The 144,179-nt window shown below is 38.7% G+C and overlaps 3 pseudogenes; all 3 read right to left on the reverse strand.

The window, feature by feature from the left end:
• Positions 1–15,051: 15,051 nt before the first annotated feature.
• On the reverse strand, positions 15,052–106,788 carry LOC143389485 (growth factor receptor-bound protein 14-like; annotated as a pseudogene).
• A 14,488-nt stretch (positions 106,789–121,276) lies between these two features.
• On the reverse strand, positions 121,277–125,652 carry LOC143389484 (E3 ubiquitin-protein ligase TRIM35-like; annotated as a pseudogene).
• Positions 125,653–134,973: 9,321 nt separating this feature from the next.
• The window catches only part of LOC143389483 (centromere protein N-like), a 9,704-nt pseudogene continuing 498 nt past the window's right edge, over positions 134,974–144,179 (reverse strand).

A 144,179-nucleotide genomic window follows, 5' to 3' on the forward strand; every position in this document is an offset into this window, starting at 1 on the left:
ATTTGGTATTGACATATACATGTATTTCCCTCCCAGCTGGAATGACTCCAAAAGGGCTATCATGGTTGGTTGAGTAAATAATACATGCTTTAAAAATAATTATAAATCTGTATTCACCTGATGGACTTTGTATTTATTCTAGTCAATTGGGCATATAATACTCATTTAAAAAATAAGTGCATATAATGCATTAAAAACTGCTCAAACACCCATTTAACCAGAGGGGCCAAAACAGCTCTAAAATGGAGCATGTGATTAACACTAATGGAAATTATGCATATGTAATGAAAGGAGAACCCCAAGCCCTTTTAAAGAGGACTATGACAGGAGAATGACAGCTGGGAAACATGAAGATTTAAGACTACTATTATTTCTAAAGTACTCTCTGCCCTTGTAGAAATCAATAACTCCCAGAGTGGTGAGTCTTGGGGTCCAAGGCAATAAATGTACTGATATTTAAAATAAAACATTGCTAAAGGGAAGAGAATAACAGCCTGATGATAAATAATGCAGCAATGTAATTGGATTGCATCTCTGTACTTAAACAGCTATTTACTTATGATGGTTCCTGCCCTGCTTAGAGGTCTTACCCAAGACTCCTTCTTTATAATGTTAAACATAAGAGATACTCATACCATACTGCATTTCAAGTTGTTAATGAGCTTAATTTGGAAATAATCTCACAATATTTTTAGATTAACAACATTTTCTTTTGAAGGGCATATGCAACAGTTGGCCTAAAACACATAATAATTCTGGCTCATTTCTCTTTTGGTTGGAGTTTTAAGAGAGTATTTCCCAAATGGCCACATAGATTATGGAAATTCAGAAGCAATTACAAATCTACCTATTGACCAAAATTTTTCTCCATTAGCCTGAGAAACAAGTTTGGCATTATCAACATGGGTGCTTTTTAGGGGGTAAAAGTTCGTTAGGATGTCCACTGTTAAAATGCAAATATATTACCTAGACACGATATATATGAACTCATAAATACTCTTCAGTCCGTCAATTCACTTTTCAGACAAACCATCCATGACCTATGAAAACAGAGTGGTCTTGTCTGAGTGTGGGACACAGCAGCAAGTGGTGTGATGCAGAAAAAGGCCTAAGAAATAAATATATAGTATACTTGCAGTATGCAAAAAGGCTATGAACAATCAATGAGCAGAATGAATGCTGAGACAGTCTCAAGAAAACCTCAAAATAGACTTTTATATTCTCTTCCATTACCTTGCTGATCACTTTCAAAATGATATCACAATAGCAGATTATGTATAGGGAGAAACAAATTTGGATCTCAAAGTGATATCACATTGGTAACCACTTAAATTCCACCCCAGTCCCAGCCTCTTTTCTATTTCAAATACTAACAACAGCAATTTGAATGTTGCTAGAATGCATGCATCTGTAGGACAGAGACTTTTGTGTGTATGGTATCTAGGCAGTATTATTGATACAAAGAAAAGCACCTGAAATATAGGAGATTCATAATGAATATTTGTAAATGAATGAACTGAATGAATAAGTGTAAGTATGATAAGCCTTTCAGAAGCATAGGATCAGAAATTAATATCAAAGTCAAATGATAATGATGAATTGGCTTCTTACTTAATTTTGTCTTCTCATGAATAATAAAATTAGCTTCAGCTCTAATAGATGCTTTGAATGAGTAATAGCTTGGACATAGAAGAAAGAAAGCACATAGTAGAAAATAAGAAAATTTGCTGCCTTCAAGAGGAGAATGGAGGAGACCAAAATAAATAAACAAAACCCCAAAGAATGTCTTAGAGTGCCATTAACAGGAGAACATGGAAATGAAGATCTAAAAACCAAAGTCCCATCAATATCCCTGAATCTAGTTCTGGTCTGTGTGAAGACTGGCTTGTTATGAATACTTCTTTTATATTCCCATGAGGTAAATGCTGCCTTCCGAACTCTCAGGTATAGCCTCACAATAAATTCCTATAACCTGAGCCTAGCAAACTCAAGGTCCCAATCCTCTGAGAGTCACAAAATTCTGGGTGCCGTGCAAAGAGCAGAAGGCCCTCCCTCCCAACTCTGTTTTCCTTTATTACCCAGGGACAGTCTATGCTGAAGCGTTTGACCACTATTGCCTCTCTGTAGTCACCTAATCCTAGTCCCAGAAATGAGTTTATGCAACCCTCCAGGGTTGCATAAGTGACACCATTTCATTTCTCCTTCTCTTCTGTCCTATGGATATCATTCATTAAACCTTTTCTCTATCAGTAACATAATAAAGCTCTCAAATGAAAGGAAATAAATACTGGGGGAGTGGATTATGAAGGGAAGTACAATAGTCTAGAATCAGAATAGCCTGCCGGTGTGGTGACACATGCTTGTAATCTTAGTGACTCAGAAGGCTAAAACAGGAGAATCTCACATTCAAATCACCTCCACAATTTAATTAGTCCCTATATAATTTAGTGAAACTTTGTCTCAAAAAACAAAAAGGGCTGGGGATGTGACTCAGTGGTTAAGTGCCCCTAGTGCCCCTACGTTCAATGCCTGGTACCAAAAGTTAGCAGATTAATTAATTAATTAATTAAAACTATAAAAAAGAGTAGCATTTTACTACAAATCTATAGAGATTATCCTCATCTTTGATATGTGGAAACTTAGACTAAGTTAAGAGATGAAGAAACTCACCCAAGAATGTTGTGAGCATATTCCATGCCTTGGCACTGGAAGCCCAAGTTTCAGCCAAAAAGACATGGTCCTTGCCCTCATGGTGCATACTGAATAGAGAGAAAAAAACAAGCATGATATTAAAATAAACATGCTACAGAAGTGCCTGAGTGAATTCCTATCTCTGACCTGGGGTGGGTGGTGATGGGAAGTTAGAGAAAGTGTTGATTATCTTAAAATACAAGATGAATTGGGAGGCTGGGGCTATAGCTCAGTGGTAAGTAACTGTGTTTGATCTTTAGCAACACATAAAAATAAATTAAATAAACTAATTTTTAAAAAAGATGAATTTTATTAAGCCAGTCTAAAAAAGCAATGAATGTTATGTATGCTTGCCTAACATGCACACCTGAGTCCAATCCCTCGCACTTCAAGAAAAATTCAAAAATAAATAAATAAAAATAAGCAATGAAAAAAGTCCTTGTAGAAGAAACAATATGTACAAAGTCCAGAGATGAGACAAGCAATATTATAAGAGTAGAAAGTTTCAAAAACAGGTACTGATGAAATCACTACAGACCAGATCCTTCAGGATCTTGTAGGTTACAAAAAGGAATTTGGAACTGATCTCGGGTTTAGAAAAATATCATTTGGGGGAAGATTTCTCTGATTGCAGTATGAAATAAATGAATTTTAAAAAAATAGAGTAAAATATTTTAGATGGGATTAAATAGATCATCAATACAGATATTCTGTCTGACATCAGTGCCAATTTGACATGGTTTACTCATAATGGTTATGCAGCTATTGTTTCCACTAGAGGGAGAATAGAGAGATCTAGATGATTTTTATCCCTTCAGTAGTTATTTATGAGAAAAGAGAAGCTGAAGATTGACTGGATATAGCTAATGGAGGAAAAAGGCGGCATCAAGAGGAACCCTCCCAAGAGGTTTCTAAACAGAGCAACTATGTAGATAGTGATGACAAATTTCTATGAAAGAAAAGATGTGAAAGAGACCAGGAGGAGACCACAAAAAAATTGATTGATCAGAGGAGTTTACTTACTCCAAGAATTCACTATAGGTAGAGTAGAAGAAATGGTTTAAAATGAAAATTCTGATTTAGCAAAATGAGTTGTTTTTTTTTTTTTAAAGGGTGATACTGTTAACAGAGCTATCAATTCTTTTATATTTAAAAAATAAAACCCTTAAGCTAAATTGTCAATCCCTATCTTTCTATAAAATAGGTTATCTTTCTCAATCCATAAAATATAGGCTTTTATTTTTGCATAGATTAATAATCTGACCTTCTCCAAGTTGCTAATGCCTAAGAAATGGCATCAAGACTATAGATTAACCTTTATAGGCTGTACTTGACATGAATTTTTAAGAGATATAGTGTCTTCAAATAAATGATTCCAACACAAATTTAAGATTCAATTAGCATTAATGGTGGTATTAGAAATAATAATTTCAATTATAAGCATAATGCATTTTTCTTTGGGAGATTAATTTAGAGTAGGTACTTGTAGTTTGCCCTAGCACAGCCATACTTCAAGACTGCTTTTGACCAAGGAAAGGCTCTTGTACTAGTTTGATTTGAGCTAATAGAATATGTTTTAAAATATTAATTTTATGTAACTCATTTCCATAAATTTATTTTTCTCCAGTCTTCTGAAAAAAAGGATTATAAGTTAAAATAAAAACAAGAACTAATTAAAGAAATCTCCAATTTGTTCTTCATGTGAATTTTATGTTTATGATTTAAGAAGAAATATCTGTGAAAATGGCATTGTGTTACATAAGAATAAAATAAGCAGTTTCCCCTCAGTATTATTTTCACCATTTCACTTACTGAAAGAAAAAAGTTATTTTAGGAGGTGTATGACTAAAATCATAAGTAATTTTTAAGGATGTTTAGAGCTATGTTCAAAATGCGGATCATTAGAGCTTTCCTGGAACTAAAAACAAAATATCTATGACATCAAAATTATCCAAACTGAAAACTCCAAAGAATTTTCTTCTCTATTTAGAAAAAAAATGTGATTAAAGAAACTGGTGTCAGGGTCATTGTGGGGATGGATTTGACAAGGTAGAATAGAAGGATATACATACATTTCTTTACAGTGTACATTAAATAAGTGGATTAAGTTGGGAATGGTGGCCCATGCCTGTAATCTTGTTGGCTTGGAAGGCTGAGGTAGGAGAATTGTGAGTTCAAAGCCAGACTTAGCAACAGCAAGGTTCTGAGCAATTTAGTGAGACACTGTCTCTAAATAAAATACAAAAACAGCCTGGAAAAGTGGCTCAGTGGTTAAATGCCCCTGGGTTCAATCATTGGTATATATGAATTAATATAAATTTGAATAATATAAATTTGGTAGATTTATATGTTAAATTAACAAGAATTCCTTTAAAGGCTCAAGAATGCTAGCAATTATAGATAACATTTACGAGCAATTTGTATATGCCATAGAAAATATGTCAAATGAGTTAAGTGCTTTGACACAGATACAATTATTAATCTCAATTAAGAAATAAACAAAACTGGGGTGTGTTACTAATTTGAATTCTCCCAGTTAAGGAACAATAAAATCAGAGTCTTAAGCCCATGTGCAAACCTCCAAAACATGAGCTTAACTCCAACATGCTATATATTGACCCTCTTTGAAAATCAAGGGCAACCATTTACCACAATGTTTGTATTAGATTAGTGTATTTTATTGACAATATCTAACCAATGAGGGAGGGGTACCACAAATACAGGGAAGGGATAAATATCAAATATTATTCTGGCTTGATCACTGAGATTATACCAAGCTCATAATTTATCCATTCAGATAGTCTACCTACTAAATGAAAATTAAACTAGATTAAAGAAGGCCACCATTCTACGGAAATGATATTTTTGGTGATGTTATTGGTTATTATGCAAATTCATCATATAATTTTAACCATTTAAGTGAAAAATTCTTCATAAAACTTAACTTTAAAATAGTTAAATATAATATGCATTAATTCATCCAACACATACTTTCTATATAGTCAAAACACCTTGGTTGTTACTTTGAGAAAAATAAAAGTCAAAGACAGTCTATTCTTTCCATGATACAACAATCTACTTGCATGGCTTATAAAAAAAAAACTGCTGTTAAATTTTATATATAATTATTAACATTCAAATAATACAAAACACATGCTTTCAGCATCAAATTCATAAGCAATTTATAAACCAGTACAAAATAATGTAATAAAGTATTCATCTATGAAAGCAGAGAACATGAAATAAAGACTTAGCAACATGCATAGGCATGACAAAGAAAGAGGAATGGAAGGATGGGTTTTCATATAGAACATCAAAAAAGTGATAAAAATGAATGTCTGAAGAGAAAAGGGAAAGTTTTGGTCAGCTTTTTTGCTCCTGTGACTAAAGGAACTGATAACCACAATTTTAAAGGAGAAAAGGTTTATTTAGGGGCTCATAGTTTCAGAGGTCTTAATCCAAAGAAGGATGGCTCCATTTCTTGGGACTCAAATTGAGGCTGAACAACATGGTGGAAGAATGGGGTATAAGGAAGCAGCTCATATGAATATTAGAAAGCAGAGACAGAGACTCTATACTCCAGATACAAAATATATATCTTATAATCACACCCCCAATGACCCACTTACTCCAGCCACATCCTACCTGCCTCCAGTTATTAGTTAATCCCAATAGGGATTGACTCACTAATCAGGTGAAGGCTATGACCCAATCATTTCTCTGCCAAACCTTCTTACATTGTCTCACACATGAGCTTTTGGGGGACCCTTCACATTCAAACCATAACAAGGAGGAAGGCATAAAAATTTATATTTGAAACTAATAAACTTATTGAGGAAATAAGAATGGAAAAGTTGGTGAATAGCAACTGCCAGTGGCCTTGAAGATCATATGATACAGATTTAGATGGAATAAAAACAACTTTGTTTTTATTTGGTTCTTCAAATTACTTTACATTTTGGAAAAAAATCTAATCTAATACATTATGCCCCAATGATATTTTTAATACCATTTGCCCAAAGTGCTTGCCTAACAATACCTGTCAGATAGATGTTTCATAAGTTGCTCTCCCAATTTCACTCTAAACATATTCAATGAGATTATCAAACCCAAATATTTCCAGTGCAAGTTGAAAGGTAGCTCTTCTTAGCCAAAATCTTTAAAACACACATACAGAGAGAGAGAGAGAGAGAGAGAGAGAGAAAGAGAGAGAGAAAGAGAGAGAGAGAGATTTGTACACACACTTTTTTAAACATTTTTAGAGCTGAAACTATACATTTTCCTCCATTCTCTTTAATATTACCTTAATGACAGATGTGTCTTTTGTTTCAATTTAATCTCCCTTGTGTAACTTTTAATGCTTTCTGCAAAATTCAACAGTTAAATCTGGAGCCATAGAAATAAAACCTTGATAACTCTTAAAGGCTTAAAAATTAATGCAGGAAGAAATTACCTTGGTTAGTCATGCCTATTCTTATTAGTAGCCTGCAGTTTGCCTTTACCAAAGAACTGGTGGGAGTTTGATGTGAAGCCAAACACAGTGGATCATGTTGTGTGGTTTGTTTTTAATTGCTAAATTCAAGGAGAAGCCAGAATTGCATTTTGAATGATTATATGATTGTATATGCTATCAAGTAATAACAAACAAGATAAAGAAATTAATGTACATAACAAACAGAAATGAACACCATCCTTCTTATTTAAATTATGTCAAAAAACAAGTAATTCTATGGTGAAGAAGCAAGTTTAGAGGAAAAAGCCCACATATAAGTGTCACAAATATCTTTCTAAATAAGAATATCATGGACAGCTAAGCAATATCAAGACATCTATTACATTGGGGACCTTGTAATTGTTCTTCCAGAATATGCTATCAACACTGCAGTGTTTAATCAATTAATCATGCAGCTGCTATCATGCAAATCTCTACCAGGTAAACTGTCAGTGTATCTGCATACTGTGCATGAACTAAGAATGATAACACAAAAAAACAGTGGCTTTTTTAACCTGCTTCCCTCTGTTCAAAGAAAAAATAGCAGAGCCAGTTGAAACTCTGAACTAAGAATATTCACACATAACTGAGAGAGTGATTGCAATCTTCTCATATCTACCTTATTTAATATATAATAAAAATGCCACTCAGATTTTTACCAATGGACAAAAGTAATATCTAATTATCTATTGATAATTGCATGTCAGATACAATTCTGAATTCTTCATGTAGACCTCAGTATTCCTACTAAAACATTTTTTGTAGTGGTTTTCTTCTATCACCATTTTGCTTCCAGGGACATTCATCAATGTCTGGAACCATTCTGGTTGTCAGAACTTTGGGGAATGGTGATGCTATTGGCATATAAGAGGCGTAGGTCAGGAATGCTGCTAAACATCCTTCAATGTACTGGACAGCTCCCACAACAAAGAAATCCAATCCAACATGTTAGCAGTGTGGAGAGTGACAAACTCTGCCCTATTTTCCTCTTCATTTAACAGATGAAAGGACATGAATCTTAAAGAGTACATAGGCTGCAAAAGGTTCAGTGGCAATAAGCAATAGAGCTGAAATTCCAGCAAAACACAGTTCAACTTCAAAACCTATATGCTTTTGGTGTGAGTAGGGCTGCAATCTACCCACCTGATCTTCATGACCCATTCAAATTCTTACCAGCAAGCTGGGAATTTATAGCTAGAGCTTTCTTGTTTCTCCTAACTTTCTATGGTTCTAACTATGAACCTTCTAGAAAGGTTATCTGATTGTCTCTCCATTCCTACCCTGGGTGTGGATGAAGCCTCCCTAAGGTTTTGCCCTACTGTTACCTGTTTCTTGATGTTGTAGTGTTCCTATTGCTCTCTTATTCTGCTACTTGGAATTTAATCATCATTTGAATCTTTACCAGGGAGAAGATGGAATGCTTACACAAATGCAGATTTCTGAGCCCCTTTGTAGAACTGTAGAAGAATCTTCAAAAGACAATTTTGGTGCATTTGGTTGGCAAACCACATTTTGAGGAACACAGCACTGATAGTCCCTATTATCTTCAGTGTTCCAATATTGGAATCTCATGCACAATGCAGATTGCATGCTGTTTTGAATTCCTTATTACTGACAACCTAGAGAACAGGTTCAAGTTTATCAGGGGGACAAACTCTTCAGAATTACTGTATTTCATACTATGCCACTTACTAATATTTCATCATCTAATCAATTAAAACTTACAATAATATTTCCACAGATTTTCCAAGCAGTGCATAGAAAACAGGAATAGTTTATGATTGCTTATAAGTAAAAATCAGGTGCACCCCAAAGATGAGATTAAATAGATGGGGGATAACTAGTATGAAATGTTCAATGACAGTACAGAATATATTTTCACTGTATATTTTAATGTTAGCAATATCACATCGTCTGCTGGTGATGAAACTACAGTTGATGTTTTTCCCAATGTTGCCTAATTTTTCTGTAATGAAGATGTACTACGTATGTGATTTGTTTTAAGAAAACATATTCTACAAGTTTTGGGAAAAATTGTGGGTGTCAGTGAGGACTCAATGCTGCATTCAGCATTCTTGCAATATTTAAACAATCATCATCATCACCATCACCATCACCATCACCATCACCGTCATCATCCCTCTAAATCTCACAACAAAGCTCTCAATTAACCAGAAGCTTCATGGATGATTTAAGGTATTTCACAATGAATTTGGGTACTTACTCCAAAACTGTAATTTAATAACATTTCGGTTAATAATTGTGACATGGAGTAAAGACAATTCTGAAAAGCACTGAGGAGGTAAGAGACACAAGGGCAAGAAAGCACAAAAGCTAAGCTATTTTCAATGAGAAACTAAGGAAAAGGTATTAAAGGGATGGAGGTATAAGATGACAAGAACTGAAGAGACAGCATCTAGAACTTAGAGGGGAGGAAAACAATTGTTTTTTTTTTCTAAAGAGACTAAAAATTAACCAAGTAGATTGCAATTCCAGATAAGAAACTTCCTCCTCCTATAGAAAAGTGTTAAAAATTACAATGTGCAGCAAGAAGAAAGTAATATCCTTTCTTAAAACATGTTCAAATAACCCTCAGCCTCCCCAGTACCTGTGTAGGATGCATGTTCATCTAGGGTAATGGTGCTGGAAGACGACTGGGGAGTTTGATGCTAAAGCCAGTTTGTAATTTTCACCAAGCCTCCCAGGTGAAAAGCTGGGAAAAGCCTGGTTTCAGAAGTTAAAAATAGGTCTCTTTGCACAAAAATTATTAGGCTCCTTTGAGTTACCAGGATTGCAGACTAGGGAGAGAGTCTAAATTTAGATTATTTTCTTTAAGGAATAGGCAGGCACCTACCAAGACGCATGTTCATCATCCATAGAGAATTAATGGAAACTAATGAATCTCCATATTTTGGCAGAAAAGTAACAAGCTCAGGCTCAAACTCTGGATTGTTAGGATAAGACAGCAATAATACAAATGTGCATTTTACCCGAAAAGATTGCCAGGTCACATTAACAGCCTACTAACAAATGTGGTCAAATTTAGAAAAGTAGGGAGAGAAAATAAACAATTTAAATAATTTCATCCTGTATAGGCAAGTTATAGTCAATAAACCAATTTATAGTCACCTCCACAACCCACGAATTTTATGTGATAGGGAGAGCCAGACCAACTACTTCTATCATTTTGTTCAGATTTTCCTAGCATGGACACACACAAACATACAAGCTGGCCTTGAACTTAAAATTCTCCTGAATCAACCTCCCAAGGCAAAGAGATTTTACATGCACACACCCACACATGTTTTTTCTCATTGTAGTAGAAATTTTTCCTAATAAGTGTTAGCAGATAGATGATCAATTCATTATAATCCCTGTTAATAAGTATTTGGTTTGAAATCTTTCACAATTATAAATGGTATTATGGGAAACATCTACTCTTATCTAGTCCCAATCCATGATCCACAAAGCTTTAGGAAGGATCTTATAGGAATACAAATCTTATTTTATCTTTTATTTGTTCATTTAAAAGCCATTCATGGAATTCCATTACCATTAGAATTAGGCTCACACTTCTTTCCTTGGTCTAAAAGATTAGAATGTATCCTGTATATTCACTACCATCTTTACCCACCATGCCCACTGATGCTGATCTTTATTTGTTCCTCAAATGTGCCATGTTATTTTTTGCCTTGGGGCTTTTTACACATGCTCTTTCCACTGTTTATAAAGCTCTTTGCCTTGGGAGGTTGATTCAGGAGGATTTTAAGTTCAAGGACAGCTTCAGCAATTTAGCTAGGCTCTGTCCCCCCAAAAAAAAACTGGGGATATAGCTCAATGATAAAGGATCCCTGGGGTCAGTCCCCAGTACCATAAAGAAAGCAAGCTCTTCACCCAGAGCTGTCTTTAATCTCTCAGTGTTCATCTTTACATCTTTCTCCTCAGGTTTAACCTTCTACCTGTTATTGGGCTCTTTGTTTCTGTCTCCATTCTTCATCTTTCTGCCCCAGTTATAACTTCCTATGTAAAACAAGGTATCAGGTCTTAACTATTCCCTTCAGCATCTGCCTTAAGGCTTCACCTTCTTATATAAAGAAGTTCTAAGTAAAAACAATTCTTTCTCTAAGAATTCTCATGATGTTAAAATCAATTTTTCACCTACATGAATATCCATTCTCCCAGTCTCCTAGACCCTAAAGGTACTAACTGTTTTCTATACCTCTCTTTCTGCCTCCCCATGCCTCTCATCCAATGGCGTGTGATATCACTGACAAGTTCTCCTATACAAAATATCTCTCCATGCTCAAACTCTGGAGCAGACTCTTCTGATTATTGCCAAGAATATTCAATAACTCTCTCTTGGGTTCTCCTCCTGTGCTTTCCTTCTCCACCTTACTCATCAGACCATGATTGCCCTTCTCACTCCAGATCATAATACTCCTTCTAAGATATAATAAATTTACACATTCATTCCTAATTTTGAGAATTTCTGATGTGCAGGGCAGAGATAAAAATTTAAATAAAGCCTCTCCATGATTTCAAGCAGGTGAAATGTGCAGGGCAAAATACTGAAGTGCCTGGCTATGGCTTCACTTAACTGGAGTATCAACTGCTTTGCCTATCATTGGAATTCCCCCTAATGCAGCAGGAGCTTGCCTGTGTTCTATTTGCCTTGACTTTCCTTTCTGTTATACTGTTCCACACACTTCAGTTACAATGAAGTTATCATTTGCTGAAAAACTCTTAAATTCAACCTCTGTTCTTTCCATTCTGGCTGGCACTGCCCCCTCCTTTTGATGACACTGCACAGTCCTATCTCCAGTGCTTTGTAAATCTAACTCCTGCAGCCTTCCAGAAAGCCACTTCCCTCCTCCCATCTTTCAGCAAGTGTAACCAATGTCCCTCTCACTTTGTGTTTATAGTAGAACACTTACCCAGCCCGCCTTCTAGAATAGGCACTTGTACATCTATACTGTTATTCAATTTTGCATCTCTAAAAGTGTCTTTCACATAACAGGCACTCAATACATGCTGGAGTGAACATAACAAGCACACAAGGTAAGAACATCATTTTCAGCTCATAATCAGATTGCTAATATTAAAGGAGCCTGCAAAGGGATCTGGATCTACTGTGAGTATAAAATCAGCTACAGAGACTAAATAATACACTGTTGAATGATGAATGGATAGTAAAAGAAATCAGAGGAAAGTTCATTACATTGAGCTCATTCATTAAAAGAATAGAAAGTCAATGAAGAAATGACCTGACATTACATTTCAAAGCCCTAGAAAAAGAGGAATCAATCAATACTGAAAGCAGTAGAAAACAGAAAGTAATTAAAATCAGATCTGAAATCAAAGAAATTGAAACAGAAGAAAAAATTCAAAAAACTGACAAAACAGAAAGTTGTTGTTTTGAAAATAATAAATAAAACTGATAAACCCCTAGCAATGCAAACAAAGAGAAAGAAAAAGAAAACTCAAATTACTAAAATTTGTGAGGAAATAGGAAATATCATTACAGATATTATTGAAATACAAAAGATAATTAGAAATTATTTTGAAAACTTATACTCCAATAAAATAGAAAGTCTCGAAGATTTGACACATTTCTAGAGACATATGACCTACCCAAACTGAATCAGGAGGACATACACAATTTAAACAGTTCAATTTCAAGAATGAAATAGAAGACGCCATCAAAAATCTACCAATAAAGAAAAGCCCAGGACTAGATGGAGTCTCAGCCGAGTTCTACAAGACCTTCAATGAAGAATTAACACCAGTGCTTCTCAAATTATTCCAAGAAGAAAAGGAGGGAACTCTTCCAAACTCATTATTTGATGTTAGTATCATCCTGATATAACAAAACAAGACAAAGACATATCAAAGAAAGAAAATGTCAGACCAATATCTCTGATGCACAGAGATGCCAAATTTTTCAATAAAATTCTGACTAATTGCAAAAACATATTTAAAAAACAGTGCCCCACAATCAAGTGGAGTTCATCCCAGGGATGAAATATTGGTTCAACATTTGGAATCAATAAATGTAATTCATCACATCAATAGACTTAAAGATAAGAATCATGTCAATAAATGCAGAAAAATCATTTGACAAAATACAGCACAATATTCTAGAACTAGTAAATGATTTCAGCAAAGTTGCAGGATATAAAATCAATACCCACAAATCAAATGCATAAATATACATAAATGATGAATCTACTGAAAGAAATTATGAAATTAGAAATTACTACCCCATTCACAATAGCCTCAAAAAATAAAATAATTGGGAATCAATCTAATAAAAGTGGTGAAAGACCTCTACAATGAAAACTACAGAACACTAAAGAAAAAATTAAAGACCCTAGGAGATGGCAAGATCTCCCATGCTCCTGGAAAAGCAGAATTAGTTTCTTCAAAATGGCCATACTACAAAAAGCACTAGACAAATTTAATGCAATTCCTGTTAAAATACTAATGATGTTCTTCATAGTAATAGAAACAAAAATCATGAAATTCATTTGGGAAACTAAGAGATCCAAATAGCCAAAGCAATTCTTACCAAGAAGAGTGAAGCAAGAGGCATCACAATACCAGACCTTAAACTATACTACAGAGCATCACCATCATCTTCCACCTGCAATAGGAAAAGCAACAAGCTGGTAAAGATGGTAAAGAATCCAGAAGGATGATGGTTGTTCCACTGCAAGCTATGTCTTCTTGCCAAAATTGACAAGTTTATAATACTAAGGACTGTGCAGAGAACAGCATGGCATGCCCACTTCTTTAATTTCACTTACATTTAAAAGAAGTATCATCTGATCCTTGGATAAGAAACATGCCTCCACTTTCTCTGCATCTAATTCTCCCAGAGTTCTGTTTAGTTAGAATAGTTTAACAATTTTGAGTCAATGAACAGAGATAAATCTGTACTATTCAGTGTAAAAGTAGACAGGAGATTTTAATGCTTCTGTGTAGAGAAATTAATTTCTATTTCTAAACATTGTCTACTTGATGCCTCAGTATATTAAAAATGACTATTCATATATTTTTTATCAGCAAGTTTATTCTGAAGAAATAATATATTATGCTAATGGAATGTCAGTTGACTTTTTTTTGTTTGGTGGTGAAGTCTTCTAGCATTAAACGCTCATACTTGCTGGGGACACTGATCAAATAATCAAAAAAGCAGGGTTGGTACTCTATATGGCCTTTGAATGATTTCAAAAAGAGGCAATTCAAAGGAAAGCATTAGTAATTTAAATAAGACCTTCCTGAAAGTAGATTGAATCTGTTTTACTCTGCCTGATTCTAATATGCACATCACATATGTACATATGTGTAAATGCTGACACTCAACAGCAGAAGCGAAAAAACCCCAAAGCAAGTTGTGCCAGCCAAAAACAGAGTCACAGATATTTTAAAAATGTTCCCAGGATTATTTAAATGTCGACCAATCTCACAGTTCCTGTGTTTCTATACAAATAATTTTAAACAAATGAACAAAAACTAGCAACAATAATAGCAAGAAATGTCTTTGAGAGAAGAGAAAGGGTCTTAAAATAATGTTTTTTTAAGGAATGGTTAGAACTCAGAAAAAAGAATCTTTAGTGGCCTTTTAACAATAGGTGGCATGGGGTCTATACAATATTGCTAAATCATATTTCGTGGAAAAAAGATAAATTTAATTTTTACAATTCCTGTATTTCTTATATTAATTCAGGCTCATAAAACCATTTCTGCCAAACTTAACTCTGGTCAAAGCACAAGCTCCCACATTATATTTAATAAAAGGAACAACAGAAAAACAAAGTTTCCAAAAGCTTATGCATTAAGATCATATCTAATATACGAATGTGAAATCACAAATTACTTAGTGGTATAATTTGAAAGTGCTTTATTTTTTGTCCATGACTCATTGACAGGACAAAAGTTTTGGGGTTACTCTGACTACCCCTTACCAAGAAAACTCTAAAAAGAGAGAGGAAGAATTTCAATATGTTTCTACATTCACTCACAGATTTCATAGAAACATAGCATGTAACAAACCCAGGATGTGTACTCATAAAAGCCGTAGCTGGAATCTCCTTAACTGTGTATTCAGTGGGTATGATTATTCAACTTGGTGAATGATATGTTACAACATAATCTCATACTACAAAACTGTCATCAGTGCTAATGTAATTTTAATATGATAAATACACAGTCTATTTGTGACATTGTTTGCTTACAAACCTAGCAAAATATTCCGTTGGCATAAACAATTCATGTTGTCCTTTTTCCACTGGGAAATTGGGTATTCCCATGAAACTACCAGAAAGAATAAGGGATGAGAACGAAAAAGGGATGAGTGTGTGTGTGTGTGTGTGTGTGTGTGTGTGTGTGTATGTGTGTGTATAAAAGACATAATGATTTAGTGTAAAATCATTTTTACCCCCTTTTCTACACTTGGTCTGCTTTATTCTTTTGATTCTGGCTTCTACTGCTACACGACAGAAAATAAGAAATTCTATATCCTTAAAATCCAACTTTAAATTGTTTATTAAATGTTTAAGTAAAAATGTTTCAAGTTAAAAAAATATACCCAACGTGCACTTTAACCTTGAAGAATGCAGTGGGAAAGCCTCTATTAATATCAGGTTACAAAAAGAAGACATGGTCTAATGGTCTCAGAGAAAAAGGTTGCCGGGTATGGATTCTTAATTACTGGCAATGCAGTGAAAAGCCAGTTTTGTATTAATTACTGGCAAACACACTGTGTAAGTGGTCCCCACTGGTGACTTCAATACTAATCTCATTTTGCCTGGGCAAAGAGGCAGCCAAATTTGAGGCATCACAGATGTCTGATGAAATTATCCATTTTATTTGTGAGACTCTGACATTACATCATTAGGAGACAGGACAAAGGGCATTTCACAGAAAAATTAAGCAGTAATTCTTCCCCCTCCCAAGCAGATCACCACTACCATCTGGTGGAACACCTGACACCTTCACAACTTTCCGAAGGAATACCAAAATAATAGAAACAGGCATGATTACTCTGTATAATTATTTTCTCCGGGTTACACATTCATAAATAAAGGGAATTATAATCTTCTAAAACATTTAAATCATTCTTTATTATTTTTTTTCTTTTCCTGACCTCACTGGATTGTAACTCTGATCACTGTTCAAATTTATATCCAAAAAATGACCGTGCTCCAAGCAGAGACGTATATTAAAATCCTTTCTTATTTAGACTCTGATGAAATGCTGACTTGTTATTAATAATCTTCCATGTGAAGATGCATTTTTACCTAAATGTCAGTATTAAATCTCCTCAAACTCTTGTCATCATCTTAAGTCAACCTTGGAAGTTAAAAGATTCTTTCTCCAGTTGTTTAAACTGACAATGGTTTCATTTCTCATCCAATCCTCAATAAAATGTTCTCATTGTACTGCATTTGGGAAGGAACTTAGCAGTATTAAAGTACCTGAAACTGAGTAATGTGAGAAGAAAATCCTTCAGATTATAAATCTCTCATAAAATATTTTATGCTTCTCTTGTGTACTCCATGGTATCCCATTAAAAGATAACACAAAAAATCATCAAAAAGTACTCTTTTAATTTTTAAGCTGTTAATGTTTAGAGAAAAAGCAATAGGGATGTAAATAGAAATAAAAGCAAACATTGAAAACATCAGAAAAATTTTTTCTACTTAATATACCCTGCATTACACCTAAAAAGAATTACAATGTATAGGATAATGTCATAATGTAAATCATATTTTAGAATCATATTAACTACTTGTTCAAATTGAAACATTGATTCTCATGAATTAATATCTAAAATGCTAGAATTGGCACAGAATGGATAACATTAGTGCTCCTAGTCAAGAACAAAAAATACTATTCTCTTCTGTGTTAATTTATACACAAATACTAAGCACACTCTGTGTATTGGGTATTATACAGATATTGCTAGAATTCAGTGATAGCCACTCTTACAGAACAAAGTCATTTCTGCATTATGATAAGCCAAAATTAAAAACATTTTGTGTGCACTGAATAAATGATTATTATTTACTGGCAAAATCCAAACCAAATCCAAAATCCAAACTCACATTCTACTCAACACTAAAAGTATCAAACTTACCCATCCACAAGTCCTTGCTGAATAATTAATCACTGAGCTTCATCTCTGGAAATCTTGTGGTGAAACCATGGCTGGGACTGATGGATGGCTAAAGAAATAAAACAAATGAATACAAAGGTTTGCTTGCAGTGACTGCAATTTCACTACATATATGTCCCCCATCACTTAGTGACCACATGTCACTAAAGTCATGTCAAGCTGCCCATCAACTCAGTGACCATAGCTACAGCAGTCATACCCATGTTTGTGGCAGAGGTCTGTGAGGAGGCAGTGGGGTTACCGTGACTGCCCACGCACAAATATCCTTTTTTCTGAGCAAGGAATGGGAAAACAATTCTCAGTTTGGGGGGTGAAACAAATTCAAATTAAAAATTCTTTCAAGAAAGTGAAATCATGAGTACCCTCCAAGAGAGTCCTTCCTCAACTGCAACTGAAAGAGCTTCAGTGGGATTTTCTATAACTCTGCTTTTCTGACCTGAGAATTCCATTGCTACCAGGGAGTTCTCTGATATACTTCTCTGAAGAAAAATTTTGAAAAACCAAACAAAACCAGAAAACACTTTCAGGTCATGAAAATCTTCAAAAGTAATTGTTTACTGTTTTGCTGGCAATATGCTTCAATTTGAGACTGGGATTCCCAAAGTGGCTATCAGGAAATTGAAAAGTTAAAAGTACATATTCAATATAAAATGATGCTATGGAGAACTTTGCTAAATAATTTCAATGGCTATTTGTTGGGATAACTGAATTAAGTGCTGAGTAATGTGATGAAAATCTTTGAAAGCATGTCTTTCCCCTAAAACAAACCTCTTTTTCACATTATCTCCTAATATGGCAAATCTCCAACTGAGGAAGAAATAACCCTTCCTACTGGCTATAAAGAACTACCACTTCTGAACTCATCTCTGTATTAAACTTTATGTCAAATCCATCAACTTTGAAGCCGCGATTTTATGATTCAAAATATGTAAAAGCTATTACTTAGATTGATACACATCTTCTTAGAAATAGTACTCATGTTTTCTAAAGGAGCAAATTGGAATATGTGTTTTGAAAGCTTATCCTGTCAAGTTTCATTTTATTTGGAAAATGAAATTTAGCAGAATAATAATACATAATATTAGATTTCCTATTAAAATTTTTACGATGGGGCTGGGGTTATGGCTCAGTGGTAGCGCACTTGCCTGCCTTGTGTGAGGTACTGAGTTTGATTCTCAGCACCACATACAAATAAATAAAGGTCTGTCAACAACTAAAATTTTTTTTAAAAAATTTATGATGTAATATATAAACACTTTTTCATTTTTGAAGAGATGGGTGGCCAAGTGATAGCTGCAAAAACAATTCTGAATGACAGAAGCACAGACATGAAAAGAAGACATATTTAAACAAATGTAATCAAAACAATGATAAAGTCAATGTTTTTGCTAATTACTTCTTATATTCATAGTCTCTAAAGGGAAAGTAAAACATATAAATCCAGGATCTTATTTTTATTTTCTTTTTTTTTTCTGGAGTCCTATTTTGCAATCATCTTTCAAGATTCAGGCATGCTATCCCACAATGAGTCATGAGTACTAAAAAAAGAGAAAATAGGCAAACGCTCTAGTCAAAAATCCCACATGTCTTATACACTAGGAAGATAACTTAAAACTAAGCAAAATTTTAAAAAAAGTAAATGGAAGTGTATATCACTTATTCTTCAATCATTACTAAAAGAACAAAACCCAAAGTGAAATTACACTGGTAAATTATGAGCCAACCTGCTTCTGGAGACCTGTGGCTTTCATACACACACACTCTCTCTCTCTACCTTTGGAAAAGATACTATAGTCAAATGTGGGCTTCAAACAAAACCTGATCCTCAAGAAAACAAAATTTAGGTTTCTTTATCACTGCCTCACACATCCCATTTTATTAGCATCTGTTATTTTCTCTTCAAACCATGTGAAAATGACTGACAATGTTATTATGGTCCATCTATATTTCTAGAGATCTGGTATGCAATCTTCCATTTGTTACAGGAGACTTTATAACTGACAGCTGCTCTTTCCAGACAGATGCTGTCTCAGTAATCTCTATTTGCTGTCACACCTTAGTTTGCCCTTCTCGCCCCGTGATCTTCCATGCTGGGCTGTGGACCAGTTGAATATACTTTTGCTTTCCCAACATTAATGGAAAGTGTCCACCTGCCCAAATCAGAGTAACTAACCTGGATCCTAATGATAGATTTATCCTTATAACATCTTTAACTTCACATGCCAAGATGGGTTCTATAAAGAGAAGTTCCTGATAACATAAATACTGTGAGGAAAAAAAAACAAACAAGCTTTTGTTCTCTCCCTACCCAATACAGGGGACCAGATGTTCAATAAGATCCCATGTTCCATAATTATTTGACAAACAGAGAATACAAGACAATTAAAGAAAATTTCAATTTGCTACAATAACTACACTAAGAGGAAACAGGAGTGCAGTAAATGTTGTCTACTGAATGGCAGGTGGTGGATGAAAAATTAATAGTTTACCTTTGGTGGACAAAGAAATGGAAGTAAAGCAAAGTCTGACAAATCCAAAAGGTCATTTTCAGCTCAATTTCTTTCACATAGGAAAGCAATGCTGGTAACATTCAGAACTGGCTGTATTTCTCAAATATTTGTTCCTTTTTCTAGCTCTTCTTAGGGGATGAACAGGGTAGGTCCTAACATAATGAGCCATGATTTTAATTGCATAGCCTTTCTCTCTAAGAAGGGAAGCCTGGGTGTATCCTGGATTACCCAGGCCAGACTCTGAGACTGCTTGCATCCACTTTTAATGAGGTTTACATGTAAAATGGTTTTTAGGCAATATAACTACATGGCAACTAGACATGCTTTCTCTGTCACTCTATTTGAAGGATCTTGATAAACCTGCAGCTCAGAACAACTGAACAAGAGGGCAAAGAATTCCTTCGAATATCGTTCTCTCATCTGCTTCATACAGAGCCAAAGGACACTCCAGATGTAAGAGTCAGGAGATTATGCAACTACCCCCTTTTTTTACACTGCAGGACACCAGAGATCCAACCAAGATCACACACCTTATGGTAAAAATAGCAACCAATATGTCCCATCTAGGGTTATTTCAAGTGCCACATAGTGGGAGGTAAAGGAAAGAAACTGCAGCTTAGCATGTTTAGCCCAGGGTCAAAAATAAAGACTAAAAAGAACTGAGCAGACATTTTCTCCCGATCTCCTCACTCCAGCCAGGAACATATTAACAGACACTCCTTTAAATGAATTCCTCCTTTACCCTAAAATGAACCAAATCTATTTGGCTTCCTAAAATATCTGCTGATGATTCTCATTTCAAAAGTTTATATGAGTGGCTGTCACATGGTATTATGGCTAGGTGCTCCCTTTGGTATGAGAACTGTTGTTTTGTTTCTCTTCTCAAAATATGGACATTTTAAAAGAGAATACTGTTACTTGAGAGAGGTAACTAAATTATTCTAACTTTTCTATGTAACTCACTGAAAATAGTTCCTGAGTAGAAAGCAGCAGAGACAGTTGAGGGGCTCCAAAACCATTCAGGTCACTGATCCCTCTGTAATCATCTAGAAAAGTGGATCTCTCCATACACACAAAAGTAAACACAAATACCTCCCCAAACGTCTAGGTCTCCTTCACAGACATTAAGAATAGCATAGATACAGTTCTCAGGTGCTACCTTCTGTGATCACAACTCCTGTGTAGAACAAGCCCTTACCACGAGGCATTGGTACCTTTTGCCCCTATCACACCTGATTCCAGTCAGATTCACTCAAGGAGCAGTTCTTTTTACAGATGGGGTTGAATAAGCAAAGACCGGCTAAGCAAACTCAGATATGCCATGATCAACAGCAGAATGACTTTCAGTGGGAAAAAGTAAGAATAATATCACACTTCTATGCTAACAAAAGTAATGAAAATGGAAAGGACTTTATGTATAACATTTTTCCTATGATTAAAAGGACATTAAATAATAATTGCTTCCAAACGTTTGGCTGCTATTAACATGTCCATGCTAATAACTCTAGATTCTAAAAGAAAATTTGGAGGGATTTAGGAAAGGATTAAGATAATAAAATTCATTATTTTTTATATACAGATGGATTGAAAGATAAGAGTAAGCTGACAAACTGTAGAAAATATTCACCTTAAAGTGATTTCTATTATAAAAATTCATTACATTCATTAGTTTCTTATTTTAGGGCTTAAAAGTAATACGTTACAAAGATGAAAAGTTATTCTTCCATAATTTAAAGCAACATAACTAAAAAATAGGGGCTCTTTTTCTATATCATCTATTGGGCTTCATAATCAACATTATTTCATGCCACATTCCTGGAACTGAGCATTTCATCTGCCACATTACATGTGGGTAAATGAACCTTCCTTGGTCACAGTCAGGAAGAACACATTTTTAGCCTAAGTGGAAACACAGTTTTCAGAAATGTGCATTAACTGATCTGTAAAACAGGCACAAACATCTGAATTTCTAATATACTCAATATTAAGGAGTGCTCCAAGAATTGCAGAACATAAACTTTAAGTTCAGAAATAAATTTCTGTGTTAATGCACAAGAAATTAAAATTAAGTGCTGAAGAAGGTAAAAGATGTGCCTGTGTGTGTCTGCAAATAAATATCCAAGTTACATTTGGTAAAACTGTGAGAAGCACTGCATAGTTAATGTAATGCATGACCTATATTTTGACTTGTAGTTTTTGCATTTCCTGGAAAGCCGTCTGCTTTTTAAGGACCTGGAACTTAAAAAAAAAATTACTGTTAGAAAGCCAGAAAGTAAAAACATACACATGCATATATTACAATTTTTAAAATTTGAAATCATTGGCATCTCTATAATAAGCTACAACAATCTCAGAATCAGTATTAAAATAAATAAGGAAACCCACAATCAAAGAAAACTAATTAAAAAACACAATGCCAAGGAAAATGTTCTACAAATTATCTTATTAAGAATCTAATCCTCAAATGAATAATGGCATAGAATATACATTCCTTCAAATATTTAAAATATTTTACTAACATATAACATTATGTATTATAATTTAATATTTCTAATATGTCCTATGATTTTTATCACAGACCGTACACATATGCTATCCAAGTATAAAAATTCAATATAACATCATACATACAAAGTATAACTTTACTTGACCAAATGGAAATGGTAAATATATTGTAGTATACATTTGTAATGTAATAGCAAATTAACATAGTATAAAATAAAATATAGGTTCAAAAAACCGATCTTTACCATGGGTGATATACTCTGAGAACTGCAGCCACTTCTGCCTTGATATGGAGGCATATAATTCTGGTACAGCTGCATGACATACTGCAAAATAAATAAACAAAAACACAATGTTACAACTTTTACTTTACTACACTGGTAATTCAATTAAAATATTCTCTCATTAATCATATGTTATCAGTATAAAAAATAATTTTGTGATTTTCCTTCAAACAGACAAGTAAAGCAACCAAAATTTTGACAGAAAATCTTTTAATGCCCTTCAACAATACATTTAGAAAAGATAAGTTTCTCTAATTTGTTTGTTTTACTGAGGCTCCAAAATTAAGGTCTTGCTCACTAGTATTACTTTATACTGGTATTACTTTATACTGAGACTTATGTTTCTACTTACATACTCACATAGTTTGCAGCAAAATGATTTGGACTGGTACCTTGTCTCATGAAAAGAAAGATCACTTGGGAAAGGTGCCATGCTGTACATTCCAAAGATTTAAAAAACTCACATATGTCCTAAGCAACACTGTAAAATTCACTGTCATTCTGATGATTGATGAATTAATTTGTCTCTTTGGTAAAACTATAAATTAGGCACTGTCTGGAAAATTCTTGGCTCTATATCATTCTTGGTTAAATATTCTTATAACCAAGAATAATTATTCTCATAATACTTTTGGGCTTCACATTCAGAAAACCAAAACACTGAGGAGTCCAGCTGATTTCAGAGTTTCAAAATACAATGTAGCAGATTAGAAATGAGGGGTCTTCACTTTTAGGAGGCAACATCTGACATACTGAGCCAGCTGGCCATAATGGGAAAGTAGGAGTTCTGGATTCTAATGGGATTATTAGTTTGAGAAAAATTAAGACTGCTAACTGTCATGAGCAAACTTGTCCTGAAGGAATGCTCATCTGAATCTGGAAACTACTCCTTTAGATTTAAGCTATTTTGTTGAGGGGTGGGGAGCAATTATATTGGCAGCTTTTAAATTTTTATGATTTTAAATTATTTATATTTATACATATTTATTTACATTTTGACTACACTCCACAATTCTTTCCATTTCATGAAGATATAATGAACTCCATGTTAGGTCTCAGCAGCCCTGTTCCATCTACTGCTTCAACCTTCGTGGTGTTGGCATTTGGCAGGGTGGTCATTGTGTTCTATCACGTCAAGGCCCCAGCAGCACCTGAGCCAGCAGGTGCTGGGTCTCAAATGGGCCTGACAGTGGAAGCATACATGGAAGGTGTGGAGGATGACTTTGAAGAAGAATGTGCTGCTGTTGATTCCATGTTGGCCCTGATGAACTATCCTTATCACCTGGAGGAGAATGACCATCTCCATGCCTGCCTCCAGGGGCTGGCAGAGTCCAAATGATAGGTAAGATGGCAATCCAGTGGCAGGTCTAAAAGGCCCCCCCTAAAGGTGCCAGCCCTTAGGTTCTTCACAACCCCAATCAGGCCACAACACTGCTTCCGGGGTCAAGCTCTAGCCTAAGCACCATCACCTAGCTCAAGGTACCCCAGTGGGTTTGCCTGCTCATCCCACCCTTCTGGCACCTCCCTTTGGCCCACCTGGGCCAGCCTCTATTGACCTGCATCTCCTCTGACACCAGGTATGGGTCTGTGACCCACATATCTGTCTACATAACTTCTGAGCAACACCTACTCTGCCCAGTACTTGAGTGTCCACCTTAAATGGGCTTCCTTCATGTACCCACACAGGTGCACAGACATACACACTCACAGACATGCAAGAGCACACACAAACAAAGAGTACTGAATAGAAAATATTGAATGACACCATGAAATCAAATCTTACCCACAGGATAAATTTTATATAAATAGTTCAACAGTGCTATTTCTCTACTAGTTCCTTGAAACCAATTCTATCAAAGTGGATATATTTGGTAATTAGGCAAACAAACAAACAAAAATTGGGGGAAGGGGATTAAGAGAATCATTATTTCAAGATTTTGCTTCTAACATGAATACAAACCCACACTAATTTAAAATTCTCTGTGCTGACTTCTTTATCCAATTACTTCCCAACTTTTAAAAGTTATTTAATTCAAAGTTTGAAGGACATTAATGGGACCTAATGAAATTCACTTTAAATCAACTCTAAGCGTACAACAAATTTAAAAAGAAGAAAGAAGAGCTTAATTCCTAGTCAAGTACATTATGAAGTATACATAATAACCTCAAACCAACACTTTAACAAGGAACATGAGGATTGGCCACCTTCTTCATTGGAAAACCTGCTACCTACTAATAAGATGGTTATCTTCCTAGATGTATTGTTCCTGACAGGTGCATGTACCTTAGATAGGCACCTAGGTACCATTGAAGACCTTTAGTAGGCATTTAACTCTTGTCAAGGGTAGTCATGGGCCAACTTTAACATTTCTCTGTCCTATGGAGGGGCAGATAAAAGAATGAAATACCACAACAGAGAAGCCATCAGAGTTCTAACTGAAGGGAGAGAAAGAGAGAATATGTAACTGGGACATTCTATGTGAGCAATCCACTTTTCTAAGTCTTTGATGTTCTACAATTCTATATGTAACTAGAATTTCTCCAAAGAGAGGCTGGATCTGTTAATATTCAAATGTAAGACAGACTGTGTCACTTTCATGTCTGGTTTCTCATTGGCTACAGGGTAAAGGTACTCCTGGATGCTCTCCTCCTTTTCTGGCATTATCTGGAAAAGTTTTGTCATTGAAATAAACAGGGAACATTGATATAATAGGTAGAATAACCATCCCAGAAAGATGTCTACATCATAATCCCTGGAACCTGTGAATATGGTAGGCTAAATGCAAAAGGAAACTGAGGTTGCTAGCCAGCTGACTGTGGGATGAGGATTAATTATCCTGGCTTCTCCATGTACACCCAATGCAATCACCAGGAGCTTATAAGTGGAGGGGAATGGCAGAAGGGACAGAGCTAGAGAGTTGGTAGCAAAAGAAGGACTTAGTGTGATAGTACTGTCTTTGAAAGTGGAGGAATAGCCACCAGCCAAGGTACATGTGTGGCCTCACAAGGCTGGAAAGGACAAGGGAAGTGGTTTTTCCCCTGAAGACTCCAAAGGGCAAGCAGCCCTGCCAAGCCTTGACTGTGACCCAGTAAGACTCATTCTGGACTTGAACTAAAAGAGTACAGGATAGCTGGGAGGAGTGTCACATGCCTACAATCCCAGTAACTAGGAAGGCTGAGACAGGAGGGTCACAAGTTTGAGGCCAACCTGAGCAACTTAGCAAAATGCTTGACCTAAATAAAACATAAAAATGTGGGGGTATAGCTTAGTGGTAGATTGCCAATTTCATTCCCCAATATTGTCAAAAAGAAAAAAGAAAAAGAAAAAAAAAGAATATAGGATGATAAGTTTGTGTTATTTTAAGTCTCTAAATTGGGGGTAATTTACTATACCAGCTATAAAAATCTAACACAATGAACCATCTTTGAACTGGAAATCTGACTTGAAAGGGTCTTTGAGAATAATCAGATGAGGGGAAAAAGCAAGAAGGGAACAATCTTCCAGAAACTAAGCATCACCAAGATGGAAGAATTAAAGGAAATTTTTGGCATATTTCATTGATTTTTGCACTTGCATTTCAAAATACAATATTTGTCTCTTCAAAGATGGCACAAAGCCAGATATTATGTGGAAAGTAACATGTATCCATGACTCTGAGATGAAAATGATTCAGGAAAGCCAGACTTGGAACAGGAAGAAGTTTTACAGATATCTTGACTAATTTATTTCATTTATAATTTCATATATACATATACACATATGCATATATCAATGTCTACATATATAGACATATGTACATGTATATAAAAGTAAGTCTGTGCACGCAAAAGTGAAATATGGCAAATTTCTAGCTAAGTCTAAATAAGTCTATAATAACTATTTAAATAAAAGTAAAAACAAATGGCAAAAGTGATGTGAAAGTCACCTGTCATACTTATATTGGCATCAATTTTTTTTTATTTTTTATAATATCACAAAGTGTATCTTTGTAAAATCAATGGCACCTGAGATTCTCTGAGATACTGCTTAATGGGTACATTTTGTGGTGATGAAAATGTTTTGGAATTAGGTGGAAGTGATTGTTGCACACTTTGTATGCACTAAATGTCAATGAAATGTTCACATTAAAAATAGTTTGATGGGGCTGGGGATGTGGCTCAAGCGGTAGCGTGCTCGCCTGGCATGCGTGCGGCCCGGGTTTGATCCTCAGCACCACATACAAATAAAGATGTTGTGTCTGCCGATAACTAAAAAATAAATATTGAAAGAAAATTCTCTCTCTCTCTTTCCCTCTCTCACTCTCTCTTTTAAAAAAATTTAAAAAAATAGTTTGGTTAATTTTTAATATCAGAATTTTACCACAACTTAAAAATTTTTTAAAAATAAAAAATAAAAATTTCCTTCAAAGCTAGTCTTATTACTTATCTTATTATGATTATTCTATCCTTCTTTACCCTGATCTCTCTCTTACCCAGGATGCTAGTAATGTTTTGAAGAGCTACCAAGTGGCAAATATGGAAATGGCAGCAGAAAAACTTCTAGGTCCAAAGTGGACCTAGAAAATACATAAGCTGAGAACTTGATTATGAAGTGAAGTGTACACTCTTCAGCCTAATGAAAGGGCAGAATCCAGGGATTCTACAAGACTGAATTTCTCTGATGTTAACTTCTAAATATATAAAAAAGCTAGTTTTAGGACACACACACTCTTAATAATCTAAATCTTTATGTGGTAATAAGTGAATCATATATGCTATGCATAGAATATGAAATCTGTAAGTTAATAAATTATATTAGTGATCAGGCATAAATTATAAAGAATATCTGGGTAAATGCTGAAACTTCTAATTTAAACAAAGGATTAAGAAAAATAGTAATTTGTATATTTTGTCAACTTTGGCAGTAAATGATACTAAATAAAGTGCACAGACACTTTGTATTTTACTTTTTCAAAAACAAAAAAAAAATTGTTTTCATGATTTTTAACCCAATTAAAAGTAGTAGTGTCTTTATAAGGAAATGAGTGATTACTTTTATAACTGTAAAGTTGTGTAAATTTACTGGCATGTAAGTTTCAAAATAAATTAAATAGACATATGCTTTCAATACATTCTGAAAGAAATTAGTTCTATATCTCTTTTCTACATGTATCTGCCTTTAGAAAGTTCTTACTCATTTCCAAATGCTCTTCAACAAATTATGGAAGTTGTAATTTCCATTTAACACCCAAGTGAATGATTTAAAAATAAGCTCATAGGAAAATCATACAATTTTTTGATGTTCTACTAGAAGTTGCAATTCTTAAGCTAGAATGTAATTTATAAAACACTTAAATGGAACATAAACAATTGCATGAAACATATCCAGGCAGACACATTTTAAACACACTTCACACTGAATTGTAAGCAATGTTATATAAACATAGACTAAGTTGTATATGAGAGACATCCATTCAGTTATACTGGCTATGGATACAATACTCTAGCAAAAATAAAAAATAAAAATCAGAGAATTTCTAGAAACAGAATATTACTTCATAAACAAAAGATAAAGTATTAGCCCATTCCACTTTACTCCACAAATGTTTATCTTTTCGATTAAAAAATACAGGCATTTGGTGGTGGCTATTTTTCTTCTTTCTCATGTAGCCACAAAGATTCATATTATGATTCACTCTTCTTTGCATTTTCAACTACAGACATTTTCAAACTTTTATGGTACTCACAGCATTTAATAGAAGTTCATGCCTCCAGTGAGATTACCTTAAGCAATCTAATTGTGGTCACCCAGCACGTCCTACTCTGCTCTTCTTCTGCACATAGCATTTTCAGGTCTTGGGGCCCTCCTGCTTTGTTAGGCTAGAAGGGCCACAGCACATTGTTTATCATTAATGCATATCTTGAAGGTAACACCTGTTGGAATAAAAGCCACTAAAATTTTCCTATATATAAGAGAAAGTTGTCTCTTTATTAAAAAAAATTAAAAGTAACTCGAGCTTACCTAAAAGGCTGAGGCTTGCTTTATTGCTCTATCAAAATATTAAGCCTGTACCTTTAAGCAGAATCCACAGTTAGTTTGTGCTCCGTGGTTTTTGTTTTTTGTTGTTTTCTTTATTTGCCCGCCAGTGACACATATATATCACTAGTGCCAAATTTGCTGAAAAACTGCAAATTTCATGGTTCCTTAAAAATATATAGGAGTGTTGAAATGGATACATGTTTTGCAATATTTCTTTTTGTATGTTTATAATATTACATAATGTATTTCTTGGGCAAACATTACCTAAATACAATTTCAATATAATATGACAAAAAGAAAAGAAATTTCTAAAAAAACCTTAAATAATCAGGAACTTGATACAGTTTTATTAAAATTGACAAGTGACAATTTCTTTATAATGTAACACATGCATATGTGCAAGCACACACACACACATTCTATTTTAAACTCTCTATTCTCTTTATTCATCATTTCCTTGATTCAGAGAGAGAAGATAGGAAACAATGACTTTTGAACACATTTTCCTAATCCAGGTTTCAAATTATGGTATATCCATAAAGGGAAGAAAGTTGGTTTGAGCTTCTTTAGCAGTTAGGAAAAAGGTAAATGGGACCACGTTTTTGTCCTGCTTCATTAGACTACAACCACACCTCTTAGTTGTGTACTATATAATACACTGCAGGAAACAACCAGAAGGGTTGTGTGACTATCTTGCTTTACAAGAAGGAAGCTCATATGGCTGAGCTCAGGGAAATTATCTGGCAGTGGACTGTGTCTGATTTTCAAGGCAAAGTGGAAACATGAACAGCTATTTCTTCTCTGGGAAATCTCTGGGAGTTAAAGCTGGTCATGGGAAATCACTGGGTCATATTATTCTGTGATAGGTCAATAACTTGGAGAAGTACTTAATTCTGAGGTTCAATGTATAATCAAAATTGGACAAAATGCATCTGTTCTCTAAAACTTTGCCATTAGCAGTATGGTCTCATACTAGGAAAATCTTTATCCTCTAGGATCTTTTGGAAAATGCAAATTATCAGGCTCCAACCCAGACCTAGTGAATCAATATCTGCATTTTAACAAGATCTCACTGATCCCATATGCACTAAATTTTAGTAGCAGTGTGTGTGTGGGCATGCGCACACACACACACACACACACACACACTCAGAATGAGAGAGAAAATATTCAGCAATATTAGCAACCTTATCCAAAGACAAAGAAATTTCATTGTAATTTATAAATAGGCTTTCCCAACTATGAAAACTAGTAGAGCAAAAATTTATCTGTATGTCTCTGTTCTTAAGCATTTTAATCTAATGAATGACCATAGTTCTTAAGACCATTGATAAGGCAGAAAAGAAAATAACAAAGATCTAGCATAGGGCCAATGGAAAAATGGGGAAGGAAGGAAAATGTACTCTTACTGTTATGGTTTTTTTAAAAAATGTATTTCTTGATAGACACTGATTTGATAATAAAATGTCTGATTTATATGAATATGGGATAAAACCATCCCTGTCCAGTGATGCTGTAGAAGCCAATATAACTCAAACATTCAAACAAAAGGAAAATGAAGCTTGAGAAACACTGGAAGGCAGTAAGAAGCATGATGAGTCTTTTGTCTTGACCAATTTTTGTTCTTCTATTTAAGGCACAACACTACAAGCCTGGTTTGGCATGGTTAGCAGAACCTAAACATGTATGTGAGGGTATAAGGGAAGAGATGGAAAGATAGGTAGAGATTTCTCTGCAAATCTAAGTTACAGACACATCTCCAACATTTACAGTAGAGGTTATTAACTCCCAAACAGCTGTTACATCTTTACAAAGTAAAATCAATCAAACCTCCTCCTTGAGAAGGACAGGACGCAGCCTCCATGCCAGGTAAAAATGCTATATTTGACTTTAGATAATCTACACATTTTGTAGAGATCTAACATCCTCACATTTTTCCTTTGGCAGAGAACATAACATCATTTCCATATATTGACTGAAATATGAGCTAATTAAAAGAATATTATGCACTGATGGATAGCAAAGTCAGACCCTGAATCTTGTAGAAGGAATACGGCCTGTTCTGTTATATAATTAAGGAGTGGGAGGAAAAGGAAAGGAAGAGTAAAGTGAAAATAAAATGGGCTGTGGGTTTTAATGAGAGACCTATTGAAGAAATAATAATATAGGAATTAAAGAGACATTATCACATCTTCCAGTCAAGAATCACTGGGGTAAGAATGAGATAAACATGAATGACTGGATTGAGAAGCCATTTCTCTCAGTCTCCCCTTCTTCCTCTTTTGCAATACTGAAGATTGAACCCAGTGCCTCATGCATGTTGAGCAAGTGTTCTTCCCCTGAGCTACAGGTCCAGCTCTAGAAGCCATTTTTTCTCATAAATTAAAAGTAAAATGTTAATCCCAGGACACTTTTGTTTAAAATATACCTTTTATGTTATTATATATATTAGAAACATTTAGGAAAAGAGCAACCTCATTGAAATGGTTAAGATGGTGCTTAAAACCATAATAATAAAAGTAGACAGTTATTCATCCTAACATTATAATGTAAAAATTTGTAAACTAGTTTAAAATGCCCAAGAAAAGATAATCAGAGAATAATGGCTTCATCCTTCTAGAACTAAGATTACTGTTTCTTAGAGACTGACTTCTAATGATTTTTAATTGATTTTATTACTTTCTTTATCTCTTTTTCCAGAAATATTTCTCTAGGAACATTATTAACTGCATCCTCTTCTTTTTTATCAGCCTGGCCATGTGCCATTTAATATGGTAGCCATTCCTCTCTTCTCCCCAATGCTGTCCATTTCAAGTCAGATTCCACCACCTCCACTCTGGATTACTGAAATGATCTTCTAATTAGTATCCATACCTCTGGTCAATTTCTCTCTCCCTCTTTCCTCCAATACTTCCTCATTGCCTCCCCTATTTCTGACCCCTGTTTTTCTCTCTCCCCCTCTGTCACTTTCTCTTCCTGATATCTTAAACTCCTCTCTGTGCCTATCTTAATCTTCTTAAGATACTCATTTTATCATTTCTTTCCCTTGTTAATGCTATTTCAATGGCTTTCTGTGGTGGGTCGAATGGTGGCTCTCCTACCCCAAAAGAAATGTCCATATCGTAACCCTGGAAACTTTGAATGGGACCTTATTTGGGGAAAAAATTTTAAAAAAATAGTCTTTGGGGATGTGGTTAAGATAAGGATCTTGAGATAAGATCATTCTAGATGATTCAGGTGGGCTTTGAACATAACTAATATCCTTATAAGAGAAACAAAAAATTAAAGAGAAGGCCAAGTAAAGACAAAGGCAGAGATTAGAGTTAGCCAGAAGCCAAGGTATACCTGGAGTTACAACTGGCCAAGACTAAGAATTTAAAAGGTCAAATGATGAGAATGGGGAAAAATTGTAAAATAAACAATAAATGAACATCTCCAGCACAAAAGAAGAATATGAGTTTGCAGATTGCATGTGTATGCAGACAATCAGGCAAGATTTAACAAACTTATTTCAACAGACCTAGAAATACAACAGGGGAAATTGCCTAACACAATTATAAAAATAATCATTTCATAGAAATGACAGTTCATCCATAAAGAAGGAACAGTGTTGTCACTGACAATAACAAATTCATGAATACAAAATTAAAATACCATCTTATGAAAATCTTCAAAGGAATATTACTTGAAAAATCAAAATGGATTGCACAAAATATCTACACTTATAAACCACAGACTATTAGGGGGTCATAGACTATACATAGAAACATAGAATAGACAGTGCTAAAAGCTATAGAATATACACATGTCAAAGAGACCATATGTGTGGGTGTGACTATCTCCACATGTATATCTATGTAATGGTGTGTGTAGGTCCAACATACCAACAAACAAACACATCCATTATTCCCTGGTCATAACATCATAAATTCTTCTTGGAATTCGTCATCTATGTAAGGAAAGACAGTAGTACACACAAAATAACTAAATAGTAATAAAGGACTCAGATGGGTGTTACTAACTGTTCTGTTGATGTTGATGAAGAGAAGGTCAGAAGTGAGCAAGACCAGTCTTATGACTGGGATATGTGGAAATGTTGTAGATGGGCACAGTGGCACACTCCTGGAATCTCAGCAATTTGGGAGGCTGAGGCAGGAAAATCCCAATTCAAGACCACCTTCAAAACATAGCAAGACCCTAAGAACTTAGCAAGACCCTATCCCCCACAAAAAAAAAAAAAAAAAAAAAAATATGAAACTGACTGTGGATGTAGCTCCGTGGTACTGAACATTGAACACCCAATCTTAGTACCAAAAAGGAAGAAAAAAAGGTGGAGGTGCAGAGAGAAAATTAAAGGTATAATCTATGTTGGACCTCAGAAACTTCAGCCTTGGATGAAGAGAAAGGCGTAAACTCGGGGTGGGGAAAAATGAACAGCATATGTGGTACAGAAATAAGAGCATCCAGATATCCTCAAAGATATATAGAAACTAGTTTGAAATAAAACTGAACACTTTTTAAACATATCATGATAAATCTTTAGAATACAAAAAAAATGTCACCACCTCCTGATATCAGGTAATAAAATCATTAATATAAAAAGTAAAATGTCTGTTTTAATTTACAGCTAATAATCTTACATAACATATCATAGATACTTAATTTACCTTTGATGTTCCTTTAGTAGAAAAATATAAACCACATCTTCTTAGAAGGACATAAATTTTTTTCCAGGACTTCTTTCCCTGTTCTTCCACATGTAAGAAGCCATGGATTTTAGGATACGTGCTTGAACTTAGAAACATCTGGAAGAGAAATTAGATGCTCCCTTAATATTATGGAAACAATGATTTTGTAGCCTTTTACCAATCACATGTAACTATGAAAAACTACACAATATCAATATCAAACATCAAAATTATAAACTAGTTGATTGTCTATTTGTAAAGCTGGATAACATCTATAGGGTGAAGTCCTATACTTCTCATCCTTTCCCATGATTTTTTGTGAGTTGACAGGTTTACCTACTGATTTCCTTGTGTTATACCATGGAAGACCAAAATCCTGACTTCAATTATTAAAGACAAGAAGTTGAGCCAACTTCACTTTGCTGATGAGAATATACAACCTCTTATCTTCCATAGTTCTGTCATGGGGCAGTATGGCAGGCTGGGTTTTTTCCAAAGAGGACTGCAACCATATTTCCCATCCCACATGTCCTTCTGCAATTGCATCTTGGTTTTAAACCATGAAAAGGCAGAGTTTGTTTCTCCATCCACCCTGAATCAGTGTAAGCCTGTCACTGCTTGGACCAAAATAAAATTGTAGAAGTAATACTTTGCCAGTTCTAGATATGTCCTAGCCTGATGGCTTTCAAACCAACTTAACTTCTGCAAGTCAGATGCCACACAGGAAATGTGATTATCTAGAAACCCCCATGGGTGAGAAGCCTAGTGAAACTGGAAAAGTTCTGGAGGATGAAACGCCACACAGAAGGAGAAAGAGAGAACAGGATTTGAGTGTCACAGCATGTGTGGTAAAAGGGACAGCTTAGAAGGGGACCTTGAATCTTCTCTAACTACTGAGTCAAAGTGCTTCAGAGATGAAGCAAACTCTTCTTAAATCCCTGCCCCTCAAAATGGTTGGCAAAATGCAGGTGGGTCCTTTAAATCATTAAGGTTTGGAAGACTGTGTTATACAGTAGTAATTAACTGATGTGGGGGCACACATTGGTCAGCGAAAGGAGAATGGAAGGGAGTCACTCTGTTTGCGTGGCCATGTTCAGTGTCCTTAATAAGACACTGGAAGTGCATTAGTGTCTCATTAAAAGAAGAAAATAGAAATCCCTATGAATAAACAAATGGAAGATCTGAAAGTAAGAGGAATTATTAACTACAACAATGTACTTTATTTTTAAATACTATTCAGGGAAATGCCAATAGTACATACTTACATTTTTTAAAGTAATTTACTAAAATTTTTAAAATTTAATGAGCCACAAATATTAATTAATTGACATGTAAAACAGGCAAATAGGTTTTTTTAGTTTGAGTTCTTTCCAAGTTATTAAACCAAACCAATTAAATTTTAAAAAGAGAGTCATGGAGGTCAAACTGGAAAAAGAAGAAACCTTTTAAAAAGTGGAAACATTGCCTCAGTGGAGAGAAGAGGTCAGGGGCACATGGAGGACTATCTAATTCCAAAGCCTACAATTTATCTTGTTTTTATAATTTAGCATTAAAGCAATATAACTATGTTAGAGGAGGATTTGGGAAAGGAGATTTAAGAAAACCTCCACCCCACCACTGAGTCACAATACAATGGTGAAGCCTACAGGGAGCTGAGAGTTGGGAGTCCTGAGGTTGTTATTTACCCTAACATTCAGATGGGGGGGGGTGCTCTGTGAAACCCAGCGGCATAGAAGCAGCCTTCAGAAAAACATCTGGGGATTAATCATATTTTTAAAATATTCTGAAGTATGAAAATAAAGCATGCCCATATTGAAAAGCCCACAGGAAACAAATCTATGGTAGATATGCCTGACTAAAATATTAAAATCATATTGTTTTAGAAATATTAAAAGTTATCTTTATGAAATACCAGAGAATACTGAGTGAGTTCAGGAATGCCTAGAGCTTAGCTGCAATCCTCATGAAGACATAGCTCAACATTAACCTGTGAAAAAAAACTGCAGAGCTTCTGATACCAAATCTACTAATCTATCAAAATTAAAATAAACTGTTCATTTATTGTAATGACAATATCTTAAGAAAATGCCCCCCTAAATAACTGTTAGTTTGGAAGAAATGAATCTAACAGACACAAAAGTAAGGAGATTTTTAATTAGATAACCAGCATTCATGATTCAGCTAAGAATATCTTACAATTCTATGCCAGTATTTCTGTCACAACTATTACAGATGTTGGTATATGAAACAAATATTTCTGAATATCCCTCCATTCATTTAATTGCTACATATTTTATCACAAATAGAATTGAAGGTGTTTATTATGAATGCTAATACTATGTATCTATTGATAAAATGTCTTCAATTTACTGAGAATTTTGATTTTTTAAAAGAATAACATAACCTATACACACATCACAAAGCAAAACTCTAAAATTTTCTTTCATAGCATACATTTTTAAATGTTTAAAATCCTTTGACAACTGGCCAGAACTGAGAAGAAAAGTATTTTTAGGGGGATGTATTGATTTAGGGCATTCTTTACCCAGCTTTTTGTTTGGTTGGTTCTTTGTTTGTTTGTTTGTTTGGTGGGTTGGTTAGCTTTTTGCCCCCCCCCAAAAAAAAACAAACATTCAAGTCAACATGTCAAAATATGAGCATGCCTAATAACGACCTACAATTTTCCCATTATTATGTGATTTCTTACGTATTTTAATGGAAATATATATTTACCTGTAAAATTTGTGTTGGGGATATTTCACCATTTGTTTCAGTTGCACAAGACACCATATGCTCTGGAAAAAAATACTGACAAAAAATAAAGGTTAAATTATTGCTAAACCCATGCTAGAAAAGTTTGAATCATGACCAGTATAGAAATCTAAAGCAGAAGATCCTTAAGCCAATGTATCTAAAATCCACATTAAGTGCTTCTGAAAATGCTGGTCCTTGGACTGTACCCTCAGGCACCTTCCCAGGTAGAGTTGGGCCCACATGACAATGATGCAGAGAGATGCTCCAACCTGGAGTCATAGGACACTGCCCTCAAGTTGACAATGAGTTTGTTCCCACATCTCTTACACAATCCTCCAACTACTCTACCAGGTACGAAAAGACTACTGACCCATTTTACAAAATCAAGGCTCACAGATGTCAAGGGCTCAAAGATGTCAGTTTCACTGTCAAGAACATAGAGAAACCAGGACTCAGTGTGGGAAGTAAAAGTCCAATTCTTTCCACCTACTGTTTTTCCAAACTTGTTTAATCATAAAATTCACCCACGGCAGTTGTTTAAAACACAATTTCCCAGACCTCATTCCTGGAGTTTCTGATTTAGTAGGTCTGGCCAGGTCTTGGAGTCTGTGTTTTTAATAAATACTGGGACTCCCTTAGGTACATTTTATGAACAGACAAGTTTGGAAAAATATATTCTACTATATTTCCTCTAGGACAGGGTTTTTCAACAGCAGTTCTACTAACATTTTGTCTTATAATCCTGTGTTGTGGGGCTGTCCTGAGCAATTAGAGGATGTTCAGCAGAATTCTAACTTTGCCCACTTTGGCACTGCTCCTGCTGACCCCCACCCCACCCCAAGTCCTACAACCAAAACTGTATCCCGATATTGTCTGATCACCCAGCTGAACCATTGGCTCCAACTATACAACAAAGTGATTGTCTCATCTTATTTAAATTATAAATAACAATAATAATAATAATAAAACAAAAATGAGCATCAAACCATATTTCTTTAAATACAACTTTTAAATTCTACCTTTTAATAAAGATTTGCAACAAGAAAATACTTTCCCTTCAAATCTATTTAATTTTTATTAGAACTCTTATTTTCTTTGTCAAAGATCATCCCATTATGTTTCTATTAATAGGTTAAAATAAAAAAGAATGTAAGAGGTCTTTCAGGGTTCGAAAATATTCTATTATGTTGTGTATCATATATTTTTCATAAAGGATCATTTAAATCCAATTATCCAAAACTTAGTGTAAAAATATGCTACTGCTGCAGAGACAAAAACAATTTAAAATAACAAGCCTAGAGGCTATTCTGAGTTCTGTAGATCTCTAGTCTTCATTAGAATGTGACATACAATTATTTACTTTTAAAGAGAATTATAATGAAAGTAGTATTTTCTAGATAATATGCTACTCTTTACCTCATTTCTATTTAGCTCAAAAATTATTTCACTAAAAACAAAATAATTCATGTCAATCTTAAATTTCTGGCTAAGCTACACATCCCCAATGATTACCAATCTATTATTGTTTTAGAAAGTTTCTTACTTAAGTTTCCTAAATATTGTGAAAAAAACTTAAACTACATTTTGGAATACATTTGAGGACCTATAATAATTTATCTCAAAGTCAAATGTACAGTTGCTTTGTCTAGTTTTCCTCTAAGGCAAGAAAAAAGCAATAATGCCTCCAAAGTAGGTTTACCTATATTTTTTATGTTAAATAACTAAATGCATCTCAATTGAGATTCTGCAAGTAAGGCTGAAGAAATGTTTTATATGTGTCTGAACTTCTTGCATCATGGTGACTAATCATTGCTAGAATAAGAAATGTTAGTATAAATTAAAAGGGCCAGAATCACTAAATGGAACTGTATTTTATTGATAGTGACCATATTCTTCATGTAAAATTTAACTGATTCATTTAATTTTCATTGACTGTTAATGGAGATTTCACTTACCATTGGGTTTTTAAAGAATTCATATTTGGCATAATTTTTTTTCTAAAGTACAGCTTATTTTCTTCTTCCATTCCCCAGTTAGACAGAACTTCAATCACGAGCTCATGGTCTTCTAGTGTATATGCTTCATTAAATATGTAAACAGATAAACAGACACACACACAAATAACTGAACAAACGTTTAGAATAGATTTTGTATACATGTCTCATATGCATAGAAAATTTCAACTCAATTCCTAAATATCCAGATTGATAAAAATTCCTCATCAATTTTGAATTAGTAATTCAATTTTTATACCAAAGCAGTCATCTGAAAAGAAAAATTTCATATCACAATGTACATTTTGTTAATTCTCAATTTCCTTTTATTGCTATGCAAATTATGATATAAATTTAATAACAAATCTGCATTAAGATACAAGAGCTATTCTTCCTCCAACTCATCATGGTACCAAAATTAAAATATTTGTTTCAGGGTTGAACAATTCACCTCATTAAGGGATGAAGAATTTTGACAGATTCAACACACATTTAAGAGGCATAATCTGGGTAGATGAGAAAAAAAAATTAAAATAGATGCTTTAAAAAGAAAATGTTAATGAAAGTAAATACAGATTTTTTTTAAGAACCTAAATTCCTTATGGTACTTTGTACTTTCAAAACTAATATTAAGGAAAATATATCTTGTATTAATAATAAAAATAATTAGTAAGGGGGGAAAGCACTGGGTAGAAAAGACACTTGAATGATTGAAGTAATGGCAACTTAAATAGGTAAAACATAATACCAAATTCCTATTTCAACAAGAAACTGTAATGATGTTCATATATTATTATTTATAATAGCCTCAAACTTGAAGTTACCAGAAAGTCTAGTTACTTGCATATGAATATGACGTGAAAATAAATAAGTTGTTTAAAAGCATTCCTAGAAACGTGAATTAATTTCAGAAACATTAAGTGAAAGAAGTCAGGCCCAAATAGTACATGCTTCATGATTCCACTTACATGGATTCAAAACAGGAAAAAATTATGCTATGGTGCCAGAAATGTGAACAACGCCGATATAGGATAAATGAGGCATGCAGGGAACCACTGGGGTAAGGTCAGTGCTGTGTTTCTTGATCTGGGTGTTGATTACCTAGCTACATGGCACTTTCTGAGAAGTCACAGAGTTATCCACGTTGGCTTGCTCACTTTTCTTTATGTGTGTCATAATTCCATAAAACATTGGGGGAAAAATGTAACTTTAAAATTATTAATGCAAAAGAGGAAACGGAGAACAGCCAACAAAAGATTAAGAGATTTTCTGCTTTTTTAGTATTTCTAAGACCTTTTGAAAAGTATCTATGCCTTGGAAATTCAATGCTTAAATAGAAGCTTATTCATCTGAAAAGAAGTTCTTGACAGAGTACTCAATGAATATGGATGAGTTTGAATTAAGTGTATATCAACACTCTTGGTTATGTTCTTAACTCTGATTGCTCCTTTTCTGTCTCATTGACTAGCTCCCTTCACTGCTTCTCTTTCCTACAACTTGACTTAGTCCTTCACTCAATACCTTCCTTTGTCCTTTCTCAAACTAATTCACTCTTCCCCTTTTTCATCACATCTGGGAGGTTCCTTCAACTGGAATCTCTGCCTAGAAGTACCTTCAGCCAAAGTCCAGTCCTACCTTCTGACACTCTCCACCAACTCAAGCACAGTTCATCTGAAATGAAAGTCAGTATAGTGGTTCTTCAAAATAGTAAACATGAAATTACCATACAATACAGCAATTCCAGTCCTGGGTGAGTACCCCAAATAAGTAAAAGCAGAGATTTAAAGATATTCATACAACAATGTTCACAGAAACACAATCCATAAGAGCCAAAAGGCTAAAGGAACCCAATGTTCATCAAGGGACGAATGCATAAACACAATGGAATAGTCATTTTAAAAAAAGGGGTGAAGTTCTGACATATGCTACACCATGGATGAACCTCAAAGTTACTATGATAAGTGAAAACTACAATCAGAAAATGTCAAATACTGTAATTTATACAAGACTCCTAGAACTGCCAAAGTCACAGAGACAGAAAGTAGAATGGAAGTTGCCAGGAACTGTGGGTGAGGGGGGCAACAAATTTATTGTTGACTTGGTATAGAGATTCATTATGGGAAGATAAAATGTTCTAAAGATAAATAGTGGTGATCATTGCATGACAACATATATGAATTTAATGCTGCTGAACTGGACATTTAAAAATAGTTAAAATGGTAAATTTAATGTGATACACATTTCATATTTTTTAAAAACACCTTAAAGCAAAATAAATTCATCTTTCTTTTTATATCTTAGATTTTTCTCCACTATGATAAGTGTTATTTTTACCATATTCTCTCAAAGAAATGTAGAATTAAGTCACACTTTCATTTTTCTCAATCTCCTCTCCAATAATCCTTTACTCCTGCTATTGCAAGCTACCAGGTGTTCTTACTCCAAGTGTCACTCATAACCAACAACTCCTACACACACACACACACACACACACACACACACACACACACACACACAGCTTTTCCACCATCACTACTACTGTTGGACCATCATTTTTTTCTTGTATAGCCTCTTTTCTTCAAGCTTCTTCCAATCCAACCTGAACACTGTTATAACAGAAACTTCCTGTCTCTGAAGATAGTTGTCTGAATGTGAATCCTGCTTAAAAAATTTGTCTACTTCTACTTGTTACAAGATAAACAATGTAGTTTGGCAACTGTAAGTTATTGTTATTAACAAAGATTTACTAAAGGCCTGCAATTTATCAGGAACTCCTCTTAGAGCTGAGATTTTTGTAGTGGATAAGTCAGTAAGAAATAACTGCTTTCATGAGGCTTTGGGGAAGAAACTGATGATAAATAAAAGGTAAATCTTAAAAGGTGGCAATAAAATCTACAGAAAAAAAATGGAGCATGGAAGAACAAAAGTGCTAGTGCTAACTAGAAAATGGTGAAAGGAATCCATTCCCAATAGCTCACCACAGAAGGGCTTATTGAGAAGGCAGTCTTTAAACAAGACCCAAGGAGAAGAGAGCATGAGCCCAGGGGATACTTAGAGGAAGAAGAACAAAGCCACTGAGATGAGACCAAGGCTGATATTTCTGGAGCTTGGCAAGGAGGTTAATGCTGAGTAAGCACATGGGACAGTACCAGGAGGAGAGGCCAGAGAAATAATGGAGATGAGATGGGAGGCTGTATTGGGCCCTGCAGACCTTAGTAAGGACTCAGCTTTTCCTCTGAATTACATGAAAATCATGCTGAACTCAGGGAAAACCTGAGCTGACATGTTTTAACTAGATTATACTCGATACTGAGTGAAGAATTAACTTTAAAAGTTGTAAGGGTTGAAAAATAAAGTCTATTTCATAGGCTACTTCAATGAACCCAGAGTGAGGGTGCAGCTTAGATGAACACAACAACAGTCAATTTTGTAAAAAACAAACAAATAACAACAAAAAATACGCAGACTCTGGATGTATTTTGAAGATGGAGCCAACAGAATTTGCTGGAAAATAAAATAGGAGTGAAAAAAGTGTACTTAAAGAAGACACCAGGTTCTGGGTATAAGCACTCTGAAGGGCTATATTAACAAGATATCAAATGAGAAGTTGCATCCTTAACAATCTTACAATCCCCACTTGACTCTATTTCTCACATAAACCCTGCTGGGATTTTAAAGTTTATGAAACACAGGTATGCACTAGTAAGTTCTGTAAGTGCTGGAAACTGTATCTATGATCCTTGCAACTACACTGAGAGAATGTTCAGGAAGGAATCAACATGCTGGCTGGTTTGCTTTGCAAACCTGTTTCTTTGCATCCATTTCTCTCGCACCAAGGAAATAGCTATGTTCTGTCTTCAACATACACTTTAAAGAAAGGAAAAAATGACAAAGAGGAATTTTATTGGTTTTTTAGCTTCAAAGTAGACTTTATTGATATTTGGCAAATGCAACTGCTTAAGGAGAATCAGATCAATGCCAATCTTCTGTTTTCTCTTACAGGGATGCACCCTCTGCTTCCTGGGAAAGAAACAAGGATAAAGGAATTGACAGGGGATGGAGTGAAAGAAAAAAATAGAGAGAGACAGGACCTGTATGGGGCTGGTCCCAAGTGACTCTATATCCTGCCCCTTTCCAGCACTAGAATGATTTTTGGTTGTTAAAAGTCCAATAGATTTAAACATGTGGTGTGGCTCAAACCATAGTCTAAAGAATATATTCTCAAAGGGCTGGGGATGTAGCTCAGTGGTAGAGGGTTTACCTAGCACATGTGAAGCCTGGTAGATTCAATGTATAACAGCACAGAACAAAACAAAACAAATCTCCTCAAGAAGCCCTGCATCTAGCACAGCGAGAAGCAATTGCTGAGTCAATGTTATATCTAATCAAAAAGCATGGTCATCTCAAATGGCCCAGAGGGAAGGGAACACAGAGAACTAAGAAAATTCCATGAATATAAGGGTCTTTATGCTTCAGGCAGTACCCTTGGAAGGAGCAAGAGTTTCCAGAAAAAACAAGAATTGGATAACAATCAGACAAGTACCTCCTTCGGAACTTACATGCCCCACCACAATGTCAGAAATGTGAAGATGGGTCTCAATGTTCAACTCAGAACATTTTAGACCTGTATGCAACTCACTGATAGAATCTAAATTATTTATCCCAACAAGTCTAGAGAGTGAGCAAACAATAGAAAACTAAATTGTCTGCAAGGGCAGAAGAATCAGAGTGCAAAATTAGTTCCATTTTGTGAAATAAAAGTTGCATTTTGGCATGTCTTAGTCTGAGAGCTGTTTTACTGCTATATTTGATTCTTATAACACCTTAAATAGATGAATAGTGGCCCTAAATATATCACATCCTAATTCATGGAACCTGTAATTGTTACCCTCCATGGCAAAGCTTTTGCAGATGTTATTCAGGGCTTTGAATTGGGGAGAATATTCTAGATCAATCAAGTGGGCCCTAAATTGAACCAGAAGCATCCTTTTAAGGCATGGGCAGAGGAGAAGAAACACAGACAAAAAAGAAAATGCAATGGGATCACAAAAGCAGACATTCAAGAGGTGTGACCACAAGCCAAAGAATGCAAACAGCCACCAGAGTCTGGATGGAGCAAGGAATAGATTTCCCCTTAGAATTCCCAGCAGGGAAATAACCCTCCAGATTTGTGAAACTAAAATCTCTATTGTTTATGTCACCAAGTTTGTGGTAATTAGTTATAGCACTCTTAGGAAATTAATACAATAATCTAATGAGCAAGCTATATTTCCATTTTACTGATAATAACTGAGGTTTAGAATAGCCAATTTTCCCCAAGGTTGAACAGTAGCAACATATCTGACCCCACATGATGCTCTCTCCCCTGCACAGAATTACTGCTACCTGCCTAGAGCTTCCCAACCAAGAGACATTCTCTGCCACCTCCACTGTGTCTATTTATATCACAGGCATTCTTTCTGTATCAGCTAAAATCAGTTTCTTGGTTTTTTTACAGTTTTCATGTTTCCATTGCCTCAATTTCTTTTATTTTGAAACAAATTAAAAAATATTTGCTAATTAATTGAAAATAAACAAACATATTTTAAATGTAAGTTAAAAATAATGGGCAACATTTCAAATTACATCAATCTTCATCTTCCATGAAAGTACTTATAAATCCTTTCAATTTGGACTGCATTAAAAGGTAAATAAAACTACACTTTCATCTCCCTCCAGTCAGAATGACAATTTTCAAGAACAGAAACAATAATAAATGTTGGCAAGGATGTGGAGAAGGTACACTCATACATTTTAAGTTGTGATGCATATTAGTATAATCACTCTGGAAAGCAGTATACAGTAACCTCAAAATATTAGGAGTGGAACCGCTACATGACCCAAATATTCCTCTCGTTGAGAATTATCCAAAAAAAAACTAAAAGCAGCATATGTCTATGTTTATTCACAATAGCCAAATTTTAGATTCACCTAGAAGTCAATTGATAGACAGATGGATCAAGAAAATGTGGTAAATATATACAATGGGGTTTTACTCAGCTATAAACAAAAATAAAATCATGGGGTTTCCCAGTAAATGGACAGAAATGAAAAAAAAATCATGCTAAGTGAAAAATGCCAAACTCAGAAAATCAGTGTTGAATGTTTTCTCTCATATGTTGAAGCTGTAGCAAAATAATGGAAAAAATGGGGGGATCAAATGTCATAAATACATAGGGAAGATCAGTGTAGTAAAAGAATAGCATTGAGAGGGAGGGAGGAGGAATGGGAAAGGGGAGAAGGATGGAATTAATTTAATAAAATCAGATTATATCCACATATGACTATACCACAGGGAATTTCACCTTTTTAAAAACACCAATCAAAAATAAATAAATAAATGTGCAAAATGAAGATCAGTGTAATAGAGGAAAGAGCAAAAGGGAAGTGAAGAGAGGAGTGTAAGGAAAGGGAGCAGGGATTGAAATCAAATTTCATGCACCATGCAACTTGTCAAAATGTCTCCAACTACCATATGGAACTATAATCCTCTAGTTTAAAAAAAAGATAAAAAAGTAAATACAAAAAGAATTCAAAAATCAAGCTATAACAGATGTGTGAACAGCTATAACAGATGTGTAACTAAAATACTACTACCACTACTACTACTACTACTACTACTACTACTACTACTAATAATAATAATAATAATAATAGTGAAATGCCCATGGACACCAAAAAGAATAATAATAATAATACTAGTAATAATAATAATAATAATAATAATAATAATAGTGAAATGCCCATGGATACCAAAAAGTGACATCTAATAACCAGGGTATTTTTGTTGTTGTTGCTGTTGACCACATGGAAATAAAGGTCAGAATTCCAGTCTAGAAAGGAAAAATAAGGAATAAAATCTTTCAGAAAACTTATTGAATGTTTAATGCCATTACTAGCATCAGGAAAATATTCTCATAATATTAAGAAGAAAAAAATGTCTTCAAAAATGTCATAAACTAGAATACATGTAAAAAAGTAAAAGATGTACTTTCCATTCCTTCAAAGAAAATTTCTGGTACCATCCTACTGAAAATTCAGATAACAGATAGAGGAAGCAAATTAAAATACAGAGGGTTGAACGCAATTGGGATTTTTGCCTCATATATCAGCCTGGTATTGAAAATAAAATTTTCCTGCTGTAGAATCTGGCTTTTAAAGTCACATTACATTAAATATTCTTTTTAAATGTATACATTATTATCTCAATTTGGATGCATTGTCACATCTTGTCCCCCAAGCAATCTCATGACATTACGTATTAAGGCTATAATAACCCAATAAACCCAGGTGGCATAATTGATTATCAGTAAATCAAATTCTACATTAAAAGTAGTATTTGTTATTTAACAAAGAGAGCTATCTAAATACAGGCCTTTATAGGCAGAAAGTTCAATAGGAACGTACAAGATGATGAGGTGGATTACTTTACCAGAAAAGGAAAACACTTAAAGGGAAAGTGAAAAGTTGCTGGTCACCAGCTTTATCTTGCCCAGGCCTGGCTATAAAATATCATTACCAAGAACTAAGGAAAGTGCTGGACCAGCCAGCTTCTAATCAATAAGCTTTCTCTTGACCATTCTTTAGCATTATCCTAAATGCAAACATATTTTAATCTATCAAGTAATCCTACTAAGAAACTTACAATGTATTTTTCTAAATACCAAAAAGAAACAAATTAATCCTACAACCAGAGGCTCTTTACTGCAAAGTTCAAAACCAAGATAAACTCAAACATGGAGTTATTAGCATTTGAGAAAAGACCCCAGGTAAGTTTCACACAAATTCAACATAATTGTTTTAAATACTTTATTTTTTGAAAACTTCATGAAGTTCACTTAAAATACCATATCAAAACATTATTAAAACTTTAAAGACACATTTTTAATCATTTAAATCCTAACCTCATTTTTCCTACCCCCAACTACCTAATCAATAATTAATTAATTCTATTTTTAAACATTTTTCTGAAATTATTTTTCAGACATTGTGAAGTGAATTATAATTATCAAATATTACATATATGTAGACAGAAAAATAGAAAGAAAGTCTTCTTTAATTACTTGAAAATAGCAACTATAGAGGCAGAAAAGGAAAGAAAAGATTCAAAGAGTTTAAACAGCTTCTTTAAAACAAAAACAAAAGCTTCATACTGTTTTTAAATTTTAGTTTTGTTTCAAATATATCAGTGAGGTCTAATGGCAATTGAAAAATAAAACTGTACCAAATAATAGTAACTATGTGTAATTCTGTTTAATTTTCAGGAATTTTATTTCTAAAAAAGAAAAGAAGAAGAAGAAAAAGAAAGAAAAATTTCTTCTGAAACTGTTGATTTAACTTCAAAGTCTTTTAAAAAACCTCAATCCTCCAAGAATGGAAAGTGCTCACCTGTGATCTTCTGCCTGGATTTCTTTGCTGAATCTACTGAAAATACAGTGTGGGGCTCAAATAGAAACCTGAGTCCCTACTCTTCTCATCACTTGATACGAGAAGAAACAAAAGTGGCTTTTACCTCTAATTCTCCCAGAAAACAATTCTTTTGTATACCTTTGTTACAGGAAACTCCAGGAGACAAATGGTCCTTGTACTTCTCTGCACTGGGTAGAAACTACATATGTTTTTGTCAATCTTATTTTCAGATAAAAATGAACAGCCTCTGACCAAGCAAAACAAAAACTGAAGAAGCAAAGAATAAAACAGGGCTCAATTTCTAAAAGGTTCTTTAACCTAAGAATTCTACTTAATACCACCAGGATCTCCCAGAAAATTGCCACTGCCAGATTCATCTCCCCAAGTGTGATAATAGGAAACTTGTGACACTTTGGCTTGATGACTATAAAAGCCCTATAGTTGGTTCTCTAGTGAATTGAAATACACTTTCTATTAACTCAGACCCCAAAGTCACCACTTATATTCATAGAAAGCCATATTCTCCACAAAATGTTTGCATATATATTATCTGAAGATGACTGGGTAAATATCAGAAGCTCTATAAACAGCTTCCATATATTCCAAGCTATCCAGTGCATCCTTAAAGGATTCAGAGTAAATTTCCAGCTGGGCATGCCATGTGGTTTCTTTGGCCTCCTTTCTAAGCCTCTTCCATTTCTGTATTTTTGCAATCCATTCTTTAGGGACATGGTCTCATTGAGTTGCTTTGCTGAGACTGGCTTTGAATTTGTGATTCTCTTTCTTAGCCTCCTGAGCCTCTGGGATTACAGGTGTGTGCCAGAAGAGGTCAAGGATGTCTCCTGAATAACATGCAGAGCTAACTAGCTGGTCACAAAACTTTTGGCAAAGAGTTTGTCCTTTGGTTCTTTATATCAATGGCACTCATTAAAGACTTATAGGGAGGTATCAGGAGTCATTCTATTGACAAAGGATATCTGTCACTACATATCATATTTAAGGAAGAAAAAATAACCTCATTCTACTTTTTTTATTCATTTCAATATGCAAATGCAAAAAAATGTTGCTTAAATCCACTACTTGATTAAATATATATTGTAAGAGTATTTATAGGTTTGTCAAGAGCACAAACAATAACAACAAAAAAAACCCAAACAAACAAACAAACAAACAAACAAAAACCTCACAAGTACTAATGCTTATTCATATTTAAAACAGAAAACCACTGGTCATGCTTATATTTGATGCAATGTTATTACAGTATCTCATTTCATATTTTAAGCAATAGTTTATTCCCAGAATAACCATAAGATATTTCTAAGGGAAAAAGTTAAAAACAGGTTCACACAGTGAGAAAATAGAACAAGTTGGGAGGGTTGAGGGAAAAGTGTTTAGACCAGAGAAGAGGAAAACATAAAGAGAGAAAAGTACTATTTAAAATCATTCAAGACACATCAGACTATTGCAATCATTGAGCAGTCTGGCATCAATGGTAGCACTTTCAGAAACTATCTTTTTTTCATTGATTTTTTAAAAAACATTTTTTTCCACATTTAACTTCTCTGAAATTTGGATATAACACACTATCAACTGTGTGTTATACTTTAATCAAAATACTGTAAAATAATGATGTTCTTTGTAATTTAAGACTGTAAAATAATGATGTTTTTTGTAATTTAAGTTCAGTCTGTTTGGAACACTTGAGGGTATTACTTTCTAAATTTATTATACTATGCAACACCACCATGTTGTGATAGCACTAGCACAACTGATTTATACCCATTTTGTCATTTTAATCTTATTTTTCTAAATATTTATTTTATATCACTTCAAAACATGTATATAGTCCTAAAAAAGAAAGGGAATCAATACTTTAAGAATCATAAAACCTTAAGGGTTAGAAAGCTTCTTGCAGAACATACACTGAAATCCTCTCATTATATTATATAAAGAAGCTGAGGCTGGAGAGGGTCCACTTTGCCCAGGAACCTCCAGCTAGACTCTGTAAGGGCAGCCATGGAATATGGCCTTGCGATCAAACCCAGGGCCTTGTGCATGTGAGGCAAGCACTCTACCAACTGAGCTATATCCCCAGCCCAGCTCAGCAATTTTTATGCTGCTTTAAGCTGCTGCTTCTACACAGAAAATGGGTAAAAGTATTAGATAACTAAGCACTAGAATTTAAATATACATATATCTCCCTAAGTACTTAGTTTTTGGAATGTTAAAAATAAAAGCTGTTTTTCTTTTTTTATCACTTTTTTTCACCATCTTGCCAGAAACATTGCAAATACTGAAACAACCAGCAGAGGGACATTTTATTCTCAGTTGGTGCAAATAAAGAATGAACATGCCATGTTTTGAAATTTTCAATCATAAAATTGTTAAGGTTATGGAGTTCCTGTATGATATAATTATAAGTTTATAACAAAGTTGAAATATATTTTTAAAAAATCCTTAACTAGTTGACTTTTTAAGATAAATGATTTCCACATATTTTGATATATGTAACATACACACATATTAATGTTGTTTATGTTTATAGATACACACACATTAACATCTGTTCGTGTGCATTTGTGCTTGTATGTCCTCAACAGGACTCATTACCAGGACTCAAACTTTTGAGGTTTGAGTCCTGGTAATGGAATTTATAATGGTAATGTCTAACTTTTTTTCTTCAAATCTTTAAAGAACTACATAAGCTGATTTTATTTTAGAAAATACAAAATAATAGTCCTAATATTTTCTCAAATACACTTGAATGTGTATGAACAAATATGCAGGAGGCTATATCATGTATGAGTAATGAGGAAGTGATAATCACTTTCTGACAATGCAGTTTTTGCCAAAACAATTTTTGAATTCTCTTTTGGAACTGTGTTAAGAGGAAGCATTTTTACTACTGTACAGGGGCAGAAATATTTATCATTTCAGGGAGTTTAGTTTCTGAAATTATCAAAAGTCTTGCTTCTTTCTTCTGCCAAAAAGAGATTCTTATTTTTAAGATTTGGTTTAGGGTACTGGGACATGGCCAGGAGAGCCAGCCCCACAGACTTCCCCAAGCAACAGTCTGAGACCATTCATCAGCCCAGCTATTTTAATCTGCCTTGGCTGCCAAACATGGGCATTATAGTTTACAAAATAATATGAGACCCAGTGCCTATTTTCATGGAGTCCAGTCCAGGTGCCCACAGTGACTGGGAACCTCCGGAGTCTACTCTGTAATCAGATCCTAGACCACAGGTTTATTATCAGCTATGAGTCTTAGATTCCTCATAGGGCAAAGTGGGTAAAACACTGGCAAATTGATAGCATCCAGTGTTAGGGATTCTCATGATAAACTCTTGAAAACAATAAGGCAGTTAGGAGTAAGTTCCAAGAGACCACTTAGAGACACATTTTGTTCTAAGACACTGATATGTCCGTTCAGTCATAATGTCTTTGAGGCAAGACTGAGGGCACAGTAAGGAAAAGTAAATAGGAGAGCAAAAGGCAGACTGCAGGATAGGTGAGGAGTGCCCCATGAATAGGATACAGGTAGAAGAAGAGGCATCACAGGCACGCTGTGGAGAGGGGACATATGTGTCTGCTCTGAGACGTGCCTCCTGTGCTGGTGAGCCAGAGGCCTGGATCCCAGTCTTGCCTCTGCCACCTACTAATGGGAGCTCAATGAAGACATTCAACTTCTCCAAGCCAATTTTCCTCGTCCAAAACGGGTTTGGCCACAAACCTTGTATGGTGCTTATGACGATAAAAGAGAATGTACAATCAGTCCTGAACAGACTGTAGCTGTTGTTATTTTTATTGGTCTGTGTGGAGCACAGTGAGTGGACCAAATTGCCCAGAGCAGCAAGCTAGAGCTGGATAAAGGTGATGGAAAGTCCACAGTGGGAGGCTTTTTACCTCATGGATGAAATTCAGGGAAAAATTAAGGAAAAGCAACATGGAGACAGATGTCGCGAAGAACATGCCAACAGCAGGTCAGTATCACAAAAGCCCAAACTTATTTTTACCAAAAGTGTTTTTATTCAACTAATGGTTATAACCAGTTGAGTATGCCTTATCCAAAATCTGAGGTACAGAAATGTTTCAGAATTAGGATTTCTTTTTATTTTGGAGTATCTGTATATACATGAGAAAATATCTTGGAGATGGGACCCATGTCTAAAAACAAAATTCATTTGTGATTCACATACACACATACACACATAGTCTGAAAGTGATTTTCTATAATATTCTTAATGTACTTGTGTTTTGACTGTGACCCATCACACAAAGTCAGGAGTAGAATTTTCCACTTTCAGTATCACATTTTCTCAAATCATTTCAGATTTTGGAGCATTTGGATTTGGGATTTTCCGATTAGGGATGATGAACCAGTAAATTCCAATTCTGTGCCTTCTCAGTGCTAGACACTTGGGTCTGGTGATGATCAAAGGTGATACAGCCTTCACTGTCAAAAAGATAACCTTGTAGTGCCTCCTCTTATCTGCTGAACTAAGTCTTTTTTGTTGTTTTTTTGTTTTTTTGATATTTAAAATTTTTATTATCTCTTTTTTTATTGGTTGTTCAAAACATTACAAAGCTCTTGACATATCATCTTTCATACATTAGATTCAAGTGGGTTATGAACTCCCATTTTTACCCCAAATACAGATTGCAGAATCACATCGATTACACATCCACATTTTTACATAATGCCATATTAGTGACTGTTGTATTCTGCTACCTTTCCTATCCTAAACTATCCCCCCTCCCCTCCCCTCCCATCTTCTCTCTCTACCCCATCTACTGTAATTTGTTTCTCTCCTTGTTTATTTTCCCATTCTACTCACAACCTCTTATATGTAATTTTGTATAACAATGAGGGTCTCCATCCATTTCCATGCAATATCCCTTTTCTCTCCCTTTCCCTCCCACCTCATGACTCTGTTTAATATTAATCTTTTCCTCCTGCTCTTCCTCCCTGCTCTGTTCTTAGTTGCTCTCATCATATCAAAGAAGACATTTGGCATTTGTTTTTTAGGGATTGGCTAGCTTCACTTAGCATAATCTGCTCTAGTGCCATCCATTTCCCTGCAAATTCCATGATTTTGTCATTTTTTAGTGCTGCATAATACTCCATGGTGTATAAATGCCACATTTTTTTTATCCATTCATCTACAAATCTTCATGCCAGGTACATTTTTCTCTCCTCCAAATAAACAACCTAAAATTCCCTGACTAGTACTCCCCAAGATTTTGAAAGGAGGAATAATCTAACCACCTCTCATGTTGATTTAAAAAAACAAAAAGTCCTCAGCACATATTAATTGGATTGAATTTCAAAAATTCAAATTAGAGTCCTTCTCAAGTTAAAGAAAGGGAGCAGTGGGGATGAGCATTTGAAAACTATGCTTTCTTTTTCTCTGGTGGCATTAAATGAAACACAACCACTTTTTTGTTATATTCATTTGCTACAAGAAAACTTCTGGATATCTACTTTTGAAGTATGAATTACAGAGAATTTAAATTCTAGTAATAGGAAGATCTATAAGATCTGAAATTAAGAAAAACATAACATTGCATAGGTGGAAGGAAAAGAGGAATTCACATTTTTTGCTCAAGAACAGTTGCATATTTATGTTTCATCCCTTCAAGTATTCTTTGAGGATGCATCAATATTATGAAGATAGAGAAACTGATTCTCAGAAAGATTTAGAAGAGTGCACTCAAAGTCACACTGCAGATTAGTGACGGAGGTGAGCTCAAACTGAGGGTTTCTAAATCACAACCACACAATCTCCACTAAGGACCCCTTCCTTAAACTCACTTCTCAGCAAAGAAAACATTTTGTGAAGAACAAAAACAGTACCGAGTGGCAGTCTTCCTGAGTAAATTCTCAACTAAATGACCCCAGGAAAGGAAAGAAATCAGGGTTTGAAAAGAATGTGAACTCTGTGGTTTCACTACCATCTACCAGGAAAGCACTCCATCTAAACTCAACCAGTGAACTTCCATTACCTCCTCCTCCCAGGAAATCTGCTTTTCCCCCTGACCACACCAGTGTTCCCATACAAGTCATGGAGTGCATTTGTTCAAAAGCATAATCATATCCTATATTGGGCATCATAATGTTAAAATCAAAGAAACAAGACTTCTAAGGCACTTGTAGTAGAGATTGCTAGTTGCTCACAACAGCCTCCCTTTCCTTTTCCATTCTATTAAATCTTGATTCTGCTGAAGAGAGCTATCTCCTGGACTCAGACCTGCATTTCCTAATTTCCCTTCATACCAGAGTTCCCTGGCTGACACAATCCCATCTGTAAATAGAAGCTCCTGGTTATTCCAAAGAACCACTTACCTGGAATAAAACTAGCCAGCCTAGCCTTGTTCCTTCCCACTGTCTGTGCAAAGACTGTGCACAGGGTGGCTGGAGATATGCATCTCTCTATATATAAAAGGTAAAAGGACCTAGACTAGGAAAGAAACAATAAAAGCAAAAGGGAACCTGGTTGCCTAAGGACACTATAAAAGTGCTACATCAGCTTTGGTCTGATCCTTCTTATAAACTGAAAGAAAAATAAAAATCTTCCTTGTTTAATCTACTGTCTTTTCACTCTTCTGGTTAAATGAAATTAAATTCTGCCTATAACTGACAGAGTATTTTATTTAGAGCTCTGCTCCCTTAAAAATAGCAAAATCTAATTGTTAAAAAGTTTAGAAAAACAAATATTACAAGGAATACAAAATTAAAAAGATACAGGAAGACTGAAAGCCAAATGTGAAAAGACAAGAAACATAAAATACACATCAGAGACATCAAATATGGTTAATAATATAAAAGGTAATATTAACATTTGGTGTCCGAGGGAGGTAGTTGCTAAATTGTCAAATGACATGTCCGTTGACTCTGAATTAAAACACTGGAAAGACAAATATGAAAAGAGTCTTAGAAGGCTTTAGGATGAGATCAGAGCCTGAGATGGGACATAGATAATAGCAGTTCAATGGCAGAATTAGGAAAAGCAAACAGAAGCCTGGAGTAGTTGTAAGTCACAAAGAACAGCCCTGGGAGTAGAAGTAGAGACACAAATGCTAAGTGTCTTGAAGTGCAAGGTAGAAAACTGGGTGAAGTGGAAGCAACCCATAAAGCTGGGCAGGGTAAGGGGCATCCAGGCCCCCAGAGTATGTACTAAGTGGGTTTGCAGAGATTTTGTACCTACTTAAAAGTTTCTGGGATAAACAGTGACACTATGATCTGTATTCTTTCCTCTTCAAAATGATTTTTGGAAAATTATAGCATTGACTCTGATCATTTGAAGAAGATAGTTGTAAAGTATTATCCTTGTATGAATGGGGAAATATATCTTATAAATGACACTGCATTATACTATATGATTTTCAAAAGGACTTAAATATTAAGAATATATATTATAAAAGATTTGGCTTTTTTCTCTTAGATTTCTGAAGATTTCTGTGTGCTTATGACAATCTTGTGTAAATGTAATTTGGATAAAGAATGTAAATATGCTTGCAAATAATTTTCAAAATAATGCCAATCTAATAGGGCATGGAACATGTCTACCCATGGAATCAAGACATGGACATCTGGCCTTTGTTCTACAAAAGAATATAAATGTAATAATGTGTTTAATTTAAGCTTTACAGCGCTGGAGTTAACTCTGGGATCTTAAAATGTTTTTTTGATGGTATATGCCAATCTGGAGTTCCAGGGACAAATTGTCTTTCCTGATCTATTTTGTTCCTCTACCCCTCTTTTTATCTCAAACACACACAGACACACACACACACACACACACACACACACACACACACACAATAGCTTTCTACATAAAATGTTTTCTGGAACATATGGAAGTTGGTGGAGGTGCAGAGGAAGATTTGCCTAAGCTAATTCCAGACTTGAAATTGGTAATTATACACACCATAAGGCAATTTCATTAACATATTAATTTCAGGAGATAATATGTATCTAAGAGAAACACATTGGAAGCCACAAGACCCAGATTCTATTTCTACCTTTGCCATTGACCTTCTTGGTGACCTTGCATAAGTCACTCAACACTCAAGAGACTTAGTCTTCTTATTAAAAAAAAAAAAACAAGAAAAAAAAGCTAGAACCTAGCAGTCATCTCAGAAAAATGCGATGGAGTAAAAGATTTATTCAGAGTGTTTTGGTTGGGGATATAATAAAACTTTCTTCACTAAAACTCCGATTCACTAGAATCCAACAAATCAGATCCTAACAGAATTGGATGAAGTAAAAAAATCATCCCCAATTTACTTGACAGAATCTTCCAAAATACTCTATTCCTTAAAGATCAAACTTGCTCTGCCACAAAGAAGAATCATACCATGTTAAGTACCATGTTTAAAATTCACCTTCCCCACTACTCGCAAGAGAATTTTATGGCCATTTTGGTCAGACACAAGGGCTGATAAGAAAATTGCTCCCAACCACTTTTGAGCACTTTCAGAAATATTTTTGGCCTTTCAAATGATTAGGATTGTGATTGGCAAATTACCTTGCAAGAGCCACTCATTCAGGATGAGCGATCTTTTTACCAAATCTGTGAGAATAGCACAGAAGACAATACATAGCCACCCAAATACTCTGAGGAATGCTTGCATTTATTTGTAAGCTCATTTTAAATCATACATACAGAAAATGACAAGTTAATTATAATTGAGAAATAATTCCCTATCATGAAAGAAGCAATAATTGTAGTCATTGTGGACCAGCATTTTAGTCAGAAAAATATACAATTCCTAAAATAAAAGATATAAAGATATTCAGGGAAAAAAAGAATAGTTAGATGGATTATTTGAGGGTTGAAATATCAAGAGAAAGAAGCAGCCTAAGCACTTTAAGCAAATAAAGATGCATTGAATCATATAAATATTTCATGGTATACTCACCAAAAAGAAACAAATTGGAGTTGGGCTTAGGGAATTTTGACTTATGTAATTATTCTAATAGGAACCTGACAAGAAATTTATTATTAACAAAACAAAGAGAAATCATAACAATGTGTCCATTGACAGCTCAGATCTAACATCAATGATAATCACAACTTTCCAAAGTAATCTCATTTTTCCTCTTTACAAAAGACCAGAAGCTCTTTTTCAACCAATGTTTACTCATAACAATTTCTCCTAGACTAATTGCTCAAAAATGATGGCATTTAAAAAAAAATCCACACAAGATATTATTTAAATATTTACTATGACCATGAAAATACAAAATGTATTATTACCCGATTCACAGAATTATAGACACAAATATCACTGAAAATGATCATTTACTAAAACTCCTCAGTGATTTTCACACAAGTAAGAATGTGAAGACTCCAAGAGTTTAAGTGATTTGCCCAAGGTCACACAGCTAGTGAATGGTGAGTTCACAGGGTATGCCTTCCCTCATACCAACATATCATCAAAAACAAGCCACATGATAGCACTTTCTTGCTCAATCTAAATTTCAAAACTACCTGGATAAAAAACTCAAACATAAAAACACACATCTGATATATGCTAACATAACTTTTTACATTCCTAGGCAGATGGCCTATATTGTCATTACTAATGCACAGCTAAATCCAATTCAACATAACCAGTCAACCTCAAAGCAAAATATTTTCAACTAAATTTACTTAATATGAGAGAAAGACATCAAGAAAGACAGAGAACACATGTTGGAAAAATTACCAGATAGCTATTTCAACATGAAATCAAATGTCCTTAGGAAGTAAATAGTCAACTGATAAGAAAATAAACTGAAAACCTGAAAATTAAAAGCAATAAAAAAGAGACACTTGAAAAACAAAGCAACTAAATGTTTGATCGCTCATGTCTCAAAATAAATTGAAACATGACCTTTGACTTAATGTAATGCTCTTAATAGTTTACAGTTAATTGGTGAAAGTCAAGTACAGAAATAAACATAACAGTTTTTAGTGTCACCAAAACCATTCAGAAAGCATATTGCCTAAAATGTGCTTTCCTTTTCTAGTGCTTTCTCTTTCAATGCAGCAGATTGAATTCTTACAGAGTTTAGTGCTTGGTGTATTTTGCTTGGTGTATTTACAGGATCAGTTTAATATGGCTACATTACACCATGCATATTTCGCCTTATAAAATGTAATACTGCAAGTAATACATGACAGTAATTTTTTCAAAAACTAATACATATTTTCATAGATGGAATCAATTGCATTAATAATTAACAAATTTAATGGAAAGTTTTTCTTAAGCAAACAGAAAGAAACACAATAGAAATGGGTAGAAACTTGATAATAAACTGGTACCACATGTTTAAACAGGAAAACAAGTATATAACCCATTAAACAATGAAGATGGATGCATTATGGATTATACTGTGACAAAGAAACTGTTCCTTAGTGAACAAATATAAGAAATAATATTTAGCAGCAGATTTCCTATTAAAGATTAAAAGGCCTGAAGTTACAGTAGAAAACAGAGAAAAGAATAGCTTCAGTATAGTCTCTAAGTTACAATGACCTTAAGAATAGCTTCAGTATAGTCTCTAAGTTACAATGACCTTAAATTGAGATCTATGCTTTCAGATAGATGTATTTTTACAATATTGATGCTTTGTCACAGCATTTTTTTGCCCAGTTCAAATCCAATTGTATGTTCTTTAAATGCCAATACCCCCAATGAATCTCAGTCTGTCTTAAGGATACCTAAGTGTCTGACATATTAATAAACACACAATAACAGAGGGAAAAAAACAGCAGGAAAAATTAAAGAAAAAAAGTGAGAAGAAGTCATGTATCCTTTTCTGCAGAACAATTGGCCTTATTGCAGGCAGAGTGACTCTTCTTGCACTCAAACTCATGCCTGCTCTTCCCAGAACAAGCCCCTCTCGTAGATCATGGACAAAATGAAAGAAATCTTTAATGGTTACTCCTTGAGAATCTCAAGGCTCAGTGCAAAGAAAACACCAGGGAAGTAATAAATGTCACCCTGCTTATGTGATTCCAATCTACCCAAAGCCAATTAAGGATGACTTCCGGACAGGGCAGGGCAGCAACCAATCAAAGCCAGGAAAACTCTGCCTTTGTCCTTGGAAACACATTCTGATACTTTTGTTTATGATATTTAAAGACCCAGATTAACATGCATCTAGTTCACTTAACATTTTTTTCCAAAACAGTGCAATTCAATGCCATCTTTGTTGACTAGGCAGTTATGTTTTCACTAAAGCATTTCAACATATGGCAGATAAGAAATTGTTTACATTGGTCACTTTAAAGTGTATAAGTATGTAAATGAGATAAATTTAGTTATGCTATTCACAAAATTAATGAATGGATCAACTGGAACATATTACATGAGGCACAATAAATAATCCTGAAGTTAGAACTGGTACAAAGTGTTAATTTAGATGTTATAATAGAAAAATTGTAATACATATTGATACATGTCATGTCTTAAGTAGCTAAAACTTTTATATTATGGACATTTCAGCATCCCGGAAGTCACACCTATTAAATATTACCTATTCAATATTATCTTAACAAACTAAATAATAAAGTTATTAATTTGATAATTTTATTTAAATGTATCATTAAAGTACAATAAATCTTAAGCATGTGTTTTTAAAAAGCACAGATCTGTGTAATTTAACATGTTTCATTCCATTAAAAGCAGCCAGTGTTCAAAAAAAAACAAAAAACAAAAAGCCACTGTTCAATGGTATCTTAAACCTTTAATAACCATTTTTATCCTTACACTAAAATTTTTATCCTAGTATGGGGGTTAAAGGAAGTTTACAATTAAAATATTGATCAATACAAGAAAATTTTCAATAAAGTCAAAATAAAACATTGCCATGTTAAAATTAAGCTGTGCTTTTACTATTGTAACATCCCTTCTGCACAGACACCTTGACAAGCTTTACTGAACCTACTCAGTGTTTCTCAAGCCTGACCCCATGAAGGGCCCCGGGCTTCAGCAAGACAGGCACTCCCTGCAAGTTCTAGAGAATAACGTGATTTTTGTAGTAACAAGGGAAAATGGAAGATTCTGGGCAACTCAGACACAAACTTTCCATTTCGTTACCCAGACTGCACTTGGCAGGGTTCACTTTACTGATTTATGCTTCAGTGTGTTTTATATGCATAGTGAGCTCACATTTCTTAGAAGAAAGAGACAGGACAACTCCTGGCACCCTAGTTAGTATTTTAGTTTATTCCTCAGCATGGTGGTTCTGTGCGGTGCAGTCAATATGAATAGTCATATAAAGTCTCTTAGGGGGATATTAATATAATCCTTTAATTCCGTTAGAGTTATCATGACCTTTTAAGGAAAATTACCCAAAAAATAAATAAATAAATCAAAGTCTACTTATACAAGGATGAAGATCACCACTTGGGAAGTAAAAGACTGGTCTGTCAGCCAATAATAAAGAAGCCCACAGTAACTATATAATTACTAGAATATTTATTATAATGTTTGATTTTTTTCTCTTTTATTTCTTAATTTAGGACTGAATATTACAAAAAGTTTCTCTGGTCTCAAACATCTTATTTGGGTTCCACATAATCAAAGTTATTTATTTTGCTAAATCATCAAGCAATGAACCCACTCCGTGCCACACTATGTTAGATAGTAAGAACACACTGTTGAGTGAGACATGGCTGTTTTTTTCATGGTGAAATATTATTTTTAGATTAAAAATTCACACTTTTGCACGTTGAGATTGATAATAATCAAATGCCAACCACCAGAGGTGCACAAGGAAGACACAACTACACATCAGAGTAGATCCAGGCAGCCTTAAGACAGAAATTAAATTTTTTTGAAAAATAGGTTAGGGAGAAAAAATGTGCAGAACTTGATGTGCATGCAGAGCGAAGATCTTGAAGCTGACTCCAAGGTTTGAAGTCTGGATTATTGAGAAGTTAGAAATGCTGTTTCTTTTCTTTCTCTTTTTTTTTTAGAGAGAGAGAAAATTTTAATATTTATTTATTTATTTATTTATTTAGTTTTCAGCAGATATAACATCTTTGTTTGTATGTGGTGCTGAGGATTGAACCCAGCTACACACACGCTACCACTTGAGCCACATCTGCAGCCCAAGAAATGCTGTTTTATGCCATAGTTTAGGACCTGCTAAATGCTAAAATGAATCCTTCATGTCAAAAAAGCACACAGGTCCCATATTCATTACAGTGCAATATACCTGCTCTCTAAGGGCTTTAAAAACATCTGACAGACAACTAAATTCTGAAGAGTGAGAGGTCCTCTCTTTGCAGCAACTGAAAATTGCAGTTCCTAATTTTTCAGAAAAAAAAACCTGAAGAACAACATTTGGTATTTTATAACACTATGTTACCAAAAAGGCAACTCTTTGAAAGATGAAACTGACACATACATTTGTGCTTGTGCAGACTGCAAGACTAAGGGGATGGCAGTAGGGTTAAAACAGGTGCAGTCTCATTTTTCAGTAATTCTTTTCAGGTGTTCATAATGACTGATTGTTCTTTATCTTGCTTCCAAGTTATTTTTGACACTAATTCAAAATTAAACCTCAGCCTCTCCTTTTTAGCATTATTAATTTTGTCACAAACTAGCCTTTGTCACCTGAGCCTTAATTTCTTCAGCTCTAAAATTAGGATGAAAAACTATGGTCAACATTTTCAGAATTGCTATGAAGATCAAGGAAATCAAGTTAGTATAATACACTAAGCAGGTGCTGAAAAAATGTTTGAACTCTTAATACAGAGTTAGATTAAAGAGTCTTTTAGATAGATCTTTTGTCTCCAAAAATGAAATTTTGACATAATAAGAGGGTTTTTTCCTACAACTGAGTCAACTACAAAGTATTGTATACTATCACTATACATTATTTTGAGTTTTGCTCAATATTTGGGTAGATTGAGAATACATTTTGTCACTCAAATGGATATCAATATTTTAATCAATAAAAACAAAACAGCCATTATTGTGATTATTACTAACATGTATGTGAGTATCTAGGATGTGCCAGGTGCTGAGCTGTTTTCCATTTTACCCTCACAGCTATGAGGAAGACACTGGAGATTTATTTAATAAATAATGAAACTAAGACCAAAAGAACAAAGAGCTAAGAAATGGTGTCAGAGCTCAGCATGTAATGCAAAAGAAGTTACCTACATCCATGAAGTCCATAAGCCAATAAGCCAGGGTCACTGTCCCATCTCTCCAAGACACTCCAATCTACCCCTCCACAATATTCAGTCTCATATTGTCCACATACTTAGAAACAACTCTGGCATGAAAAGCCATATTCATTCAGCCCTATGCATTTGTTCCATTAACGTGCTAAATAAATATGTATTGAGGACCTTATTTTGTACTAAGCACTCTGCTATTTGCTATGAGAAATTCAAAGTTACTCAACTTCTAACTCCTATTTACCACAGAATCTGACACACAGTGACAGGTAAACGATTAGCCAACATAGGGTTCCAAGGGGGATCTCAGCAGGAAAGAAACATTCCACCAGCCAATCTCTGGTTCCAAGCCCACCTTTCAAGCCTCTTCATCCACTTGAGTTCAACAAAAACTTCCTAAAATTCCTCCAAACACACCTATATCCCCATCTGTTTGGAATGATGTCCATTACTTCACTAACCTCCACAAATCTTTAATGGCTCAAGTCATACCTCTTTTGAAAGTTTCATTTTTCATGCATCATTCAAGAGTCTCTCCTTTCCATCGCAATCTGAGAACTAAAAGGTATCTAGAGGGAGGGAAAGACAACAAGCTCAGGTCCATGAAGAGCTAGGTGCTACATATATGCTATTTTATAGTATTTTAATAAGCCTGCAGAGTAGGTACCATGTAACAGATTCAAACCATCTCTGATTTTTCTGAAATTGTTTTACTCCTTATCATACATCATATTTGAACTTTGAATGTGGTATGTCTAACTTCTTTACCCATTAAACTGGTTTTTTTATTAGTTTATATTAAAAAAATTATAAGGCAAAAGAATGCTTTTTTGATTACCAAGTCCTACAGATACTTTTTTAGCCGACCAATCTTCTGCTTTACACAAAACACAAGTTTCTCTGTCTTTTCATCTATCCCGGTGCAGTGTATTATCATATTACCCATTTGAGGCAGCCACCAGATTCATCCTCTCCTTCCAATAACCAGATCAAAATTCATGCCATCAAGAGTCAGTCTTCCATCTAAATTATATCATTCCTTGTTTTGTACTTTTTTGTACTGTTTTGCAGACTTAAACTTCTCATTTCTCATGTTTTGACTTGTACTTACTCATTCATTGTGCTTTGATAACTTATAAATCTCTTCTTAGTCCCTTGTTTTTTTTTTTTTTTTTTGGTCCTAGAAGAACATAATCCTTCATGGTGGAACGCAGGCTCTTGTTTCCTTTGCTTCTCCCAGAACACCTAGCAGAGGGCCCTCTGTACACAGTAGGTATTATACTCATGTACAATCAATGTAGAAAGAAACTAGACACTCCAGTTACACAGTGGGAAATCTTCCTATCTCATCTTAACAATTGTTAGCTTTATGATTTATTCTTAACAAAAGCATATGGTCTTCTTTCCAGGAACAATGAATATTCTTTTGCTACCTGACATAGTATGTTGAGTGGTCACTAGAATGATCTAAATCAAGTACTATCCTAAGAACATCAATTTCAGAGAAAGCCTTAAAATAGATTGTTGTGGCAATTAACATATAGCCTAAATCATTAGACATAAACTCAGAATCCCTAGTTCTATCAGCTCCTATCACTCTAATAAGACACTTTATTTCCCTAAGGATGTGGCATGTACTTGATGAGCTTTATCTGATCCATTACTAGTCCATTCTCCCCTTCACCTCTAATGGTATCTCTTTGATCAGAAATGTCCAGAACGTCTCAAAAATTTAAACAATTTACAGTGAAAAATTCTTCTTTCAGAGAAATTACTGAATAACATTTAAGTCACAGGAATGATACATATCACCAACCTGCAGTTCATTCAAGTGTTTTAAAATGTGCCTACCAGATCTATACTGGAAGTTGTTCCCCTGCCTTTCAAGGAACTACTAGGCAGGATAGATACTGCCTAGAAGAGGGCAGGTGGATACTTAAAAAATACTTATGACAATGTGTTAAGTTCTATAACTGACCATAAATAAAGTTCTAGAACCCTAAAAAGGAAAGAACTTCGCTTTATCATGAGATACCAGACAAGTGTCCCAAATGGACAAAGGATTCAGGACTGAAAGTGATTTCAGGTTAGAAATAAAGATAACAAGCAAACCTATGTACAAAGAGGAGCCTGGCAAAACATGTAGGAAGGGGTAAGATATGCAGGCTCACTCTCTCTCATGCTGAAGATCTTGACCTCGTCCTAGAGGGCAGAGATACTTGATTAGAGATGAATTTTATTTCAGTGCAGAAGATATTCATGATTTTTCTAGGAATGCTGAATAGAAACAAGAATGGACAGCTACACATAGAAAGGTCTGAGAAACGGAAATTACCAGATCAGGAAGGAAAACTTTCAGAAATGTTAGGCAGGGGAAAAATCAGGATCAACTGGTCAAATATATACAAAAGTCATTAGTTTGTTTTCTGAATAGTATGAGCTTCCAAAAAAATACAAATAATAAACAGAGAAGACAGAAAAATATAAACATTTTGCCTACTCAGTCTTCAAAATTTCTTTACTGCTATTCTTTAGAAAAGTTATCAGAAATTTCAGAGAGATTAGATCAAAAGAATAAGCAAAACAAGTGCCTGTTTTTCCTCATGTTTCCCCCCAAACTTGAATTACCGTGAAGAAAAAAGGAAGGAAGAGGAGGAGGACAAGAAATAATTTTGTTGTTAAAAGAGAAGACCTTTTACTTGGGGGCTGTGATAAAAAAGATAATCTGAGTAGACCATAAATTAAAAGAAATTTTAGAAACTAGAAAGTTATTGGTATTAGATTGCTTAAAAATATATGTGAATAGAAGCCAGGACCTGTACATGTGAGAAATGATGGAAAGGACAGGTCCAGACAACCTGTATGAGAGGTAGGATGTGAAAGAGACCTGCAGGAGGAGATGGCGGGCAGAGAGGTCAAGACAGGAAGACCTGTCCCCTTAAATCTCACTCTAAAAATCATAGGGTGCTTTATAGGAAGACAATAATATAAATGCAGAGGCCAAGGGAACCTGGAACATCCTAAAAAGATACTGCAAAAGGCTCAAATAGGAGTTCCACATGGCTAAAAAAGAAGACAAAAGACAAAATGAAACATCAGCAAGCAAAGTGTAAAAGATTATTCACTATACACCAGATTTTACAGAGAAATTCCAACTGAGGTGCATAGATATAAGAAATAAGACAGAAACTGAAGCAAAAAGAAAAACTATTTCAAATTTAAGAACCTCTAGACATAAACTGAGAAATCTAAAACCAAGTAAAGAGGATCTAAGTGCACATCTCTGGAATCACAAAAGAAAAACAAAACATTGGAAGAAAAATATATATATAGGATAAAACAAAAAAAAATTGCAATAAAAGACCAACTGAAAGGTCACACAGTTCCCTAGATAAACTGTCAAGAGTAGGACCTGTCCTATTAAAGTTACTAGAACTCTTTGAACAGCAAGGCAAAAAAATTCTAGTAACTTATAGGGTAGAACAGAAATCAGTCTCTTTTGCATTTGTCCAAAGCAACATTCAAAAACAGGATTCAGTGGACACCACTGCCTTCCAGTTATTCTTCTGGATGGAGGAATGTTTATGAAATTGTGGAAGAAGAAAATAAGATGAGATTTTTAAACCCAACCTGACTCACTAATTGTAAAGAAAACAGACAATGTTCAAAAATATATGAACAATTAAAATCTTGTTCTCATGGTGCCTTCTTGAGAAATTTACGAAAAGACAAACTACAGTCATCCAAGAGATAGCTGGAATAAATATTAGCAAAGAGTGGAAAGACTGGCATAAACACTGAAATTAATTATGGCACTAAATTCCAATCAAGTGTGCAATTATGTTGCTATTTTAAAATGTAGGTAATTTAAGCCATAACAATATGGAAATGATAAAATTTACTAAAAAATAGGAAAACTGAAGAAGCAAGAACATGGTCTGTAGTATATATAGCATTAAGATGACTCCCTTAGTAACTAAGACCAAAGATATTTAAATCTGATAAATCACAAAAGAATTTTAAATTATTTGTCTTATAATGCTAAAGTCAGGTGGCAGAAAAGGATAAGCGAAGAGAAAAATATTAGTTTTATTATGGATCATCAGTGAGGAAAACTGCATGATCTTTAAAGCAACAAGGACCTTAAAGGTTTTTCTACAGTTACAACAATTACTACATTTAAAGTGGAAATAGAGACTATTCTAATAAAAAGAAAGCAAACACAGAACTAAGAAAGGAGAACACCTTATGAAATGTTGTTGAAAAAAAATTATAAATTAGAGACCGTGATATAAAATAAAGTACTAACACCAAATTTATGTTGTTCAGACTATTAGAATGAAACTCACCCACTGAAAGGAAACACACTTACAGTTGCATCACAGGCAGAGTCCACACTCCATTCTACAATAACCTTACTGTTGAAGCTTGAGAACAAAAGGATAGAAAAAGAAAGACAAGGGATAAAGAAGAGAAGAAGAAAGAAGGAAAAAATAAAGAAAGAAAAGAGGAAGGGAGGAAATGAGGGAGGCTGGCAGATCCTACATCAGGCAATATTGAACTTGGGATAAAAAGAACCAAACAAGCAAAGAAGAAAACACTACAATGCTGAGTGTGATTCACTTATATTCATATCATTCATATCAGATATTCATATCAAATAATGATATTAATATCTAGGTACTATATGATACATATTTGTAACACAAACTCAATAGCAGGTATAAAGAGTTTCAAATGGTAATACATTATTCATAGATTATTATTCAACCCTCTCAAAGCATGAATCACAAAGGGATTTTTAAAAAGTAGATAAAAAATACTAAAAACATACATAGGTTGACATAATAAAATAGATTTAATTGATATATATTTAACTGTAAGGTAAAATCATAAAATAAACCTTCTCTTTAAGAAATCAACCTTAAGGAAGGGAAAAAATGTGGTCTCATTTGAAGTGAATGAAAAAATCCCAGTAAATTCTAGGATTATAGGCTACTATAGTTTCTAAACACAATGCAATTAAAGAAAAGTCACTAAGAAAATCTGTAGTTAAGAAGCTCCTAGCATCTGAAAATGTTAAGACCCAAATAACTGTCAGAAAACCAGAAATTCTAAAATATCTATGCAATAATAACTATAATGCATACACTATGTATCATATTTTATATGGCTAAAAATGTTCTAAGAATACAATTCACAACCTTAAATACATACCTATTAAACAACAAGGAAAATAAATCCATTAACATCCAAAATTAAGAGAATTTCACTAAATTAAACTTGAAGAAAACAAAAAATATTGATGTGGGTAGAAATAGAAATTAAGACTTAGGGGGAAAAAGCAAAATAATAAAACTAATAAGTAAGTCTCAGATTTCTTTTTGGGTAAAAGAATAAAATAGGAAAATACTGCAACAAATCTGAGGCCTAAAAAGGGAGAAAATGCCAGTATGCAAAATAAGAAATAACCAGAGAAAAGAAGCTAAAAGAATCATAAGAAACTACTACCCCCAACTTTATGCAAATAAAACCTGATGAAATGGATATCTCAATGACAATATAATTTATACACATCCACTCCAGAAAGCAGAAAATTCAAAGACACCAATTACCATAGAAGAAATACAGAGAAAATCGTCAAAGAGATACTTCCCCCAAAAGTAACACAGTCCAAACAGTTTAATTTACAAAGAAATTTCACACAGCCTTAAGAAATGGATAATTTCAATACCAAATTGTTTCAAAGCAAAGAAAATGTCAAATTACCACCAAGAATGTTAGATTAGCAATGTCAATAAGAAAAACATTTCCTTACCAGATGTGCTTAGTATACAAAGAGAATGTAGTCATCCAACTAATTGCTTTAAGTGGGGGAGCGGAGGAACAGGAAAAAGAAGGAATTGCAGAATTAAACTGACCTAATCATGTCATGTACATATATGAATATACCACAGTGAATTTCACCTTTATTAAGTTGAATATTTATAAAGTACCTATTTTTAAAAAAATCAATAAATATTCCAATAGAGTAGAGGAGGAAGAACAGGGGGAGTAGGAAGGAAAGAGAAGTACTAGGGACTTGAAATGGAGCAAATAATACATACATGTATATAGAATGTCAAAATGAACCCCAATATCATGTATAACTACAATGCACTAATACAACCATTTTTAAAAAATAAAAAAGTACAAATGTCCATCAATTACAAAAGTATTAATAAACTTTAATCATTAGGGAAAAGCAAAACAAAACTACATTGAATTTCCATTTCACCCCAGTCAGAATGCCAATCATCAAGAAAACAAATAATTACTGCTGGAGAGGATGCAGGGTAAAAGGGACTCTTACACACTTCTGCTGGAAATATATATTAGTACAGTTACTATGGAAATGAGTACAGAGATTCCTCAAAAAACTAAAAATTAAACTACTATATGATCCTGCTAAATCACTTGTCAGTATTTTAGTGGCAAGAATTAAAGTTAGCATACTATAAAGATACTAGCATATTCATGTACAACATGGCACAATTCACAACATCCAAGTTATGTAATCATCCTAGTTGTCACAGATGAATAAAGAAAATGTACTATATTTGCACAAGGAGCAATATTCAGTCATGAATATAAACAAAATTATGTAATTTGCAGGAAAATGGATGGAACTATAGATAATCACATTAAGTTAAATAAGCCAGACTCAGAAAGACAAGTATCCTGTTTATATGTGGAAGCTGTGGGGATTGTGGGAAGGACAGAATGAATGTAGAAGTGAGATCATTAGGGAAGAGGAAGAGGACCAGGGTAGGAAAAGGAAAGAGTGGTAATGGGGAGTGAAACTGATCAAATTATGATGTATTCAAGTATAATATACCAGAGTGAAATCTACTGTTGTGTACAATCAATATGCACCAAAAAAAGCAATCAGCAATTAGTATATTAAGATCCAAGGGCTGGGGTTGTGGCTCAGTGGTAGAGCACTCACCTAGTATGTGTGAGGAACTGGGTTTGATCCTCAGCATTATGCAGATAAATAAATAAATGAATGGAATGAAAGTATTGTGTTAATCTATATCTTAATTTTTTTTTTAAATATCCAACTTTAGAAACTGAAGAATGTGACCCAGAAAGGCTTGCTTTTGCATATGCCTTTTCTCTGTGTTTAATGAAAATGTACCCATTTAAGTAATCATGAAATGAATACACACTCTTCTGTTTCACCTCACATCCTCTCCAAATAAATTCTTGTTGATTTAAAGAAAATAGAAAAGCTTATCTGAATGAATATGCAGGAGTTTACGTTAAGTGCTGTAAGGCAGACACAATGAATCATTGACTGCTACATCTTACTCACATGAAGAATCTGAAGAAGGTGAACTTCGAGATGAACAGAGTAAAATGATGGTTACTAGGGCTGTGCTGGTTGGGGTGCAGATGTAATGTTGCTCTAAAACAAAAAAAAAATTGTAATTTCATAGGTATAAGAAGGTCAGAGTTCTACTCACAACATGGTGAGAGTAATTAGTATATTATATTCTTGACAAATGCTAATAGAATGAATTTAAAGTGTTCTAACATATTCTAAATACAAAATGATAGTTACATGAAAGAATACATGTGTCAACTAGCTGTATTTGGTTATTACATCTTGTATATATACTTTAAAACATCATCCTACACATGGTAAATACAACTTAATTTGTCAGTAAAATCAATCAATAAAATATTTTTAAATTTTTAAAAATAAAATAAAGTTTCTGACAGACATGGGTATGTGGTGGTTGTAAAGGGAAGTGTGTGTGTGTGTGTGTGTGTGTGTGTGTGTGTGTATACAAAGCTCAACAGTTGGTACTGAAAATTAATGGAAAAAGAATAAAGCATTCCAAAAAGTCTTACTGTAGCCATTTAAGTAAGCTAAAGCTTCAGACTTTTCACCTATCACTATACACTAAAAATAGCCTCCAGTATTTGAAAAATTATAATGAAATTTCTAAAAATTAGCTAATATATAAACACGTAAGACGATATAATTCAGGATTCTTTGATAATTTTGTAGTGGAAAATTGTTAAACACTTTACCTAAGATCTAAAATACATTTAAAAAATCAAAAACTTAACTTATAAATATTTAAATGTATACAGCATTAAAAACCCAAACATAAAATTCAAATGCAAAGCAGATTGAGAAAAGAAAGAACTAATAGTCAGAAAATCCAAGCATTCTTAAAAATGTGCACACAAAATAATTATCTCTCTCTCTCTCTCTCTCTCTCTCTCTCTCTCTCTCTCTCTCACACACACACACACACACACACACACACACACACACACACAATATACCACTGAACACATCTTTCCTAGTTGGGACAAAAGTTTAATGATGATAATGTTAAATGCTGGTCCAAGTGCCAAGTGACAGTGGTATTCTTCAAAACTGATAAAAAGGATATAACAGACATTATGGAAGGAAATTTAGCAGCAACTATGTGTATCTTGAGAAGCCCTGCCCTTTCATATTATCACTCCTTTTCTGATTTTCTTCTCGGCCTATTAACGATCTTATTTAGAAAGGTATCTGGAATAAATAATGTTCACCATATCATTGCTTACAAGAGGAAAAATTCAACAACAATTAATATATTGGGCACATTAATTAATGGGCTAATGGGAACATGTCAGTAAAATGTAGAGCATTCCAACTTTGAGATATTAGGTGACAATTGAAAGAACTAAGGATAAACTAACAGAAAAGAGTGTCAAATGTATTATTACATAAAAAAAAATTTGAATACTTCTTAAGTATTACAACATTTGTGTAAAATCAAACAAAACACTGTATGTTTTTATATATACACAAAAGTGTAGATAAGCCCATAGAAAAAGAGCTAGTAGAATTCATACCAAAGTTTTAACAATCTTGATCCCTAGGGGGAAAAATGAGATTGAGAAAAGATATGATTATGATGTGGCTAATTTTAATGTATCTATTTTCATTTTTATGTCATTTATTATTCATGGTAAAACTAAACTTTAAAAAGTCTTAAGATCACTCAAGTTAAATGGTGAATACTTAAAAAAAAAAAAAAAAAAGCAGAGTTCAATGATCTCAGACTGCTAAATGATCCACAATGACCTCTTAGGAATTCTCACTGTATTCTTTGCACCTGAACAATTACCTATGGTATTGGCATTTAATGTTCTATAGTACCCATTTTTAAAAAAATATATTTTTTCTATGTAGGAAAGCAGCACTTATGTAATCAACAAATATGAGAATTTTTATAAGGTCCTCTCATGTAACTGTGTACCTAGTTACTTTCTAAACTGTGTACTTTGTAAACTCTGTCAAATGGTCATTTGACATGCCTTGAAAACGTCCAGTAACACAAAGGTTAAGTATGGCCTTGTGTTGAATATCTCTGTACCCTGTAACCACTGGATTCTTGTCCCATGGCAGCTCTTCCATTGGCTAGATTAAGGTGTGCTCTTTCTCCTGTGAATCCCCTAGCTGTGCTTAATTCCTCAAGAAACTGAAGCAAACTCTATTTTATAAAGAGAAAATAAGAAAAACATTTTGTTTGCACTACCAGACATACTGCCATCCTATTTTGTGTGTCTTTCACCTTCCTTCTTATCAGTTAAATTAGAAAGATTTCCTTTCTTCCACCTAGGACTACTAGGATTTGGATAGGTAGTGATTCTTAGTGATGTCAATTTATTTTCAAATTATTTCCAAAGAAAATACAAGTTTAATGGTATAAGAAATTTCATTAAATTGCACAATATTTTCAGTCACAAGCAGCATTACAGTTGATTGTCTTTTTTTTCATATAAATGCTTGACAGGAAAAGGACTGAAAGCTGAGCCAACATTTCCCCAAACTCTGGCAGTAATCCTATATCACTAGCAAGCCCTCATAGCTATTCATAAAAATCAATACTTAAAATCTGCTGAGAGGAGGTTTTATGGGTTCCTATCACACTCAAAAATAATAACTATGTGACATGATGTTGTAACAAACATGTCACAATAAATACTTACAAAAACATCATGTTGTACATCTTCAGTGTACACAATTTTTGTTAATTATACCCCTTCAATGCTGAAAACAAGAAATATCAGGAAATGACCATATATATAATAAAAAAACTTTAAAGTCAAGGGTCAACAAAGTAAATTTGATTATCAGTCAGCTCCATTAAAAAAAAAAATTCTAAATTTTCACAAAACATTTCAATGCAGCAATGGCTGCAATGTGTCCAGTTCTTCATTCATTCAACCACATTCACTGAGCAGAGCTTACACAAGAGGTACTACTGGGTCTTGGAGATCACAGAGGAGTGTGACACCAGTCCTTCCTAATGTCACTTAAATGTCACTAATGTGCTTTGGAACATAAAGAGAAGTAGAATATGGAGTGACAGAGATTGGCAAAGGCTTTGTAAAAGAGGCCATGGAGATGGGCCTTAGAAGAATGTTGGGCCTTCTAATATGTAAGAGAAGATCAATCATAATTTTAAAGAATTTTAGAAGAATTAGAATAATTTTACTGTTAGAAATGGGAGGTGGGGAAAATTCCAGTCTAAAGCAACAGTGTAAGATAGATCTGAAAAACAGAATAATATATTTGGATTAGATTTAAGGAGTATGTAGAGAAGGGGATACAAAGTAGGAAAGTTTAATTGGAGCTAATCTTTTGAACAACTTGACAAGTAAGCTGAGAAATCTGATATTAACTTTCTAACCAATGGAGAGCCACTTAAGATTTTTAAAAGCAGTGTGACCTGAACAGACTGTTTTTCTGGAAAGATTAATGTGGAAGCCATTCATCAGATGAAGGCACATAGAAATCTTATAGATTTACCTTAAAGCAAATCTTATAGATCTACCTTAAAGCAAACCAAAGAGTCACCCTTTTGTGTAATATTCTACCTCCATTTCCATGTATACTTTGTTTGACCCATTTCTAGATGCTGACCTCTGTATTTGACATTTAACACATAGGTTACAATATCCAAAGAAGTTTTCAAAAATGAGCCAGTGCTACCTTGGGGAAGACCAGAGTCATGTTCAATAACCTTCATGCTAAAAACAGCCTAGTCATCACTTTAAGAGCCAGAAGTCTATATTTAGATTCAAGTACTTTGATCAGAATGATAAACTTACAGAAGCAAGACTTCTGAAGGAGAGAAAATAATTACCATATTGGCTACTGGCTTCCCTGGGGTTATAATTTCCATTTTATAATAATGCAATTGATGATCAAAGATGTTAGAGGTTAACCTGCTTAAAACCACAAGGCTGACATAATGCTTGGCAAAATTTGAACCCAGAAGGGGAAAACAGAAGAGAGAAAATAATGAAACATATAATGTACCCTTAGCTGAATAAAAAATAATGTAGGTTTGAGATTAAATGAGCCTACCAAGTACAAAGCAGGAATAGTCTTTATAAGACAATTTTTAACATATTGTAAAAAACTATCATAATACCAACAAGAGAAAACCTGCAGATCTTCGAAAGAGAATATTAAAAACTAATAAACAAAACAAACAAGAATCAGATTATAAACTTTTAACCTGCAAAACTGGACACTGGATGACAATAAACTCATATCTTTAAAGTTATGTGAGTAAAATTATTTTGATCCTAGAATTCTATATCAAGCCAAATAATTAAACAAAAGTGAAGGGCGAGTGACATTTTTTTGGAAAAAAAAAAAGACCCAATCACTAATGAACACCCTACTTCAGACTCTGTGCCAGGTACTAACTATCTTGGGTAGATTACTCTGTCCAAGATAGTTTTTCTGCATAAGAGAGGTGTCCTTGAGCTAATATACATTTTTTTAAATCCCTTGATTGGAAACCTGCATTCCCCAAACATGTTTAACTGCAGTGTCTCTATAGTAATTGTCTTTAATATAGGGAATTATCTTTAATATAGATATTGACATAATGCTATATTGCTTATATCTGTCAAATCTCATAACGCAGACTAACAACATTATTGCCAATAAAGGAAAAGAGGGAAGGAGGGGTTCAGTTAATCAATTAGTTTAAATTCAATAAGAAGTTCAAGGCAAAGGTCTTCACTCATTTTTATTTTCCCTGAGTCTATTAACCTTACCAATTAGAAACTGACATTTAAGATGACCTTCCTAAGCAATGTTCATCTAGATATAGGGACAAATGGGAAAGAAAAATTGCCTAGACATACAACTTTTCTTACAGAAGTAAAAATATTACATGGGGGATAGGAGCAGCCCCTGCAGTCCACATACTAGTAGAGCACAGAAGAACCTTTCCAAAGGTGGTGTTCGTAATGTCAATTTCTGAAGTAAAACTCCAATACAGAGGAGAATCCCTGCACTCCTTTAGGCCTTCCAACCCACTCATTCCTGTCCTTCCACACCAGAACCATGATAATCATCAAAATACTTAAGCCAAATGGAAAAGTCAACCGCTGATCTATTATTAACAGGTAAATCTGTGTTCCCACTTTTGTTAAACTCTTTATAGGTGACAGGATTTAAACCTGTAGCCACCTCTTTAATTATGCCACATGGAAAAATATTTGATTACTTCAGTGGTTCATTTAACGGTTTCATAAAGATAAGAAAACTAACGGCAATGCCCAGCCAAGGGTGGACAAGAAATGCATAAATGTTGCCAATGTACCTCATCTTAACAGCAGCATCTTTATGTTCTCTCATTAGACTCTCCTGAGCAGATTGACTAGAACTACCGAATTAAACAAGGGCCAAAGAATTTCTGTACTCAAATCAACAGACCATCTTTTCGGCTATGCTGTTTCTGCCAGTGGTCACAGCAGAAACTTTGAAAACACAAATGTGGACATCATTATAGAGTTGTATGTAGGTGGAGAGAAAACGTATTCTTAACTGTAGTTATGGGAGATTATGTATTTTTTGACCTCAAGGTCAACTATTGATGAGGTGTGACTGTGTGATAACGATAGTGATTTAACAAATACACTAGAACATATGAGTGCAGCAGATGCATGAAATCCTTCAGAAGTGACTGTCACAGAAGTTATTTGGGTAGATTTCATCATGTGCTGCTTCATTCCAAGTTGTTTAAAATAAACCTATACTTTTTTTTTTCAAATTTCAGGCATCTTTATCCATTTGATAGTTTATTAACAAAGGGAAGACCATTACCTTCTGTCATAAGTGGGGATAAACTGAAAGCTATTTTTAGTTAAATGGTTCTAAAAATCAATGCAATAAATTTTGAATGCTCAGCTGGCTGCATGAAAGGTTTATTTTAAGAAAAGATGGCTTCTGTTTAAACTTCCAAAAAAACTTTACTAGAATTCCTAATTCAGAAAAACTATTCCAGAAATTTCTTTTGGATAACATTCATTTACAGTAGAAGTTGTTACTATAAATCTGGCATATTAGTTGCTAGTCAAAATTGATGAGTAAGAATTATAGTTTTTGTATGTTGATTGTACACACTACAGTACATGGAGGTCTCCTGTGGTCAATGTGTACATTTACAGACATTTTATAAGTGTTAAAAATATAAGATCAGTACTAAACTGCTATTTATTGAAGTTTTTAGTTATTATATTTTTGCTTATAGGAAACCTTTTTACTAGGATGTATTTAGTTAAAATCACAACTATAATATGTTATGCTTTGGAAAAATACTATCCATGTGGTTCTACAGAAAAAGTTTTAGGCATCTTAAATCATTATTCTAAAAATGTTCCTGTCCTAATCAGTTTGGACTGCTATTACCTACAGGCTGGGTAGTTTAGGAACAATGAAAAGTCATTTCTCACCATTCTGTAGACTGAGAGACCAAACTCAGGAGGACAGCATGGTCAGGTTCTGACAAGGGCCTAATATGGTTTCCACACAGCTAATCACTGTGTCCTTAGGAGGCAGAAAGCTTGCTAACTAGCTCTCTGAGTCCCTTTTATGAGGGCACAAATCAGTCATAAGGGTTCCTTGCTTATGACCTAATTACTTCCCAAAGGCTTTATCTCCTGATACCACCACATTGGGACTTAGAATTTCAACATGAATTTAGGAGGCACCAAACATTAAGCCCATAATATTCCCCCAACACAAGCAATTTTTATACTCTTACTTGAAAAAACCAAGGTATACAGGTCATTCAAGAAACTCAGGTCTCATTATCTTTGTCACATATTCCCCAGTTGAATGCTCATTCTATAGAATTGGCTTAAAGCCGTTTTTTACTTTTTCTCAAAAGCAGAAAATTTCAAGGAATTAAGATCAGTCACCAGTGGGAATGCTTAAAGTATTATTATTAATCTCTAAAAACAAAAATAGTTATTCTAAAACTCTGAGTAGTAATGTAATCATTAGAATCATTTCCCGGTGACTACCTTAAATGAGACCATGTTCATTTGGATGTATCAATTCTGATATGAAACAAGTAAATTAATAAGATGACCTTAAGCCTCACTCAGACGAAGAAAACCCAACAGTTTGGAGATAAAAATCATTATTTAAATTTTAAACTAGCACAAACTGGCATTCAATTATGCTCTATATACAGCACATAGCAAGTGCCCTGACATCAAATGAATCCTATAACACAAAACCTGTGTCCTCTACATAATTATTTCCACTAACCTATGGCTGAAACTAATTCATTGTGCTTTGTAAAAGTGATTTAACATTTTTTAAAGTTTCACAAACAAGACTTAATCATGTTCTTCACTGAATAAAGAAAATATTAACTCCATTATTTTGATTCAAAGTGCTCTGAACATAGAACTGCATTGGTCCCAATATTCTAACTCACATTTGCAAAGCAGGACTTGCTTTATTTTGAAAACAGTTAAATCACATGTGTATATAATATGCCAATATTTGGCTGTAATCCATTATCAATTGTGTTGTTTATAATACAGTAAAATTATTCAATCTGATGAATTTCTATCAGCCTCAAGAAACTGCTTTCAGTTCTAATATTAAGCTTGTTGGAGATAATAATGCACAGAAATTTTTGTCTGTGCATTTATCTAAGAGTTTTTTCCAAGCCCAGAAGCTAAACAGATAAATTGGCAATTAAAAATGCTTAGCCCACACAAACTTCTATGTGGAATGTAAAGTCTTTGTAAGAGTAGGAATGGAGAAAAGAGCACATGGGAAGATGACATAGCATTTATTTCCATTGTCATCTTCTCATCAAGATACCTTCCATCCCAGCCTGTTAAATAAAGGTTTTGACTGAAACATTGCATTGAAATTACTCAGTCAGTGACAAAAGTCTTTAAAAGCTTCAAAACCAAAAAGAAAAATCACAATTTCCCTCACATTCCCCTAACTAGTCACACCTCATTCTGAGGCTCAGTCGTCTGGTTCTTTAGTGTTCCTTATAATCTTGAATAAAAGTGATCAGCCAGGAGTGTTGGCATGTGCCCAGCTATTTGAGAGACTGAGGCTTAAGGACTATAAGTGCAAGTCTAATCTGGGCAATACAATGAGACCTCCCATATCCAAAAATAAATAAAATAATTAATGAATAATAAGAGGACAAGGAAAGAGGCTGTTCTACTCAGGTCCAACAGCAACTAACATCATTGTCCTGTTATTTTGCAATTCTCAGACAACAGTAATAAAGGAGAGAGAGAGAGAATGAGAGCACATGCACACCCACTTATATAGTGTCACTGAGTCATGGTCCAATTCCTCTTTTAGTTTTTCATATTGTGAGCAGGATGCCATGCACGTGAATGAAAACCATGTGGACAGAGGCTACGTGAACAAAAAATGTGTACTGGCTGATATCAGCTATGACTGGCATCTCAGTCTGTGATGCCCAGGAGATAGGGCCTCCAGCTCAGAGGCAGCTTATTCAAGGTTGGGGCCCAAAGGTCTCACTGAGATCAATAGACTATAGGCAGTCTCTGGACCATTCGAGAAGTGTCTGCTGAGACTCCCAGAATAAGAGAGAACAAAGACGGGCTCACTTCTCTTTGTTCACTTTGTATATGCTTTGAATATAGAAGAACATGGTGCTATATAGACAATTTTTACACATATGGAAATAGTATTTATGAACACTAGTGTAAGTATCTACCTCAGTGTTTCTTTCTTTTCAGGGTTGCTATGCTTCCCTCTCTGCATCTCTACTATGTCTCCATATCCTTACCTCTTTGACCTTTTATTCATCAATCTTTTTTATTCCCCCTTGATAAGCCTTGTGTTTAAAAAATATGTGATTGCAAGTGCAAAAAAAAATCCCAAATTATAATTAATGCAAATAATTTAACTTATACAGTAGTCCCCATTTATTAAACTCCCAGTGTATGCCTGTAATTGAGCGTAGTACTGAACTCTATATATCCTGTTTCTTCTACACATATAAACATATGATAAAGTTTAATTTATAAATAGGATGAGTAAGAAATTAATAATAACTAATAATAAAACAGAACAATAGTAACACACTATAATAAATGCTATGTAAATATGGTATCTCAAGCAAATGTTTTATTGTGCTGTAGTTTCCTTTTTCTTGCAGTGATAAGAGATGATATAACCTGTGTGATGATATAAAGTGCATGACATAGGAACTGCTAGGTAGAATTAGGCTATTGCATAAAGGTTACTTGAATTGTTACCTAAACAGTCAACATGATAATTGAAAGGTTGTTAAGTGGCTAATGGGTCAGGGAATATATTCAGTGTGGATACACTGTTCAAAGGGATGATTCGCATCCCAAGCTAGAGAGTGAGATTTTCATCATGCCACTTAGCACAGCATGCACTTTAAAACTAATGAACTGTCTATTTCTGGAATTTTTATTTAATATTTTTTAGGTCAAAACTGACTCAAGTAACTGAAACTACAGAAATCAAAACCTCAGGTAAGGGAGAATTATTGTAAATGGTCTGTATTTTTTAAAGTGCTGTTATATAAGGATATTGATAAATTGTAAAGAGACAAAGAGATGTATGCCTATAGCTATTAATATTTACATAATACATGAGGATGAATAAAAGGTCATTAGTGAGTCCCTACATAGACCGAGGGAGGTATCATGGGAAAATGCATAAGAATGGGAGTGAAGACTTTCAAAGAGTAGTTTTTATGTTGTTAATTCTATAAACTTTATTTTTTACCTATTAAAAAATTAAATTTAAAAACTAAAGTAAGTGTTAACAGGCACTACTTATAGTCACTCTCCAATGCCAGCACTGCCACTAGCCCCTGTATAGGAGGAGACTGGGGTAATTAAGGAGGTCTTCCTACTGTGGCACCTAAAAAGCAGAATGCTGGCAAATCCAATGGAGCAAAGCACCTAGGAAACAACTGGCTACAAAAGCTTCTTTTAAGGTGCGCCCTCTATTGGAGGGGTAAAGAAAGCTCATTATTACAGGCCTGGTATTGTAGCATTTGGTGAAATCAGATGTTATCAGAAGTCCACTGAATTTGTGATTCACAAACTCCCCTTCCAACGTTTGATGCGAAACTGCTCAAGACTTCAGAACAGATCTGTGCTTCCAGAGCTCAGCTGTTTGTGCTTTGCAGGCAGCAACTGAGACTTTTCTGGTTGTCATTTATTTATTTTTGGTGAGGAGAAATGCAACTTTATTTTTTATTTGTTCTTTTTAGTTATATATAACAGTAAAGTCTATTTTGACATATTTATACAAACATAGAGTATACCTTATTCTGAGTAGGATCCCAGTCTTGTGGCTGTACATGATGTGGAGATTCATTGTGGTGCATTCATACACATAAATAGGATAGTTATGTCAGATACATTCCACTGTCTTGTCTTTTCTATCAACCCTCCCTTCCTTTAATTCCTCTTTGTTTAATCCAATGAATGTCTATTCTTGCCCTCCTACCCCTGATGTGTGTTAGCATCCATATATTAGAACAAACTTTAGATCTCTAGTTTTTTTTGGGATTAGCTTATTTCACTCAGCCTGAGAGTCTCCCTCCAGTTGCATCCACTTACCAGAAAATGTTATAAAGTCACTCTTTTTAACAGCTGAGTGAAATTTCACTGTGTATATATACCTCATTTTCCTTATCCATTTATCTGTTGAAGAGCACCTACATTAGTTCCATAGTTTAGTTATTCTGAGTTGAGCTGCTATAAACATTGATGTGGCTGTGTCACTGTAGTATGCTGATTTTTAAAACCTTTGGATATAACTGAGTTGGGTCAAATGGTGGTTCCATTTTGAGTATTCTGAGGAATCTTCATACTGCTTTCCACAGTGGTTGCACCAATTTGCAGTGCCTCGAGCAGTGTATGAGTGTACCTTTTTCTCAACATCCTCACCAAAATTTACTTTTGCTTGTATTCTTGATAATTGCCATTCTGATTGGAGTGAGATGAAATCTCAGTGTAGTTTTAATTTACATTTCTCTAATTGATAGAGATATTGAACATTTTTTCATATATTTGTTGACTATTCATATTTATTCTTCTGTGAAGTGTCTGTTCACTTTGTTTGCCCATTTACTGACTAAGTTATTTGGGTTTTTGTTTAAGTTTTTTGATATTGTTATATATTTAGGAGATTAATGCTCTAGCTGAGGTGCAGATTCCAAAGATTCTCTCCCATTCTGTAGGCTTTCTCTTCTGGCTCTTGATTGTTTGATTGTTTCCTTTGCTTTTTAGTTCGATAGCATCCCATTCATTGATTCTTGATTTTACTTCTTGCCCTTTGTTGAGGAAGTCAGTTCCTAAGCTGACATGTTGAAGAGTTGGGCCTTGTTTTTTGTTGTTTTTTTTTTTTTTTTTTTTTTTTTTTTAAGTAGGCACAGAGTCTCTGGTCTAATGCCTAAGTCCTTAATCCACTTTGAGTTGAGTTTTGTGCAGGTGAGAAAAAGGAGTAAACTTTCATTCTGCTACATATGGATTTCCAGTTTTCCCAGCACCATTTGTTGAATAGGCTATCTTTTCTCCTATGTATATTTATGGTGCCTTTGCCTCTTACGAGGTAACTGTATTTATGTGGATTTCCTCTGTGTCTTCTTGTCTGTTCCATTGGGCTTCATGTCTGGTTTTTGTGCCAAAAATCATGCCATTTTTGTTACTATAGCTCTGAGTATAATTTAAGGTTTGGTATTGTGATGCTTCCTGCTTCACTTTTCTCACTAAGGACTGCTTTGGCTATTCTGGGCCTCTTATTTTTCCAGATGAATTTCATGTCTGCCTTTTCTAATTCTATGAAGAATGTCATTGGAATTTTAACAAGAATTGCTTTAGGTAGTATGGCCATTTTGACAATATTAATTCTGCTTTTACACAGACATGGGGCATCTTTCTATCTTCTAAGGTTTGCTTCAATTTCTTTCTTTAGTATTTTGTAGTTTTCTTGTAAAGGTCTTTCACCTCTTAGATTGATTCCCAGGTTTCCTTCTTTCTTTATTGTTTTTTGTTTTTGTTTTCTCTTTTTAGGTTGTTGTGAATGAATGGGATTGTTTTACTAATTTCTCTTTCAGCTGATTCATCATTGGTATATAGAAATGCAATTGATTTATGGGTGTTAATTTTATATTCTCTTATTTTGCTGAGTACATTTGTGAGTTCTAGCAGTTTTCTGGTAGAGATTTTGCAGAATAATCATTTGATAAAATAGAGCATCCATACTCATTCATAACACTAGAAAAACTAGAAATAGCAGAAACATACCTCAAATTTTAAAAGCTATATATGTTAAACCCAAGACCAATATCATTCTGAATAGAGAAAACCTGAAAGCATTCCCTCTAAAAACTGGAAGCAGACAGGGATGCCTTCTTTCACCACTATTTGTATTTAACATTGTCCTTGAAACTCTAGTCAAAGCAATTAGGCCAAAGAAAGAAATTTAAGGGATATAAACAGGAAAAGTAGAGCACAAACTATTCCTATTGGCCAATGAGATGTTTGACCTTTTTGAAGACACTAAAATGTGTGCTATCCATACCAAATGTGTGACAATTATGCCAAAAGACATCCAACTATCCAACTATATGTGGATAACTTGCTTAAGAACCCACTATGATGGTAAACATTTCATTCTCAATTTTTTTTCTCCTCTTCTTGTTACTCATAGTTTTGAATGTTAAGATACTCCCCACCCCCCCAATCAGGTCAAAAGGTACCTAGGTATGTGGCTGTGTGTGGGAAAATACTGAAAAGAAATCAAGTATTAGCTATTTTTACATTTTGATTTGTATATGAATTTTTAATATAAATGTGGAATATAAAGAAGTAATGCAAGTTAAAATGTTTCAGCAAACAAGTTTTACCAGTTCAACTTTATAATAATTACAAATAAAACTGTTAAATTTTTCTGGACAATGCCAGCATTTGGATATTTTTAAACAAGGAAATTTCTTATTGATGGCAAAATAAGCAAATACATGTGTTTTCACTGAACTTGAGTTTTCAAAATAGCAAAACTATGCCATTTCTTCTCCTCTTTTCAAAGTCATCTAAAACAAGAACAAAAATGAGACACTAATTCCATCTACAAAGAGACCAGTAAGCTAACATAATCTTGATCTTTAATATGTGAAAATATACTGGGAACAATGGAAAATTCTTAGGGAAATGAAGGAGGTCAAGTCTTAGAACCAAAGCAAAGAGAAGCAATTCACCATGTGCCTGAAACTTTCAGGAAGTTAAATTAGAAGGTAGGCAAGGTGTGAGCTGAGAATCTGACTAAATGGGTCTTAGTACTCCCGAGTCCCTGTCACATCTTGCAGAGTTAGGCCACCATCTCTACCACCACCCAAGGGAGAGAGAGAGAGAATTGTAAGAAAAGTATAGCTGAAGAGGGTTCAGAGTCAGAAAAGGCTGGGGGTGAAATCTATATCCCAAATTACAAGACATCACCCTCCATGCACTCTGTCTTCAACTAGCTCCCACACTGCAGTTCCTAGGAGTACACTCAAACAAAGGATCAGTGGATCTATGTGTGGAAGAACTAAACAACTCAGATAAAAACATTAGGGATATAGTCATGTGTAAAGTTTGTTTTATACTGCTCTACCATGAAAGTTACTAGCCAACAAACAGAGCTTTCAGTCACTGTTCTATGAACTCATTTTGAAATATGAATCTGTGGCCAAAAGTCAACAAATCTGATGAGAATCTCTATCAGAGTGTAAGGGAGCAAAGCAGATCAAAAGAAAAAAAAATACACAATGAATGGGAAAAAAAGATAACTTCAAAAAAACATAAATAATCTCATGAAAGAGTTGGCAGGAACAACATCAAAATATTATAAAAATAAAATGTAACATTTAGAAATAAGAAAGTATGAAAAAAGTATTTTCCTTAACTTTTAAAGATATAATTACTGAAACAAAAATGTTACTTCAAAATGCAAACAATAAATTAAGGATATTATCCAGAAAGTAGAAGAAAGAGACAAAAAAGTTGAAAGAGAATAAATGATAAAAAAAAATTAGATCAATTCAAGAAGCCCAACACCTGATTCATACGATTTCAAATTAGAGAAGAAAAAATTGAAAGTAGGAACATACCACAGAAATAATATAAGAAAAAGAAATATCAGGATTAGCCTCCAGATTAAAAGGTTTACACAGTGCCCTGCAAAATGAATTTGTTCACGTTCCACTCAAGACAAATGAAACTTCAGAACATCAGTGATAAAAAGAAGACCTAAGAAACTTTGAGAGAAAACAAACAAACAAAAATAGATCTCAAAAAGGGAATTCTTTAAAAACAACAGTATGTCAATAAATAACAATAAAGAAATGCCTTCAAAAGAGTGAAAATGACTAAAACCATATTCAACAAGACTATTACTGAACTGTCAGGTTTATGTCAAGGCATTTTCAGACTGGTAAAGACTCAAAAATATTACTCATGATTCCCTAGCAAAATACACCATCAAGAGAGAAAGAAATCATAACACCCGGGAAGCAGGGTATTCAATACATGTGAGAGGCAAAAGGAATTCCCAGAAAAAAGCAAACAATTTCAAGGTGAGAACAGCATGGTGGTAGTCCTAAAGAGAAACCCCTCCTCCAGACAATTTCAAGAGCAATGCCAGGAGAGGGGAGGCACCACCAGACTCCCCGCACAGCTACCACCTGGAAAGCTATATTAAGAATGTTTAGCCAGTTTCTTGGGAGGGTTGTAAAGATTTGATCAAAGGATTGAAGAAAATGCAGCAAATAAAACAGGGCAATTATTAACCTCAGGAAAAACAGATTTCAGAATAAAGGAAATATAATCATAATATATTATGTAGCGGTGAATGATATTTGCATAGTCATATTAATGGAATTACAAAATATTGTCATGTGACTTGCTGTCAGTAGGGGAAGTAGGGAAGATAGGCTGTCAAAAGAACTTTTCAGTTACAGTAATAGGAAGTCATTAGATAATATCTAAAATATCTTGTGTTTACAGTCTAACAAAAAAGTTTCTAACTTATGCTGACACACAACACAGCAAATGTATATTGATCAAAGCACTCTTAAAAGGAAAAAAAGGGTAAATCATCTGGACTATCTGACCTGATAGAATTATTTTCTGTCAAAAGGAAGAAAAAATATTTCATTTTTATAAGATTTAAGTCTGGACTTTGTAATCACAGATTATTTTGATACAAAATAATTTCATGCATCCACGTGTCCACTGTTACATTTAATCTTAGGGTACCACATGAGGGAAGAGGGTATCATGTGTATTTTGCTGATTAAGAAACATATTAAGTGTCTGCTGACTTTCTTGAAAACTAACCAGCAAATGAGTGTCAAAGCCATATGGAGGGCTAACTGTCTAAGACTCCTCCAGGATGTGTGCTTTCCTCTGTATTTATTCATGTTAAGTATAGGACTTGTAATTATTTACTCAAGGACTTTTAAATAATGCTTATTAGGTAATAATAAGAAATCTCTGGACTTATCCATAATTTGACAATCTCCAAGATGTTTCTTGAAGTAGCCATAATGAAGATCAGGAAGAAGCAATCAATTTCTTTTTAAATTTCTTTATAAGCAACCATAAGGCTATATGCTTTAGCATAAATGTTTTCTACACATTTTAATTCACCCACAGGATGTTCTCCTTTAAACTTTTGAAACAAAAGCCAATTTATAAAGGAAAAACAGCATTTAGAGAAGAAAGAAGAGTGGAGTTCTACTGTTCTTTGAAGTCAGACTTCACATTAAATATTAAAATTAGTTTCTGCCAGCCCTCACTTAACAGATCTTCATAAAAATAATTTTACTCCTCAAATGTCAGATAATAATATCAGACCCATAAGTCAGTTCTTTTCTGTTTCATTCACCAGAGCCCAGCTCAGTATCTGTACATGGAAGGAACAAAGCATGTGTTAGATAAATCAAAGAAAAAATAGAACAAGCCCAGATGACCAAATAACTTGAGAGTATGCAAAGGATTTTGTAATCAATCAATGTTTTTGTAGCCAAAGGGACATTAATATTTAGTTTGGAAAACCTACTCATTCTTTCATTCAATAAACATATTAAAATCCTAGCATATCCCGGGCTCTGTGCCAAGGATGAGTGAGATGTAACCCTCATTCTCAGCAGTAGGGTCCTTGACCTTCAACCCTGCCACATATATACCAAGGAGTTACAATCCATAACACCGGCCTAAAACCTCACCTTTCATAATATGCACATGCTCCTATCCAACACCCTCCACCCAGAGGAGCAAAAATGAGACTGGAAACAAGCCCACAACTATGCTGATGAAGTCCAACAAACTACACCTGCCCATGAGCACTGAGTAGGTCCCTAACCAAAATCCCAATTGGGATTATAATTCTCCAGAGGGTCACACAAGAAGGGACCAATTCATCACCTGCCTACTGAGAGGGCAGCTCATAAAGCCATCAGTTATGATCATCTCTAAGAGGTCACTCAGGATAAAAATGAAAACCCTTCCTCCTATTTAAACCACCTGACTGAAGCCCTACTCCAATTTACCAACTTAGATCCCAAGTCACCTGATGGTCAAAACTTACTCATGACGTATTTCTCCTATAGCTTCCCTGACATTAAAGCCAAACTTAAAAGCTGGAGCAAGGTCCCCTCACCCCACAGGCTCAAGTACTTGAGGAAGCCTTCAATGGCAGAGATGGAAAGTTCTGCAAGGTTGAATATCAAATGCTAACCAAAGCATTTCTGCAATCTCCTGCTGCTAACACTGCCCCTACAACCCACAGAAAACATTCCAGAACATGCTATGGGTATGGTCAGCTGGGCAACTGGGCAAAATTTTGCTCTAATCCTCGCTAACCTCCCACTCCCTGTCCTAAATATCCCAGGCGGGCCATTGTTGATTGCCCTCTTGCCCAGAGAGACAGGAGGTCACACAGCCCCACCTCACCACAGACAGACCTTCTGGGACTGGCTACAGACAACTAACAGGGTCCAGGATCCCAGCACCCAAAGATCACCATCACAGGGACCCAGGGTAACCATTGTGGTAGCAGGTAGGCTCATCTCTTTCCTCTTGGACACCTGGGCTATATTCTCAGTACTTGTCCAATTTGGGGGACCCACTTCCACCTCCACAACCTCCACTGTTGGGGTAGAAGGCAAACCATATCAACCATTATGAACCCCACCTCTCACATTCTCCATTCATGAGATCCCTTTCTCCCACTCTTTCCTCATTATTCCCCAAGCCCCATTCCCTTTCTAGGTCGACATCTCCTAAGTAAATTTGCCTCTTCCATTTTTTCCAGGAGGGGCTCTCTCCCAGACACTTTCCCCGCTCCCACTCCTCCTCCTTCTAGCACCTACCACCACCCCCTCATCAATGTCCTGGCCCCCATCCTTGGTCAATCCCAGATTTGGGACATACACAACCCCTCTGTAGCCACACACCAAGATCCCATCCTCATCACACCCAAAAACCCTTCTCTCTTCTCATCCCAATCCCAATACTCCCTACCTCTAAAGAGCCTCAGGAGACAGACTCAGACCCATCATTTATGGCCTCCTAACCAAAGGCCTATTGCTTTCACTTTGTACAGATGCCCCTTATAACACACCCATTCTCCATGTCAAGAAACCCTCAGGCACCTTCTGTCTGGTCCAAGACCTCTGCCTCACCAACTGAGCACTGGTCCTGTACACCCCATTGCTCCAAGTCCATGTACTCTTCTTGTCCTCCATCGCCACCTGCACAGCACACTATTTAATTCTAGACCTTAAGGATGCCTCCTTCTTCCCTTGCACAAAGATTCTCAAGACCCCTTTGCTCTTACCTGGCCTGACCCAGACATCCAGGTGTCCATTAAACTTGCATGGACAGTCCTTCCTCAGGGCTTTAGAGATAATCCCACCTGCCTATACTTGTCACCATCATTCCTCCTCCAATATGTGGATGACCTTCTTCTCTGCAGTCCCTCCCTATATCAAAGTAAAACCCACACAGCCAAATTACTGAACTTCTTGGCCTTGCAAGTGTGTCTCCCTCTCTAAGATTCTCTAAGACTCCTTGGCCTTGCAAGGATATTGTGTCTCCCTCTCTTACTGCAGTCATTTATTTGGGCTTCCAACTAACCCTGTCCCACAAGGCCATTACAATGGATTGAAAAAGACTCATTTCTCACCTTCCTATTTCCACTACCAAGGCTGAAGATCTCTCATTCCTGGAATTAACAGGATACTTTTGGGCATGGATATCCAATCACTCTTTGATGGCTCAACCCCTTTATGTCAGCACAAAGGGCCGCCTCGTGGAGCCCCTCATCACACCCATCAACACTCCCCTCGGCCTCCAACAAGCCTTCCTGCAGGCCTCAGGTCTTCACTTGCCTTATCCGTCTCACCCCTTTTTTCTGTATGTAACAGAAAACCAAGGATTTGTCTGGGAGCTCAAGGCCACCAGGTTGGACCATCCTGTGCAGCAGTGGCATTTCTCTCGGAGCATCTTGACCCAGCAATATGGGGACAGGAACCTTACCTCTGGGTACTGGCCTCCTCAGGCATCCTGATCCAGGAGTCAAAGAAACTAACATTTGGGTCACCTCTAACTGTCCTCTCCCCCACCCCTTAACTGGATTACTCTCCTGTAAGGGTCTTGAGACCCTGCCCCCTTCCCGCATTCTTTCCCTTCAGATCCCAATGATTGAAGACCCCGCTCCAACCTTCAAAACTTGCCCATCCCTCAACTCTGCTTCCTCCTCCTAGTGACTCCAATCCATATCAACTTCTCCATTCCTGTACAGAGACCTTAGAACAATTGCTCCCCATCCCTCCCATATTCAGGAAGGACCCTTGCCAACTCCCTCATATACCTGGTTCATGGATGGGAGTCCCTTTTCACATGAAGGCCTTAGAATAGCAGGCCTTCATGTAAAAAAATAGAAGTGATAGAGGCTAACCCCCTACTCCCTAACACCACCAATCAACAAGCAGAACTAATAGCTCTAACCCAAGCCTTTATTCTAGCAAAGAGTATGTCTCTAACATTTATACAGATTCTAAATATGCCTTTCATATTATTAGCTCACACAGCAATATGGAAAGAATGGGGACCCATGACTACCAAAGGCTCCTCCATCTCCAATGCTTCATACATCAGTGTAGTCCTAAAGGCTCCCTCCTTCCTCTTCTATTGGCAGAGTACACTGCAAAGCCCATCAGACAGATAATTCTATTATGACAGCAGGCAACAGCCTTCCAGACCAAATGGTCCAGGAGGCAGCTCTATTCTTCCTCCCCAACAAAGAATCCAACACCATTCTTCTTTTTACACCCCCAGACATTGTCCAAATCACATCTACACCCCCAACACTACCCAAGGTACCCATTACATCCTTACTATCTACACCACTTACTTCCCCCTAACCTGTCTTCTCTAAGGGACTTTCCCATACAATCTCTAATCCTCACCTGCTGACCATACCAAATTCCTCCAGGAACTCTCCCCTTCTCGTTACTATCAATTTCTTTTCATCCTATGGACAGAGCTGGCCTCTGACCCAAGACTTCAAGTCCTCTCACTTCCAGCTCCTTCAGTACTTACATTTTCAGGGATCCTTCATTGACTTCACCCCAACTGAAACTAACCTCTTTCCTCACTCTCTCCTCTATGCCCTTTCCTTCTTCCATATGCCATGATCATCCTATTACCCCCTCCTTCTCTTCTTCCCTCCCACAGCTCCTAGAATCCTCCTGGCACTTATTATGCTTGGCAGTTTAAGATATATGCAATGGGCAGAAAACCTCCAATTTCAATCATCTCCACCTTCTGTCCCATTAAGGGCTGTCAGAAGGCCCTCTCCCTCACATTCAAATTTGCGCAGATCTGCATCACCAACTGTTTTACTGGGCCAAATACACCCAAACAAGCTTTTCCTATCATAATTTCTATCTCTCGTTAACTTCTGATAACTACAATACATGCAACGACATGGATTGGAAGGGATGTTCCAAATGGTCCTGCAATGACCATTATATGGATAGAAGACATGGCTCTTTCCAACAGACTGCTGCTTTCCAACAGACAAACCCCCTCCTTCTCCAAACCCCTATGATAGTGTCCTGCCTTTACTTACTTTCAGGATTGATGATCCTTGGGACACAGAATGAGAAAAAGGAGTAACTGGCTCCATAGACCTTTATGTAGGAAACTCAGACCCTCATGGATCCATCCAGATAATCTGAACCTATGACCAAATTCCACACACACCATTAGATATAGGTCATTGATATTGTAAAGGACAGCTCCCGTGAAATCTCCCAAAACTTACAAAAGAGACACCCTCAGACTTCCTAGCTCTAAATCATATATTATTCTCTCTCCGGCTTACACCATATAGTAAATCAGTCCCTTTATAAACAAGACTGCTTCATATGTGGCCCAATGAATGATCAACCTATATCAGCCATTCTCCTATCCAATATGGCCCTACCCATCAACTCTTGTATTCCCATTTTACAAAAATTCACTGACAGCTACCCTTTCATACAGCAGGGCTAAACAGGTATTGCTGGAACACCCCAACTAACACCCACACCAGCCCCCGTGCTCTCTACACCATATCATCATGGGGTCAGACTCTTCCATGAGCCCCCCAGGAACTTACTTCTTATGCCAAAATAGTTCCCTCACAATGTGCATCAATACTTCCACCCCAGGCCTTGGTGTCTTGATTGTCCTTTCTCCCAGCTCACTCTCTATACTTCAGCAGAGATGGCTGTATTCATTTTCCCTCCATTGTGACAACACAATCTAAGTGGGCAGTCGTCCTTCCAGTCCTCCTAGTCATTAGTCTAACATCCTCACTGGTAACCCTGGGGACAGAAGAGGGAGCTCTTGGACATAGCCTTTACTTGGCCTCCCAACTTGACCAACTTGGCGAGGAAGTAGTCATATCCACGGACACTTCAATTGAGGCTATCTGCCTCCTACAGGCTCAGCTCCTGTCCCTGGCAGAAGTCACCCTACAAAACAGAAGGGCAATAGACCTAATAATAGCTGAAAAGGGAGGCACTGGCCTTTTCCTTGGAGAACAACGTTATTACTATATCAACCAATCAGGAAAAGTGGAAAAAACATAGAAACCTTACAGAATCTAACAGCTATGCTCAAACTCGAGTTCTCTGGCCACTCCCTGCTTCCTCTCTCACCAGCCTAGGGAACTCATCCTTACTTGGGGCTTACCCCTTCTGGGAACTCTCTCTGCCATTTCTCTGAATTTTTGTTATTATGTGTTCTTAAATGTTTACAGTAAGCCATCATGAAAAGAACTAAGACCTTGACCAACCAAGTAGTCAATGAGACACTTCTGAGGGAATATACTCTCCTGACAGAAGAAACCCCTCTATAGGACCTGCCTCTGCCCCTGTTGCTCACCCCCATGCCAGCAGGAAGAAGCCAAAGAAGAAGAAACCTCCATACATAAGCCACCCTAATCCCCAATATTAAAACCAAAAGGAAGCTGTTGGCATGACTACAGCCATCCTCCTTTCCCCACCCCCACTTTATGAATACTGTTCTTATCTTCAGGAAATAGAAACTCGCCAGTCTTTGGTCTTGTTCTCTCCTTGAGAGATAAAGACTTGCCCTTCTCTGTTCCCAAGAAACAGAAACTTGCCTTCAGCAAAATCAGGTGAAGCTTGTTATGCCAATCACAAGGGCTACACCTGCCCCTAATGGGCAGCCATCATTATGGCCTGTAAAAAGTAACACTCTTGGGAGTTTCTGCTGCTCTCCCTCACTGTCTACTAGTGTAGCCTTATCAGGTGCCTAACAATCAATCTGTTTTCTGCCTCTGTCCTTGGTGTGTGTGTGAGCAGTCCTGAGCCAGTTTTTTTTTCCAGAAGCAATGATGTTATTATTTGTTAATGACTTTATTGAAAATCCAAAAGTGTCCAATAAATATATTCCATATTTATTTATAAACTTTCTTTTTGAAAAGCTTTGTAGTTTGTGTTTTTGGACAAATGGAACTTGTTTATTTTATCAATTCTTTCAAATTATTGGCTTCAAGTTAGTCATGATAGTCCCTTATTATACTTTCAATAATATCTGTGGTCATATACCTTCTTTCACTTCTGATATTAGTAATTTGTGTCTTCTGCTTTACATGTTCAACCTTCAAAATTTTCTCAATTGTCTTTATTTTCTCAATCGAATAGGTTTTTTGTTCATTTTCAAAGATGTCTTTCTGTTTTAAATTTCATTGATTTCTGCTCTTTATAATTTTCTTTCTTCTACTTTGATATCAATTTGATTTTCATTTTCTAAACTTTTAAGGAGAAAACTTTGGGTTTTAAGATCTTTGGGATTTAAGATCTTTCTAGTATAAGAAGGCATTTAAAGATATAATGCCGCAGTCTGGCTGGGCACAATTCAGGAGCCATTTGTCAAAAGAAACTAACTTTATTTTTAATAGAAAGGTGTTAATAGCAGTCTCCTTTTGTAACTTTCCCCCTGATGGCTTTTTCTGCTTTAAACTTCCTTCCTCTGTCTGACTAGCTCGAAAGACCTTCTCTTTTACTTGAATCTTTTCCTCTTTCTGACTAAATATCCATTCCTCTCAAAGCATTTTTGGCTACATCCCATAAATTTAGATACACAGCATTTTTATTCCAATTCATTTCAAAACATTTCTAACCATTCATGTGATCTATGCTTCATCTATGTGTTATTTAGAGTGTATTATTTAATTCTCAAATATTTGGGATTTTCCAGCTACCTTTCTGCTACTAATTTCTTGCTTAATTCCATCATGATCAAAGAAGTTAATTTATATAATTTTCATCCTCTTAAACTTTTGACAGTGGTTTTATGGTCTACATTATGGTCTTTTCTAATGACTATTCTATATTAATTTGAAAAAATATACATCACATTCTACTTTGTTAACTACTTCTCCTTTCAGTTCTATCAAGTTTTGCCTCATGTATTTTAAATCTCTATTATTAGTTGTTCATATATTAGAATTATGTTGTCTTGATGAATTCATCTTCATGATTAGATATAATCCCTCATTATCCTTGATAATAATTCTTGCTCTGAAATATTTTGTCTAATATGAACATGGACACTCAGCTTTCTTTTCATTAGTGGTTACATGATACATCTTTGTTCATCCTGTTACTTTAAACAATCATCCTATTTATATATAAAGTGTGTAACTTGAAATCTAGCAAATAGCTCAGTCTTGCTTTCTGACCCAGTGAGATGGTCTATGTCTTTTAACTGGAGTATTTAGACTACTTAAATTTAATGAAATCATCATTAAATGTCAGCTTGCTACCTGTTTCCTGCTTTTTACACTTGTTCTTTATTACTTTTCTCTTCTTCGCTTGCCTTGTTTGGGGTTGGCCATATTTTTAGTATTCCATTTTATCTCAATTAAAATGGCTTGTTATCTGTACCTCTTTGTTTCTGTTGCCATTCTTCTCATTGTTGTTTTAGCTATTGCTCTAAGTTTTGCAACATACATATTCAATTTATTTCAGTCCACCTTCAAAAAATAAAATGCCACTTCACCTATAGTGTGCAACTTTACAACAGTATATCTAAGGAAGTTATATGCATATGTGTACAGTAGATGAAAGTTCTATGTCACAGGTTGCCCATCCCATCCTTTGTGCCTTACTGTAGTTCATTTTAGTTTTACATTGTAAATCCCACAGTGAACTTTTATTAATGTTGCTTTTAACACTTAAAAATGGAAAAAAATAATTTTTATGTATTTGTATATTTATGATTCATGTTTCTCTTTAGCTTTTTGTACAAATCTAATAGCATTTTTCCTTCTGCTTAAAGAACTTTTGTCATCGTTTATTTTAGTTCAGGTCTGCTGGCAGTAAATTCTCTTATATATTGATGCCTAAAAAATAATTTTTAGAGTACTGTGGATTGAATTCTGGCTGCTCTACAACTGACCTCCTTCCCCACTCCACTTTTTTTTTTTTTTTGAGAAAGAGTCAAACTAAGTTGCCCACGTTGGCCTTGAACTTAGTACCACAACTCCAGCCTTGAAATGTCTTCACCTGCATTCTTGAAAGATATTTTTGTTGGAGATGGAGTTCAATATTGTCAGGATTTTTTTTCAGCCCTAAAGATTTTGCTCTGTTATTACACATAATTTTTCAGGTTGCCAGGCAAAGCTCCACAGAAATTTATCTTCTCATAGTTTTGGAGACAACAAGTTCCAGATCAAGGTGTTACTAGAGTGAGTTTCTTCTGAGATCTCTCCTTGGCTTGTGAAACGCCATCATCTCTCTCTGTCTCCACGTGGTCTTCCCTCTGTGTTGCTGGGTTCTATTCTCTTCCTATGAGGAGACCAGTCATATGGAGTAGGACCCAACCTAATGGCTTAATTTTAACTAAATTACCTCTAAGGTGTCTATGCTTTCTGAATTACTTGTGTTTAGAACTTTAACACACGAATTTGGGAGGTATATATTCAGACATGAGAATCGTTTTGCAACAAGAAATGTACTATGCTTAGCTTTGAGCCTATGTATGTAATGTTTTGCTTGTTTGCTTGTTTTGTTTTGTTTTCCTGTACTGGGAATTGAACCCAGGGCTTTGTGCATGCTGGGCAGGTAATCTACCACCAAGCTACACCACCATAGTTTCTTTGAATATTTTGTTTGCCACTGTTTTTCAAGAATTTGCCCAAGATGTTTCTTCCAGAATTATTTTTCTGTATTTTTTCTTCTTAGAACTTGTTGAAATTTTAAATCTGATACTTTTGTACTCTAGGAAATTATAAATATAAAAGCCCTTACTTCTTCAAATATTTTTCTGTCTCCTTCCATTTTCCTTTCCTCTACTTTCTTCAACACAGGATGTGTGTTTCTGGTAACTAGTTTAATGTGTGTCTGCCAATTCCATTGGTTGTTTCTATGTTTGCTTCCATGGATATTATATCCTAATAAGTACATGTAATTCTATCCTGTCTCTTTGTAAATTTGATAGATTTTTATTGGATGTCAGATATTTTGAATTTCACATTGGGGCCTGGGTTTTGTTATTTTGTTTTGACTTGTTTTGTTTTGTGCTGGTGAGGAGCAGGTTGTGCCCCACCCTGAGAGATTTCACGATACATAAAACAGTAGTTTTCAGCCTGTGTCTAACCCTGAGTTACTCCATGTTAGAAGCACTTTGCTATAAGTTACTCTATTTTGAGTACAGGTGCCAAGATAGAAGGAATCCACATCTTGTTTATATAAGTAAACCACTGTTGTGGAGTAGGTCACTCAGAAAACACGAAGTCCCCGTTTTGTCCAAATTGAAGAGTCTTTATCCTGACCAGCTGGGACTGCTCCCCACAGGACCAAGTTGTCTCTGTGGGAAACAGCCTGGAGCCTCAGTGTTTTAGGGTATTCAAAGGCAAAATCTGCAAAAACCACATCCAGGTTGAGGAAGCTACAAGTACAGAACCTGAATTGAGACATTAGCAAAACAATGAAACATCCTTAATAATATTTTCATTCACATTCAGTTTTCTCATGGGATTTTCCATGAACATGATCAAAAGAGAAATGGATCAAAGTGACCCTAGCCAAATACAAGTTAAAGAATGGATACTAACATTTCATCAATTATTCCCCAATAAGGTATATTGCCGAAGAAAAATGGAGACTAAAGAGAACAGGTGAGATAAAAAGATAAGACCAGGCACTCACATCACACGAATATATATCATGTATATGACATATATATGAAGTGTTTAAGATATTAAAAATTAAGATTGGGGTAATCCAAGATGGCGGGCCAGAGGGAGGCAGCATCCTGTGTCACTTTGTGACCTGGGACTCAAGTAGTGAGAATACTGATTTCTGCAAGCAATATTCCTATTCCCTGCACAGGAATCATGGCCACCCTGCCCATGCAGTGCTCCAGGCCTCAGCGTTTCTGAGTAGGTCTCACAATTACTTGCTCTTGCAGGACTAATGGGTGCCTGAGTGGGACCATTGGCATCAGCACCTGCCAGAACTTTCGGCCACCCACCCAAGCACAAATCCCAGATTCAGCTCCCATGCAGGACACCTGGCTGCTACCCATATGCAGGAACTCTGGCCTCCACTCCCATGTGGACCCCCATCTACCAACGTGGAGCTCCCCTGTCACCTCCATCTTGGGACTCTACAGCAGCAAAAATAGTCCCCTATGTGCAGTAGCCTGCCTGTATCTGGGAACTTCACCCAGGCTCTGAAGACAGCTGATAGCCACACGCTGGTATCTCTGCCCTCAGGATGGTGGAGCTAGTCTCTGAACTCATCGTCCAATGCCATTGCCTGGCTCTCTCCACCCAACTGACACCCCACCACTGAAAGCAATTGCCTCCATCTTGGGTCACCTTCATCACCACCTTTAGTGGGGGCAACTCCCACATTGGAACTCAGGCTGGTCAGATACCAGTTACTAACTCCCCCCTCTCCCCAGCAGTCTCTAACCTGGCACAGTGACTGCCCAACACAAAACAGCTCTTAGCATGGCAGGTACACAGCACACAAGAGCCCCAGAGACAAAGGACTCCTATTAGAAAGCAGTAAGGGAGATGGTGAGTATGATACATTTTACAGGCTAACACAGAGACCAGGAACTAGAAGGTCTTCAGGTGAGATAAAGAGATAAGCCTAGGCATTCACAGCACAAGAGCAGGCACAAAATGAGATCCTTCAGGTGCAATCTCCCTTTGGGGACTGAGAGGTCCCATACCCCACTTCCAGGTACTCTCTACCCTGGACCAATCCTTCCTCCCTTGTTACATTTGCCATTCTGAGGGAAGAGATACCAGCTAACAACAAGTGACCCCACCCATTGGATGAGAAGGGAAGCAGGAAAGATACTGATCTCCAACAAAAACAACCCTTGTTTCTTCCTTCAAGATTTTTTTTTTAAATCAAGAATCAATAAGTAGGATGGATTCAAACTAAAGAGCTTCTTTTCAGCAAATGAAACAATCTGTGAGATGAATAGAGAGCCTACAGAATGGGAGAAAATTTTTACCACTTGCACATCAAATAGAGCACTAGTCTCTAGGGTATATAAAGAACTCAAAAAGGTAAATCCCCCCCCCAAAAAAGCCCCATCAATAAATGGGCCAAGGAATTGAACAGACATCTCTCAGAAGGAGACATACAATCAATCAACAAATATATGAAAAAATGCTCATCATCTCTAGCAATCAGAGAAATGCAAATCAAAACTACTCAAGATTTCATCTCACTCCTGTTAGAATGGCAGTTATTATGAAGATAAACAACAGTAAGTGTTGGTGAGGATGTGGAAAAAAAGGCACACTCATACATTGATAGTGGGATAGAAAATTGGTGCAGCCAATATGGAAGCAGTATGGAGATGCCTTGGAAAACTGGTAATGGAGCCCATTTGACCCAGCTATCCCACTCCTTGGTTTATACCCAGAGGACTTAAAAACAGCATACTACAGGGACACAGCCACATTAATCATTATTAATGATTATAGCAGCACAATTCACAATAGCTAAACTGTGGAACCAACCTAGATGCCTATCAGTAGATAAATGGATAAAGAAAATGTGGATATATACACAATGGAATATTACTCAGCATTAAAAGAGAATAACATCATGACATTTACAGGTAAATGGATGGAGTTGGAGAATGTAATGCTGAGCGAAGTTAGACAATTGCCCCAATAAATTAAAAAAAATGCTGAATGTTTTCTCTGATATAATGGGGCTGATTCATGGTGAGTTTGGGAGGGAAGCATGGGAGGATTAGAGGAAGTCTAGATAGGCAAAGATGTGGTAGGGAAAGAGACGGGGCATGGGGGTAAAAAAGATGGTGGAATGTTATTGTCAGAGAGAACATTCAGGTTTTGGGAGATTGGCTTACTTCACTTAGCATGATATTCTCTAACTCCACACAGACCAGGAGAGCTGGGACCCCATGGCAAACCAGGGGCCAGGGGCCTGGTTCTGTCCTGAGCACTGCTACCTAAGGTCTGAGGGCTTATAGGGCCTAAGGTTCATAGCCACATTAAGGCCCCAGGCTTCTCAATTAGGGCCCTGTGGATATGTGATGTCTGACACCAGCCACAGAAATAGCAGCTGCCTTGGCTTCTGCCTCTACCACCAGCCTCCTCTGAGGATTAGCTCTTGCACGCATTGTCCTTACTGGTGACAGACAGTGGTGCATTTTACCCACTGCCCACCCAGGCCCCTCCTCGTCCTGGTACCCACTGACCACATGGCCTGTGGACCCTGACTGTTCCTACCCTGTTCTCTTCTTTCTGTCTAGTCAGCACTGTCTTTCGCTAGCTTTGAACTTTCCTCCTACACTGTCTCCCACACCAGCCTAAACAGGAAAGACAATCCCAGGATTGTCTCCTACTACCAGGCCAACCCCACCCCTTCCTCTCAACAGGAAATAGGAGGTGACCTGCCCCCACACCCAGCAGGAGAACCTGGACCTCCAGTGTCTGAGAACCATCTCTGACACTGGCCCTGAGCAGTACAGCCACCACAGCCCAGGCAGGAAGCCCTCTTCCCACCTCCAGACTCTCAGAGCATCTCCTCCTTCCCTAGGAGACCCCTCAACCACCCCGTGTCCCCTCTTCCCTTCTGGTTTGTTCCCGAGGGTGGACTCTCTGCCTGGTTCCCCTTGGTGTTGTTTGTTCAAGAAATGAACAAAGGTGAAACTAAGAGGAAATGCTCTAGAGAGGGCCTTATTCAGAGCCCAGCTGCCATCTAGTGCCCTAGGCTGGACCCCTGCAGCTAGGACCCTGGCACTCTGGGTAGGAGCATGTGCACGGGAAGGAGAGTTTCATGAAATGGGGGCTGGGGACTGCACCCCCATGCACAGGAGGGAGCCTCTACTCCTTTCTTCCCCAACTGAGTCCTCACTGACTTTCATATTTGTAAGATGACTTATTCAGAAGGTCAGCCAGGAAGCAGGACCAGAACATGGACACCAGTGGGAGCTCCTTCATCTTCTCCTTGTAGGCTGCATAAACATCAGGCAGGTGAAGTTGGGGACCCTGGCTGGCCTCAGAGACCCACGTCCACATGAGTTGGCCTGGAGTTTTCAGCTCCAGAGATGTACCCAAGTCACCTGCACCCACGCCTCCCACGTCTGGAGCCACCTTCTTAGGATTCTGGCGAGTGATTCAGCCCCTCATCTGTCCCCTTCCAGACCACCCAGTGGCCCCATCTGTCCTCCAGTATTTCTCCCCTCCTAGCACCAAATGCCAGGCACCCTCAGGTATAGACTCCAAGCACCACCACCAGCCCCCAGCTTGACTCCGGGACCCAGCTTTCTGTCTCCTCATGCCCACCCTGGATGGGCCACTTCTTTGGCATTGGGATGTAGGAAATCCATGCTCCATTCTACCAGAAGCACTGGGTGGTGCCACACAAAGGGTGGAGAAGAAGACAGGACAGGGAGTCTTCACTGTCCCTCTGCTCCACACCTTTGCTGGGTGCTAAGTGGGGCTGCTCTTCCTGACCTTCCCCAGCACAGTGGCCAAAGCCAACATGACTGGTGTCCATGAGGCAGGAGTGTATCTCCACCACCAACAACTTCCTCTGTGTTTGGAAGTCACAGTTCAGAGCCACCCAGGCCACAGTGGTGTCCCCTGTCCATCCCTCCCCACTTCCCTGAAGCTAGTGGACATGCTTTTGTGTCCAGCATTCTCAGGCCTTCTCAGAAGCAATCTGCCCAGCACAGAGCCAAGTGCTCTTCCCTCATTTTCTTTCACAACTGAAAACATAAGTGACTGCAGAAATACCACATGGACATTTAAAAAACTTTAAAAGAAAAAATACACTGATGAGCAAAAGGAAGAAAAACTTCAGTTATAATCCCATCCACCACCCGGGGACTGAGATGGTCAGGAGCCACCATGGTGGGACAAAGGCTGGGATGAGAATAAAAGCCCTTCCTTCTCATGGGAGGCATCTCCATGCTCTACCCCTGTGCTCTCTTTCCAGGCCTGTGGTTAGACCCGGTAAAAGCACAGAGGCAGAATGTTTGCACAAGAAGAAATTGTTACTGGGTGGAGAAGGGGTGGCCAAAAAACTCTAATTGCACTTATTTTTATTCACTTTCAAAATCATTACTTTAAGGCCAGGTGTACTGGTGCATGTTCAGTAATCCCAGCGACTTCAGAAGCTAAGGCCAGAAAATCACAAGTTCAAGGCCACCCTTGGAAAATTTGTGAAACCTTGCCTCAAAATAGAATATTAAAAAGGGGCTGGATATGTAGCAGTGACACAGCAACCTGGGTTCAATCTTCAATACTACACACAAAAAAAAATTTAAAAAATTTAAAAATCACTAATTTGGGAGATTGCACAGCTGGGCAATACATTATTAGTATCTCACTAGTGTGGTTGTGGGTTATCTGACAGCCGAGTTTAGATGATGATGTTGGCCTGCATTACTTTTCAGAAACTTGAAGGCCTGTTTTCATATTATGTGTGTCTCCTTTTCTGCTTAACTTTGGGGTCAGGTTCTACTTGGCCTTGCAAGTAGATATGTCTCTGTGCATCCATAAATCATTATGTGCAGAGAAATAGCCCATGCTTCCATGCCATGTGGAGACCTACCTGCGAGGGTCATGTTTGCTGGGATCTGGTGGCTGATCTGACTGAAAGTCACAGAAGGCATCTCTCACCAGCTCAGGACACGGTCAAACTCTGAAACAAAAAAGAAATAGTTTACCACTGATAGATTATCAGCCTAAGGAGGGTCTCAATACAACTGCAGAGGAACCTTGGGGTACTGCACTTGCTCTCACCCGTAGGCCCTCTTTTCACCAGCTCTCACTACCCCAAATACCCACCCCCTTCCACTTAACTGGGTCAAGTTCAGGCACTAATGCCAATGTTGCTATTGGCTTCCTTGTCTCGAGGCTTGAGTGCAAACTTGAGTTTCCCAAACCCCTATGAACAAGGGGTGTTCCTCTGTCTCTCTGGGCAGCTCAGTGGCCTTCCCAAGGCAAGGATGCTGGTGAGAGGCCAGTCTCCAGTAGGAATTGCCTAGAGGTATTTTAAAAATAACCACCCCTCTGAACTTCTGTCTCCACACCCCTCCTGTCTCCAGCCAGCTCTGACACGGGGTGAGAGAGAGTTGGACAGAGATGTTAAAACCTTTTCAAGATGGCCTCTCTCTTGCCCGCCCTCCAAGAACCACTGGCCCAGCCCCTCCCTGACCCCACTAAAAACAACCCTGGACCACGAAAAAAGAAGGATCAAGGACCAATGTCATCACACTTGGTTGATTCAGAGACACAAATAGACACGTCGGGGCTTTGTGGGAGCCAGAGATGGACTCCCTACTCAGCATGAAGCCAGGGGAGCCAGGGAGGGACCCCAGTCAGAGCATAAAGGACAAGTCAGAATCTGGTGAAGAGGTCATTCTGCCAGGGAACTGCTCAGGCCACGGTCAGGGTGAAAAAGCTCAGTGTCCTTCAGGGCTCCCTTGAGCTGGTTGGTGCTGGGGTAGAGGTAAGAAGGAGGCAGGACAGGAAAGGAGGTAGGAGCAGCAAAGGCACTGCCTGGAGCTCACTGAAGACAGGAACGGCTGGCTCTGGAGAGTGCTTGTCACCCAGGCCACTCCATCTTTGACCACTGGTCACTCTGCCAGTGGAAGGTGGCACGAGCCAGCAGGCTGCCTGCTCACATCCTCACGTGGCTAAGTGACACTGAAGCCAAACTGGAGCCCCTTTCCTCCAAGAGCCAAGGTGCCTTCCCACTAGGAGCCAGGGTCTGAGCTCGTGTCAGTAGTGGGGCCAGCTCTGGGGTAAGAGCTAGACCAGTGCAGAGGGATTGCAGATGTCAACCCTTGGCTAGTCATGTCACATGTTCGAACCTTGCTTTTCTGACCTTAATTCTACACAGAGATGTACCAATTAGATGAGAAAAGCCTCCGCCATGCACCAGCACAAAGAATGTGTTATGAATGACAGGGTCCTTCCCTCTGTGTCAGGGTGGTCTGCCCCTCAGCCCTGCAAGGACTGATGTCTCCATTTGCAGGTGAGAAGAATGAGGCTTAGAGGGTCTATGTGACTAGAGAGTGCACAGACTTGACCTAGATCTAGCTGCCCACGTAGTCTCGGTCTCATTTCTCCTCATTGTGCTAGGTCCAGAGGCCCCTGCCAGGCCTTTCCTGAGATACACAATGGACCTTCTTTCTCTGGTATCAGGCTGGTCCTGATGGTGCCAGGGGGACCCGAGCGGGGAGGCAGGCCTAGTGCCTGGATGTGAAGTCCCCGGTCATGAGTCTCCTGCCTGCACAATCTGCTCAGGACCAGGCTATCTGAAGGCGACAGGCTGAGTGAGGAAGCTCTTGCCAGGAGAGGCAGCGGCCTCGGAACTTAACCTGGGTGATGGATCAGAAATGGAAGAGGAGGAAGAGAAGCCCACCTGAAAAAAGAAGGGGATCTGAGCAGGGGTAAGCACTTGGAGTCAAAGGATGTAGCCCTTGGCCCGAGCCAGAATGAGGATGAGGCTGTGCTCAGGGAGCACTTCACTCCCACAGCATCCCAGCTGAGCTTTTCTGAGCCAGAGCTAGGCCCACAAGAGAGACATCATCAGCTTCACTTTCAGATAAGGGACCTGGGGCTCAAAGAAGTTAAGATGCTAGACTAAGATCACACAGCTCTGAGGTGGCAGAGCCAAGTCGAGCATCCCCATCTTGTGAATTTTAAGTTCCTCTCTAGTGGCCAGGGGAGGAACTAGATTCTCACTACTGCTTCCTCCATGGTCCTGAGAACTCAAGCCAGTCTGGCCTAGGGCTATGGATTAATTTTAAAATGTGCTATGTATTTAAGCACATTCTACATGGAAGCTACTGTGCTAGGAGTTTGGGGAACATAGAGAATGTCAGGAGCCAGAGGAGGAAGACCAAGGAGGGAACAGGAGATGTCACAGAGGTGAGCAGCAGTGGGCATGGTCAAGGAATTGGTGATGACCATGGGATTAGAATCTGCATGATAAAAATATTACTCATAGAATATTTGCTACGTACACACTCTTTTACTTTAGTTTTCATAACTGTGTGAAGTAGCAATACTATCTGCATTTTATGAATGAAGAAACTGAGGGTCACAGAGGCCAAGTGACATTTCCATTCAGTAGAGTGAATTGAGTAAGATTCATCCACATCTTAATCCTAATGACTGTGAATGTGGTCATATTAGGAAAAAAAATTTCCTCGAATGTCATTAAAGATCCCAAAATGAGATCATCTCTGATTACCCAAGTGGGCCTTAAGTTCAATGGCAAGTCCCTATGAGTGACAGGCCTGGAGCTGGCAAGGGCTTCATGCAGGGGTCCCAGGAGAGCACAATATCCCCCTGGCGACCCTCAGGAGGTGTCAGCCACATCTGTGTTGTGGCATTTGCTCAGGACCAGTGAGTCCTCACGGCCCACATGACCAGCCTGGGTCTACCAGGGGGAGCCACAGGTAGGAACCCAGACTAATTTTTACCCTGGAGGTTCCTAAATGTGGTGGGATCCTGGGGGGAGGGTTGGGTCATCTATAGTGCCTTCCATGCCCTTGGGGAACCCAGGGAGCCCCTGATGCAGGAGGCTCAGCTGCTCACTGTCAGACTGTGGACAGAAGAGGGCAGGTGCAGCAAGAGGATTGAGGTGCCCTGCAGAGCAGGACTCCTCCTGGGGGCACCTCCATGTGACCATCCTTGCTTTCCACTACCCAACCTTCCTCACTCAGTTTTCTTGGGAAGGACTCACTTTTAATGGTGGCAAAACATTCAAAATGTAAGTTTTGCCCTTTTTCCAGTGGGGGGAATCAAACCCAGGGCCTTGCACATGCTAGGCGAGCCCTGTATACCACTGAGCCACATCCAAGCCTACTGACATTGTTAAGTATCTCATTCAGTGGCACTCTATACAATGTTGTGTGACTGTCACCAACCATCTCCTGAAGTTTTTCATCTCCCTAACATTCATCTGTAACCATTAAAACCATCCTTTTCTCCCTAACCTCTAATCTACTTTCCAACTCTATTAATTTGCCTGATTCTAAGTATATCATATAAGTGACATCATGTAGTGTTTGTCCTTTTGTTTCGGGATTCTTGCACATGACTTGATGACTTTGATGATCATCCCTGTGCAGTGTGTTTCAGAATGACATCACCTCCCATCAATGTCATCATCCTCACCCTCGACCACCACACCTCTGGTCACTGAGACTGCACATAATGATTAAAGGTACCTTGAACTCAGCCCATGCTTTGAAATCCTTTTTCTAACTACAACATCATTGTCAAGGATATGAAGGTGGCCTGCTGAATGTAGAGGATGTGTGGAATGTTTGCTCTGCAGAGATCCTGGCCTGCTTCCCACAGCTGGGGCCCAGGCCCTGCGGGCTTCTGCAAGGGGGCCCACATGGACATATGTCTTCCGAGACGACTCCTCATCAGGACTCAAGGACGCTTGTCAGGGGACCTGGGAGTGTCAGAATGACCAATAGCCCTGCCTGACTTTAGGGTTTGCAGCTTATGCAGCTGTCCTCTCCTAAACTCCCCCCACAGGGCTGCAGGGACAGCAGGAGAGACATCATTCTGCTCCACATTCAGTGAGTGCCTTTGAACAACACACTCTCCATGAGTGTCACAGGCCACCACCCAGGAGCCTCAGGCCAAGTTGGCCCATGTCAGAGGGAACTGAAGCGCCTGAGGATAGCAGAAGCATTTCCTTCAGTGTGTGGAGCCAATAGAGGTTGCACTGCATGCCAAGTCAGGATCTGGAATCCAAGCAAAGCTCAAATGTATGGCTGCCCTGGCTGTCAGGAGCCCTCCCTCCTTCCCCACCTGCCTTCCCTCCCAGCCCTGAGAAGCTGATCTCCACAGATCTGCTGGCTCTGAAAAGTGAGGGAGGGGGAGTGGAGACAGGGAGTTGCCATGGTGATGGCAGCCAATAAGAGATCCTCTGCTGCCAGCGGAGGAAAGGCCAGGTGGAGTCCCCCCCATGTTGACTGGGAAGGAGGGTAGGGTGGGGACAGTGCGGATGAGGGGGAACAGGACATCATTACCTGAGAGCAGAGACCAAGGGGGGAAGAGAAGAAGTGGGGAGGGCTGCTCCATTTCTATCTAGCTGCTGTTTGAGTGCTGGGTTGTGGTGGGCAACACACACACACACACACACACACACACACACACACACACACAATCTGTACAGGGAGCATCTACTCCATTTATAACAAATAGACACCTATTCAGTGGTGAGGCCTCAATTTGAATGTTGGGGCAGAGAAGGGAAAATAATATTGGAAAGAGAGGGAGTGAGGGGTAGGCCAAGCTACTGCCTGGATATCTTCCCAGTGGGAGAGTCCTGGGGCTTCCTGGGCTGAGGCAAAGCCACCTGCAGCAGTGATGAATAGAAAAGCACACAGTTAGTAAGAAAGAGGACAGGCATCGAGTCCAAAGGAGAAGAGGTGAGGAGAGACCAAAGGAATCAGCGAGGTCAAAGATAGGAACGTTGGAAGCATGGCACTGAGACCAGGGGGAAGACAGAGGAGAGGCTGGTCAGGAGCTGAGCTCGTCACATCTTGGTGCTCAAAGTTCCCAGGAGCCTTGCTGAAGAAGACGAGACCAGAGACTGTCCCTGCACCTGCCGAGTCAGTGTTGGGTGGGGCGGGTAGGTGTTTAATGGTCAGTGTTGGGTGGGGTGGGTGGGTGGTGTTTGGTTCCCTAGGTAATGCCTCTGGACCTCATTCAAGGTGCGTGGCCCCCGACAACATGCATCCACACCCCTGCCTCTGTGCAGACTCTCACAGCTCCTCACACCTCAGGCTGCACTGTGACAACAACATTCAGACCCTGACTCTCCATATACTGCCAGGCCGCACAGTAGGGACCCAATTCATTTATCTCTAGCCAAAAATCCAAGGGCAGCCGCTGCCCAATGACCTGATCACCTGTAATCACACACTTGCAGCCACTGGGGCACAAGGAGCACCTCCGTCCCCAAAGGGACCCGTGCCTTTGACCCAGGTAGTTCTACTGAAGACCAATTGGATAGTCTCCCTGGGGAAATTCATTGAGCCTCTGACCTCTTTCTAAACCTCATAAAATGGGGTGTTTGCCTCACTTCAGAAGACCTTATCAACACACGTGTGTCGGTATTACTTGCACCAATGTGATTTGTAAAAACATATAACATAAATGGGTGTTTATTTTCTGCCTTTATTTTACAAGGAGACAAAGGTTTGGGAGATTTATGTAGAATTAGTTGAACTGACAATTGTCAGGAATTTACTTAACACTAATGAAAAACATGTATGCATGGCATCACTTTTTAAAATGTGAATGCTTATTTCACTGACTCAGAAGCCCCTGTGACGCCAGTGGCTTGCGTTTCTCTCAGTAAACTGAGACACAAATAAATGCAGTCAATTAGAATTTAAGCAACGTGTATTGTCCATGCTGTTTGTTTATGCCAATGATTAGATTTATAAACTAAATTGTATTGGCAGTTAATGTTTATAACAAAATATACTCTGCTTAGAAAAACAAAACTTATCAAGTAAAAAAAACTTATCAAGTAAGCTAAGACCTGGATGTCCCTAGAGAACAGTGCCTGGCACAACTACACGCTTAATAAATGTCAGCCATTACTACAACACAGACAACCCATAAGTCTCAGTTGTGCAGAAGCCCATTTCAAACTTGTTTTTTTAAGAAAAGTTTATATTAAAATTTAACAGTAAAACATTTAAAAATACACAATCCTATTAGAAAATGGACCCTGGATATGAAGAGATGTTTTATCAATGAGAATATACAGATAGCATATACACACATGAGAAGTTATTCAAAAATACTAGCCATAAGGGAAATACAAGTGTCTCTGTGAGCAGTCACGACACACTTAGTAAAAGAGTAAAATAAAAGTAGTTGCAACACCAAATGCTAGTGAGCGTGCAGAGAAACTAGATCAGTGAGACGTTGCTGGAAGGAATGGAAAATGATACTCCAGAAAACAGTTTGGCAGTTTCTTAAAAGATTTAACACACACTTACCAGATGTGTTTGTCAGCTTTTCATTGCAGTGAAAAAATAACTGAGATAACTTAAAAGAATGAAAGGTTTACTTTGGGTCATGGTTTCAAAAGGTTCCATCCATGGTTGGCTGGCCTCATTGTCTCTGGGCATGTGGTGAAATGGATCATCATGGTGCAGGGCCAGGGTGGAGCAGAGCTGCTTACCTCCCCGCAGAGGCTGGGAAGCAGACAGAGTGGGGGTGAGCGGTAAGGTCCAGGGACAAAATACACACTTCAAGAGCAGCCCCCGGTGACTTGCCTCTTCCAGTTAGGCCCTACCTCCCAACATTTCCACTACTTTCCAATAATGCCACCAGCTGGGACCAAGCCTTCCACACAGGAAGCTTTAGAGGACATCCCAGATCCAAACTACAACACCAGGGGGCAGGCAATTGCTCTCCTCAGCATTGTTCCTGGGGAAATGAAAACTCATATTCACACAAAAATCTGTGTACAAATGTTAGAGCAGTTTTATTCATAATAGTCCCAAACAGGAAATAATCAAGAAGGCCCTCAAGAGGTGAACAGCTACACAAACCGGTATATCCACACCACGGATACTTACTGTTGGGTGTTAAAAAGGAATAGACTCCTGATGCAGTGACTTGAATGATCTCTAGGAAATTATGCTGGGGGTGGGGGAAGGATGGCCAGTCTCAAAGGGTTACAACTATATGATTTCATGGATGGAACAGTAACAAAAAGACCAGATGACAGAGTTGAGAAACAGATTGGTAATTATCGGGGCTTAGGAATGGGGGTGGAGGGTGACTAAAGAGGTATCAGAGAAAGGAATCCTCCTGGGATGGAGCAGTTTTGCATCTTGAGGGTGGCAGTGTCTACACAAATCTATGAGGGGCGTGAAATGGCCCAGGACACACTTCACCACTGAGGGCTCCTGGTCCTGACATGGTACTATACTTACCTAAATTGCAACCCTGGGGGAAACTGAGAGTAGGGACCATGGGGCCTCTCTGTACTATCTTTGCAAGTCCTTCTGAATCTATGATTATTTAAATATAGACAGTAACCAAAAAAGTAAAAAAAAATGAGTCATGACTATTTCATGGAACCCAAAGATGGTTCCATCCCAGAAATGAGTCAGGCAAGCAATCACAAAGCAGCTCTGCATCTCTCTCACCCCCCCAGCCCACCCCGGCCTGCTTTGCAGAAACACCTGCTTCTTCTCTGCAGACCACCTTTCTACTGTTTGTGCCCATGGCTGCCACTGCTAAGTAGAGGCACTGGCATCTTTGTAATCAGGCCACACAGAGAAATCCATTTGATGTCTCCTGTATCCGATTCAAAATTCCCAGAAAAATAAAATCTTCCAGCCCTGTGTGGGCCAGGTTTCCATACCAAGGTCCACGGCAGAGGGAGCCCATGTGCATTTCTACCTGCAGACACCTGCTCCTCCTCAGCTCCTGTTGCACACAGAGGTGAGGCTCGGGTCCCAGGCAAGGCCTCTTTCTCCTCCAGGAGAAACTCATCCAGCCTGTAGAGGAAATGATAACCATCCATCCTTGAGTCCCACCTGATGGGAACCCTGGGAGGAAGACTGGACACAGCCATATTGCTTTCCCACTTAAAAACAAAAGAGGCAACTCCAGGCCCACAGCCACACACTGGTCACCAGCTTGAGGTGCAAATTAGCTCTGGCAGGACACCTGACAAAGCTCATGGCCATCTGCATGTTGACCCCTGCTGACACCTGGAGCTGGTCCCTTGGCTAGCCAGTGGTGCCAGTCCATCTTCTGTCCATAAAGATATTGCCCTTCTCCAGGGTCCTTCACAGCCACCCTGGGGCAACTTTGGGGGCAGAATTAACTGGCTGTGGTTTCCTGAAGCCTTCTGCGGGGAGCTGGCAGCCTCCAGGATTGGGCCTGTGCTCTCCTGAAGACCCGAGATGCCTGGCAGTGCAGTTGTGTACAGCTAAAGACCCTGTTGTCCAGGCTACAGTTTTCTTGGCAACAAAAAAACCTGTAAAATCTTAACTGGCAGCCTGTTGATTTAATTTAGGGAGTCTGCGTTTACTCAAAGTCATCTCCAGACAGCTTGCTAAGCAGGACAGCCAGAGCCGGGCTGTGCCTGTGGGCTTCAGTTCTTAGAAAAAAGCTGGAGAGCTGTGCCCGAGTTCTCTGCCTAATGAATTATGCCTTTGGGTGTGGAGGACACCAGCAAAGAAATTCTGCCTCTGCCTGGTTGGCTCTGTGAACTTCCCAATTGCCAGAACCTCCCTGTTTCATAATTGACATGCCAAATTTAGTTCTGGATGTAGGTTGCGGCAGAGTGTAACAGTTGCAGCTCAGTTGGTCCTGTGATTACCTTCTAGGATTGACTCTCTGTGGTCTCCGATCCTATATCATGAGCAGAGAGGCCTTCAGGAGCAGGGTTGCATAACTGACCTGATTGTTGCTATACACTTGTAGCAACAGTCTCAGATTTGACACTTCCCCTGGCACCTTGCTGAAGCCCCAGGGCGTCTGCAGCACAACCTAACATCCTTCAACCTGACCTTCTGAGCCCCTAATGCCTCAGTCTCATTAGAAAAATTCTCCAAGTTCCAAAACCCACCCAACAATCATTTCACTAGTGGTTTCAGTCTGCAGGTCACTGATGGCCAGCTTTCTGTTCCAGCATCATGGAATCCAAGTGTCCCCACCCCTGAAATGGGTCAGCTATGTGATCATGTGCAGCTTCATTTCCTGGTTGCATCTTATTCCAAGTTCATTTTGCTATAAATGAACAGGAAACTACTCCAAATTACCATGAGAAAAATCAGAAAATTTATTCAAGTTTAAAGGAATATCACATAGAAAGCAACACACAAAGGACAGCTGGGTCGGAGCCAGGAATTGAAAGCTAACAGAACCTGGAAGTCTCGGGCTCTGTCTCCCATACCTGTGCTCCCCGCACCCTTTCTTTCTGTATCTAAAAATGGGAGTTCATAACCCACTTGAATCAAATGTATGAAATAGATATGTCAAGAGCTTTGTAATGTTTTGAACAACCAATAAAAATAAAAAATAAATAAAAGGCTATTTTTCTTCCTACCTCATGACAGACTGACTCCCCAGCCCTGACCATTCTGTGTTTCCTAGCTTGGAAAGACAGATCAGTCTTCTCTTTATCTGAGCTCCAGAATCTCTCTGGTTCAGCTCAGGACAGATATATGTGTGTGGCGCCTGGGATTTGGGCCAGTGGGTTGGTATCCTAGTGCAAATCTGCATGGAATGGGAGTCCTGCTCTGGGTGAGGCCAAGTGGGTAGTGGAGGGCCAGTAGGTGCGCTGCCTCAGGATTAGCAACCACCGATGAGATAGGAATGTTGTGCATATCATCTAAATGTCTTTGAACACAAGGTCATTGCAGAACACTTGAATTAGGTTGGACTGAGAAAACTGGGATGGGAAGAATGTTTGCAGTACCTGTGCCCTCATCTGTAGTTCTAGAGTTGCCTCTGTCCCCACACAAAAATTCCAAGGGATGAACAGTCTAAGGATGCAGAGCAGACAGCCCACAGGTGACTCTTCAGCAGAGGGTCAGGCTGTGGGACATGAGGTGGCCACCTCCCCAGCCAGCAAGTTCTGCCTGTTTACATGTTTCTCTATGCACAGGGTGCGAAAATCAGGGTGCTGGAATCAGCACTAGTGTCATCCTGACTCGTTCCCTTCCTACCCTACTCAAAAGCACACTGAAAACATGGGCAAAGGGCCGACTTAGAATCCTCCCTTATAAAAGGTAAGGACTTCAGAGAATTGGAAGATCATGAAAGCAGGTTTCAAAAAGGGCAGGATAGAAACACACACACACACACACACACACACACACACACACACACACACAAAGTTAACAAAAAGCCACTGAGACTTTCACTCATCTTCCAGTGTAGTTTAGGATCTGACCCTTTCTGTTCAATGGATCCAAAATCAGTTTAGGTCAATGATAGGTGAATTTAAGCACAGTAATCTTGAAAATATATTTGCCCGTGAAAAATCAGTTCATAACCAAAAATCCAAGAAAATTAGAAATGATCATAAGCAGAACACAAGTGGCATTCTTATACTCCAGCCAAATAAGTAGGGAATTAGAGGAAAAATAAAAACAGGTAAATTAAAGGAAGTGTGATGAGGGAGGAGGCTGGTAGATTTGGAGGTCACTGGAATATGGTCAAAAAGTTTGTGTTTCATATTGTGCTTTCCAGAGAGAATGGTTATCAGTTTTCTTATTAGGAGGAAAAAATCTCACGTTTTCAGCTGATTTTCTAGAAAAATATCAGCGTTTTATTATCTGGACAGATTGTTCTTGATTAACGTGGAATTCGCACATATGATCCACTTCTGTGAGGTTCTTCTGAAAGTGATGAATCCCATCAGAAGGGATGGAAAAGCCATCAGGGGCTGCTTGGGACTAGGTCAGGCTTGGGCTTTGGTGAGGGTGAAACAGGAAGGAATTTGGGGGAAATGGAAATATGCCACATCTTGACTGTGGTAGTGACTAAATGGGTTTCTGTATTTGTCAAAACTCTCCAATTTAAAATGAATATTTTTGTTGTTGTTGGTGGTGGAATATATCTCAATAAAACTAATTTGAAAACAAGAAAACGCTGTGCAGTAATGCAATGTCTGTGTCTATATCTAGACCAAGATCTATGATGAGAAAAGGAATGCTGCCCCAGGAGCACTGCGGGCACCATCATCCTGAAACAGAAGAGCTGTGCCTTTCCTCTATCCATTGAAGACAGCAGCAGGGCCAGGGCACAAGACTCCACATGGTGGCCTGGGGCTACAGGTGGGGATGGGAGGTTTGGTCAGTTATAAGATGCATGAGCTCTGAGGGTCTGTGATACAGCACAGTCATTATAGTTAATATTTAAAACACTTAGCATGAGAAAGTAGATGTTAAGTGTTGGGGGGTGGGGGTACACACATCAGGTGATGGACATGATAATTAACTTGATTTTGGAACTAATTGGACAATGGACATGTATAGCAATTCACATCTTATGCTCTAATTATATATGATTTTATTTGCCAATAATATCTCAATAAAGAAAAAAATGAAAGACTCTCCAAAGCAGACGATGTGGAAAAGGCTTGCAGGTAGAATAAGGGGCAGGGTCTTTCCTCAGTGGTGGGGAAAGAAGGTGATTCAAGCCCCGAGACCAGCCTGGGCCTGGCCTGGAGGTCGACAGGGCAGACTGTAATGGGGGCTCACCTTTGTGCCTGGGGGTTGGGCTCAAATAATAGGGCACCAAACAACTGGGGCTCAACAACCCACACATCCCACCAGGTTTGCAGCTTTGAAGTTACCAGTCCCACCCACCCTGACCCAGGAGCATTTGGGGTTGGGGGCACTTCCCTCTCTGCCCTCTGCCTTGGCATCTGCTGCTCCTACCCTTTGTACCAGGATGGGTGCAGTGTAGGGGGTGAGGGGGAAAGTATTGGTCATCTAAGGATTCATTCGTGGGAATGAATTTGTCACTCTTTGTCTCCCTCTGGGCCTTGCAGGTGTCTAAAGGTACTATTTTTCTTGGAGCAAAGAGTCCTCCCCCATGTCCTGACCTTTCTTCCCTTGCAGGTCACTTGCCAGGTGGAGGGGGGTGTTACGGTTTAGATGTGTTGTGTCCCCCCAAAGCTCCTGTGTGAAACGACACTAGAAAGTTCAGAGGTGAAACGATGGGGTCCTAAGGAGTTGACCTAAACAGTGCATGAATCCCCTGACAGGGATGAACGGGTGGTTACTGTAGGCAGGTGGGGCGGGGCGGAGGAAGCAGGCCAATGAGGATGTGCCTTTGGGGTTTACAGTTTATCCCTGGAGAGCAGATGTCCACACTCTCACCTCTTTCTCTCTCCCCTCTGAGGTGCTTCCCTCCACAGCACCCTTTTGTCATGATGTTCTGCCCCACTTGGTCACAGAACAATGGAGTCAGCAACCATGGAAGGAACTTCTGAAACCTTGAGCCCAAGTAAACTTTTCCTCCTCCTCTATGTTGTTCTTGCCAAGTCATCTGGTCAGAGCGACCAAAAAAAAAAAAAAAAAAAAAAAAACCTAAATCAGAGGGGTGAGTACATCTCTTCTAGCTAATCGCCAGGTTCTCTAGCAGTCCCTGTGAGTTGGGGTGGGGGTACACCTCAGCTTCTTTATATGAGGTTCCTCTCCTCTTGGGGCAGCCCCCTGGGGCAGAATCTAAGTATCATGACTCACAGGCCACTTCTGATTCCCGTGGGGATCCTAGGATCCATGTTGCTCTAACAGAGCTTACAGGTGCAACCCAGCAAGGTACAACCCATTTGGGGCAGCCTTCCTAGACTCTGACATGGGCACTGCCAGTCAAACACCAGCCCTCCGGTGTGATTCCTCAAGCCTTGGTCACACCAGTCCACTGTAACCTCCCAGCTCCTGAAGTCGCACAGCAGGTGTTCCACGTAGTTCATTAGTCATGGAGCTGGAGAGAAACATGTCCTTCATTCTCCAAGGCTGTTCATGCTCAGGGTGGAAAGAAGTTGGGGTTGGTGGCTTGGAAGGAACATGGATCCACAGCACACCAACAAGGCTCCTTCAAGAAATACTCCCTCTGACCTCGGCTCTCCCCTTTGGTTTTTCCACTTGTTATGGGTTGAAGGAGAGAGGTCATCCACACCCCTTCCACACTATCCTTCAGCGTCCTGCTCCTTTCTTTAAAATAGGAAAGTGGTTGGTCTTATTTTCTTAGAATCTCAGCCTGAAATGACACCACTAAGAGCTCAGACATACTGACTCCTACACAAATCAGGTCCTCTGCTAAGTTCTTGACATAGATCGCCATATTTAATTTTAATGACAAGCCAACCTGGTGGGAATGACTATCACCATCCTAAAGATGAGGACACTGAGTCTCAGGAACATTAACCAACTTGGCCAAGGTCATACTGCTATGTGGCAGAAGTGGTCAGTATACCCAGGAGTGTTATTCTATGTAGGTGGATGCTGTGAAAGGAAACTGGGTTGTGCACCAGCCTTCAAGGAGTGTGCAACTCAGAGAGGACATATGTTATCGCCTCCTCCTTCTCTTCTACATTTCTGTGCCTCCTCCTTATAGCAACCCACCCCACCCCACTCCTCCTCTCAGGGCTTAAACACAATGTTGACACTGCACTTTCACCATGTATTTTATTTATTTGTCTCTCTCATTTGAGTATGAGGTCTTTAAGAGTAAGGACTGTGGCTTTGTATCCCAACATCCTCTCTGCATGAATCTCAGTGTCTGGTAGGGGCTCAAAAACTGGAATTAAGGACAGAACGAAAAAAAAGGGAGTAAACTGGCCATTGATACTTTGACCTGGTCTCAATATGGTTATAGTAGAAGACACAAAGACAAACCTACATAAATACAGTTATCTCATACTAGACAAAGGCACCATAGACATATACTGGAGAAAAGATAGCCTCTTCACAAATGGTGCTAGGAAAACTGGAAATACATATGTAGCAAAATGAAATTAAACCCCTACCTCTCAACCTGCACAAAACTCAACTCAAAGTGCATCAAGGACCTAGGCATTAGACTAGAGACCCTGCACCTACTAGAAGAAAATGTAGGCCCCACTCTCCATCATATTGGCTTAGGAACTCAATTCCTCAACAAGATTCCTAAAGCACAAGAAATAGAATAAAAAATCAATAAATGGGATGGTATCAAACTAAAAAGCTTATTCACAGCAAAGGAAACAATCAAGAATGTGAAGAGAGAACCTAGAGAATGGGAGAAAGCTTTGCCACCTTCAACTCAGAGCATTAATCTCCAGGATATATAAAGAATTTCAAATAACTTCACACATACACAAAAAACATAACCCAATCAACAAATGGGCAAAGGAACTGAAGGGATTATACCTCCCAGGATGCAAGATGTGATCATTGGTTCTCTCTCCTCTGACCACCGTATTTTTGGGCTTGCAGTAACTGAATGGCTACAGCAAGACAAACAGAAGGAAACAGTATCCCTGACCACTTAAAAAAGCAGTTTAGACAAAAAGTTGATCTCATACAAGTGGAGAGTATAAAGGTGGTTACCGGAGGCTGTGGAGAGTGGGGGCAGGGGATGGGGAGAGGTTGGCCAAGGGGGACTAAGTCACAGTTAGATAGGAGCAAGAAGCTCTGCTGTGCCATGCATATTAGGGTGACCATAGATAACAATGATGTATAATGTCCATTTCAAAAAGCTAGAAGAAAGGAGTTTGAATGTTTTCCCCACAAAGAAATGTAAATGTTTGAAGAGACAGAGATTCTTACCTTGATTTGAAATAATACAATGTATGCATCTATTGAACATCACCTGGCACCCCAGAAATAGGTACAACTTTTGTGTATCAGATAAAGTGAAAAAATGATTTTAAAAAAGATAGCATGGGATCAGTAGAGTTAGGACACGTACAAAACTCCCCCAATTAAAATGATGCCGTGATCCTAACCTCAACCACCAGGAGGTTACTTTCTAGTGAGGAGAATGGCCGGCTTCCACAACCTAAATTTTTGTTTCCCAAATTCACTTTCAACCTGAGGGGTTGCTTCATTTGTTTACACTCAACAGACATTAATCTCAGCAAGTTTCTCTGTCACCTAGTGTCGATGTCCTTTCCTGTTCATTCCCACTGCTGAGACCAGGCCCTCTGAGAGCCATAGGGAAGACTCCAAGGACTAACCTATAGATTCAATTCTGCAGCACAAAAACCACCACCTTGCTGGAACCCCAAAATTCAAGGTCAGAACCTCAGTAGCACCCGCTCCTCAGGATGCAGAAGTGAGCATGGGTCTGTTTCCAGGTGGGCACTAAAACTCCATCTCCCATGGCTTTACAGTTAGGGGATTCCTCCCAATTTCTGCCAATATGTTGGACATCTGACACTTTTGTGTGGGACAAGGGTTTTCATCTGTCTTCATTGGAATTGGCAGCAGCTGCACCAGGGCTGCCCACCACACACACCACCTTACAGTGGAGTCAGTGAAGTATCTCCCAGCTCTGTCTCATGTGGCTCTCCAGCAGCTCACTCCCTTCTACCTTCAACATAGTTTTTGTCATTACTGTCATTTTGTTTTCCTTGTCACATCACTTTCTTTGGGTTCCAGTTCTGCCTTCAATTTATTTCTCTAACCAAACCCTTGGCATACTTCTTAAAGGGTCATTGCTCCCCAGATTTTTGTCCATCTCATTATTTAACTTCCCATGTGAGAGCCCAGACTCCTGTGACCTCAACAAGACCACGTACAAATGGCTTCTGACCCCGTTCCCTCACATCCAGACCATGAGTTACAGTGCTCTTCTCCAGGCTTCCACCAAAAAGTTCCACAAGCACAGCACAAACTTACCTGCTTTCCTCTAGTCCCTACCTCAGTAGCCACCACCAGTCACTCAAGCCAGAAGCCTGGCAGCCACCAGACTCCCAACTTTCATCACCTACAGCACTCTGTCCATGACACAGCCTGGCAATCCCACCCTCCTTCAGTATTTCTAGCATCTCTCCTCTTTATCCCACACTCCCTACCTAGGGTCAGACCTTCAAACTGAATTGTCCCAGTTAGATCACATTTACTGGTGTAAAGCCTAGAAGGTGCTCTGGGATCTGGGGGTATTAACTCCGGGAGATGTATTTAAGGTTTGGCTTCATGAGAGATCACTCATGGGGCTTTGATAAGCTTCCTGCACCTGTCTCACATGGTGGTTGGCTGGAAGCAAGGATTAAAATAGAACATACTTGGAATGCCTTCTGAGTAAACTGGAGGTCCGCACAGCAGGTGGTCATGGAAGACCAGCCTTTGCCAGTAGTGGAGTTCAGGGGAGGAAGCAGAAGAGCCCTGGATTGGTTGAGCCCAGTGTGTGCCATGCCCTGTGGGGGGCGCTGTTCACATGCCTCCCTCCTTCCTCAGGCTCCATGCTGCTGCTGTTCAGGGAGCAGGGAGGGACAGACTCCCTTCCCTAGAAGAGGGCTGAATGGAGCCTGGCTACCCTGGCCCTCTAATTCATTTCCACGTGCCTCTGTGTTCCTCCCTGGTCTACAGTGTTTCCAGACTGTCTGTTCTCTGCACTACATTATGCAAATCCCAGCCAGCCAGTATCCATAGAAACCAAATCTCCTATCTTCCCCAGCCTGCTCCCTGGCAAAGGAAACCCACCAGAGCAACAACCACAAACAAGGACAAACACCCCAGAGCAGGAAGGCTTCCCTTGCCATCAGACTCAGTCCTTACTGACCTGTCTTCCCACCCTCTGGTTACTGTTGGAAGGAGCAGGTGGGACAGGCCAGGGCACAAAGTTCTGTTCTTTCTTAAAACATGAAGGGAGAGATCAATAAGCTCAGCTTCTCCCATCACTAACGATTGTCTTGTCCAATCCAAATCACTATCATTAAGATTACCTTCTCTGGGCATGAGTCAGTATTTGACATCATCTTTAATCTCATGCATACAGCTACATGAACCATTTTGGAAGTTGACAACACAATTTCATTGTGTATGATACGATGACTAATAAAGATCTGTTCCTCTCTAGAATTTTCTGCTATGCCTAAAACATTATGACTCTTTTTCTCCAGGCTGAAAACATGAGGCAAAGCCTCTGGTACCACACCCAGATTTTTGAATACTGGTAGGCAGCTGTCTTCTCTTCTGTGGGCCACACAGCTCTTGCCAATGACATGGGTTGACCTGGGGAAAACCATGCAAGTGTCCAAGTTGCCCTGTTTACAGAAGTTCAATGCTCTACCAAAGCTTCACAGCTATGTAAGGAGCAGGGCCAGGAGTAATGATAGAGAACTTGGCTATTAATGTTTGCCCAACTTCCAGAGTTTACACACTTGCTCCCTTAAAGTCTATAACCACCTTAAGAGACAGGAACTATTAGGTCTTTTCCACATGATGACAGCAAGAGGTAGAGGGGTTGTCTCTCCCCAGGGTCACAATGGTGGTCAGTTTAAACTCTGGGCGTCCAATCCCATATCCAGCCTTTGGGAGGATAGAGATTTTAAAAAATCTGTGTTGAAGTATTAGGTTTAAGGTTTCCATTTAGCTTTTCTCCTCTTGGTTTTAAACACCAATTATAATGCAATATTTAAACTAAAACCTAAAGTAAAATCCACCAATTGAACTGAGTGCATAAAAACATCCCAGACAAACCTCCCCCTTGAGAAGGGAAAACTATTTTAATAACATGCTTGGAGTTTTCTCCCCGTGGCTGGGTTGCTTACAGATACAGTATGGGACAATCTGCATTTTAATTATAATGTGCTGGGCAGGGAGGGACAGAATACTCTTATAGGCTATGTGCCATACACAAAATCTCTCTGTAAAGAGAAAAAAACACTGATAGGAGGGACTGCCTACTAGGAGAGCTGAATGTGCAGAGGTGTAAGATTGTTCTAGTACATTTTGTACCTTTGGGTTTACTGCCATGTAAACAGATTATCAAACATACACAAGCACACATGTATGTGAGCAAGCGCCACACACACACACACACACACACATTAAAGGCAAATTACTGCTTGCCTTTTTTTGTAAGAGCATTCCAACTCTGAATGTTGAACTCTGAAACCTATTTTTCTTGGTTACTACAACCACTTTTCCACGTTATTGAAACTTTTTCACAAATGTTAGGTTGTATAGAAATACTCTTGTCAAAAATCTAAAGGAAAGTAAGCGTTCCCAACATAACTTCCACATCTCAGCTTCTCACTTTTCTTTGGGATTCATCGTGACTGTGAATCAGAATTCCAACATGCAGAACATCCCATTTGCTGAAGAATTAGCCAACAGTAATAAGCCTATACTAGGTTTAGGGTAGAATACTCGGCATTTTTCCAAAGTCTGCCTCACTGGATCTCTGAGAAGCCTGAGGCAGGTACTATCACCCTCTTTCTACTTGCAACAGATGTCCAAAAGCCTCAGATAGCTTCTCCATCACAGGGTTGGAATCTGGGTCCAGGATCCTGACCCTTGTGCCTTACGAAATGCTACTGGTAGTTTTGTGGAGTAGTTGAGGACAGCTTGCCTGACCTGCAGGTCATACCTCCAAAAGGTTGCATGTTGATTAGTGACAGAGATATGTTTTGTGACATGCACTCTTCAGCAAATTTGTCACTGTGAACACTGAGTGTGCTTACCAAACCTCGACGGCATAGCCTACTGCACATCTGGGCTGTGTGGTACAGCCCCCTGCTCCAAGGCTGCAAAACTGTGTGCACGTTACTGCAGTGGCACTGTCGGCCACCGTGACACAGTATATATCTAAACACAGAGACGGCATAGAAAGATGCTAATCAGAATTTTTCAGCCCCATTATTATCTTGCCCCTACTTTGTATTTATGATTTGTCATTGACATGATGCATCCACACAAGAACCACCCACTGTGGCCGAGGACATCCCTGGACCTAGGACAGCAAAGGTGAGAATGATGTGGTCCCTGCACTCAAGCAGAGAAGACAGGCAGGTGCCTTCCAGCAGGAGGGGGAACATGCAATAACAGCCCCAGGAATCCTGAGCAGGATCTACAACAAAGGAGGCAAAGCAGGCAGAAGCCTACTGGGCAGAGTCCTGTTAATATCTCTCTAAGGTGTTGGGAACACTCCTGCCCAGCACCATCACTAACCACGGGGCTCACCAGACTGCCATTTTGATAGTTAACCAATAATAATCTCATTCTGCCAAAACTTCACCCTTCAGAAGCAAGAAGAAAAGAAGAAAATGACTATTACACACTGAGTTATGACCAAGTGATCACTGGTGTCAACGTGCAAGTTCAAGGAGCCAGGGGGGACTCTCCTGATATTTGCCTTGGCACTCACAAGTCTGCTCCCCAGGCTCCCATCTAAAGGGCACACAGTTAGGGGTTAGGGAAGATCTGCAGATGAGGACATAAGCCCAGGCAGGTAAGGAGTGTGCACACAGGTGGTGCACCAAATATAACCAGAACAGTCCGAGTAACCAACAGCAGGTCACACAGTTAACACAGGTGATACAAATGGCCCTGTGAGTACCAGGCAGTGTGTGTAACAGCCAGGTGTGCCTGGAGCAATGTGAGATGGAGCCAGGACACCCAGTAGAACAGAGTCCAGCCACAGTGAGCTCTGAAAGCTGCATTGCAGAAATGCACATGAGCAGGTCAGGAGTAAGGGCCACTCTGGGTGGCCACTGGAGACCAAAGATGGATTCAAAAGGAGAATAAGACAGGCAGTGTACAGTGGGCTGCTGCCTCCAGGGTGGATGCTGGAATGGGGAGAAAGAGGCACAGGTGGGAGAATATTCAAGGAAGACCCTTGGAGAGGGGCTTGCTGCCAACAAGATAGCCACCTTACTCTGAGCATATCCAGAACCGAGGCCAGATGGTCTTAAGGGCAGTGTCAAAAGGAGGATTCCTAAAATCTTTAAGCAACCAAAAAAAAAAAAAAAAACACAGACTAGACATTATCCAAATTAAAAAACTGGGGGTTTCAAAGGATGTCACCAAGAAAGTGAATGGACACACCTAGAATGAAGAGGAAAGTTTATAAGTTCTATATCTGACAAAGGGACTAGTCTCTAAAATACATAGAGAACCCTTAAACTTAACAATAAAGACAACCCAGCTAAAATGGGGAAAGACTCAAGACAGTTCCCCCAAACAGATATATAAATGGCCAATAAGCACATGAACAAGCTACTCGGTATCAGCATCAAGGAAATGCACATGAAAGCCAAAGCCATACCACTTCACCATCACAGAAGGGCTAAGTCAGAACACAGATCACAGTGCTGACAAGGGTGCTGTGTACCCGGAATCCGCACACACTGCTAATGGGAGTCAAAGGGGTACGGCTGCATCAAAAAGCAGCTTGGTGGTTCCTCAAAAGATTAAGAAGAGTCACCATAAGACACAGCATGTCAATGCCTGGGTGGACCCAAAAAGAAAGACAGACAGGTCCACACAAAAATCTGTACACAGATGTTCCCAGCAGCACTACTCAAAACCAACAAAACGTGGAAACAGGCCAAATACCCATCAACTGGCAAACAATAAAACACAGTACATCATTTCATAAACGGAATATTACAATAAGAATACACACTACAACACGGAAAAACTCTGGCTTACAAGAACACCGAAAGAAATAATGTCAAAAGAAAAAGCACATCATTTTTATTTCTTTGAAAAGGAGGCCTAGGCTATCCAAATTATCCTATATCTTAAAACAAACAAACAAACAAAAAACTCGTAACAGCTTGGGTGAAAATAGTTTAAAACATTTATTCTAACCAACAAGTCAGGCTGATCATACAGAATCTGTACTTGACAGGTTAAACCCCAGCAGAGCACACACACTCACAACTGCTTGGTTCCTAAAGTGCCTAGAGCTTTTTTTGTGTGTGTGCGGGGGGGGGGGGGGGGGGGCTGAGAATCTGACACATGTGAGCTCATTTGCAAACTGCCAAGCTGGTCCCAGTGGCATGTCACACTTTGTCCCTCCCCACTAGTTACATAACCAATGTGTACAACACACTTATAACCAGGACTCCTAATTAATGTTTAGAACATCAGCTATTATAAAGTGGGGAATCCAGGCTGGAACGTGCCCCAAACTATAACACGGTACCCACGGGACAGTATCTCCTTTCATGTTGCCAGTTCCCAGGACACACACAGTGAGCTGGAAATTAGAAAGCATTTGCAGGCATGAGAAAGGAAAGGTGGAGGTTTACAGTAGAGAGGAGAAATAGGATGGAACCCAACAGGGAGCAAGCCGGCTGAGGTCAGTGACACGCGGCAGTGAGGACAAGGGACACTGCCTTCCTTCCCACTGCACAGCACCTGTCTTCCGAACGGCCTCCCTCGGATCACACCCTTCCTTTCTTCCTAACTGGAGGGAGCACCTCTTCCCTTCCCTTCTCATAATTTCACCAGAGGAACTCACCCCACAGAATTATAGAAGGACATGGTCTTCTAGTCCCACTGTCTATTGTACAGATGAGAAAGGTGAGTCCCAGCGAGGGAACAGGTGCACAGCATGATTTTAAGTTTGTTAAGTGTTCTGGAGCTCTTGGTTCAGGAGATTAGCTCTTGATGTACAACCAGATAAACTGGAGTTGATGGATACGGATGGGCAGCTTTGCCTCCTACCTTACAGGACCCCCAGGAAGATCCGTGCAAGTTTTAAACTAGTAACATAAAGCAGTAGCTACGCTGAGCCCTGCACTAACTGTTTGCTTCTTTGCTGAATTCCTGATGTTCTGGCACTGGAGTGACCACAGCTCTTAAGCTAGCCAATCCCTAGACAGCCAATAGACCTGAAGGCTGCCTGTCTCATGAGTCCAGCCAACCTAGACCATGGAATCACACCAATTCCTGTAGCAGGCTCTCTGCCAAGTCAACATCTCCTGTCCTAATCATCCTAAGGCAAGTGCAAGAAACGAGGAGCAGTCCTCACACACCAGAACCCACTGCAACTACTCAAGACTGGCGAGCGTTCACCTGGTCTATGCTGCCCCACCCATTCCTTCCCAGGAAAACCACAACAAAGGCTTTGCCAGCACCTTCCCCTCTTTCCCCTTTGTATCTTGACTGACCCTAGTGCTTTCCTGTGTGGCTCCATGTGGCATGGCTGGGAAATGAGTGACAGACTCTTTCCAACAGTAGTCATCTCCTGATTAATTGGTTTAACCATACCTGGAAAATAATAAAACCTACATTTTAAAACAGGCCTGTTCTAGAAGTAAACATTTTCTCCAGAAATTCTCAAATGAGGACTTAAAAATTCACACTCTGGGTAGAGCCTGGACCCAGTGAGATACTTCCTGGATGGCTTTTAACTGAACAGAGAAGGAACCAAAAATAAAGAAGAGGCATAGGGCCTAGAGTCACAGAAAAAGGCAAGACAGAATGGCAGAGAATGCTGGCACCTCACAAGGTAGTGGGCAGGGGTGCCAAGGTCGGGGATGGGCTTCAGGAAGAGGTAGGAATAAAGCAGGCCCACGGCACAGCATCCAGCAGGCCTGGGCCAGTTCAGACGTCCAGCTCTTCCTTTATAGTGATGCACAAGGGGCAGATGCTCAAGGGCTCAGGAGGCCTATCACCCCACACACCCCCAAGGTAAAAGTAGGGCCGCACCTCCCAGAAGCGTGCATGGAAGGTGTATAGGTGGCAGTTATGTTCAGCATCATAGAAGGACAGCTCACCCTCTTTGCACTCCAGCTCCACACGTAGGCAGCACGGGATGGTCAGGATCAGGGGTGAGGTGGCCGGGTCCAGGTCACACAGTGTTCCAACTCCACACCCTGCGTGTGGCACACGTACCAGAAGCCAAAGCGTGTGTCATGGTGGCAGCTGTGTGAGTGGTCTTCTGTACCTGTATCTGGCCTCAACCGCACCACACCCACCTGCCAGCTCTATAGGTCACCAAGGGCCACCTCCCAAGCATGGGAGCCTTGAGAGAAGGTGCAGGATCCCAGCAGGAAGGGTTCTGAGGAGAAGTGCTCTGGTTTTCCACCTGCAGGCAGTAGCCATGGTTGGTGACGCTGGTGAGGTCATCAGACACTGAGAGCCAGCCTGCTGCAGTGTTGGGATCGAAGCTGAAGGGCACTGGGGGCAGAAGGGGGACAGTCAGCAAATCTGATACTCTCCCACCTGCCACACCAGGTGGTGTCCCCAGGGCCCCAAAATGACCACCTCAGTTCTAGTTGCCCTGGGTTGATGGAAATCATGGGTTCAAATGTAATGGCCAAAATGTATGTGAAAATCCTAGGCCCCACCCAGTGGCCCAGAATGTGCCTTTATTTGGAAATGGGCATTACTATAAATACAGTTATAGTAATAAATACTTAACTGTATTTATTACTATAAATACAGTTAAGACGAAGTCAGACTGGAGCAGGGTGGAACTTTAACCCACCTTGACTGTGCCCTTATAAAAAGGGGAATGGAGACAACACATGAGGGAAAAAGCCATGTTGTAGAGGGCAGAGGGTGAGGTGCTGCAGCTGCAGGCCAAGGGCAGCCAGGCCTGCCAGCCAACACCAGAAGCTAGAAGAGATACAGAGGGCCCCTGCCACAGGTTTCAGAGGACCACAGCCCTGCTGTCACCTGAGCATGAGCTTCTAACCTTCATAACCATGAGAGAATATATTTCTGTCATTTAAAGCACCCCGTGTGTGGTCCTTTGGTGACCTTGGATGGAGAAAGCCTTTCATTATACACGTTACAATTCTGAATAGAGGAAGTATTTCTCTTTCTGAAGAGGACAGAGGGTCAGGGCCTGTATAGGAAGGTGGTCTGCCAGGAGGGGCTGCAGCCATCAGGCAGGAGGGAGATGACCAAGGTCAAGGGCCTGCTTGGAGGTCAGTGGAGAGAATGGGTAGAGCCTGACAGAGTGGAGCTTGGCAGGAGCTCTGTGCTAGCATGAGTACCTTCCCGGGGCACGAACACCTCCCAGAAACCCTTACCAGATTTGATGGAACTGATCATCTTCTTCCACACATGGTACTGCAGGGAATCCAGGTACTGGCAGGGGTTGAAGAGCATGCCAGGCTGGATGGGTTCCAGCTCCACCGTGCAGAAAAGCCTGTGGAAGGAGGACTGGGCATGGTGGGTGAAGTTGGGCCAAAGCACCTAGGCTTATCTGGGTTCACTGGAAATGGACAACAGACCTTGCTCCCTTGCCTCAGGCCTAGGTTTCCTGGCTGCCTTCCCCAAGACAAACCTGATTGGTCCAGGAACCAACTGAGCTGCCACACCCTTCAGGATTCAGTAGGACGGCTCATCCCACCCCAGCTGGGAAAAATAGAAATAGGAGGTTCTCCAACACTGCTGCCATCCTTTTGGACAAAAATCACACTTACACATCTGCTTGTGGCATGTGTAACAAATTGGAAGGGACCTTAACAGTGCTCTACTCAAACAAAACCAAGAGGTCACAGTCCTTTGCTTGAGCACCTCTGGTGACAGGGAACTCACTACTTCCCCTAATTCCCAAAGCCCACTCTTTTATCTTTGGACGGTTCAGACAGGGACAAAATTATTAACTATTCATCCCAGAGAACCCAAAGCCATCAAGGCACACGAGTGTGCAGGACAAGGGCCTATCCTGAAGCTCTCAGAGGGAGGAGGCTGGTCATAAAAGATGTCTAAATGTTAGATGGCCACTGAGAAGCATGAGCATCTGCTAATTAAGAAAGCTGTCATGGACCCTCATGCTTCCTGGCCTCAGGCTCACTGCTCTTGAATCCTGGCTTGGGGCTTGGCTCCAAACTGGGGAGGGTCTGTGAGTGTTCCTGGCCTTGACTCCTGCCCATCTCCTGATCTGCAGCTCTGCCAGCCCCATGAGAATTAGTTACACCTTGACTCATGGTCCTACTATCTAGACCCCAATTCCCAGTGAGTCCAGCACTTTCTTCAGCTGTCTCAAATCAGTATCCATCACTTCTGCTAGTGCACAGGAGTCACAGGGTTACTCAATCAAACATGCATAATGGGGCTGGGGATGTGGCTCAAGCGGTAGCATGCTCGTCTGGCGTGCGTGCAGCCTGGGTTCGATCCTCAGCACCACATACAAAGATGTTGTGTCCGCCAAAAACTAAAAAATAAATATTAAAAATTCTCTCTCTCTCTCCCTCTCTCTTTAAAAAAAACATGTATAATGATGGCACTCCTGAGTTCTCTTTTACTTGTCTATGCCAAAATGTGTGTGGAACTATAACTTAAAATTATTTCTTAATAAAGGCACTGCAAAGAAAGGAGAGGGGGTGTGTGGAGTACCTCCTTCTGGGCACAGTCAGCTTCCTGCCAGCTAACCAGTGTTCTCCAAACTGTTGGTCTGATACATGCATTAGTAGGTGATAAAATAAATCTACTGCTTCTTTCCTTTCTGAGTGCTGGGGATGGGACCCAGGACCTCATACACACCTGGCAAAAGCTCTACAACTGAGCCACATCCCCAGCTCCAAATTTTAGTGTTTTCACATTGTGTAACTTCTTCCAGAGTACAATGGGCATTTCCAGAATTTTACTTTTATTTTTTTACATATATAGGTGATGTAGGGTGTGACTCATTCATTCACAAACGAGCCGAAAAACAAATGTGTTTCTAAGGGCTAAAGTCTAAATATTTCTGAAAAATTCTTAGCTAGGTTAACCCTTATTTCCTAATCACTTTTTCCTTTCTATAACAAAGACTTCTCCACATTACTTTTACACTGTAAGTTGTTCCCTGGTTTATACCTATTGGAACTCTGCGCATTAAGATGCTAAAAGAATGATAGAGAACCAACCAGTGGGCCTGAGCCAAGGGCCTCTCCTGGCAGTTAGACAAACTTTGGGATCAGCTGAGGATGGTGACTGAGCTGCAGAAACCTTAAGGCTCTACATCCCTTGCCAGGTCCTGGGCTCCTCCCCCACTTCTAAACTGAGGGTTCGTGGGCTACCCACACTGGTGCCGCTCAGAGGGACCTGGCCACCTCTGCTGGCTGGGCCAGGCCACTCAGAAAGGGGCAGGGCTGTCTGGAGAAGGTCGCTGACCCTGTATCCCACTTCCTGTTTGCACTCTGACCCATCCTGGGCCGGCCTTGAAGAAGGCAGACCCAATAGATAACCACATTCGCGGTGGGGGTCTTAAGGAAGCCCCCGGAGCTGGAGCGGGGAGCCCTGGAGGCCTGAGCACACGCAGCGCTAGCTGGCTGGAGGGCGGAGCCCGGGTGCAGGGATGGGGTACAGCCGCGGCCACCACGTGTGCGCTGGATCACTGGGCGCTCACCGCCACTCTTACCCGAAAGTCGTGGGCAGGGTCCTTCACTGGCTGCACGCGATGTCCCCAGTGGCGGGGGTCGGTCTGGCATGAGCAGCAGAGCAGCTCCTTGTCCTCCAGGCAGAAGAGACTCAACTGGCCGCGGGGTGCAAATGGCAGAGGCGCAAGGATGAGGGGCCTGTCCAGCGCGAGTCCTTGGCCTCCTCGCGTAGCAGCTTCTCCACCAGGTTGTTCAGGGTGTGGTTGGTGCGCAGGTCGGCGGGCGACGACCAGTCCTCGCACACCGGGCATGTGGGCGCCATTGGCACTTCCTTTAGCGGCTCACGCACCCACGGCAGAAGTTGTGGCCACAGTGCACTGTCACCGCATCGCGGAAGAGGTCGCAGCAGATGGCGCAGAGCAGCTCCTCTTTGAATGAGCCGGAAGGCCCGGGGGACGGGGCAGGCCAGGGCTCCACGACCCATGAGCTGCGGGCTCCGGCACCCGTAACTTCGGCTTGCGTCTCTCCCAAACCGCTAAGCGGCCGACTGTGGGGCGGTAGGCGGTGCCCGACCCCTTCCTCTCGCAGCGGTGAGCGGCGGCGGTGCTGGCCAATAGTGAATTGAGTGCTTGGCTGGTTCCGCCCCACTTCCTGTTTGCGCATGAAGGCGGGAAGAGCGGTCGGGCTGCGGAGCTGACTGTAGCCGCCCTCTGCCTATGGGCACCTCCCTCAGCCGAACTGCGCGCCCTGGTGTCACTGGACGCCTGCGTCCTTATTGAAGTGGGAAATGAAGTCTAGGAACCCCTTCCTTAACTGAGTCCTGGAAACCTCTGGCCCGCGACACCCAGGATCCTGACTTGGTTCCCAAGTCGTGGCTGGGTCTTAAAGCAGCTTCCGTGGGCTCGCGCTTAGAGTGGCGGTGCCTTCGTAAAGGCTTGTCACTCAAGCCATCGTCCATCACTTCTTTTGGCCAGTCTTCTGGCCTGGAGGAAACAGGTGAGGAAAGCGGGTGGTGAGAAGACCTCTGAGAAGGCAGAAGACGCGGTTCTTGTCCCGGGGTTGAATGAATCTAGTGTTTCAGGATGTGTTTGCTTGTGAGGAAAATGACTGTAACCTATCTCGTCCCTATGAAATGTGAGGCTGAAAGTGAGGTAAGGGTGGAGCATGCTCCTGACATCAGGCAGGTCTCCATTAAAGCAAAGAAATAAAAGACTTCTTTGAACTAGAATCCAAGCTGAATTCCTGCAAGGTTTGCGGGGCTGAGCCCCTCTGATTCCCCTTTCCTGCATCAGTGTGATTATTTTGCAGCTTTCACATGTAGGATACTGTTCACATGTGGTGCTTCTATTCCTGGTTTCTGCTGAGAAATGACTGTTGGTGTTGTGCGCCTGTATGTCTTGAGAGCAGAGGCACTGTCTCAATTTTCCAAGGATGTTTCTATGGTGAATAACTTTGGAAGGCAGAAATAATTTCTCCTCCAGATAAAGTTCTGGCAGAACTAGTCCCCATTATAGATTCCAGTTTCCTAAATTTGGGAATTTCTCTTCTATAATGCAACCTACTGGGGCCCTCATCACAAAGACTTGTGGGAATTGAGGCTCAGGAAATTGGCCCAGTAAAATGCTGACTAAACTTACTGCTGTTATGAATTGTCCTTTGTCTCTGACCCAGTGGACTCATATTTCCTACCAGCATTCATGAAACTGTATCAAGTTAACTGCTTGCAAGTAGGATAAAATTTCAAACCCTTTAAAGTTCTAGATAATTTTCTTCCAAACTTCTTCAGAATAGCCCTTTCCTCGTAGGGAATGCACATCACTAATTTTCATTGCCTTCAGTATTTCTTTTCTGTGATCTATATTCACCTGGGGAGGTTTGTAAATGGAGATTCCCAGACTCCATTTCATCCTTCTTACCAGTCTTGGCCAGGAATCTGCATTTTCATGTGATCACCATGTAATTCTCAGGCACACTAAAGTTTGAGAGTCATTGTTCTAGATCTTCTCACCCACCAAATTGTTAGGTGTCCAGTGATGGTTACTGGTTCAAAAATGAATCTTAGGGCCTGGGGTTGTGGTTTCATGGTAGAGTGCTCGCCTAGCACATGTGAGGCCCTGGGTTCGATCCTCAGCACCACATAAAAATAAATAAAAAAAGATATTGTGTCCAACTAAAAAATAGGTATTTTTTTTAAAAAATTGAATTTAGAAGCAATATCTAAAGAAAGTCACAAGATGGGGCTGATAATCCTGCACTACATTTACCACAGACTGGAAAATGCTATCATTTTCTTTCATTGTGTCCTCTTACCAGGTGTCCCACTTGTTCTGTGAAATTATCTATATTGCTATCTGTGGGTTTCATTCTGTTCTTAAATGATTTTCTTTGTTTGATTTCTATTTTTCTCAGATTCTGAGTGGGACCACAAATCAAAACAAAGATGTAGAGTAGAAATTAACATGTATCTTTTTAACAACAATCAAAAGTTAACACTAGAGCAATGAGGTTCACCAGTCCTTTTGGAAATAGGGAAGGGTTATATTCCAGACTCTATCACTAGCCAGGCAGGGGCATGACCTGGGGCATATATTGTATTTTTCTGATTTCCTTTTCCTAAACTGTATAAAGAAAGGTAGCATTAATTGCTCCAAGTGTATACCATATCAGACACTGAAACTGTCTAATTCTTTACAAAATTTCAGGTAGGAGTGACATAGATTTTATCTAGAGATCAGAGAAAAGATCTCTAGATAAATTGCAGTGACTATAGAAGTCTGTCACCAACTTTTCTTTCAGTAGAAACACTTCATTCAGAGGTATTTATTAAATTTCATGTCCTCAGTATAGTAACTAAACTACTACAGTAATCTACAAAGTCCTCATTGTTTCTACCTCCCCCTACCACATGTCATGTCCCAAACCAGGTACAGCTATATTTCCAAACTCCTTACCATCAGTTTGAAAATCTATGTAGAGAGCAATATTTTTTAAAGTGTTGTTAGGGTATAGAGAGAAGAGAGACTAATGTTTTCTGTTGCTATAATTGAGTACCACAGACTGGGAAATTTATTAAGAATATAGATACTTTAGCTCACAGTTCTGGGGGCTGAGAAATCCAAATTCTGGAAACATGGTGCCAGCCTGATAAGGGGCCTCTTGCTGCATTTTAACATGGCAGAAGGAAGCAGGACACACATGCCAGTAATCCCAATGATTCAGGAAGCTGAGACGGGATTGTGGGTTCAAAGCCAGCCTCAGCAACTCTGCAAGGCCCTAAGCAGCTTAGTGAGAACTTGTCTCACCAAAAAAAAAAAAAAACTAGGGATGTGGCTTAGTGGTTAAGCATCCTGGGTTCAAAAAAAAAGTGGCAGAGGACATCACATGGCCTGATAGCTCAGATCTCTTCATCTTATAAAATCCTCATCTAATCTGAATTACCTACCAAAGGTGCATCCTCAAATAACATTGGCATATGAATTTAGGGATTAAGTTTCCAACACAGGAAATTTTAGAGGACACATTCAAAATGAGCAGAGAAGAATGTCCTCTTTTATTTTTAAAGCAGTGAACTAGAAAGTTACTACTGCAAATAAAAGGGAGAGATTGATTACAGAAACAAAGCAAGCCCTAACTATATGCTGCCTACAGGGAACCCACTTTACACATAACATACAAATAAAAGTACAAGGATGGAAAAAGATATACCATTTTAGTGCCAATCAAAAGAAAGCTAGCTTAGCTGTGTGTATATATAGGACACAGCAGCTTTCAGATCAAAAATTTATTACAAGGATACGGAACCCAGATGCTGAACAGGAAAGGTAGTGGCAGGGCTAACAATAGCACCTTCAGGGACAGCCAGCCAGAGCTGCAGACCTAATGGAGCTTTCATCTGTTCTCAAGGACATCTTGGTGGACACATTTTAGTCTGAAACTTGGGGAGTAATAGTGATGACTTAGACCTTGGACCTTCTCTGAGGACTACACCATGGAAACATGGAAGATATGGGGCTCCTAGTTGGTCTGAATCAATGCAGGGAGACCTTCCATAATAAATATGAGTGTTTGGGGCTGGGATTGTGGCTTGGTGGTAGCGCGCTCACCTAGCTCGTGTGATGCCCTGGGTTCGATCCTCAGCACCACATAAAAAATTAAAATAAAGATACTGTGTCCAACTACAACTAAAAAAGAAATTTAAAATAAAGCAATATGAGTGTTTAATGTGAATTACAAGGGAAATATCAGCATAATAAACTGCCTGCCTCCAGATTTGGCTATAGATATCTTTTATTTTACCCATATGTTTTTCATTTCTTGATCATTTATCATCTTTTAAGATATGCACTTATAATATGTGACATGAAATAATTTAATAAGGGGATGGATTATGTCATAACAGAAAATCTGGAGGCAAAAAGGCCCCGGGGTTGGTTATGTCAGTTCCCTGGATTCTTCTCATCTTTCTAGTCTGCCTGTGGCTCTTCAGGTTAGATAAATAATAAAATGATAGAAACAGCTCCAGGCATCTTATCCTAATATGAACCAATGTTAAGAAATTTAATTGACCTATTTTTTCCTCATTTCTAGAGCTAAGAAATCTTTCCTAAAACCATCTAGAAGACTTCCTCTCACACCTTATTGTCCCAATCTGGGTCACATGCCTGCCTCTAAATTCGTCACTGGCAAGGGGAGTCAGACCTGTATGATTAACTTCAAGCTGTCTTGATTGACCCAAGTCACACTGCAGTAAGAAAAGGAATAAAGCTATTTAGAAAGGAGATAAAAGATAAGGAAAAAAAACTATAATTGTATATCTGAAAGCTCTATGGTCAGATTTACTCCCCAAACCTGTATTTTTTTCCTCCAGAAAAGAAATTTCTGAGAAATCTACAAATCTTAGGGTTACTATAAATTCGCTCATCTGTGAAATCTGCCCCATTCTGATTAAAGCTGAAGGTCACTACACAATGTATTTTCAGATTAGATAAAGCAAAGGTGGGTATATTTTAAGGCACATCCCACATGTTATCTAAATAAGAGACAATATCAAACTGAAGATCTTGGAAGAAGCCAAGGCTACCATGAACATCTTGCAATCCATGATCAAAGTACTGAATTCACCAGACTGAAGTCATTTCCATATACCTTCCCATGCCTACTCCTACAAAGTTTCCTGTAAAAGAAGAGCCCGGGATCCCCAAAGCACTTCTTGCTCTTGAAATAGTCTGCACTCTGCTCTAAGAATGTGTGTCTTTCCCTTTCCCTTTCAAATAAAGCTCTTGCTCTTTACTAAAACCTGATGTGTCCTTCAATTTTAGGTGATGTGTCAAGAACCTAGAAGGTCAGAATAGGCATCTCTGCCCCTGGATAGACCTCTTTAAACCCCCTTATGGTGACAACATGATGAGGGGGTGGTCATTGAAAAGTGTTTACCTACTATGAAAGAGAGTAAAATCACTTTTATGCAGGTTTTAGTATTTACTTATGAGGTGTTTCCCCTAAAAGCTCATGTGAAAAACAATGCAAGAATTTTCAGAGGTGAAATGATTAGATTATGATTGTGACATAATCAGTGAATTAATCAACTAATATGGATTAACTGAATATTAACTGTAGGCAGGTAGGATGTGATTAGAGGAGGTAGGTCACTGGGAAATGCCTCTGGGAGGTTACATTTATCCTTGGAGTCCTTTCTTTCTGCTCCCTAGTTTATATGTCCTGAGAAGCTTTCCTCCACCATGCCCTTATGCCATGATGTCCTGCTTCATGTTGGGCCCAAAACTATGGATTCAGCTGACCATGAACTGAACCTCTGAAACCATGAGCCAAAATAAACTTTCTCCTCTATGTTCTTGTCAGGTCTTTGGTCTCAATAATGAAAAGCTAACTAAAATAGAAATTGGTACCAAGAAGTGTGGTCATTGCTATGACTAACCTGACCATGTGCTTGAGAAGCCTTTGGAACTGGTTTGCAGGTGGGAGAACTTAGAAACATTTTGAGATGCAAGCTAGAGATGCTTTAGAATGTTGTAAATGAAGCTTAATGGGTGATTCTGGTAGAAGCTTAGAATGTTGATAGGACTATATATACTGGGCTCATGATGTTTCAGAGAAGAGAACTCTATTGGAAATTGGGCTGGAAACCATTCATGTTGCATTCTGGCAAAAAAAAAAAACTTGTCTACATTTTGCCCATGTCTTGAGACTTTCTGTAAAGCTGAATTAAAAGGTGATCAACTAATTAATCTGGCAGAGAAAAATTCCAAGTGTATACCAGATCAGACACTGAAACTGTCTAATTCTTTACATAATTTCAGGAAGGAGTGACAAAGATTTATCTAGAGAACAGGGAAAAGAAATTTTGGTGACTATAACAGTCTGTCACCAACTTTTCTTTCAGTAGAAACACTTCATTCAGAGGTACTTATTAAATTTCGAGTCCTCAGTAGTAGCAAGTCCTTCAGGGGTAGCATGAATATTGCTGTTGGCTTTTAGTCAAGTTACTATGATAATCAGGAACAGAAAGATTGGAAAATCTTGCAGTTTGGCCATGTGAGTAAAATAGGGGCTAATGAAAGTGTGTTTGTTAAAGAGAACACAACCATTAAAGAAATACCAACTACTTTATCCAGAAACAATTGGAAAGGTGGCTTGAGGACATCTCAGGAATTGATAAGACCAAAGCCATCTCAGGCTCAAGAGTATAAAAGTATAAAATCATTTTGATAAAGACAATGGGGCACCCTGCTTGTACGAGGGCCTAGGAAATGTTTTCCCATAGTCAGCCACCCAGGCCCTCAGAGGATGCTGCAGCCATGGCTCCTACTTGAGGTGATGGTGGGCCTTGACATCATCCATGTGGTGCTGGTTCTGCAGGAATGCAGGATTCTGGGGTTTGGGGGCTTCTGCTGGGATTTCAAAGGAAGGCCCAGGAAGCCAGTGTCATATCCCTGTTGGCTGCCCCTGAGGGGGTGATGCATAAAGATGTGAGAAGGAAGTCAAAGCTGCATGGAGACCCTCGGGATTCAGAGATGCCAGCACACAGGACACCTACTGAGGGGAGCTTCAGGAATCAAGCAGAAACAAGCCAAGAGAAAGGCCATGTGGGCCACGACCAGCAAGGCCGTAAGGTGAAGTTACACAAGCCCTTCAGAGAAACAGTGAAGCACCATGTCCCCAGATGCTGGATGTGGAGTGATAGGACTTGTTTATTCAGCTTTTGTTTAGATTTTGATCTTGCTTCAGTTCCGTCCCTTCCTTCTATACCTCTATTTTTCTCTTGTGGAATGGAGATTATTATGGTTTGGATGTGAGGTGTCCCCCAAAAGCTCATGAGACAATGTGAGAAGGTTCAGAGGAGAAATAATTGGGTTGTGAGAGCTTTAACCCAGTGAACTTTAACCCAGTGGTAACTGAAGGCAGGAAGGGTGTGGCTGGAGGTGGTAGGCACTAGGGGTGTAACTATGGGGTATATATTTTGTATCTGGTGAGTGGAGTCAGAGTCAGTCTCTCTCTCTCTCTCTCTCTCTCTCTCTCTCTCTCTCTCTCTCTCCTCTCTGATCATCATATGAGCTGCTTATCTCTGCCACTCTTCCACCATGATGTCCTGCCTCACCTCGAGCCCCTAGGAATGGAGTTGGCTGTCTGTAGTCCAAAACCTCTGAATCTGTGAGCCCCCAAATAAACTTTTCCTCCTCTAAAATTATTCTTGTCAGGTTTTATAGTCGCAGCAGCAAAAAACCTAACTAAAACAGAAATGATTACTCTATGCCACTATATTGGATATATATAATATCCAATTTGCTCTTTTTAGGGGAAAACATCCATGAGTTTGCCTTGAGTCTCAGATGAGATTTTGAACTTGGACTTTGGGTTATTGCTAAAGTCTCTCAAGACTATGGAGACTCTTGGAAAGGGTCTAAATGTTTTTTGCATTGTGAGATGGGCATGCGTTTTGGGGGGCTGGGGTTGTAATGTTAAAATTTTGACATGAGGTATCCTCCAAAAGTTCATGTGTGAGATAAGACAAAAATTTTCAGAGATGAAATGATTAGATTATGAAAGACATAACCTAATCAGTGCATTAATCTACTAACATGGATTAACTAGGTGGACACTGCAGGCAGGTAGGTATGGCTGGAGGAAGTAGGTCATTGAGTGTATGCCTCTGGGGTTTAAATTTTGTTCTTGGTGAGCACAGCTCTTTGCTTCCTTGGTGTCATGTCATATCCTAGGCTGCTCCCCTCGGCCATGCTCTTCTGTCATAATGTTCTGCCTCACCTGGGGCCCACAGCAGTGGAATAACCTAACCATTGACTGAACCTCTGAAACCCTGAGACAAAATAAACATTTCGTCCTCTAAGGTGGTCTTATCAGGTTTTTTGGTCACAGTGATGAAAAGGTTGACTAACACATCAGGCAACTACAGGCTCAGGTCAGTTGCCAACGTTTACAAATTGGATGATTTCACATAAAAAATTATAGTTCTACCTTGCTGTTTTTTATTTTTAAATTTTTAATTGAGATAAAAGAGTAAAAATTTATCATCTTAATCATTTTTAAGTATGTAGTTGGTGGTATTATTTTCTCATTCTATGCAACTGGTCTTCAGAACTTTTCACCTTGCAAAATGTTTCACCAATACCCATTAACCAACTCTCCAATTTCCTTTCCCCACCGCACCCAGAAACAACCATTCTACTTTTTGGTTCTAAGATTTTGACTATGTAACTCACATAAGTAGAATCATGTTATTTGTTTTCTTGTGGCTGGTTTATTTCACGTAGCACAATGTCCTCAAAGTTTATCCATGCTGTAGCCCTATTGTTTTATCATAGACTGAATAATATTCCTTTGTATGATATATGAAGTCAGACTTCCACATGCAGTTTATCCACTCATCTGTTGATGGACACTTGGGTTGCTACCCCTTTTGGCTATTGTGATTAATGCTGCTATGTGTTTGGGTGTATAGATGTCTCTTTAGGACCCAGGTTTCAATTCTTTTGGGTATATGCCCAGAAGTGGAATTACTAGATCATACAGTAATTCTATTTTTACTTTTTTGAGTAACCACCATCCTGTTTTCCATAGTGACTGCCTTATTTTTCATTCCAATTGCTTCACATCCTTGCCAACACATATTACTTTGCAGGTTTTTTCCCATAGTAGGCATCTTTTAATGAGAATAAGGTGATATTTCATTGTGGTTTTGAGTTGCATTTCCCTGGAGATTCTGAACATCTTTTTAAACATTTCTTGGCATTTAGATATCATATTAAGATAAATGTCTATTTGAGTGTTTTGCCCATTTTTCAATTGGATTATTTGATTCTTTTACCAGATTTTCAGTATCTTTATTCACAAATCAGTATTATAATGGTCAGTTTGGATGTAACACCTATGATAAAATAATTATGAAAAGTATAATATTTACAATTAAACAATTGTTTTATATAAGTGGGTCATGTAACTTCCTTCAGTAACAACTTAGTGGACCCAATTCTACTCTCTAAATGGACCAATTTTATGATTCTTCTGGGAGTTTTGAGTTGGGAATAGTTCCTTGGTGTCCCTTTCAAGTGATCAAAGCTTCAAAAAATCCCTAGAAACCAATAATTGGAACTAGACCTCCTTAGGATGGAGTAGAGGTAAGAGTGGGGAAAAGGACACTAGATACGATGCCAACAGGATGATGCCATCTGCTTGGCTTCAGAGCATTCTGCACTCAAGGTCAATCTAAAGCCTATACATATCCTGTCACTTCTCAAATGCCCAAAACTGTTGTATTTATCAGGAAAAATGAGAGACGGGCCTCAAGGAAGAATCAGTCCAAACAATCATATGAACATGTCTAAATTTTCAATACCAAGGATTAATTTCTGAAGTATAAGCTTATAACCAGAAGCTGTCCAGTAAGCCATTAACTGGAATGCATGTACATCATTGCCAAGGAGCCTCTGGGCTTACAAAATCATATACATCTTATTTGTCTCTGATTTTAAAATAATCCATTCCCTTGTTGGGTATGCAGGTAAACAGTGGAGAAAGTGGTGCATCTGCAATACCAGCTGGTTCTAAGGATTTCAATGCTTCCAAAGATGTGACCTAGAGAAATTTATTAGGCACCAGATGGGTTCTTCCCTCTAAGCCAACAAGAGCCCATTTAAGTCACTTTTGAACTTTGTTTCAAGCTTATATTATACAAATTCTAATTGTGGTTGAGGTCAGTCTCCAAAAGTTTCTTGAGATATTCTTTGGACTCTGTTTTTTTTCTACTGTGTTTTCCTGAATGATCCTTGAAACCATATTTACATCTAGTCCCAATCATCTTTCCTATAGAGATGTTGTAGAGTTGTGATTTTCAAAGGTCTGATTATACTGTTTAAAAATAATCGTCTGAGAGAGTCCAGATGTCGACTTTTCAGGTCTATTTTTACCATCTGATGGTGTTTGCAAGCAACTGTCAGTGCCTGACCCAAAAGGGCAAAATGTTCTTTAGCAGGGAGGAGGGGAAGGCATAGTGTCTAGGGGTAATGCAGCACGTTTGTGGGTTGGTATTGGTTTGACTTTTACACCTTGTTCCCCAGGCAATTAGGATCCAAACTGCATTCTCCTCAGCATCTCTGAAGCTGACCATTACATTTTTCATTGCTCTCTGAAGAATTTTCTTGAATAAATGTTTGAATTGTTCCAATATCTTCATCTGGTTCTGTACTTATCTGTAAAACATCCCAAACTTTTTGGTGCCAATGAACTTGAATATAAATGACATCTGCAAGGGTTGCATCCTTGAGACTCACATACTTCTCACACAGCAGAAACAAGTCCTGAATGAGACATTCCTTTCTCTGCTGGAACTTAGGGTTTTCAGTTGGTTAACAGATTTAAAAAAATCCCAGGCATTTAAGGTTCTCATCATTTCATATATGGGGATTTTCAAGATGGTCCTCCTGATAAACTGGGCAACAGTCTCATCCAACTCTTTGGCAAGATCCTTATCTCCAGCAGTGCCCTCAGCAATGGTGCCCACTAAGGCACCTTCAAAGCCACCAATGGCAATTCCTACACCCAAAGGCTCCAGGATTTGGGGGTCCGCAAGGGCCAAGATGTAGTCTGTTGTTGAGTAAGAGATCTTTATGTATTCTAGATTTTAACCCCATGTCAGATTTATGATCCTATATTAACTCCACATCAAATTTTTTCTCCCATTCCATTGGTTGTCTTTTTACTCTGATACTTGTGTCCTTTGATGCACAGACATTTTTAAGTTTGATAAACTCCAACTTATATTTTTACTTTTATTGCCTGTGCTTTTGATGTCATATCTAAGAAATCATTGCCAAGTCCATTGTCATGACGTTTTTCTCCCTACATTTCCTTCTAAGAGTTTCCTAGTTTGACATCTTATGTTTAGGTTTTTGATCCATTTTGAGTTATATTTTGTATTTGGAATAAGGAAGATATACATTAATTCCTTTGCATGTGGCTATCCAGCTTTCTTTTTAAAAATTTGTTCTTTTTAGATATACATGAGTATATTTTGACATATTGTACATACAAGGAGTATAAGTTATTCTAATTAGAATCCCATTCTTGTGGCTTTATATGATATGGAATTAATACTGATCATGTATTCGTATATGACCATAGGAAAGGTATGTCCGATTCATTCTACTGTATTTCCTAATCTCTCTCCCCTACATTCATTCCCCTTTGTCTAATCCAACGAACTTCCATTTGTCCCCTCCTTACTCTTCCTTGTTGTGGGTTAACATCCACATTGTCAGAGAGATCATTTTTTCCCCATTGTGTGGTCTTAGCACCTTAGTTGAGAATCATGTGACCACATAGATTATAAGTGTTTATTTCTGGGCTCCTTATCCTTTGCCATTGGTTTCTATATCCAACTTAATTTCAGGAGTATATAGTTTTGATTGCTGTAACTTTGTAGTAATTTTTGAAATCTGGAAGTGTGAGGGCTTCAGTGGTGTTTGGTTTTTGAGTTTTTTTATATATTGTTTTGTCTATTTGAGATCCCTTGATATTCCATATAAATTTTAGGATTATTTTTTGATCTTTGCTTAAAATGCTCCTGAGATTTTTATAGGTCCTGTGTGCTGTTTGTTAGTTGCTTTGAGCAATGTTGACCTCTTAACCATATTAAGTCTCTAGTCCACAGACACAGGATGTCATCCCATTTTTCTAGAATTTCTTTCAGCAGTGTTTTATTGTACTCAGAGCACAAGTCTTTCACTTCCTTGGATAAGTTTATTTTTAAGTATTTTGTTCTTTTTGATGCTATTGTAAATGAAATTGTTTCCATAATTTCCTTTCCAGATAGTTCATTGTCCACTTTTGCTTTTATTTAAAAAGAAGAAGAAATCTGGCTCCATCAGCTGACTTTCCTGCATGGCAGCAGGTTTTGAGCTGAACAGCAGCTGCTCCTTGTAGGAGGACATTTCTTCTCCAATTTGCTATAGCCCCTGCCTGGCCAGCTTCCCCTCACATTCCCTGCCTGCCCCCTACAGGTATTTGTATCTTCTACCCCTTATTTAGATCATCCACAGCAGTGGGTACACACTGCTGCTATCCATTAGGAAGGAGCTAGAGTGTTGGAACACTCTGGAACAGGCAGGCACCTTGACAACTGAACAAAACAAAATCAAAGCTGATTTTCCATGCTCCTTAAATTATCTGTAAGCACCCAATTAATTTATTGCAACCATTCAAAATAGAAAAAAAACTTCAGAAACATATTGTGTGTGTTTTTATGTACAACAGGATGCAGAATACAAAACTATTCTTTGTGATTTAACAAAATAGACAGTAATGACCCCATCCTGTGCTGGGTAATAAAGAAACTCCCTCGGGAGTTAGTGAACTATGTACAGTTGTTTATCACTGTCTCATAAATGGCCACAGATGTGTATTCCAGGCTCTTGCATTTGCTAGGCAATTTTTGTTTTTCTTCCCTTCCTAAAGGTTCTTGTCACCAGCAGTACATGTGCCTGTAGCAGTCTGCCTCTGCTTCATAGCTGATGCTTTCAGCACACTGTGGGCTGGGACCAGGCAGCAAGGTTTACTAGAACTGTCAGAGTCAACAGTGGCAGAACAAGTTTCCCGTAGTCTCACCATTGCTTCACAGCTTACCCATGAAGTGGGGTAACAGAAGAGCCCACCCACAGATGAGATAAGGGACTGATAGCCAAGAAGACCAAAGCCACCGAAGTCATAGAGCTGACTTGGAGCAGGCAGAACCACAGGGCAGGTGACTCTCCCCTGCAGCCACAGTCCTCTGGCCACCTGGGGGCTGGAGGCACTGCCCATCACTATGGGAGGCACTTGACCTTTTGGCACTGAGCGCACTCTGCCTGTTCTTTAATGGAGAAATAAAAAGCACTTCTGCCTTTTCTGCATCCTTCTCCCTCTTGGGGGCCCAAATCAACTGATCTACAGCTTAAATACATTTTTACTTTTCCCAAGGAACTTCATTTTGGATTATATCCATGAGGCACTCCCTCCACTTCATTGCTCTGTGGGAAGATTTTTGTTTTGTTCATTTATTTTAGATTTTTTTATTATAAACATTTTAAAATACATTCAATATTTGGAAAACACAAGTATAATTAACCCCACATACCCATCATTCATTTTCAACTTTGCTGTTTTGTTTCATCTCCCCCCTCCACCTTTTCTTTTGTCCCCCTGAAGGCAGGGAGGTGGCACATTTTTACATAACATTGTTTTGTTTTCAGGCACTCATTTTAACAACAGGCTGTAGTCTCCATGGATCATCATGTATGAGCTATAGTACTAGCAAGGAAAAGTACTTGCACCACTTCTTGTCCTTTTAACAACCCTCAAAGGTAAATCCCCTTTTAGTAGATGAGGACCTTGAGGTTCTGCCTTAATGTGTGGCTAGAACAAAGGCTACATGATGGAGTATTAGTTGGGAAACTCTGAAGGAAAAGGCAACAACATTGTTTTCTTCTTTCTACTCTCAGATCCTCACTCATCAGTCACTTTGGACAGCAGGTGTTAAGTCTCCCTATCAACAACTGTTTCTCTGATGTAGGACACCAACTGGATATCCTCTAGTTCAACCCAATATTGCTGCTCACTGCCTGGAGATAAAACCAGATCCCGAAGTTGGGCTCTGGGTCACGCAAGACTGCCCCCAGTTCAGAGGCCCAGCTGCAAGTCCCAGGTTGTGGCCTATGCCTCTGACTATAGACCAGGGCTCCTATGGTCCTCCTCCATGTGTTCCATTAATTTTCTAGAGGAGCTCACAGGGCCCAGAGAAACACTTGACTTCCACTTGCCCATTAATTGTAAAAGATAATACCAAGAATACAGATGAACAGCCAGATGACAGAGATGTGAAGAGGCACGAGAAAGGGGTGTGGACATTCTAGGCCCTCTTTGGGATGCCACCCTCCAGCACTTCTGTGTGTTCAACTACCTGGAGGCTCTCTGTCTTTTTGAGTGTTTAGGGAGCTTCCTAGGCATGATCAATTCCATCAACCAATTACAACTGCCCTAGGTGAGCACCTCAACTTTTCTCTCTTATCCAGAGGCTGGGGGAGGGCACCCAATGTCCATCCCTCTATCCTGCCTCAGTCTTTCTGGATATAGCCCCCATCCTGCATTTATTTAGGGGCCTCCTACCACTAGTTGTCTTGTTAGTACACAAAAGACACTTATTACTTTGGAGATTCCAATGGTTTTAGGAGCTATGAGCCAGGACCCCGTGGGGATGCCAAATATGTATTTCTTACACAGATGCAGTTCTGGCTATATAACAAAAAGGTCCCAAATGTAGTACCCTGAGCACGTTAAATGTTTCTGTCCTGTAAAAGTTTGCCTAGGTCCAGATCATGCCCAGGGTGACCATGTGGCTGGGTAGGGACCCAGATCTCATCTCACATCACTCAGCCATTCTCAACATCATAGACCAAGATGGCTGCTCCAGGTTTTCTTGTCAGCTGGAGGTGGAGAAGGGAATATTGCATGGTGTGCCCATTCCCTTGAAGGGCAGGATCCTTAGGTTGCATGCATAGTTTCTACTCACCAATCACTGTGATGGTGCATTTTATCACATGATCACACCTGTGAGGGAGACTGGGAAATGTAATCCAGATTTGGGGTAGGCTGTGACCTAAAAAAATTTAAAATTCAATTATTAAAGGGAAGGGAAAAAAATGGATACTGGGTATTAGCAAGCAGTACTTTCATGATTGGGATAAAAGGGTTCTTTTCAAGTTCAGGATGTGGTTTTGAGTTCTTTATATTGGACTCAATTGTGGCCCATTTTAATAAACTCAGTGGTTTCTGGTTAAACTGGAGATAGAGATTCCTTGATTAGGGACTTGAATCATTTTTCCCTTGTCTCCATGAATATTTACTTTGTGCTTTTCTGTTCAGAACATTTATAACCATACTTTCCTTTTAGAATAAAATTTATTCTAATAGTAAATTTACATTTAGTAAATTAAATTCTCTCACCCTCACTGAAGAGGCTCCAGTTACTTCATAACAGCCCCTCCATTGATGGTTTTAGTTTAAGCTCTGCTCTTTCCTACTTTCATGGCCATGGACACATTTCCCTTCTCAAAGCCTCCTTGTCCTTTCTTCAAATAATTCCATCTACTCATCTATGGCTGTAGAGGTCAACAAAGGATAAATGAAGGTTCTTGGCACACAGTGAACACTCAGTAAATTTTATCTGTGTTCAGATATGTGCATAATCTCTCCCACTAACTCTATGCTTTTTAATTCCTATCATTTCTAAAAACAATAACTATAGCATTTTTTAGCATTTTCACAGCTATCATTTAATTTGTGCTTTACAATACCTGTGAAATAGGTAGATGTGTTAGTAAGCTTCCCACCACTGTGACAGAATGCCTGAGAAAACAACTTAGAGGGGGGAAGATTTATTTGGGCTCATGGTTTCAGAGGCTTCAGTCCATGGTCAGCTGGCTCCATTACTTTGGACCTGAAGTGAGGCAGAACATCATGGAAGGAGGGTCTATTGGGGGAAAGCTGCTCACCTCATGGCAGCTGGGAAGCACAGAAAGAGAGAAGGAGGGGACTGGGGACAAAAGTCCTCCTCCAAGGACCCACTCCCTCCATTTAAGTTCCACTTTTTACAGTTTCCACCACCTCCCAGCAGTCCCTTCAGCTAGGAATCCCTTAATGGATTAGAGCATTGATGAGATCCAGGACCTCACAATCCAATCACTTCCCCAAACTTTCACCCCTGAAGATTGCTGCATTAGGGACCAAGCCTTCAACACAGGAGCCTTTGGGGGACACTTCATATCCAAACCATAATAGTAGAGCAGATAATACTATTCTTCTCATCTTCTAGATTAGTAAGTACAGTAGGGCCCCCCTTATCCAAGGAGGACATGTTCCAAGATCCCCAGAGGATGCCTGAAACCACATATAGTGCTAGACCCTATATAACTTTTCTTCCTATCCATACATATATGATACATATGTGAGAACTTTAACATATACATTAGTTAGGTGAGAGATTAACAATAATAATAAAATAAAATAATTATAACAACACTATAAGAAAAGCTATGAAGGAAAGACTTATGGTCTCTCAGAATATCCAATCATATCCTACTCGTGCTTCTTTTATTGACAGTAGGTAACTGACATTGGAAAGTGTAGATAAGGGGGACACGGTGCACAAGCTCAGAGAGATGGATTCTATTACTCAAGGTTGCAACCTCTTCCCTCTTGCTGGGTCCTTCCCACGTGCACTATACCTGCTCCACTGGCTGTTACCTTAAACCAATCACAAAGCGGCCCTCTCTCAAACCTCCCCTCAATTTACCCATGACAGCCAAGCTCTTCACAAGAGTTGCCAGCATGTGCTACCTCCATGTCCTCTTCCTAATTCTCATCAGCCTGCCCCATTTGATTTGTGCCTCTGCCTAATTGATCCTGGATAAAGCCTGACTGGCCTCAAGCTCTCTGTTCCCTCTGACTCTTGCCCTCAACAATCTTATCCATTCCTGTGTTTCCACATGCCATCCCTAAAGTTTGTCACCTATGTAGGCTTCTCTGGTCTTGATGGCTCCCAGGTCAGGGGTGGGAGCTGGTTAGGAGAACCCTTTCACAGAAGTCCAGACAACAAGGAGGACCTGAGCCAGGGTGGGAATGGTGGAATTAGAAAAAAAAAATTAAAAAACAATGAATACAAAAGATGCTTGGAAATATTCCCATGATGTGGAGACTACATGGCTTTGGGATTCCGAGGGAGTCACGGATTCTAACAGTGGGTACTTGGGAGACACTCATGGATAGGACTGCAGGGGAAGCTATTGGGGCATGTCTGATGCAGGTTGTAGACCTGAGCCTGCAGCGAGGGAGGGACATCTAAACAGAAAGCCCAGTGGCTAGGAAATGTTTGCTCAGAATCATTTTCCTTACACTTTCTCTGCCTAGTGATGCAGGCACCCTCCTCTCCCCACCAGGGCCTGCAACTTTGACAGCAGAGTGGATAGAAGGAAAAATGTTGCTTCTCCATGATGTAGGTCATTATCACATCTACAAGGAGCCATGGTAGTGTATTTTAGAGCATCAATATAAAATCATAGCATTCCTGACAGGTTTTCTAAAGGATAGGGGACAGGTGGAAATGTGTGACCTGTCACCTTCGAACCTTGTGGCTATACTGGACAGACCTAAGGAGACCTGAAGGCAGACCTAGTCATCTTGGGAGTTTCTCAAGGTCTCTATATTTTAAAAAACCCTATACTACTGTGCTTCTTGGAGCTAGGTTTGGAGTTACAAAGAAGTTCTGAAGAATTGAACAACTACTGAAAACAATCTGAAATCTCCCTGAATTAGGTCCAGTAGAGATGAAGTTGTAGTTGACCCACATGGCCACATAGGGGCAGCACACACTTCATGAAGTGGTCCCATTGGCTTTGGTCTTAGTCCCACTGCACCATCTACCCTCCCACAGACTCTCAGAGCCTCACTCAGGGATCTAACTTTCTCAGCACCTGGCCTTCAACCCTCATTCTTGTATGCTAGGATAGGAGGGCCATCTACTTCCTGATGCCCTCTGGAGTCTCCGAGCCGTGTTGTCACTTACCACCTCAACATCCCAGCACCTTCCTTCCTACTTTTGGCTTGTCCTATTCACCTGCCTTGTCTCTCCAAGTCCTAGTCATAGTCTCCAACCTGGCCAGCTTCTCACCACTGGCAGCCATAGCTTTATCTCTAAGACTGCAAGTGATTCCACAGAGTGTGACAAATCTGTGAGCAGAATGACAAAGGAGAGGAATCCAGCAGCCTCACATGATGGGTTTTGAGTGCCACCATGGGGCACATTGTTCAGGCAATCGATGTCTAGTTGATGCAGAGTAGCATCCAGGGAAAAGCCACTGATATGCCTTGAAAAAATGTTGACTTTCTGGTTTTGTTAACAATTAAGTCTGCCTTTTATTCTCAGAAAATGGGGAGAATTCAAGGCAATCATGTGGCATGAGTGCTTCTTTAGCACAGTGGTCTCATCCTGGACATGTTTGCCAAAATCCAGTTTTCCTTTTGCTCTTCTGGGATGTCTGACATTTCAGGGAGGAAATGTCATTGAAGTAGCCATATATGCCTGGCTGTCACAGGTGGCTGAGCAGCATGACACAACTTCTGGAGTCGTGGAGAAGGGACTCTGAAGAAGAACTCTGAGAATGTGGGTGACAATGAGTGCATACCAGCATTTTGACCTTCTACAGAGTCCAGTTCACCTCCTCCCAATCTGGAGAAAGTCTGGGATCTTTCCAGAGGAATGGAAGAAGTGTTGCACGTTGCCCTTGAATCCCTGCTTCAAATCCCACTGTCCTGAGTAACCAGGTGACCATACCCTTTCTTTAGTTATCCAAGTGAACTGATGTGAGGAGGGACCCCAGGAGAAAGCTGTCTGGCTTCTCTGACACTTCCACCTCCTGCCTCTGAGCCTGCTAGTCTCAGCTCAGGCACTTGGTCTTTAGCATTTAGGTAGGAACTGAATCAGTTTTGACAGCACCCTGTGTAGTATTCACCTGATGTCCTTCCTACAAGGGGGCTGAGCCTAGTGTGGATGCAGAGACTAGGACACAGGTGCTGAGAGCGTGACAGGTAACCCTCTTCCACTACAAAGCCAGCCAAACAAGTGTGGCCTC

This window comes from Callospermophilus lateralis, unplaced genomic scaffold (assembly GCF_048772815.1).
Source record: "Callospermophilus lateralis isolate mCalLat2 unplaced genomic scaffold, mCalLat2.hap1 Scaffold_63, whole genome shotgun sequence".
In the NCBI taxonomy this organism is placed as follows: Eukaryota; Metazoa; Chordata; class Mammalia; order Rodentia; family Sciuridae; genus Callospermophilus; species Callospermophilus lateralis.